This window comes from Acipenser ruthenus, chromosome 6 (assembly GCF_902713425.1).
Source record: "Acipenser ruthenus chromosome 6, fAciRut3.2 maternal haplotype, whole genome shotgun sequence".
NCBI lineage: Eukaryota > Metazoa > Chordata > Actinopteri > Acipenseriformes > Acipenseridae > Acipenser > Acipenser ruthenus.
The window spans coordinates 6,440,643-6,584,821 of NC_081194.1; the positions used below are offsets into that span (position 1 = coordinate 6,440,643).

Below are 144,179 nucleotides of genomic sequence, written 5' to 3' on the forward strand. Positions count from 1 at the left end.
TTTTTAAATAATAATAATTTTAAAAAAAAACAGTTAGTGGGAGCAGATGTACTTCACACTAGTAAAATAAATGTTGCAGTAGTTATCGTCGGTCAGTCACAGCAGATGTCTCTGACAGCTGCTCAGGATTTTAGTAAACTGGAATGCACCCAGCATTGCAGCAAACAAGACTCAATGGCACTCACCTGTGGCCCTCAGGGGTCAGTCCAGCCAAGGACCTGCCACCAGTTGCCTACACTTAACCGTGATATGTAAAGTTTATTGCTAATGGGAACCACAAGCCGACATCCAATGAAATTGCTACAAAGCTTGTTACTAATACTGTGAATGAACGTCATGGCAACATACTTTTTCACAGTTCTGGCACCTGATTGGATGAATCATAAATGTCTATACCTTGGGAAGCATTTTCCTATGATTTTTCAATGAAACTCTGTGTTCTATTTTATTCTTGGTTGAGGATACAGATGGTATGTTTCCATACCAGTACTGTACTTTGTCTATTTGGACAGACCAGGACATTGTTGCAACCATTTCCTTCATTATTTAATTAAAAACATTAAATTCAATAATTACGGTAAGAAAGGAATTGATTGGAACAAGGTCCTTTACTGGAATTCCACCTTGAGAGCCACAAGTGGCGTTACCATTGTTTAGTCTCAGAATATAGTGGTTCCAAGGGTAATCCATAATACAGTGTGTGTATATATATATATATATATATATATATATATATATATATATATATATATATATATATATATATATATAAGGCAGTTGCATAGGTATTGAAAAATGAATATACAGTAACTAGGTGTTATTTCAGCATGCAAGGTGATAAAGGTAACAATTGTAGTTTCTTGCCTGTCTGGAAAGAACACAAATGGATAGAAATCAACGTTTCCATATCTTTCTTGAAGGGTAGACCACAGTAGCAGTAGCAACAACATCAGCTATTTATGCTCAATGTAATTCCTAGACTGTACCTGAAGACTTCAGACATTCTTTTTAGATTTTTCTGCATGGGATAAGCTTAACCTCGTTCCTACTCTATATACAATATCTATCAGAACAAATGTCTATTTCCTCTTCAGGTACTGAGAGCCTACATTCTTTAGAACTATATTGAAATACAGAAAGTATCTGGCATTTCTTGACACTTAATGAGTAACGCTGAGTCACCTGCTGGTAAAGCCACATTTTTGTCCTGAGGGTGCAGATTTAAATAGAGACCTCTAAATAGCAAGTTGCTGTTTATACGCTGTTAGCAACTGTAATGTGCTACATTTGTCTTCCGTTGCTACTTGAGTAAATAGTACATCCTCAAAGTCGGTATGAATTGTGGTGGCTCATGTTTTGCATCTCTGTAGACATAACTCTGTCATCAGAGGCAGCAGCCTACAGTATTTATTCATTTGATGTTCAGCCAGATCTGGTTCAACATTATAACTCAGCACCCTAAGGATAAATCTTTTGACCCCAATCAATCCCAATGTTATTTGCTTTTTTCTTCTTTCTAACTGAATCCCCTCAGACTATTTTACAGTGTTTGTTTTATTATCGGCCCTGCATTTTCCATATTGATGAAATTTACTTTTTCAACAGCACAGAGTGAAAAAGGCCTGGTCCAGTGATATCGGACCCTAAAGTGATGGTACCTAAACCTGCCCAGTGTTTCAATCTTCGTTCTGTGTACGATTCTCACTGAGCCTGTGATACAAAAACACATTGCTGCTTTGAAGTAGAAATCTGTGCCTCTACAGGGAAATTATATTAGACAAGGGTGGATGTAGATACTGTAGTGCGAACTTACGTCTTTTCCTGTTTTGAGCCCTGCATGTTCAATCAGACCATCTTTGCATCCTCCGCTTGCAGAGCATTTGTTTGACAATTACAAAAACAGCATGTTCATCAACGATGATTTCCAGAACCGGATTGTGGAAAGTGGAAACGTAGCCCCAGTAATAAGAGTGTTGACGTCTGGTTAGGTAGCACTCTTGACTCAGGGTCAGCAGGTCCATGCTCACATTCTGTATGTGTTAAGGCAGGCTGTACTATATCTGTTATACCGTCAGGCCTTTTTGATAGTGCTGTTCAGATTGAGGGGAAACACTTCCAAGTACCAAGTAAAACCAAGGTGCTTTCTTCTTTGTGGACAAAGAGAATGCACAACTTTTAGTAGAGAGTATGTGGTAGGCCTCTAGATAAATTGTTCTGTGTTCTTGACCTGAGGTTATTACTAGTGCTGTTTTCATTTTTATTTATTATAATTTATTTTCCCTCAAACAAGTATTTCAAAGTGTTTACTGAAGTCTTTAATTAACATCTATTATATGTTTAGCAAAACTAACATGTGTTTGTTCTCCATTAATAAACCTGGCATACATTTTTGTGAATTGAATACTGTCTCAATAGATCACAGAAAGTGTTGAAATGGTATTTCTGTATTGATGCAATTTAGCTGAAAACATGTTTATCTTGCATCACAACTTCAAGAACACTTTGTTTTTGTGATATTTTAAGCTGTTGATAAGTCACAAGTTTTACTGCCTTCAGGAACTGCTTTAGCAAACAACAGATGTGTCAACTTCAGTTGCTATCCCTTAAGAAATCTCTTGTCTACCGCTTTACTATTTTTGAAACACAATTACGGATGTAGAGTGGCCAAAAAATAAATAAATAAATAATAGTAATAATAATTTGAAGACATCCTAATCAAATAATATAAACATTAGAAAATCAGCCAACAAGTATAGCTGTTCAAACACAGTGTGCGGAACAGTAGATGTACTAAGAGTGTATGTTCTGAAGGTCAGGTTTAACACAGGCTGTAGCAAATCAGAGTGCCCCTCAATTCACGTGCCTTGCATTCTCTTTCACTGTCTAAATTTAGTGGCAGCATGTGGCAGGTATATTTGTAGAGTGATAAAAAAAAAAGCTGCTATGCCACTTGAAATTTAACTGATGCCCTCTGACAAATGCTTAAGTGCTACTATTGAGGCAGGCAGACTAGTGGCCATACCATTCCATGTCTGATGTCTCCATGATCAGTAATTAAAAAGTGATGTACAGAACATTATGGACTGCTGAGTAGCTTTCAGCCAATTACAACTCTAGTTTTACAGACTAACCACATCAAGACATCAGTCATACAGCAGTTTCCTGCTTGACATTACCTGCTTGACTTGGTTCCAAAGCACCGCTTACACCTCAAAGTCAATGAAAAACCGAGATATCACTATTATAACACGAATGTTATGAGCACAAGCGATTACAATGTGATTTTGTACTTTGTATAGAAACAATAAAGCAGTAAATACTAGGCAATAAAGTGGTATATAATATAGTTATAAGATAGTGAATATCTGTGTATTTGTTGTATTGACATGTGTACCGCATAAAGCAATCTACACATATATTAGCCAACCAGTAACCCTGTAGTATACATTTGAGACATTTTGTACTGATTCCATTCCATGCAAATTGAACAGGCAAATTTACATTTAGCATTCCTTAACTTGTATTACTGTATACTTATTTTAATGTCCGTTCCGGTAGATGTCTTTTATTCAACATCCTTTAATTAAACTCTTATCAGATCTGTACATACTTGTTGTTACATCCATATTACAGTCAATCTAAACAAGCCGCTAAAAATGGTTTGACAGCTCTATATAGAGAGGAAATTATTGAATTAATCAAACCTGGGAAACTGCTTAGCTTTTACTGAAATGCATTTCAATGCCCCTGGTGTATGTTTTGTTAGCTTCTGTTTCTATAGAACATTAATAACAAGCAAAGGAAGGTATTACATGTGTGGCTTCAATTATGGTTCCAACTTTAAGCCTATGAATAATGGCATAAAAGAATAAATAAATAAAAGTCAGAGCAATCATGATCATTTCTGGTATTTTACATTTATTCACCCATATGCAGACCAAGGGCCCAATTAAATAAAATACCAAAAACCTGCTCAATATTTTAAATATTTTATTTTTTCATACCTACATGTGTAACAAAATTGCAGTGTCCTGCTATATTCCAGATGTGCAGCTTTGTTAAATGACTGAGGAGCAATAGGCTGTTTTGGAGGTTCTTTCCATGGGGAAAGGCCATGTAAGGCCTTTGTGCAAGCCTCAACTTGTCACCCAGCATAAAAGGAATGCTCATGTTTTTTAACAGAGATACGTATTTGGTAGACTTGGCTGCGCAGACAGTTCCGTACCGGGTCACCTCTGAAAGCAAGATGGTTCATCTCTGGAGGTCACTGGTTAAAGGCTTTTGAAAGTAAACATGTCTATATAAGGGCACTGCACTTTTTCACTTTCTCCATGTTTATTCTAAGAAGCCACTTTCAGGAAACCCTATGTGCTTATCCAAATAAGCAGCACACCCAATTCAAGTATGTGGAATACAGGCCTTTTGAATTACAGATTTTAACCCTTTGAGCACCACCACAGAGTAAAGCCTGTGTTGGTTGAGCCTGGAATGCATATATTTTGCTGTATTAAAGCTGCTATAAGTTTGTAATGGAAAGTCTTCAATATTCAGATGAGTTTATTACTATATATTAATTTCAAGACAAAATGCTACACATTTTTAAAGCAGCAACTTGTCAATAATCCCACAAAGTATTTTTTTTTAATTATTCTTCAGATTGAGTAATGTGACTGTTGGTAAAGTGCATTCCTTTCTTAAAAATCCAGGGATTTAGGTATGGTTCTAAAATAAAGACTCCTCATCTGATATGTATAAGCCTCCTTCAGGCACATTTTTGTAAAAAAAATTATATATTCATAAAGTTTCTGTTAAAAAGCATGATTCAGTTGGGATGAGGTACAATAGTACAGTGTGTCAAAGCTATGTGGCACCCTTGCCCACGATAAACCCTGTCATTGGAAATAATGATTCAGACTGCAGTGTGGCTTTTTCCTTACCTTTCCAGACAAGGGTTCATTGAATGGGCTGGTGTTTTTCGTAGTAGCTTTCCACAGTGAACTGCCAACAAGTTGTCTCAAAAACTCTTTTGTGAAACAGTTGGTTTAAAAGTCCTGTGTAAATAGATGAAAATTATACATAGTTGCGGGATTTTAAGGAGGCTGTCTGAGGTTTTGTCTGCAAGTCAAAGCCAGTGGTTTTCTTAGTCAGGGGATGGGTTAAACCTTTTTGTATAGACAAGTGTAACATGTCCATGAACTTGCAGTATGAAGGGACTAATACTGTAAGAGTGCTCAGCAACTGTATCCAACATTGCCTGTCTGGGCTCCTTTCATTCTGCCTAATGAAGGGAAGCAACACCCTGAAGCTGATCTGTAGGATGGAATTGTCAGTCCTATTACTAATGGTTTTCATGATCGAGTTAACCATGACGAGCAGGTTAATGATAACATGTTTCTTTCTTTTCCAGCCAGGTTGCCTCCTACTATTCATGAAGAAGCTTGATGGGATTGACTCCTTCGAAGATTACCTTCCCAAGGGGTAAATATTCTCAGCTGTGAACAACTACCACAGAGAGTGTTTTTGACTGGATGACAAAAGAGCTTAGTTAGAAATCAAAGGTTCCACATGTCAAGAATGTGAGGGCATTGACCACAAGGGCCTTCGTGTTATTTTCTCTTTTGCATACTTTCTCGAATTGGTCTGAAGGATGCCAGCTAAGACGCCTATCTATCTCAAGGCAACCAATAGCAAAAAGGGCAAGAAATGCAAACTGAGGGACATCTTGTCCCCCGATATGATTAGCCCACCGCTTGGGGACTTCCGCCACACCATTCACATCGGGAAGGGAGGCGAACAGGATGCGTTCGGAGATATGTCATTTCTGCAAGGGAAGTATGACCTTCTGCCTGGTCAGGAAGATATACGATATCTTCAGTTTATCGGACACAATGAGTTTTCAAGGGCGAACAGCACCTCAGATGCCACTTTTTCAGAGACTCCCTCACCAGTGCTTAAAAACGCTATTTCCCTTCCTACCATTGGAGGTTCACAAGCCCTTACTCTCCCCCTCCTTTCCACTGTCACTTTGACTCCAAACACTGAACCCCTTGTGCCTTTTAACCCTTCAGAGAAACCAAAGCAGAAGGAATTATCAGAGAAAACCAAGCCCATCTTTTCTTCTGTGATGTTCCCTCCCAAACCCGAATCCCAGGCATCTATAAAGCAATTCCCAGTCTCTTTAGACAAACAGCCTGAACTAACAGAGAAAAACAAGCCGGTTGAAAATGGTAAAATACACACCAGTGATAACGGATATAAATGGTCTGCTCCCTATTACTCCAACAGTAACGGTAAAGCGAATAATTCAACAGCTTTGCCAGGACATTACACCAACTGTTTGAAAGTCGAGGACAACCTGCTTAACAACTGTCAGTTTGAATTTACAAAAGGAAAAAGTGTCTCAGAGGAATCAATCTCAAATATTACAGGGTCCCTCCTGTCCCTGGAACTTGACCTGGGACCCTCCATTTTGGATGAGGTTCTTAACGTTATGGATCACAAGTAATGATTTCAGAATTGTATACGATGGAACAGAAAGGGAAACCTGTTAATGGTACAAGAATAAAAGCCAATGGTGTTGATCACACACTTTCTTTGTTTTGTGGTCTGGGAAAGCACTCCTTTCTAGTAAAACAAGGGGAATGACTTTACTTTCTTTATATGCAATTGGATTTTTGCTATTATTTTTATTGATCTAGCAGTGTTTTTTTTTTTCCTGTGCTTCAGTAGGGTATGCATTAAAAAGCAGTGTATTTCATTTTTTATTTATTTTTTACCATAAAAGCAAACATGGATTGTTTAAAAAGAAAACAGTATACTTTTTACAACATTTTAAGTGCCTTTTGTTTTATTTTTTTCCAAATTAAATTATATACTGTTTATTTTCATCATACTCATTGCCTTTGCCACTGTTAGATGTAGATCTAATACAGTATTATTGTAGGCCTACATGTGCACTGCATTTTTTTCATGCTATTTTTCAGAAAACCTATTTTTATTATTTTGTTTTCTTTTTTCAGCGTGTGTTGAAAGGAATTTATTTAAAAGGAAACTGTTTACTTTTTCTATCCCTTGGCACACAAGTTATAGTTAGGGCAAATAATAGTCAAAAAAATATAAACATGTCCTTTACGTTTAATGAAAATTTCCTACCAACATTTTTTACCTATAAAGACATAACCCTATAAAGGCCTCTTCCTAAACACTGATGCTATTGGAATCATTCAATACTTATATGTCTTGTTTGGGTAGACACAATACACTACATACAGTATGTTCACCATAGTCGGATGGGGGTGACCATGCAAGAACTACATCATAAACAAACTGTTGTCAGCTTTAATCACACATATGTTACAGTAAAAGTTTGAATATTGGGAAATCTTAAGATTTACAAGGTCGACATTTACAAAGCAAAACGGTAACGAATCTGCTTTATTTCTGACATGTACCATGTACCTGTAAATCTCAAGAATAACCAAGTGGCTTTGGCTTTGTATCGCATTGTAAGGCTTCAGGAGACCTGTGTAACTTCAAGTGTCTACCATGCTGCAATAAGTGAATATATCTATTCAGTACCTGTATTTGTCACGTTTTGTGTCCTAACCAAAGTGTGATTTTCATTGAACTACTACGTATTTGGAGTACAATATCCTTCAACACCATTGTGAATTGTTTTATACGCAAAGTTACCAGAATGTTGGTTGTTCTACATAAGTAGATTACAATAGTGTTCAGTACCATGTTGAATTGCTCAATTGTCCATTACTGTAAGCTCATTAATGATTATTTTGTTAATGGAAAATGTGTATGCAGAAATAAATATATTCTTCGGCTAATGATTATTTGTTTATTTTGTTAATTGACAATTTATATGCAGGAATAAATATTCGATGATAGACCTGCATTTAATAATACGCTCCGTTAAATCATAATATGAACTTGTAAATATCTGAAAAGTAATTTATTTCTTGATAATTTCTGACATTTACCAATAAACTTTGGTAAATCATAAGATTAACTGGTAAATGTCCAAAAAGCTATTTATTTCTTCATAATTTCTGACATTTACCACCTTATATGGAAAATGTTGACATTTACTGGTAAAACTTAAGATTGACCAGATTCTGACTTCTGCCGTAACACATACTGTATACTGTGCTGGTTGGTCGGTGGACTTTATTGCAGAAACACTTCAGTAGATGTATATTACATGATAAGGTGACTGAAGCAGTTAAATAACAATGGGATTTTAACTAGAAAAATATAAACCTTTTCTGTTTCATGCAATATGGCAGTTTTAATCACTATGACACAGTTGTCACTATTCACCAGTCCTTTATATTGTATGCAAAGCAATAAACAATTCAAAGATACCCGGATAGGCTTGTGTGTCTGTTATATAATTGCTTTTTATTCCTGTTTTGAGTTCTATTTTGTGTTTCATCAAGGTCGGAAGCTCCAACATTTCTTCAGGAATCCTGAGAAACGTTACATTAAAATTCCAGGGAATTCTGACCACAAACAAACCTAAAAAATAAAAGCTTTTAATTATTCCCTCTTATAAACATGGACACATATTGCCTTTTGTATTTTAATTCTGTATACTGCCGGTTCATGTGTAAGGGACAATAAAACAATACTATACAGAATACAAGGGCTAGCACATTGCTCTCAGACAGCATGTGATTTTGACCATACTGTATCTTTAGGTAGCTACTTTAGCAATGGTTGAGGCCAATCAAATTACAGTGGTTGGGGTTAAGTTAGGGGTTAAATTTCAGGCATTAAAAATGAATAGTCATGCTAATTAAAACTGGGTGTGAACTGGATCGAAATGATCATCCATTTTAACAGCTGTACAGATCTGGTAGATTAAGTTGTTTTACAACAACAGCATTGCAAACAGGATATATCTGCGGTAATATAGACTCTTCCAAGAAATGCTAATCCGATCTCGTGTAGGAACACATTCTGAGCAAGTGTATTAGGGCAGAGGTGGAAAGGTGAACTTATTCAGGGGATTGATCCGATTCCTAACCTCACTATGACTGACAGTCTTTCCTGCCTTACACATTCCTTGCATACCCATCTGCTGTAATCAACAACAAGGAATTTGGGATGGGGGAGGGGGGGGGGGGGTAAGCTGTTCTGTTTGTTTGTCGATGGACACCAGCTGGGCATGCACCATTGGAAAAGTGCTTACAATTCCCCACATGTAACACAAGTAAGCTGGTGTTCTCACAAATCAATTCAGTGATTGTGTCCTATTCAATAACCAAATGGGATATAATACTGTAACAATTAATAATAGCCACAGCTTTATATTTATAGTGAAATCAGTAGCCCATCTGTATAGAAGTCAACCTGTCTATAGTGACCACTCTAAAGGCCTTTTCACACTGGCATGCTCTGCCCGGGCCGGAACCTACCTGGATCAGGACCCGATATCATGTGGGTCTGGTATGCGATTTCACACTGCAAAAGCAGGGTTGACCTGGGTAACAGACGCAAGTACACAATGCGCGTATCAATGCCCCGGAAGCAGCTTGTTACAGACGCTTCCATCGAAGCTTCTCTGGATTGAACTGTTGGCTCAAATGTCGATTAGAGCAAATGTTTCTTCATCCCTGCTGCAATCTGGCTCATGGTGTGTCTCAAGCAACAAAAATATGGCTAAACAGAATAAACTGAAACAGAAACTTGCAAATGATCACACGTTGTGATAAAAATAATCCTAAATATAATTATGTTATACTATTTGCAGTGGAGGCTCCTATATAGCATTATAATATAATAATGTTCAATAAAACACAAATAAAAATATTAAAATGCAAGAATAAATGCCATTTTAACCAAATCACTAGATTCAACATTCCTATATTAACAGCCGTTCTGGCTCCTCGGAGGAGGCAAGTCTCCGTTATAAACTCCTATCTGCTATTAACCACAGGACTCTTAGGGCATGTTGTTTTATTCATCGCTGCAAAGAAACTGGTGAGGCGGAAGTACATGCACCGGTGACTGGAGTAAAACAACAGTTTGGTGACAGCAACATGGCGACTAGTAGTCGGAGAAAACTTTGCACTGTGGCAGCAGGCAAGGCTGTGACCGACTTGCTGTTGTCAGAAAGAAAGACATTTTTTAGAATGACAGGTGAAAGGTTTTGACGATCTGTTAGGACCATTGATTTAATGCAAAAATTCACATGTAATGCCAGTGGTACCTGCAGAAAGACTTGCAGTCACACAGCACACAGCAACTGCACACAGCAACTGGCAATTCCTAGCTATGTGTGGTCATAAGCTCCCGACTCCACTCTTTACTTCAGGGTTTTCTTGCACTTCACAAATCTATCATGCAGTTTTCTCCAACAGGCTTTACATCCTCTCCAGTTCATTTTGACTATTTTCTGAATAATACTTAATGACCCGTGTCCTCAGAGGAGAAAGCAGAAGACAGACGCGTTGCCAGGGTGCAATGAATAATCAACTTTATTGGTGAAATTAACACGGTCCCTGTTCGGGCCAATACCACGCCACAAAAATAATAAAACCCTAACTCCTTTCTTCACTCACTCTACCCCTCTCTCACTCTCTCCCAGGCCCCTTCCTCTTCTGGTATCCCACAGGCCCCGGGTCGCTACAATACACACCAACACTGTTTCTATTATTTGGACATCTCTATATTCTTTAACTAAGTGAGGGGTTAAAAGTGGACGTTTACAAACTTCTATTAAAAACTATTTAATCGTTTTTTGTGCAGATAGTAGCATGCTAAATTAAATTTAATAGTAAATTCATACAAACGTTTTGACATGTTTTTTAAATGTATTTCTTATTGTGCAAAGCAGTACTCTTTTTTATGACTTAATTCCTATGACATTAAACGCCAAGGTTAGATAAGAAAAACAGTCATCTTTACAAACTCCATCAACTTAAATTCAAATGTCTTTGCTTTTTGGGTTTCCCAGTGCCAACTGTGCTACATTTGTACAAATATCTAAAGCATCACACGGGAGAAGTCAGTAATAGGTTTTGTCCAATACACAGCAGCATATTTAAGTAATTTTGAAGTTATATAATCATCAACTTTTCTTAAAATTAACCCTTAATCAGAAATATGAATGTGACCGAGACTTTCTTTTAATGGACTATAGTGCTTCAAAGGTACAGTTCACCTTTCAGGTTTTATAATGAATGCTGACCGTTTTTATTACCAAACCACTTCTAAAAGCCTCTGTCAGACTGTGACTATTATGCTTAACTTGTTTCTTATTGCGAGAAGCAAGAAACCGTTCTGAAGCATGTCCAGTGTACTAAAATAAATAGTTTCTTACTTTAACAGCCAATGGCGTTATGAATATATTAGTTCTTCCACAACCAGTAAGAGCCACCCAAGAGAGAAATTCCTATTCCACTACATCAGAGGAAAAGTGCAGCCATTTGGAAAGCCAATTGTTGGTTGATTTCCTCTGCTCATATAAATAGGCTAAAATGACTGACAGCGTGAAATAGTTGTTATTAAGCATAATCAGCAACAATGCTTCTTTTAAGGTGTCAGTACTGGCAATTTCAATCTCACTACAGTACATGGTGTGGTCTAAAAGTGATTTCTAGTTGAAGCTACATACAGTAAAGATCCATTCTTATTACATTCAACATATTTAATATGAAATCCTAAATGAACTTCAACTCAGCATTAACTTGGAAATACTAAGAGATACTTCCTGTTTAGGGTTCACTATCAAGTCAAAACTCAATTGTTCGATAACAATCATACAAACATTGCATATGCAGATGACCTCAGCAGCCTATCCAGCATACCACTGAGCTCCAATCAGTGACGATCAGTGCAATCACATTGCGGGGTAAAAAGTACTAACAGTCTATGTCTGTGCATTAAAGTATCCAATACAAATGGGAGTATCCCGACACTGCAGTGGTTTAGGCTGAACGCAGCAGAACGCTTCTTATAGAAGCCAGCAAAGGAAAAAGAGTGAGAAGCCCAAATTCAGTAGAAACATCAGGATTCTGCTTATTTTGTTATGTAATGGTAATGGACTCATTTGGGTCTTACAAGAGTCTTCATTGAAACCTCTTCATCCAAGAGTAAAGCATGGAGGCTTTCAATTATGGCCTGTAGAACCATCAGGGGTCACTATAGTGCTACAGCACATGTAACTTCTAGTTAACCATAGAGCTTACTGTTTTCTGTGATTTACCATGCTCAGAGCTGCTTTATAATGCTTATACTTTTGCAGCGGTCACACATTGCAATTGAAGTTTTGAATTGGTTTGCTGCAGACACTGTAGAAATCACACACAAATCATTCCCGCTGTGACTAGCAGCAGGTGTTCCCACACACTTAGTGTTTGAAGACCACAGCTAGTCTTGAACTCTGTGAGAAGAGCATGTAATATTTGGCATGTCTCACTGCTAATGCAGTGTGAATGGGCAGCCAGTTGATCCGCTCTTCGCATATACTGGGTTTCATTAACATGGCACAGAGCAGTGTTGGAGATCACCTGTCATACATGCCGAGTGCCAGAGTGGCTTATGCTGGACTAATGTCATTAAACTATGATGTCATTGCAGCCGAGTGACCTCAACATCCTGTTAGCGTGTAAAGGAGCCTATCCAATAAGTAATCATTGACACAGGATCAATTACTTACTAGGTAAGAAGAGGTAACCGAAAAGTGTTTTGTTTAAAAATCAAATTCTTACATTATCAAGGTTGATTTATTCCTATTCCTTGTTAATGGTTAAACTCTTAGCCCTGCCTACATGCCCCCCAAATATTATACTACCCCCCCCCCCCCCCCCCCCCCAATATGTATTGTGATTTTTCGGGTTTTGCAATTGCTGAGCAGTAACTAAACTATAGTCGACTACACTGGATTTTTACTAGTGTAGAAAAACAGAATGTACAGTTATGACCAAATGTTTAGCAAAGTTTAGACCGTTTATTTAACATTATGTAATCATAGAAACCACAAAATGGTATCGCAAAAATCTAGGGGAAGCCATAATAGTAGTACAGTATTTCAATTTCGAAATGTCACATCTTTCTATTTTTGTCAGTTTTTCATTAAGTATGGAAAACAACAAAGCGGTGTGTAATTCAATATGTTAACGTAACATTATTCAGCAGGCTTCATTTGTACCACTGTTGACATTGGCAGAGTGAGGAGAATATATATTATAAGCTTCAAGTCTCTAGAGTGAATTTACTGTATCACAACATCTTTCTTTCACATTTCAGAAATCTATTTGTTACACATCACTAATAATTAACAGGATAATATGCCTAAAACTGCAACTATATGAATAGTGTTAGGCAAAAATGATCAGACATCATGATAGCGAATTAATCCCTAGTTTTGATATGAATGTTACTGTGCTGCTGTGGAATTTCACCAAGCGGACTGAAATGATATATTTTTTTAAAAATAACTCAATAACTGGAGCTTTCTGAACAGAACCCTTTACGTTATACATTTTGTCTTTAAAAATGGAAAAAGTAGGTTACCAAGGCTTTTTTTTCCTCAATTGCGTGAGCTTATCCAACAGTCAAAACAGACAGCCGAATATCAGCATATAAATACTTCACATACAAAACTTGGATTGCATAAAATGCTAGAACAGAACAGTTGAACACCTGCACTTTTTTTATTAGCAGACACTCTTATCCAGGACGACTTACAATTGTTACAAGATACCAGATTATTTTTACATACAATTACCCATTTATATAGTTGGGTTTTTACTGGAGCAATCTAGGTAAAGTACCGTGCTAAAGGGTACAGCAGCAGTGTCCCCCACCTGGGATTGAACCCACGACCTTCCGGTCAAGAGTCCAGAGTCCTAACCACTACTCCACACTGCTGCCCTATAGGAAGTTCAGCAGCTGACAAACAAACCCTCCCAGACCTATACTGTCGTCTGAAACTGCTCAAGACGACTAGATTTCCAGCTAGGTGGTCTGCAGTACAGACAATACGTCACAGTCCAAATCAGAATTTTTGAAGATGATTAAACTCAACTTCTATCTTTTTTTCTCACAGTTGATAGTGTACAAAAAAGAGTTGGTATATACATTGAAATGAACCAGTTTCAACAGGCTCCTATTTTATATTGTAGGCTGAAATAAGATCAACATATTTTGTGCAATTATTGCACAATTCAACATATAGTAGTGCTTTACATAAAACAAACATTGATGACACTGACATGTTGTTGTTTTTTTTTATTTGGAAGAAGAGAAGAACAAGAAGAAGTTCTGATTACTATCCCACCACTATATAAAGCCTGGAGTTTTCATTTGAAATATTAAAATGCAAACACCTTTGGCTCAGGCTGCTAAACTATCGTCATGGTCAGATATCTATCAGACAATGTTGGGTTACATAGCCTGTTGTAGATCTGAATGTCAATATGACTTTTTGAAGGAGACTGAACAAATATTGCTGAGAATCTTCTCCTGGCGCTCTGTGTTGTCCTTGTCTGCTATAGCAGCAGGTGCACAGGACCCTTGAAGTAACAGTACAGCTACTGTATTATTTCCGGTGACGCCAACACCGTTGCCACTCATGCTGCTTTTTTAAGGTACTGTATCAGAAAACTGATGTAGTAATAATAATAATAATAATAATAATAATAATAATAATAATAATAATAATAATAATACTAATAATAATAATAATAGGTTTACTATTCAGGTCTCTCTTTTTATGGATAACTTTTTTTTGGTTCATTAACAAGAATCTCACTTCAAAAGCAACAATAAAATTCCCAAAACTGATTAAGAATGATGATAATAATAATAATAATAATAATAATAATGATAATAATAATAATAATAATAATAATAATAATAATAATAAAAACATATTGTGGGAAATGAATGATCATCTCAGGGGGAAAAAAAAAAGAATTTGACAGTAAGATATTGTTCATGCTTTGGTAACAGTTATTATTTGTTCATTTAGCAGACGCCTTCATCCAAGACGACTTACAGAGACTAGGGTGTGTGAACTATGCATCAGCTGCAGAGTCACTTACAATTACGTCTCACCCGAAAGATGGAGCACAAGGACTTGCTCAGGGTCACACAATGAGTCAGTGGTGGAGGTGGGATTTGAACCGGGGACCACCTGGTTATAAGCTCTTTTCTTTAACCACTGGACCACACAGCCTCCTAGTTATAGTTCTCTGTATTGCACTGGTAATGTATTTATAAACTATTAAAAAAATTAAACAGTATACACAGCTAATGTGTATTAAAATGTGCGTTAAAAATACAATTTGATTAGATTAGACAGATTAATAGTAGAACTGCAGTATGTTACTGGCGTCAGAGCTATGCACCCAGTGTAGGAGCCCTGTCATTTTCCAGACTCCCACCCTAAATAGCTGCACATTAATTACAATAATTTTGACAGTTGGCAAAATAGAGACTGCACTAATGTTTAGTCTGCTGGTCATGAAATAGCTGAAATCTCATTGGATGGATATTTTCCATGTCCCTGATGCTCGAAGAGCCATAACGGCTGTTCTGCACTCAATTTCACTATTTAATTAACACGTTTTAATGAGCAGCACACCCTGGCCAACGGACACTTTATGCAAAGGTAGAATTGGTTGCAACTGTTTGGTAATGAAAAGTATTTTAAACATTTAACGCAGCATGGCAAATTGATCAATATTTCTGCACCGCCAACTCTTTCCCACTTATAAACAACTTCTGATAAATTAGTTGGGGTCCTACATGGTGGCTGAAGGATAGCAAAAGGCTGAATCACTATAGTGCCTTGTGCTGCTGACATGGCAACCCTTATGCTGGGACCTGATTCCGCAAGCAAATTAAGTTACAGACCCTTTCAAACGATTCGGTTGCACGGCGCATTCATGAAATGGATGCTGACGTTCGTGAACAGCTTTACGTGAGAGTGAAAAACAGTGACTTTTTTGCTCTCTAACTCGATGAATCAACTGATGTGTCAGGAGCTGCACAGCTCTTAGCTTTTGCAACAGATCTGTGCAGGAGGATGTGTTGTCCACTTTGAGGTTGAGCTACTGTGGAAAGCATTCATGACACTTTCTCTGAGGCAGTTAAAGATGCTGGGCTGGACTGGGAGTGGTGTATTGGGGTATGTACTGACGGTGACAAAGTTATGATGGGAAAGAAAGGTGGTCTGGTGACTCGAATTCAGCATGTTGCATGCAATGCTGCTTGGACTCATTGTTCAATACATCGTGAAGCTTTAGCTGCTAAGACTGTGCCGACTGATCATCACAAGGTGCTTGATGAGCTTGTAAAAGTGGTGAACTTCACCAAAGGTTGACCAACTAATGCACATTTGTTTTGCTTAAAGGACATCATCCTGTCACACATAGAGCCTTGTCTGAAAAGCAGGCTCACCCATCACACTGCAAAGGTAGGGTATATTGTGTTTTTGCATTTTAATGTTTTTTTTTTTTTTGAAGTTGAAAATGTGTAGATTACTGAATTTGTCTTTGACTGCCAATGCACCTTTAAAGTGTGTGATTTCAATGTTTTAAAATCATACATTTGTTTAAAATGTAAGTATACATTTTACTTACATGGAAATTGGGGGTCCTAGACTGAAAAAGTTTGAGAACCCCTGATCTAAGGCAAAGCACACCATGATCATTTATGGCAATAAGAAACCATTATAAAAGTTTACCATAGTAACAGCATATCAAAATACAATTAAGCATGGTAAAGCTTAGAAAAGCATTGTAAAGTCCAGAGAACTATGGTATTAAAATGTATATATATTAAAAACATCGCAAACTATGGTAGCCTATGGCAAACTTCCAGTAGCGAAGTGCAAAATTACTGTACTGTGGTAAACTTTAATACAGGATTAGCACGGGTACACCTTTAATTGCAGGACTGTGTTAATAAAACTTCCAGTTCTAAGTCTGGGGGGTGAGCGCACTCAGACGTTTGCGTGCTGTGCCACAGAGAGAGCCTAGCCACACACATACAAATGTGATATCTTTGTTTAGCCCTCCTGTCAGCTTTCACTACAAATGTAAACCCAGCAAACAGCCTTGTTTTTCATAACGTATCAGATTGTAATAAAAGCAGTGTTGTCTGTGATCTTTGTAACTTGTGCTTGTTAATAAAATATCAAAGATCCAAACAGCGACTGCAAGACAAACAATTATTTGGTTTCCAGGGATAATGTACACCTGGTAGATTTGTGATGAATAAGCACTGCCTCTGAGCACATGTGCCAAAGAAAGCAGAACTCAAACTATGGAATTTTTCCATCTCAGCCCAAGGAAAGTAAAGAATAATATGAACCCTGTTTTGTACTTAAGCTATGAAATACTAAATCCACAGTTAGTAGCTTGTTCAAGGTTATGTTGGAGCTGCAGTTGGAATATTTCAATAAGAAAAGTCCATGTACTGTCTGTGTGTTTCCTGCATTTAGACTGGGGTCCACACCAACATCTTGCGGACAGAGAATAAGGGCAGCTTGTGTAATACTCTCATGGTTGGCACTTATTCGTTGGTACAGCCTCAGCCACTCCATGGGCACTCATCTGCTTAGCTTTTGTATTTCAATCTAAATGTAATGAAGTTCTGTTGTGTATATAAAATGTAGATGCAACAGCTGAATTGCTTTTTAAATACAGAGGCTTTATTAGTGGAGATTTACAAAAGTAACACGTTTTGAAAATTCAAGCCAGTATAGTGATAGAGTACTTATCATATAATGGTTAACATATGTAGTTTGTGCTGTTTGTAATGCTTTTAATAAACCCCTTTAATTCCATTCCAATGACATTCAGAGACATCTCAACGACAAACTATTTTAAAGAACTTATGAATGACGATTTTCATAGTCAGTAAAGGATTTCTTTTTTTTTTTTTTGGCAAATTTACAAAAATATGGTTTATTTCTTCCTATATATTTTATTTTATGAAGTGTTTGTCTGCAGGCCTGTAACAGGCTGGAGACAGGAAAAAAAAAAAAAAAAAAACATTGTCTTTTTTTCATTTTTCACAAAAGGGTAAACTGGTAACAAACAGTGTTTAATTTAATCTTCTTTAAACAAATGTCACATACATGTATAACACTTTTTTCAAATGTTCACCATTATTATAAGAACATAAAACAACCTCTTTTAAATTAACAATACTGAAAACAGTGAGAGACAAAAAACAGAGCAACGGAATGGCCGGCCAGTGCACATACCTGCAAGAGATCACCGTGCTCTGTTGACTGTTTTGCCCTGTGTCGCTATGGAGACTGGAACTAGGAGCTGGAGCAAGTGATTATTGTAAATCTGGTTGTGGCTTACAGTCATCATGAGCTGTATCAAATTTCCAATGGGTTGGACAATACCATTACAATTGTATTCATTTTTTTCCCCTTAAAGCCAATTTACAAAACAAATAAAGCCTAACTCAAAAGTAAATTAGCATTTTTTTAACAATTATTTTTATTCATTTTCCAATTTTCTCCCAAAACAAGTGCAGTCAGCTGTCCTTTTTTTTCACTCTGCAAGCCCGCCATGCAGCCATATCCATAACTTACAGCGTTGGAGGACCAGGCAGTTCTGAACTGCACACGTGCCAGCCTGCAGGCACCAGCCAGCCACAGGGGTCACTGGTGTGCAGTGAGCCAAGGACTCCCCAGCCAACGTAACCCCTACCCTGCCCAGGCAGCTCAAGGCCAACTGTGTGCCTTCGCCTGGGAACTCCCATCCACGGTCTGCAGTGGCATAGCTTGGATTCAAACCGGCGATCTCCAAGCTATAGGGCACATCCTGCACCCCGGGAGGAGTGCCTTTACCGAATACGCCACTCGGGAGCCTGAAATTAAGTTAGTTTTTATATTGTTTAATTTTATAAATGTCATCATCACCAGCCAATTAGAGCTTGCATTTCTTAATGAGGTATTTACGTTGCAGGTGCCAGCTCACAACAATGTATCACACAGGGCTGTACAAATCTGTTTATTAAAATAATATACTGTATATGAGGACACTTGATTACATTTTTTTTGAGAATAAGATTGAATTACTTCTAATACTTTCCTAAAATTGTTATGGAGTTCTGCCAGCAGCTGAAGTGACAGAATATGTTGGGCAGTGTAAATGTTCAATAGTGTGACCTCACATTCTCATAAAATCACTTTGCTTCGGTTCCCTATGCCAATGAGTTTGGCACTTCAGTGATGGGAGTATAGGAGTCACAGAGGCTGACCTAAACCCATGATGCAACATTGCTGGCTTTGAGGTCTTCTATCTTAGTAATCAGAGGAAAAGAGTAAGAAAAGCATCACATGAGAAAGCCAAGCTGCCCAGTCATTGGCAGGCAGGGGCTGTGGGTGAACTACATGTGCTGGGGTTTAATCTCACAGACATGGATAGTGATTTTACACAGACAGCCAGAAAAGAAATGCATGTCAATGGGATATATAGAGCTTGCAATGGATTCACATTTGGATTTTAAAGGATTCAGTGTTCTGTTTAATAATATACAATGAAAAAAAAAAAAATCAATAGCACTGGAAATCTCAGCTGGGCATTTTAGAGTGTAAGTATCGCTGTCATGGCAACCAGTAGCTAAGCATTGACTAAATTCGTTTTTCACACTGTTTTAGCCCCCAAAAAAGCTGTTTACTGTGAGCTTGATGTAAAACTAACACGATGGAAGGAAAGGCCATTGGGTAAAACAAAGTTTACATCTCTAATTCTGGAACGATGACATAATGGCCTTGATGCTCCCACGCGGTCTAGCAAGGGGAACTGTAATGGTATACATCCTGCGGTTTAACAGCTAATTGTAACATACATTCCCCATTTTTTTAGCTTGAACAAGTTTCAATACTATATTGGTAATCACTTGAATATGGATTTGTTCACCTGGGAAAGATATACCGATTAAAAAGACCACCTGACAAGAAAATGACATTTGACTGCATTTCTTTCTTTCTTTCTTTCTTTCTTTCTTTCTTTCTTTCTTTCTTTCTTTCTTTCTTTCTTTTGATCAGCTAATGAATCTCAACAAAAGACTTGGAAACCAGTATGATGGTGTGGCGGGCTGCCCTGCCCCAGTGCGTATTTTGTGTTTTATGTTGTATGTGGGATGTTATATGTATGTATGTAGAGGTGCACAGAGTTGGGCTATGTAGCAACTGCATGAAAGAGTCAGTTTTCACGCACACAGGGTGTGCGATGAGAGTCAGGAGGTAAAGCAAAATTAAGCTTAGATAACAATTGTTACGTGAGCTAGTTTAGGCTAGCACGATACTTGTTGTGTTCCGTGTCTGTTTGTTAGTCTGTTTGTTTTGGCCATCGTGCCTTTTATTTTGTATAAGTGTTTTGTTACCAGTTTTGTTTAAGCATGTTATTTGTTAATAAAACGCGCAGCAGCGCTTACCTCGCAGTCCTCTGTGTCGATTCACTTCCAGGCCTGACGTCACCACCAGCCATCCTGTTCATAGATGATCTTGAGAAAATCAAAGACAAAAAAGTAGGCAGGTGATAATCCAAGGTGTTAATGCACGGCCCCTCACAAATTATCACTATCTGAACAACAACAGTCTCAAAGTTAGTTTCTATGGGCCATTCTGAAGATAGCAGAAATGTATCCCTCCAGAATGATTAAAACACTTTTTGGCCTTTCTGGATGAATCAGTGATATCCTGGCAGCCCAAGGATGCTCCACACAATACTGGCAGCGTTTTAGCAGGAGGAAATCAACATCCTCTAAGACTTAATTAAACTAGCACTTGAAGTTGGGATACACCAAGGAGATATTCCATGATTGGTTCGAACTGATACATTTTTTAAATATCTTTGAGGATTTTGCATAAATATTGAAATATTAAAAATTATTCATGATGACCCCATAATTTATTTGTGCATTTCATTTGGTGGTATACAATGGTTTCAGATTGTGCTGTTTTATACTCAGTTTAATGACATTAGATTAACTTTGCTGCTGTAGGTGGATACTAAATTAGTTGAATGCTGTAAAGACATAATGTATGGCAAAACAATCATAAAAAAATGTGGTTTGGCTCATTGCTTGATTTGATGGGGAATTGCCTTATAATTAAGAGAACCTTTTTGACTGAGTTTGGAAAAACAATATAAAAATTCTAGTAGCAGTTTTGAATATAACACTGAGACGGAAATATAATGAGTTCTGGTTGTAAATCTCCCTCGACCTGTGAGGTTTGGACAGGTTGTCCTGACAGTTCATTCCCTGGGTCAGGAAGTCAATCAGCCTGGAAAAAGACGAGACTCCAGTGCGAGAATGTATTGACCTGGAAGGTAAACGAGGTAGCAGCTGCAGGCAATAGAATCAGCTGCAATCGTTTACCAAGGGGTCATGCATAACCACATAAAAGGGGCCGGAGAATTGTAAATCTTTTCCTTTGCTTTTGGTTTCGAAATAGACCCGGAAGGACCCGTGCATTGTGTAGTAAGAGTATTGTGTGTGTTTGTTTGTTTGTCTTGTCTATAATTGTTACTTGTGTGTTTATAGATGGCTAACACGTTCCGGACTGTCGCTAAGAGACAGCACTGAACCCAGAACAGCACTGCACTATTTGTCACTCTTTAAACTGTATCACCCACCACGAGCACTTCTTTGGCTGCTCTTTTGGCTGGAAATGTAAAACATGTTTCATTGTCATCTACCTTGGCTTAATACCACCTTAAATGATTTTAGACAAATTATTTAGTCTTTTTTTCCTGAAAGTGAACTGTAAATCTTTTTTTTTTCTTTTAAAGTTGGCTGGCAATCCAACAGAATATATATTTTTCTCAATTATGGTAAAATTGACTGGATTCTGCCTTTTAAGGTATCCCCAACCCGCCCCCCCCCCCCCCCCCCCCCCCCCCCCCCCACACACACACTTTAAGAGTCTTCAACTTTCATAAACTGTTAACGTGTAGCACAATCACATCTTTAAAAACTTTTTAATTAATTACTCCAGACTGCTAACCAAATTATAGGACATAACAGCTGTTTGGCATTTGTTTCATGTTTTGTTTCATGTGTAATTTATGCTTTAGTAAATGTTAATGCAGATAACGCCAAACAAAACAGAGAAACATTCCATGATAGACCCACTTAAATGTGATTCGCATCTTTGGAGCACATGCCCAGAGTACTTACATAGGTATATACGTTATACAGAGTAAAAATAAAGCAATTACAGGTATGACATTCCTTGACATACTGGGAAATGCAACATTATTACCTTTGACTTAATTGGTAAATGATTTTTGCTTTCTCCTCAGAGAAGCTCTAAATTTCATTACACTGAGATGGCACAAGCTAAAACTTTGTCTTTTTGACTGGACTTTACTAGAGCATTTTGCAACGCCAAAAAAATCTGTCAGGTTTGCATCAACCATTAATTTCTAGGTGTAATCCCAGTGTTTCTAGGTGTAATCCCAGGGTTTCTAGGTGTAATCCCAGTGTTTCTAGGTGTAATCCCAGGGTTTCTAGGTGTAATCCCAGGGTTTCTAGGTGTAATCCCAGTGTTTCTAGGTGTAATCCCTGGTTTTCTAGGTGTAATCCCAGGGTTTTTAGGTGTAATCCCGGGGTTTCTAGGTGTAATCCCAGTGTTTCTAGGTGTAATCCCAGGGTTTTTAGGGGTAATCCCAGTGTTTCTAGGTGTAATCCCAGTGTTTCTAGGTGTAATCCCTGGGCACGGATAGGTGGTTGAGGTAATGCAAGGTAATTTCCCAGTGCTGCAGTGCTCTGAGATCCAGCTGTGGTTTATCCCTGTAGGTTATAGGTTGATCAACCCTACCACTTTTTTTGCGTTTTGAAGTTAAACACCATTATAGATGAATACCATTATGAAACTATCTGAAAATTTAGTAGAACTGAGCATGATAATGGTTTGATATGCTCTCAGATTGGGGCTGCACTTGATTCCCATCCTGCATTAGTTCATATCATTGATAGTATTCGTGTGAACCAAGATTGAAGATTATTTTCTTAGCGAATACGTTAAGTAATGGTCCAATACCTATCATCATCATATCTTCTATAGCAAGTGATTTGTTAATAAAATATAATGATTAATAATGATCGGCTACTGTTTTGAAATTTAAAGACACCCCTGCAAACAAGTGATGTTATATGACAGGTGTTGATCACAGAGGGAGCCCAGCAGAGGGTCAGGTTACATTCATACAGTATTCCCTTCTATGATGAGAACAAGATTGACTGGGTCAAGACTCTGCAATGCCATATCCTGCAGCCCTGGTGGAAGCAAACTAATGAAAACTGACCTTGAAACAGAAGACTGTAATCTATTAATATGATAAATTATAAAAGAAAAAATATGAAGACCATGTAACCAGCATATTTAAGTTCTCGATTCAACCATCTTAATGATACGGTAGTCATTCTTTTAGAATGTTTTCAGGCAACATAACTAACATTGGAAGATGCTGAATAAAACACAATGAGAATATACGTTGTGAGGATGATGATGATTATTTATTTAAATTAATTTTTTTTGACATTATTTTTATAGTAAGTTATGTTATCAAACACAGTAGCAAAAATAGCTTGCATTCAATTAAATTATATTCCATACTGCAGTTCATCTCAATATGCTTTCTTAAATATTTACTATTTATTATGTTTTCAATCTTCAACAAGGAGGAAGAACAGGAAAAAGAAGAACAAGAAGAAGATTTCCCCTCTAATCTACCAACAGATGGTGCAGTTTTTATATAGACGTTGTGCTAGACTTTCTGGGTCTGTACAGAAAACAGTAAAATGGTTTTAAAGCAATCAGATTGTTGTAGTGATACAGTGCGGTCCTGTACAGCGGTATGGTAGTTGCACCTAGCTTGGCAGTACTGTTGTAACCACTGTGACTCTCAATCAGTTCTGCTGATCGAATTGAAAGTGTTGCCTTTCACTGGTGGCACCGTGGTTGTGTAAATTGATAGAAATACCAACAGCGCTTCCGGGTTTAAACCCTTTAAAAGCAATGCATCTTCAGAAACTGGTAGCATTTCACAAGGGCGACTAAGTTATGGGTAAGCTCTACTTTTTAATCAGTGTTTCTCACCAACAGATTTAGGGAGGCGTGTGTAAAATGTGAAACAGATCTGAATGAAAACACCAGGCCTTGAATCAGATCACAGAGAGCTGTGAAACAAGAGACTTAACTGAATGTCCATGGTTATAAATCTTCAACTGTGTTCTGCTGCTACTGAGAACACTTCTGTCCTAAAAGGACCGTAAAATGCACGCCAATGTGCAAGACAGTGACCATCATATCCTGTATATTCCAGCTATGTGTATTATTGCAGTTATAATGAACAAAAGCAGCCAACAGCTGTGAAAATGCATGTGGATTAGCAAGATGTTTTCAAAAGCTTGGTTAGTTGACCTTGCCCTTTGAAGCTTGTGTACTAAACACAAAGAACAGATGCACGAGACACAAATGCAATTTGATTCTGAATCATCGGGGGAGGCCCGTCATGCAGCCAACCCAGAACAACAGCGTCGGAGGACAACGCAGCTCTGGGCAGCTTACAGGCAAGCCCGCAGGCACCCGGCCAGTCTACAGGTGTCGCTGAGGCGCGGTGAGCCGAGAACACCCTGGCCAACCTAAACCCTCCCCCGCCAGGCAGCGCTTGGCCAATTGTGCACCATACTCTGAGAACTCCCGTCCACGGTTGGCAGTGAAAAAGCCTGGACTCAAACCGGCGACTTCCAGGCTATAGAGCGCATCCTGCACTCCACGCGGAGCACCTTTACTGGATGCGCCACTCGGGAGCCCCCATACTATTTTCTTAATAGTGGAAAAATATGATAAATTACATTAACAACGACATAAAAGACTGGAAAATATTACATATTACATTTAAAAAGATGTAAAAGACTGAAAACAGCATAACGTACCAGATTTGAAATGCCGCTTCCCTGCGGAAGTTGTTCAGGCATTGTTTAGGCAAGCGAGAGCAAGCACAATGCACTGCGTACCACTTTTTAACATGTACCTGAAAATAACACTGCATCGGTAGATTTTTTCCTATTTGTGAGCACACTGTGGAATTCAAGCATGCCTGGCAGATATTCATGCATGTATCTTTTCTTTAAATAACTACAAATACCAGAATGCATTGTCACGTGACTTAAAATAAATAAATAAATAAATAAATAAATAAATAAATAAATAAATAAAACAAACTGACACCGTTATGACACTTTTAAAGTGGAAAAATGATTTTTTTTTAAAACACAGGAGCAAAGTGAACCTAACGTTTTATTCTCACCAATATCAGCTGCAAACATTTCAACATATACAAATCTATTTAATTAAAATAATGAATTTCAAATGAAAGTCTTTGAGAATACAGTACCACCATTCACTACCACCATTCTTCATTTTGTATGGATGTTCATTCATTGTTTAACACACTGTTATCGGCTTAACAGGTATGTGTAACATGACAAGTGCAAAATACAAAATACCAACTTGCCAACCTCAAACCCATACAACTGTCCGGTAGCAGTGTCAGAAACTGTATCAAGGGCGCCCTCTTCTGTTGAGCTCCTATATTGCCAATTGATTAAACAGAGCAGTTGCTCTGTGCCAGCAGTTCCCACTGAAACAATTACCTCAGTGCTAATTATCGTTATTACTTCTCAGGAGTACTTGTGCCAGATGTATCCTGAAAAAAAAAAAAAAAAAACAAGCAAGCATATTTTTTATGTAGTTAGCAGAACATTCATCATTTCGGGTCACAGAGGGCAAGTAATGAATTGTAGGTGTCGCTTGTGACCCATGGTGCCTCCACCTGCTCGCTTTTATTGCTCTGTGATAAATTGCTTTTCCACATCAGCAACCCCAGGTGACATCATATCCATTCTGCTGATATAGGGAAGGTAATCTACCCCCATGAGGGACCACTCTTCAATGAAAATGCCAGTAGAATGAATTTAGGTTGGATATGAACAGATATAATAAACTAGTTTTGTTTCATAAAGTCGAATGAAACCAGCTGAATAATGTTGTGTTAACATATTGAATTACATAGCGCTTCGTAGCTTTCCATATACTTAACAAAAAATTGACAAAAATTGAAAATTGTGACATTTCGAAATCTAACATGAAATACTGCACTATTATGATGGCTTCTGGTTGACATTTGCAATATCATTTTGCAGTTTCTTTGATTACATGATGTTAAAAAAAAGATCTAAATTATGTTCATATAGTTTTGTTTTTTTAAATTATGTTTCAATCCAAAAATTCTAGGTGATGCAAAACTTTTGGCCATAGCTGTCTATGTGACTTATATGTCTAAAGCAGTATATCATACAGTTATAGTAAAGTGAGTTATAGGATAAGTTATATCGACACATCTTGTAAACAGACCTCAGCTTTTAGCCTTGGTTGGTTCCCTTGTGCTGCAGATATTCCCTCATACACAGGTGTTTGCCATCCTATAATCTACTTCAATAAACACATAATAAGTCTTCTGCACTAAACTGTACATGACAACAGGAACTCAGTGTCAAGATCTCAGGTTGAGAACATAGTGTTTTTATTTTGTTTTAAAACAACACACAGCTGGACGTTGTCTTATTTCCACATGGTTGGACTGACAAAACAAAAACACTCAAGCATCTACCCTTGAGATAAACAGGGACAGCACAGTTCACTTCAGTAGTGGGCATTTACAATTCACTGAAATGTTACCAAGCCTGTTGTCCTCAAAAAAGCATATGTAAACCTCTAATCTTTGCTTTCTCAGACCCATGCATAGCCATTACAGTATTGGGTGATTGAAAATTAATATAATTGTGTGATGGGCTGGCTAATCTGAGAGGCGACTGCATATATTTGTATAACACTGTTATACAAAATCCCAACCCACCCAGTGCAGTAAGACCTTTATTGACAGTGTGTTTCCATACACTCTGTTAACAGCAGTGAAACAAACTGGTGTTTTTCTTCCTGTAATGTCAGTGATTGTATGAAAAAAAGTAGCTTGGTCATTGTGACTCGAATGATGCAGCTTAACAGCAATGCGAGATAATTACAAGGTAACCATCTGCAAACATGTGGGCCTTATTTCAGGGGCACTGAAAAATAGAGCAATAAGTCATGTCATCAAGGAGCAGAAAGTACTAGAAAGAAAGAAAGAAAGAAAGAAAGAAAGAAAGAAAGAAAGAAAGAAAGAATATTTCCTGTCAGTTCAGTCATGTTGACACATTTTATTACATCTACCAAAACTCTCTGCTGGATAATTTGAACAATTAAGAGCTTAAAATGAAAACAGTAGACAGACGAAGGACTAAACACGGAACGGAGCTCTCCAAGTGTTTTCAGCTGCCTTGCTATGTAAACCACTATAATCTTGATTTAAACCAGCTTGGTTTTACAAGTGAGCAAGGATCACGGGTGTGATTTAATAATGACGTCACTGTGGTGTCTGATTTCTTCACAAATACACATTATGGTAAAAATACAAAAAACAAAAAAAACAAGCAAAGAATTACCACATCAGAAAAAAAAAATCTAGATAAATTATCTTAAAACTATATTGGTTTGGATTTTGTTTTTAATTCAAGTGGTTAATAGTCTAATAGGTTAGAATTAAGGAATACTACAAAGATAATAACAAACACATGTGCGAACAGTGAGGGAGGTATATTATCAGCATCTTCCGAATGAAGGCATCAACATCTGTCTATTTATTTGTTATGTCTACTCTGTCAGCCGATTCCGTCTCCTGATTATCTTTCTAAAGCTTCTTTAAGGTCTTCAAAATGTGGACTGTAATGCACTGGTTATCTGTCTGTCACACTATACATGGTAAACATTATGACTGCCTTCAATCCAATGACTCTTGTCATACACTCCCAGACTCATATTATTATTCATTTCTTAGCAGACGTCCTTATCCAGGGCGACTTACAATTGTTACAAGATATCACATTATACATTATTTCACATTATACAGTTATCACATTATTTTTACATACAATTGCCCATTTATACAGTTGGGTTTTTACTGGAGCAATCTAGGTAAAGTACCTTGCTCAAGGATACAACAGCAGTGTCCCCCACTGGGGATTGAACCCACAACCCTCCGGTCAAGAGTCCAGTGCCCTAACCACTACTCCACACTGCTGCATATAAACCTATTATTATTATTATTATTATTATTATTATTATTATTATTATTATTATTATTATTATTATTATTATTATTATTATTATTATTATTATTAATTAGTCATCTAGCAGACACATTTATCCAAAGCGACTTACAAATACTAGGGGGTGAAGTATGCCTCACAACTGCTTCAGAGTCACTTACAATAGGACCTCAGTTTTACTTCTCATAGGATGGACTGCACTTGGGTTTTATACAGTACACATTACAGTATAATGAAGCCCTTACATATGTTTGCACTGCTTGTGGGAATGCAATAACTAAATGATTCAGTGGAATGTTACTTGCAGGCAGACAATTTGACTATCAGTTCTGGAAGTGATAGACCAGATGAGGGTCATACAACTGCAAATGATTATCAAAAAAGGGCGCCCCAGTAAATGTCATGCACAACGCATTACTGAGATCTGGGTAAGGATTATAATAATGCTGTGCAGATGGAACTGCTCCGTCAAACTCTCTAAGTGGGTGGGAGGCTCCCTGGGCAGTGTGGGGAAGAAGAAGAAGACTTCAAGTGGACCTAACCCAAAAATAACCAAAAAGACAACTTGTGAAGAGAAGTCAGTCATGAGCTCAGCCTGTCAAAGTGTAGTTATAGTTACATGTATAGCAGCCCAGATTATAACACGTCAAAAATCAAGATGAATGCAAACAGAGTATAGACAGGAAGCACTCACTAGGGCAGCCTTGCAAAGTACTCCTTAAATCACGGCTCTTTTACAGTAATGCCCAGTGCTGAGTCTACATGTGCATGAGCGTAGCTGACAAAGCACCTGATCCCTGAAGAGGTTTGACCCCTCCCATGATTGCTAACTACCATCAGTCAAAGCATCAAAACCTGCAGCATTAGGTCATCACTGTTAGTATGTATGACAAGCAAATGTACCTTTAGATTGGGAGGATGTGATCTCAATCATAAGAACATAAGAAAACTTACAAACGAGAGGAGGCCATTCAGCTCATCTTGCTCGTTTGGTTGTTAGTAGCTTATTGATCCCAGAATCTCATCAATCAGCTTCTTGAAGGATTCCAGGATGTCAGCTTCAACAACATTACTGGGGAGTTGGTTCCAGACTCCCACAATTCTGTGTAAAAAAGTGCCTCCCTTATCTAATCTCCATTTGTGACCCCTGGTCCTTGTTTCTTTTTTCAGGTCAAAAAAAGTCCCTTGGGTCGACATTGACAATACCTTTTAGAATTTTGAATGCTTGAGTCAGTGTAGTCTTCTTTGTTCAAGACTGAATAGATTAGATTTTTTAGCCTGTGTGCATATGACATGCCTTTTAAACCAGGAATAATTCTGGTCGCTCTTCTTTGCACTCTTTCTAGAGCAGCAATATCCTTTTTGTAGCGAGGTGACCAGAACTGAACACAATATTCTATATGAGGTCTTACTAATGCATTGTAATGTTTTAACTTGATTTGATTTAAATTCAACACTTTTCACTATATATTTGAGCATTTTGTTGGCCATTTTTATAGCTTGCCTATATTGTCTAGATGAAGACATTTTAGAGTCAACATAATCTCCTAGATCTTTTTCATAGGTACCTTCTTCAATTTCGGTATCTCCCATATGGTATTTATAATGGACATTTTTATTGCCTGCACGCCAATCAATTCCTGATGTTTGACTCAGCGACGCACTGTTGACTCAGCGACGCTCTGTTCCTGCCTGGAGACTATGTGGATATCTGTTGGTTTAAACAGGATGACATAGGAACCACAGTTAGTCAGTGTGATATACTGGTGGGTCATGTTCAGAAGACAGACAGCAGTGTTTCTAACAGACTAAGCTAATTAGCAAATCCTTTCAAACTTTTCCCAAATAGTTGATAAGATCTCAAATGTAATCTGAACTATCTTTAGTTATGATGTTTGGTTTGAAGCAATGGCCATACATTGCTAGTAAATGTCCAGAAGAAATCAAGTGTTAGGATGAAAATTAGCATTTGCACTGTTGATGTAAGGCCCTTCCACTTAGATGCTGATACTTGTAATAACTGCTAAAGAATGGCAGTTCTAATGTAATTACATTGATATATTCAGACAGATGGGTGAACAGACATACCAAGCAGTGGTCGGCAAATGGCGCCCCGTGGGCCAAATACGACCTGCGAACACGTGTCGTCTAGCCGGCGGATGCCTCCTGGCAGGGCTGTATCAAGGGCTGAGCGAGAGCGGAACTTCAGTTTAATATTACCGCAAGGGGGCTGTCATGGGGGATTCCCCGTATGACCTTCATTTATTTCTTGCGAGTAAGCAGAAAATTAAGTGTTTTGCAATATCGATTCCAAAGAACAGTACTTGCTGATTGTACTCTGAAGTACAGGATTAAATGCAGTAAAATAGGGGGCAGATATGAGCAAGTAAAGCGCATTTAAGGAAGGGTGATATGTGTCCCAGGGGAAAAACAGAGGAGTTCTACAGGTGCTTTCTGAAGAGGTGAGTCTTGAGGAGGCGCCGGAATGTGGTCAGGGACTGGGCAGTCCTACATCTGTAGGAAGGTCATTCCACCACTGCGGGACGAGGGTGGAGAAGGAGCGGGCTCTGGAGGCAGGGGAGTGTAGAGGAGGTAGAGCCAGTCTTCTAGTGCAGGCGGAGCGGAGAGGTTGAGTGGGGGTGTAGGGAGAGATGAGGGTCTGGAGGTAGCTGGGTGCAGTCTGGTCAAGGCACCTGTAGGCTAGTACAAGAGTCTTGAACTGGATGCAAGTGGTGATCGGGAGCCAGTGGAGTGAGCGGAGTAGTGGAGTTGCGTGGGTGAAGCGAGGCAGAGAGAACACCAGGTGAGCAGCGGAGTTCTGGATGAGCTGGAGTGGACGGGTGGAGGACGCAGGGAGGCCAGCCAGGAGGGAGTTGCAGTAGTCTAGGCGGGAGAGTACCAAGGCCTGGACCAGGAGCTGGGTGGCGTAGTTGGTGAGGAAGGGTCGGATTCTTCGGAAGTTGCTCAGGAAGAATCGGCAAGTGCGTGCCAGAGTGGAGACGTTCTGGGAATAAGAGAGGCAGGGGTCCAGGGTGACTCCGAGGTTCTTAGCGGAGGAAGAGGGAGAGAGTGTGGTAGATTCCAGAGGAACACAGATAGAGAGATCAGAGGAGGGGGAGGAGGAGGAGGGAAAAAAAGGAGGTCAGATTTAGAGAGGTTGAGTTTGAGGTGATGCGAGTGCATCCAGGAGGAAATAGCAGACAGACAGGTAGAGATACGGGAGGGGATGATGGAGTCAGAGGTGGGGAAGGAGAGGAAAATCTGAGCATCATCAGCATAGAAATGGTATGAGAAACCATAGGATGCGATGAGGGGGCCCAGGGAGCGGGTGTAGAGAGAGAACAGGAGAGGACCCAAGACTGACCCTTGGGGGACTCCTGTTGAGAGAGGGCGAAGTGTGGAGGTTGTTCCATGCCAGGTTACCTGGTAAGTGCGGTTGGAGAGGTAGGAGGAGAACCAGGCCAGAGCAGTGCCAGAGATTCCCAGGTCAGCAAGAGAGGATAGTAGAATAGAGTGATCAACAGTGTCAAAGGCAGCAGAGAGGTCGAGGAGAATTAGGACAGAGGAGAGAGAGGCAGCACGGGCAGAGTTTAGTGAGTTGGTGACAGACAGGAGGGCGGTTTCAGTGGAGTGAGCAGTGCGGAAGCCAGATTGGAGAGGGTCGAGCAGAGAGTGGTTGGACAGGAAAGCAGAGAGCTGGCGGTGTACAGTCCGCTCGAGGGTTTTGGAGAGGAAGGGTAGGAGGGAGACAGGACGATAGCTCTGGAGGGAGGTGGGGTCGAGGGTAGGTTTTTTGAGGCGGGGAGTGATAGAGGCTTTTTTGAAGGCAGAGGGAGAGACCAGAAAGGAGAGAGGTGTTGAGAAGGGAGGAGATGAAGGGAAGTAGAGCAGGAGCAGCAGCTTGAAAGAGGTGAGTGGGGAGGGGGTCCAGGGCACACGTGGTGGGTTTGTGACCCTGGAGCAAGGAGGAGAGGTCAGAGTCTGACAGGGGCGAGAAGGTGGAGAAGGAGGGTGAGTTAGTAGGGGATGCAGTGGGTGTAGGGGTTGGAGCAGGAGGGGGTGTGGGGGAGGGAGCGGTGTTAAAGAGTTTGCGGATATCTGAGATTTTAGAAAAGAAGAAGGAGGCAAAGTCATTGTTGTGTGCATATAGCGCTCAGAAATAAAACCCGAAAACCAGAAACCCTCAATATCCATTCTGATGTATTTAGAAGCATTTGACGTTTGCATTTTAAGTAAGTGGGATACTTCAAGGCTTATTACTTATTACGGTTTGCAAGGAGCCTCGCAGCTGGCCAATCACATTAATAGAAGTCAAATGCATATTCATGAGTATAAGTCAGAACACACCCAAACAGCCTATCAAATCGACTGGTCATCTGAAAAGCTTGAGCTGCAACCCTCATTGGTTATGATGTGCTTTCAACTCATGCAGCTAAACTCTCTCCGTCTTGTCAACCCGCTTAAGTTAATTGTATTGCTGAATGTGATTTTATAATTAATAGCACGCAAAACTTTATAAGCACTCTTGTCTTCTCGTTATTTGGATAATTAATGACATCACTGTTAAAATGATTTGTTTGATAGATTAGGGTTTAAAACTAAGTATAGTGTCTTCTACAAATATTCTGGCATTGCTAAATTTCTTATGTTCTTTTATATTGAATTTGAATGTTGCAAAGAAAAAGCTACTTATTTTCTCTATACAAAACCACACAGGTCCTTCCAATTTAGAACCTCAGGTACTCAATTCTATAATAGTATCTTATTCAGAAAAAAAAAAAAAATGTTAACTAAACTTTTGTAGTTAAATGTACTCATAGTGCCTTTTTCATTTTTCATGGCTGACTATGGTCCTGGTACTATAGGGGTTTTGTAAAATTCCACAACATTTATTTTGTAGAAATCTTGCCTAATTTAATTTTAAAAAAATAAATAAATAAATAAATAAATACATTCAGCAAAGTAGTAGTTTCCGCATTAATGTGGAAAAAAAGGTGAAAAAATGAGGTTGGAAAAAAAGTGAAATCTTGTGAATTTACACATTATACAGTATGTGGAACACCTATGTGTGAGTTTGAAGCACACAGGATGTGAATCCATTTAAAACACACTTTGAAAAATTACCTTCCCGCAAATTAATTTGGCTTGGCCCAGGCACTTTGCATGCAATACGGCTAATACACAGAGCTGGATAACGATCCCATAGTGTGCTAGCTAGGCATTAGAGGCCCATACTGTCGAAAGTGATCACAAAATATTTGTCACATGCCTAGGTTACCATGACTCAAGGCGATTGCCACCTCAGTGCATCATATGAGGCAGGTCAGACCCCTGCGCTAGCCAAGATCCCTGTGGAAGAATTTTAATTAGCAGTGAACAAATTTAAGCCTCTGAAAGTTAACAAGTGCTACTGTTTGGGATTACTAAAGTAAAGCCTTTTGCAGAAATCATGGGTTTAGCGTGTATAGGGATAGACATCTACAACTGTAACAGTCATTCTGCTGTGATCTGATTACAGAGATTTAAGAAAGTATTCAAACATATTTATGCCACTTGTGGGAAGTGGTCCAAAGAAAATTTAAAACAGGGAAAACAGCTTACTGGCACTGTAGAAGACAGATACTCAGAAACACAGTATTAACCACGATTCTGCTGAATCAGCTTCCGTAATAAACACATAACACGCATTGTTTTTAACTCATTCAGAATTCTTTTTTAATTTTATTTATTTCAAAGATTGAAAGAACAGGATAGCTGATTCCAGGCTATTAGGTACAGTATTGATCTAATAAGCGATGTCATAAAAATACCTGAATCATACCTAATACCCTGGAATCAGCATGAGTATTTAATGTAAATTCATTGAATTTGGTTTATTTTGTAGACAGCCATTATGATTAACTGTAAGCAACCGCCTTGGGATCTTGCTAAAACACCCCAAATCAAAGGTTACCTCCATGGCTAGATTTCCTTTTAGTGTAAACAGAAAATAAATAACTTTTAAAGGATAAAAAAAAAAAAAAACAGTTCTCATGGCGAGCTAGTCAGTGATTTATGATGTATTAATTACAGTTTCTAGCAAATGCGTTTTCAAGCAACACAAGTGGTGTAACTACTATTACACTTTTAATATAACCTAACTAAACAATAAAACTGATGTACAGCTCTGCGATTGTAACTGCTAAGCTGCCTAGTAATTTACAGTTGATTGACTAACACTATATGAGCACAAGGGTCTGTACCTCATCTGTGATTTGAAGATAATGAAAGCGATTGATAGACTCTACCCCTGGCCTCCTCCGGTCTGTGATAATGGAACACCACAGGGTTCTTTATTGCTTCTGTGACAGGGCAGGGGTTTGGTGCAAACCCGCGACCCTGCACCCCTCAAGCAAGCATCTTAACCACTATGCAAAAGAGAGGACAGAATCCGTACCGGCAGGGCATCACACAACACTGCCCACTACACTTACATAGATTGGATTGACTCATATTACCTGTAGATATTTAAAAAGTGTTTTTTTTTTTTTTTATCAATGCCTGTGACAGAAATACAATGAGTTTTGGTTGTAAATCTCCCACTCGACCTGTGAGGGCGCTAAGCAGCGAAAGTAGAGTTCTTTGGACGGGCTGGCCTGACAGTTCTTTCCCCGGGCCGGGAAGTCGGTCAGTCTGGAAGAAGGCAAGACTCTTTTGCAGGAACGTACTGACCCAGAAGGGAAACGACGTAGCAGCTGCAGATAGTAGAGACATCTGCACTCGTTTACCAAGGGGTCATGCGTGATAGCATAAAAGGGGACAGAGAATCGCAATCTACTTCTTCGCTTGGTTTGAGAGACAAGGAACTGACAAGACAAGGACCGGGAGAAACCCCTAAAAATAAGAAAAAGGATTTGTGAGTGTTTTGTTTGTTTTGTCGCTGTTAGTAATTGTCTTTTGTTTTTGTAAATTACTAGACGGCTAACACGTCTCCGGAACAACTAACCGGAACAACACTACACCACAGTCACTGTATAAATGTTATCACCCACCACGAGCACTACTGCATGCACCCGGACTTGTGACTGTGTATTGTATTATTGTGGGGCGGATAACGTGTGTTTATTATTTGGACTGCAATCCATTTATTATTGTCTCTTCTGTGCTTTACACATTGGTGTGTATTGATGGAGGTTTATTGTTCGATAGCCAGACCGGATTACAGTTTCCTTTGTGTGATTATTTCTGCACTGCATCACCTCTGTACCTGTTTCCAATCAGCAGTCACTTTCCCACAATGCCCTATTTAGTTTACTGTTAAAAGAAAAGCTTGCATTGTCTGATGCGGTAAAGTAAGTGATACAATACAACCAACTTATTTCTTGCATGCTAACTGATCCTTCTAAGCCTGGGTGATCCCTGTAATACTGCTTACCTAAAACCCATAAACCAGTTTAACGTACTGTCAAAGTAATCTCTTCTGGGTATGGTCCATTCTTAGATCTACCATATGAATTTTATTACAGAATAATTACTTAAATAAAAACAAACACTTGCATTGTTTTTTACATTTTACTGCTTATTATTTATTGGGATATAAAGGTCACTTATGTATTTGTCTTCCATAATGTTGTTCAAATTTTACAATGCACAAAACTTACTATGCGCTTTTAATGTAGCTAAATGTACATAATAAAAAGATGTGTGAAATCTGCAATTCTCAACTGTTTTCTCCTACAGTGAACAATTTCAAGGCTTCAAGCAGACAAGCGTTTCTGCTAGCTCCTTAATCAGTGCAATCAACTGCATCTTGAAAGAGTAAAAAATCCAAACCAGTCCTTACTTGTAGTTAATATGCTGTATAGCTAAGTTTATTGAGATACGTGTCATTAAAAATGTATATTGCATTTTATTATAACTGTCTTTGAGTATTTCAACCCAGTCTAAGCATTCACTTTCAAGCTAAACATTGCCTTTGAATTCATGGGGATGTGATCGCTCAGGTTCCCTTATATAACATGGAGAGGAATGGGCTGGAGAGAGCACTCTCTCTGCAGGAGCTCTCCACTGCCCTCAGTGGATTGAGCAACGGGAAAGCCCCTGGCATAGACGGCCTGCCCACAGAGTTCTATAAAACGTTCTGGAGTGAACTCGGGGAGGACCTCCTGGAGGTTTACAACGAAAGCCTGGCCAAAGGAGAGCTGCCACTTAGCTGCAGGAGGGCTGTGGTAACACTGCTGCCAAAAAAGGGGGACCTGTGTGAGATAAAGAACTGGAGACCTGTCTTGTGGACTACAAGTTGCTGTCGAAGACCCTGGCCAGTCGGCTGAGGGATGTCCTGGGCTCAGTGATACACTCAGACCAGACCTACTGTGTGCCCGGCAGGTCAATCTTTGACAACATATTTTTGATTCGGGACATTTTGGAAGTCTCCAAGATATTTGGCTTAAACACTGGTCTCATTTCACTAGATCAGGAAAAGGCTTTTGACCGGGTTGAGCACCAGTATTTGTGGAGGACCATGCAGGCCTTCGGGTTTGGCCCTGTCTTCATAGCCATGGCTCAGGTGCTCTATCGTGACATTCACAGTGTACTGAAGATAAACGGTGGGCTAAGTGCTCCTTTCAGAGTACAGAGAGGGGTTAGACAGGGCTGCGCACTGTCAGGCATGTTGTACTCCCTGGCCATCGAACCCCTGCTCCAAGAACTGCGTCGAGGGATCAGTGGACTGTCTATACCGCACTGCCCTGGCCCCCCTGTCACAGTGTCAGCGTACACCAATGAACTTGTGGCGATAGTCAAGGGGGAGCAGGACATCAAGACACTGCACAGCACCCTTGTAGACTTTGAGACATTGTCCTCAGCCAAGGTGAACTGGAATAAAAGCTGTGCATTGCTGCTGGGGCAGTGGGAGGACTGCGAACCCCCAGCGCTGCCAGGAGGGCTTCAATGGAGCAGGGGAGGATTCAAGTACTTGGGGGTGCTGGAGGGAGTGAAGGCGCGTCTGGGCAGGTGGCGCTGGCTGCTCCCGCAGCTCTCCTACAGAGGCAGACCTCTGATTATTAACAACCTGGTGGCATCCACACTGTGGCACCGGCTGATGTGTTTGGAACCACCGCAGGGGCTGCTGGAAAAGGTGCAGAAGGTGATGCTGGATTTCTTCTGGGACGGGTTGCACTGGCTAATGAAAGGGAGAAAGGAGGTCTGGGTGTGATGGATGTGAGCAGCCGGGTCTCGGCTTTCCGACTGCAGTCAGTCCAGCGGCTGCTATATGGACCTGACTCACTGTCCTGGAGACTGCTGGCCTGCGCCCTGCTGAGGAGAGCAGGAGCGCTACAGCTGGATAAGCACTTGTTCCTAGTGGATTCCAGCCAGGTGGACCTGTCATCGCTCCCCACTTTCTACAGGAGCATGTTGAGGGCCTGGCGCCTTTTGAGGGTTGAGAGAGGGGAGGAGGCCCTCACTTTGCACTGGCTTCTGGAAGAGCCAATTGTAAACAACCCGCTCCTTGCTCCTCCAAGCACCGACGCCCCTGCATTGAACCCCCAGCTAATCAGAGCTCGCCTCACGAAGCTGCGCCACCTGCTGGACCTGCGGCAGGGCTGCTGGCTGAGTGCGGAAAGGCTGAGTGCTGAGCTGGGAGTGCACTCAGTACGAAGAGTGGAGAGGTTTTTGAGCCAGCTCAGATCCGCTTTGTCCCCAGAGGGACGGCTGCTCCTGAAAGAGTTGTTCCAGGGACACCCTCTCCCTGATATCCCGCCCCCGTTCCCAGGCCTGCGAGTGTCTCCTGCTTTCAGGGAAGAAGCGGGGCCTCCAGGGCCACTACTGGAAGCAGAGGGTTTGAGTGGGAGGCTTGTATCAAGCATGGAGGGCAAAGCCCTGTACAGAGTTTGCGTGCTTGTTAAACATCAGACCCAGCTAACCACACTCCCTGACACACCCTGGAGAGCCAGGCTGGAAGAGGAGGAGAGTACAGTGCCAGCCTGGAGCAGCTTGTATAAACCCCCCCTCAATAAGAGAGCTGGGGATCTGCAGTGGAGGGTTTTACACATGATTGTTGCTGTCAATGCTTTTATCAGCATTATTAACCCCGGCGTGTCTGATTCCTGTCCGTTTTGTGCTCAGAGAGAGACCGTGTTTCATTGTTTTAGCGCATGCTCCCGATTAGCACCCATTTTTAGTCTTTTAGCTCAGTTTTTTACTGCCTTCAATTTAAATTTTAACATCACAGTTTTTAATTTTGGAAATGGGTATAGGAAGAAAACAAAAAGAATCGATCAACACCTTAATGTTGTGTCTAGTTGGCACAAATAAAACAAAAAGTAATACATAATAACAATACAGAATCTGACAGTTTGTCTTGAGTTCGTGGCAGTTATACTATAAATTGGCCTTTAAAAAAATAACTATACATACTAATTCTGTATAATTATCGAGAGCTGGCAAGACCTAATGGGCACATTCTCTTTTGGCACAGTCTTGGATACACAATTGCGAATGTCTAAGAGTTTTGTTAACAGTAAAACTTGGTAGGACTGAGCAACTGAAGTATGAAGCAGTCAGAACTGCAAGGTGAAACTTCGATGTCAAACACAAGGGGCAGCATAAGCCTTAGAGCACAGTACATTCATTGCAGTAGTTTATGATTGAAAGCAGTGAGGACGAGGAGATGATATAAACGCTTAATAAACAGCTTGGAAATGCCATGCATGCCAATTGATTGATTCCATAAAGTTAAACGAGTACAACCCACATGTCAGATTTTATTTTGTATCAGGCAAGATTATATCCTTAAATAAGAAGCCATACCATACTGATTTTTTTGATAGTCCAGTTGGTTTAGTCACACTTTTTTTTGACTGCAATTACTCTTAGTAATAGAGGTAACTCGGCTCTACAGTCACTTAACAAGTGGATCTAACAAGTTTCCTACAATATTGCAGAGGATCTCCCTTTTCGTAACATGGTCCATCAAAACCTTTAGTCAGAGTTTGAATTCTCATTCTGATGTTTTCAAAATTAGTATGCTGTGCTGCAGTGACACCTAGTGGCCACATTTTAATTAAAAACAAATACAAAGCGAGTCGGTAGCCAGTTACATAAAGGTTTATTTTTTTTAAATATGGACCATATAAATTATGAAATCTCGTCGTCTTCTGTCTCTATGGTTTTTAACCAGTTTTCCATTCAAACATTTTTTTAGATGAACACGTCCGATTTTGAAACATTTTGCTGCCCACATTATACCAAGTGATCTAAATCTTCACTTAACATAATAAAAACAGTAAAATACACAGAAAATACCTTTTTATATTTGACCGGTTCTGTAATTTATATATATATAGTACTCATTTAACTAAATGGGATTTGAATGACATCAGTCAATGGGGATACATGACATTTCCTATTAATTTATGTTTACTGTGTTTTTATTTTTTTTAACTGAAGCATTAGATCACTTGGTATAACATGGGCAGCAAAATTAGACATGTTTCAAAACTGTAAGTATGGACGGTATTACTGTACGTTAGGCTCACCCTTCCCACGATCAGAGCATGTGTGCAAAAATGAGGGGCTCATAATGCTGTCTTACAGATGAGTACCTAGAACAGTATTTTACCATGACAGTACAGTTCAAGGTGATAAAACAAAAGCTGTGCTACATAGCGTGCATTCTTGTTTTGTTTGCAGAGCTTTCCAAGCACGGCTGAGTGAAGCAAACCTGAAATGAATCAATGAACTTCAAAGAACAACGAGACGGGAATTGTGTGATCTTAATATACATGCCTGCACAGTTTATTTACAGTTTCCTTCTGGCTGGAAAAAGAGAAATGAATGACAGAACCTGCCGTATGCTTGCTGGTGTTGCCAACTTTTTCAGGAAACTACTAACAGAACCTGGAGCCTCTTGTAAAAGCAAATGGAGTTTAAAACTATTCCACCTTTGCACTCAAGACAAGCGTTTGATTCCTGTCCAAATGGATGAAAATGCATCTGGGCAAAGCTCAATAATGCCTGGATAACAAAAAGAGTAGATACTGTTTGGCACAGTACCCATGCTACAGTAGGCTTTGAACAGTCTCAGAGTAACCTTGCCATGAACTGTCTATAGGTTAAAGGTTAAAGTTTAATGCTGAGTGATGGGAGGGATTGTTCCATTTTATAAGTCAAAGCACACCGATCTCCAAAACAATCCCTTGTTTGATATACAGACAACATCATGGGACTTGTTCAAGAAAACATTTAGCAACACTTTGAGTTTTACAAGCTGAAGCCACTGGGAAGAATTGATTCATTTTGTAAATTGTGACTTAAATAGGTTTCTTCTGCCCCCTTGTGGTCACAACTATTGTTTTACAAATAAGCAAATGCAGTCTCAAAAACAGAAGTTCAACTGCAATACATTTTGTTTTATTTTTTATGTAAGTATTCTAAACTGTTCTAAACCAGCAAGACAGTTTATAGTAAAGAAATACATACAAGACGTACACATATCATCTGACTCAATATGAATGTACAACAGGTGTAAAAAACACATACAAAATTCTAATCAAATTATGTCTGATGTATGTATGTTTAATACAAGCACATTTATATATTTATCTAAAAGTGTTTTGCAAAAGGATAGACCCTTGAAAGATAGTATCTTATTTACCTTACATGGATCACTCCATCTCCATTTAAAATACACATTTTCATTTCTTAAAACAATACATACAAATATAAAACCATAAATTAACAATGCCATGCTGGATCCTATGGATATTTACATACAGTTGGTGGATTGTCTGCATATTTGGTATTATCATCTGCTGTTACTTGTTAGGCAGGCTTTTGAAGATCTAAATTAAAAACACATCCAACAAGTGTGCACTGTATCTTTTTACATAAATAGGGTTCACCAGCCATCTAAAAAAAAAATCTGTTTCTCCCCAATTCTGCCCCTCAAGATATTACATTTGTTTTATTTTCTGTATTAAAAAGAAAAATGATCATTTAACAACAATACAGAGAAATGGTTCTACAAATCACAACCATATCAGTTTACTCAGCAAAACCGTTTTGCTATCGCCACTTGCCTAACAAAGCACTCAGCATTGCTCAAATTGCAAGTTAATTTAAAAACAGAACGACATCCATTTCCCAAAGGCCCGGTTCAAAACAAGCTCTCAGGCCATTAGCAGCAGCACACCAGGTCCACTTCAGAAAAAAATGGTCTAAATCAGCAGTCAGGAACTGAGCTCACCTTCTTCATCTTCCTCATCCTCATTCATCTTTTCTGAGGTGACTCTCAGATTAAACTCCCGACCGTATTTGGTCTTCCCTTTATTGAGGATCATCAAGTCATTTTCATCCAGCTTCCACTGGAGCAGCCCAACCTCCTGTAGCGCGGAGAGATCAGAGACCAGTTTACCGAGATCTCTTATAAGATGCGGTTCAGGATCCAGTTCCTCTTTACTACTGAGATCCACAAACTCCAGTCTCCTCAGCATCTCCATTGCACCGAGGAATGAATGCCAGCCTTTACTGGAAACACAGTTGTCTGCCAGGTCCAGATGCTGAAGATCTTTAAAACCTCCCTTCTTTATTGAGGAAGCTTAGGAGAATAAAAGACAAATGGAAAATAAGAATTATAATAATTTGCGTTTTAGTAAAAAAAAAGAAAAATGAAATTCCAATATTTCTAACAGAACTTCATTAAATATTGTATTGTGCACAACCAAGCCGATGCCAATTTGACATTGATTTTCTGCAATGTGTTGTAAAAAAAAGCAGTATGGTAGGGGGTATGAGTAATAGGGCTCATTGAGGACAGTACAGCACTTCATGCAATATTCTGGTCCAGCTCATCAAAATAAGAGGCATACAAACATGAACACCTGAATTAATAAAATTGCAACATGGATAAATAAATGTGAATAAATAAAGTAAAAACTTCATACCAAATATTCTCTATGTTCATGTTATAATTTATACATTTAGAACTGCGATGATCAATAGCACTCAAACAAACGGCGAATCAGACACACACAGTGACAGACTTCAGGTATCTCAATTCTTCAAAAGGCACACTGTAGAAGGACATTCAGAAGTGTAGCACAGAAACAAAGACATGAGAAGGTTTTAGGAGTGCCGTTTACAATGAGGACTTAAGCTGTCTTTTCAATGAACAGAGAAAAACAACAGTTTTTATTGCAGGCTGATTTGAAGAACTGCATCAAACTCACTTCAGAGGTGACTGAAGACTGATTGCAACCAGACTCTCTCTGGGCCTTCAGTCATGGATCCTTTGTATAGGATAATCCAAGCTTGGCTGGGACCAGATATCTAAATCAGACTTTAAATGCAGCACAGGGCATAGCAGTGCTCCACAAGGTTTATTGTTTTGACCCACTCGAAATCCAAATGTTTTACTCCCCTAAAGATCCATTCTATCATAAAAAGGAGACACATTAGATAACTGCACTGCTTACTGTATATGGTTTAGTGAGTCATAAACAAATTATATTCATTAATATCATTAAATTATATTACATTGTTATAGGTTGAATTTAAAATGAAGCTCATTTGTATGCCTTGCCTATGTAAATCATGGTTGAAAGACTTACTTAAGAGCTCAATGTTTTCATCTGTGATACACCACTTTTGCAGTCCAAGTTTTCTTAGCCCTGGCAGCTGTTCCAGGAGCTTTATCAAACAGTCCTTCACATTCTTTCCCCATGGCAGCATCAGAGTGTGTAGGCTGTGCAGATTTCTTAATCCATCAACTAAAAATGCAAATCAGATCATGCATACTTTAGCTTGCTTTTCAGTATTCAAAATATTTTCTCAATGTAAAATATTACACTTATCTTACCTAGCCCTCCGACACAATCACTTGCATATTCCTCCAGGTGATTTTCAGATAAATCGAGCACTTGAAGCTTTTGAAGGTTTGTCAGATTTTGAACTGCACAAACAATTAGACACAGCATTTACTGAGAATTCTATTGATGACGGTATCAAAATTAAACAAGTGGCTTTTTGAAATGGTGTGCAGGATAAATAGTAATATTTGTAATAGTGACATCTTTAGCATTCTGTTGATCTAAAGATAAAAAAAAAAAAAAAAAAAAAAATGACGACTTGGTAAAATGATGCTCCATAAATGTAATTTTTTGTTACATTGAATACAGTATGAATAAGATGCAACTGTAAGTGACAGATTTATAACACAATATTGTCTTTATAGAAAAAGGTCCTGCAATAACAACAGCACAAACTAATATCACCAAGATCACAAGGCAGATACTTCCCTGTAGAACCTGATTCTCTACTTAAATACTGTAATAAAGAGGATTGTAATCTTCAGATTATATTTTTTAGAACCTGTGTGGCTCAGTTATGTATGTGACAAAGCGTATAGCTGTGGAAAACAAATTCGACTCCCAAAACGCATTGAGGAATACTAACCCAGAACTGTGACAGCCTCCTTAGTTAGGCAACAATCAACAAGTTCCAGCACTTCAAGTCTGCATCCAGCACTGGTTGCTGCTTCAATAACAGAAATAAGGCCGTTTCCAGTTCCTGTCAGCTGAGACAAGTGCAGCACAGTGAGCATTTTCAAATGCTTCATACCCTCAGCTGTTTAGAAAAGATAAATAGGTCAGTGATGGATTCACTTCATTCATGTTTTATACACTTCTTTCAAACTGTTGTGTCACTTTGATAACATGCGTACTGGCTTGTCTAAACCCCAGTGACAGAAAAGCAGTCTACAAAGATGACCACCCATAATGTTAAAAACCCAATCTTAATTTTGAGTGATACAGTCTACCAAGTCTCTGCCAATGCTGCAGTTATGCAATTATAAACACTTGTTTAAGAGGAAGTTTTTAGCGTGGCAACACCCTTAAGCAGGAAGGGTTATAAACTGTTCCACAATCAAAAGATGTCAACGCTTACGGTATCTATGTGTTATTTGCTGTTACTTCCTTGTACAAAATGTTTTATTATTGTAGTTTCATTTCACAATCCAACTCTGCATCATTTATTATGGAAATCTAAAGTGTGTAGCTCCTTTATCTAATTCATCCTGCGCTGTTATACTGCTGCTTCCCAACAAAATAGAGGACATTTACCCAGTTGTTTAACATCGGATTCAGCCATCTTTATGTTGTTTAAGGTCAGCTTCTTAATGTTTTGTAGGTTTTGTATACGGTCAATAAATCCACCTGTAATGTTTTAAATGCAGACAAATATGATAACAATGAAACGCAGTACATACACAAACAATTCAATACTGTTTAGTAGCATAGTAAAAAGCATCACGTTTTGTTCTCACAAAACAGCTTTATATTGTATGTAGCCTAATCGAAAGTGAAACTGGATCATGTAAATGTATGTAAACTTAAGCAACAAAACCCAAATTTCATAATCCACAACTGTGTGTTACAACACAGTACATACACTCAAATATGACTAAAAACTGAAAGTATGAACAAGGTTTAAACTACCCAGTTCTGTTTGCTGTATTTCATGAGTCATGACACCTGTGTTTTTATTTTAAACTTACTTCATTCTGGGAATACTATAATGACGATTGTGCTCTTTATTTGAAATAGACTTCATTCTGAGAATGCTATAATTAAACTGAACAGCATCCTTAGGCAAAGAAAAAAATATTTTCACTTCTAGCTTAACTTACTATTGTTACTGTCAAAGAGAAACCAACAATTCTGAATGCTGAGGCCAGCACACAAATGGAACAGATCTTAACAGGCATAATATTTTAACCAAATGACATGCTTTGAAAACCTATCCAAAAAATGAGCAATAAAGAATAATTTTAAAGTGGAGGATGTCTTAACTGGCTCTGAATACACATTGAGACCTGTGGCAATCAAATAATACAAAAAAAAAAAAAACTGTAGATAAATACCCTCTAATCTTTCAGTCTGCAAGTCGCTGATGTATAAAGTTTTCAAATGCTTCATCAAAACAACCTGCTGTTCATCTGCTAATGTTAGAGGTGTTGCTTCAATGACAAGCTCATGTATGTTCTGTTCACACCGTTTAAGAATGTCCTGCAGCTTCCCACTTATACCACTGCTTCTGGTAATGTGAAGCCTAAGGCTCAAGGCAGAGGAGCAGATTTTACCTAAAGAAATCCTATCTTTTCTAGGTAACATTTGGAAGTCCTTCAATGAGACTTGCATGGTGTTAATGCTGTGACTCCAGTCATAAAAAAGAGGCACTGCCTGCTCTGGAATGAAAGCCTTTTTTTTGTCAAGGGTCCCAATTTTGGGGCTTATATTTGTCCCAAACAACTCCAGTGTGATGAGACTCAATGCTTCTAAGCAGTTGGGCAGATATTTAAAGAAGTCAAACAGGTATGAAGGGATGCTCTGATTGCTGATGTGCAGCCTTTTGTTGCGAAAGAACACTTCAAAATCCTCACTCAATTCAGATTCTGAGTGGCTTTCAGAAAAGAAGTTCAGGGCACAGACCACAAAACGGTCCATGTTCATTTCCTGGAGCTTTTGAAGTTCTTCCAAGTTCTGAGGATCTATGGCCTCCTCATTGTCTGATGTCACACTCTGCATGTCACTGATCGGAGATATTCCCATAAGACTTCCATGGTTGTGAATGTTTGCCATGTGCAGGATCACAAGTTTAGCAGCCTTCTTGGAAGATCCACATGTGTACAGCAGTAGATTGTGGTACTTGTTATTAATATCTGAAATATTGTCAATCTGACACAAATATCTGAATCCTTTTTCTACCTCTACTTTTGTGGTGGACGTAAGTAATGCATGCAGTCTTCTGCCTGCTATGTACTCCTGGAATGATTTGTGAAAGAACCGGTACACTGGATTAAGCACATGGGAAGTGTATTTGTTAAGAAGGCCTGCTGCCAATAAGACCTTCTCGTGTTGTTCAGACAACAGATGGCCCAAGGAGAAACTGAACTGTTGCTCAAATATCCCGTTCAGAGCTAAATCCCCACAATTGTTAATGCTCTGGAGGACCAATGAAGCAGAAAGGCCCTGGGTCTTGTATCGGTTCTTCTCGACCATAAGATCATACAGCGTGCAGAAGAGAGCAGTCTGGGTTTTGGGAATGATGTTGGTCTCCCCCATTCGGATGGCACAGGAGATAACAACGAAGAGTGGCGTCTTCATCAGTTCCTGCATGGTGCTTGATTCTTTCAGCTGCAGCAACAGGTCAATGGCCAGCTCTGGCTTCAGGACATTTTCGATGAGGACCTTGGCACCCTCTTCGCTCAGGTCCCCGATTTCTGCAACCGTCTCAGCGATGTTCCTCACCATCTTAACAGTTTCTGTACGAGTAGTCACCACCACCATGTTCTTGAATTTACGCTTCTCCTTGATCAACGACTCCATCTCCGGGCAGTTTTCTGGTTTAAACTCATCATAACCATCCAATAGGAAGAGCACCTCCTCCTTCAGCTTCCACAAGGCTTTTTTAAAGGCTTCCTCCTCTATGTCATAGGGAACCCTCAGCAGCTGCTCGCAAACTGTTTCATATATCCCTCCTTTTGCTCCACTCAAGCTAATGAAAAAGACCAGCCTGAACTTTTTCAAAGCTGGACATTCCCCGGAGGCCCAGAGCGCAGCTACTCTCTTCAGCAGAGTTGTCTTGCCTTTGCCAGCTTCCCCTTCAATGACACTGGGGTTCTTGAACTCACCCAAAAGCTTTGTCAGAGTCACATGCCCCTTCCTGTTATTCATGGTATCCTTTTTCCAAAACACAGCATCTGTGAATGTTGTTTCTAAATCAAAAAGGATGTCTATGTCTTCTCCAAGAGGATGAAACTTTCGAAAACAGGCTGATGTATACAACTCCTTCAGATCCTCAGCTAGCAAGTCTAAGCTATGTTGAGTCGCCTCCTTGGCTGAACCTATTGTGGGAAGAAAACAAACAAAAAAAGTACTTGTGAGACCAACTAGCAAAAGAACATACTTAACATTGATGGCCAACATAGTGTAGAAATCAACTACTCTCTATAATGTACATTTTGAATATGGAACCTGTCCATCAGCCTGATTCTCATCTATAAAGTGTTTAAATAACAAGCATTATAATTAAATATTACAATCTCTATCATCACTTATACAGTATTCGGGTCCTGCAGCATTCACACTATTACTTTGAGTTTATGATTGCTACTGAGTGTAAAAAGTTGAGTAATCATGCCATCCAAATAACAAGTCTTGTTTACACTGGGTGTAAAGCTAGGTTTGTTTTTGTATGAGTTTGAGGCTTTCTGGAATAAAGTGACTGGGCAAAGTGGGCATGGATTTAAGGCAAAATGGGTGTGATGGCTGTGCACTACTTAGGGTAATTATAAACTCTGCTGCAGTTATGGAACTGCCAAAAAACAATAACCTAATCCTAAGTAGTGCACAATAACCTAAGTACATTAACCACTTACATCTCCCTTGCAAGTCCTCATAAAGGTAGTAGTCATGCTGCTTGAGAGATTCAACAAAGCTGCTGATGGCTGACGCTCCCTTTTTCTCAATGATAGTAATCAGTTGTCTGGCAGCCTCCTGTGCCACTTTCTCACAGTATAACAAGTCTCTCTCCTCTGGACCTAAAATGTTTTTGGAATAACAGTCATCCACAATCTGCATGCAGATTGTCTTCCCCATTCTTTGGATAAGATCCACATGTTTTGTCTTGATAAAATCCACTGGCAGAAAAAAAAAAAAAAAATTGAAATATACAATCAGTAAACACTTCAATAAGCTGTGAAAAATAGTATTATTAATATGATTATATTAATAATAATAATAATAATAATAATAATAATAATAATAATAATAATAATAATAATAATAATAATAATTTTGGTTTTGCAATTAACAGATTATGTCTAAATGAGTTCCTTGGTCTCTACCAAAGCACCATATGTGTGTCTATTGAATGTCTACTGAAGTTCTTGTTATTTTTTTCTTCCGATGGCCTCAGATGTTTCATTAATGTGAGACCTGCTTTTCCTAGGTTTTAAATTGATTAATGCTGTTCAGCCCCTTGTACATCAGAAGATATACGCTTCAAGATTGGTTTTAAATTCCTTCTTCAAATGCCTCTCACAGATATGAAAGCAGGCAGAGTTGGTAAGTCTTAAAAACAATGCAAGCAAAGACATCTTTAATGGGTACTTCTGTTATGTATGTGCTTTTAAGTGTTTCCTTTTCCTCCCACAATTATTTAAACTGTTATTATTATTATTATTATTTATTTCTTAGCAGACACCCTTATCCAGGGTGACTTACAATCGTAAGCAAATACATTTCAAGAATCACAGTACAAGTATTAATACAATTAAGAGCAAGATAAATACAATGACTTTGGTTCAAGCAAGTACAAGTGTGACAAAAAACTGTTCACCAAGCTGACCATTTAGTAGCACTGGGTTTTTAGCTTTTCAATACCAGTATATATTATATATATATATATATATATATATATATATATATATATATATATATATATATACACACACAGACGTGCTCAAATTTGTTGGTACCCCTCCACAAAAAACGAAGAATGCACAATTTTCTCTGAAATAACTTGAAACTGACAAAAGTAATTGGCAACCATCAGACTTTGCTTTTGATTTTTTATTCAACATAATATTGTAAATAATAAAACAAATGAAAATGGCATGGACAAAAATGATGGGACCGCTAACCTAATATTTTGTTGCACAACCTTTAGAGGCAATCACTGCAATCAAATGTTTTCTGTAGCTTTCAATGAGACTTCTGCACCCGTTAACAGGTAGTCTGGCCCACTCTTCCTAAGCAAACTGCTCCAGCTGTCTCAGGTTTGATGGGTGCCTTCTCCAGACTGCAAGTTTCAGCTCTTTCCATAGATGTTCACTAGGATTCAGATCAGGACTCATAGAAGGCCACTTCAGAATAGTCCAATGTTTTGTTCTTATCCATTCTTGGGTGCTTTTAGCTGTATGTTTTGGGTCATTATCCTGTTGGAGGACCCATGACCTGCGACTGAGACAGAGCTTTCTGACACTGGGCAGTACGTTTCGCTCCAGAATGCCTTGATAGTCTTGAGATTTCATTGTGCCCTGCACAGATTCAAGGCACCCTGTGCCAGGCGCAGCAAAGCAGCCCCAAAACATAACCGAGCCTCCTCCATGTTTCACTGTAGGTATGGTGTTCTTTTCTTTGAAAGCTTCATTTTTTCGTCTGTGAACATAGAGCTGATGTGACTTGCCAAAAAGCTCCAGTTTTGACTCATCTGTCCAAAGGACATTCTCCCAGAAGGATTGTGGCTTGTCAATATGCATTTTAGCAAATTCCAGTCTGGCTTTTTTATGTTTTTCTGTCAAAAGTGGAGTCCTCCTGGGTCTTCTTCTATGGAGCCCACTTTCGCTCAAAAAGCGACGGATGGTGCGATCAGAAACTGACGTACCTTCACCTTGTAGTTCAGCTTGTATCTCTTTGGGAGTTATCCTTGGTTCTTTTTCTACCATTCGCACTATCCTTCTGTTCAATCTGGGGTCGATTTTCCTCTTGCGGCCGCGCCCAGGGAGGTTGGCTACAGTTCCATGGACCTTAAACTTCTTAATAATATTTGCAACTGTTGTCACAGGAACATCAAGCTGCTTGGAGATGGTCTTGTAGCCTTTACCTTTACCATGCTTGTCTATTATTTTCTTTCTGATTTCCTCAGACAACTCTCTCCTTTGCTTTCTCTGGTCCATGTTCAGTGTGGTGCACACAATGATACCAAACAGCACAGTGACTACTTTTCTCCATTTAAATAGGCTGAATGACTGATTACAAGATTGGAGACATGTGTGATACTAATTAAAGAAACTAATTAGTTTGAAATATCACTATAATCCAATTATTTATTATCTTTTCTAAGGGGTACCAACAAATGTGTCCAGGCCATTTTAGAATATCTTTGTAGAATAAGCAATAATTAATCTCTTTTCACAGCTTCTTTGCTTTATTCTATGACATACCAAAGGCATGCAAGTATACATGATAAAATAGCTTTTAATTTCATCACTTTTCAGGAGGAATGAAGCATTATTTCAATGAACTGTAAGGGTACCAACAAATTTGAGCATGTCTGTATATATATATATATATATATATATATATATATATATATATATATATATATATACACTACCGGTCAAAAGTTTTAGAACACCTCAATTTTTCCAGTTTTTATTGAAATTTACGCATTTTAATGTCTCAATGAAATGAAAGCATAGAACAAATAAACAATTGGAGATAAAAAAGAAATCATGGAATCGTTTTGTTTAACAAAATTTAATCTAAATTTTTGACTCATCAAAGTAGCCACCTTTTGCAGGTATAACAGCCGAACACACTCGTGGCATTCTTTCTACAATGGAAATCAATATTGTTCGGAAAGTTCTTCCCAACACTGTTGCAGAAGTTCCCACAAATGTGTTGCACTTGTAGGTTGCTTTGCTTTCACCCTTCTGTCCAGTTCATCCCAAACCAGCTCGATGGGGTTTAAGTCTGGAGACTGTGCTGGCCATTCCATGATTTGAAGCCTACCGTCTTGTTCTTTTCTTCTAAGGTAGTTCTGACATAGCCTGGAGGTATGTTTTGGGTCATTATCTTGCTGTAGGATGAACCCCTGACCAACTAGGCGTATAACCAGAGGGTATTGCATGGCGCTGCAAAATGCTGTGGTAGCAGTTTTGGTTCAGGGTGCCACTCGCTCTGTGCAAGTCGCCGACTCTGGATCCAGCAAAAGAGCCCCAGACCATCACGCTTCCTCCTCCATGTTTGACAGTTGGTGTCACACACCGAGGAACCATCCTTTCGCCTACTCGATGGCGTACAAAAACCCTGCATGATGAACCGAAGATTCATCGGTCCATAAGACCTTCTTCCAGTCTTCAGTAGTCCACTGGCGGTGCTTCATGGCCCAGGCAAGCCTCTTTTTCTTATTTTGCCATCTTAGCAATGGCTTTCTTACTGCCACTCGACCTGTCAAACCTGCAGCTCGAAGTCTTCTCTTCACAGTTGAAACTGAGACTTGCTTACTTCGACCAGTGTTAAGCTGTGCTTGAAGCTGTTGTCCTGTGAGCCGCCTATCACGCAAGCTGTTGACTCTCAGAAACTTGTCTTCTGATTCTGTTGTGGCTTTGGGTCTGCCAGACCTCTTACTGTCAGAGTTTCCTCCAGTTTCCAAGTGCCTTTTGATGGTGTAGGAAACTGTACTCACTGAAACCTTGGCTTTCTTTGCAATTTCTCTAAAGGAAAGACCTACACTTTTAAGGGTTATAATGGTCTGTCTGTCTTCCTTTGTTAATTGCCTTTTTCTCACCATTATGAGACCAATATACTACTTCCTGCAGTACAATACTGTCCAAATAATGCTTAAGAGGGTGTAGTGAAACAGTCTGTTCCAACACTGCTTTTATACAGACAGAGGGTTTGTAAGTAATCAACAAAAGTTGGGACACCTGTAGGAATTGTTAGCATCAACTTTCAAGGCTTAATTTACTTCCATTGCTGCAGAACAGCTGTAAGTTGTTAACCCATTACTTGTTCCCTGAAAAAGGCCTTTTTGTATAACTCTGAAATGTACATTATTTTTCAGTTTTTGGTAACCTAAACTTTTTTTTTTAACCTCTGGCAGTTTACCGCTTACCTTTGTACCATTTCAGGTTATTCACTGGACTTGAACTGCTTAAATTTCAATAAAAACTGGAAAAATGGGGGTGTTCTAAAACTTTTGACCGGTAGTGTATATATAGATAGATAGATAGATAGATAGATAGATAGATAGATAGATAGATAGATAGATATACAACTCAGTAGTTGTTACTTACTTCTTTAAATCAGATGCATTTCACGAGTGGGTCCCTTTCAAATACAAAGCAAACAAAAACATATTTATCACTCCAAAATTCCACTCGCAACATATATAGAATACCATTGAACTGCAATAACTATGTCGTATATCATGTACTGAACTGGGAATGTTCTTATTTGTAATTGTTTATACTTGGCGATTTGCCTCTAACACATTATACGTTTTTATTATGTCTCAAGAGTTTGGCGACTACAGGACTTTGAACTCTGACCACATTTTTTTTTACTCGAGGTGTATTTGAAAAAACAAAAAAACAAAACCAAAAAAAAACTCGTATTTTGTTAATTTAGTATTACCAAAACTTTTTATTGTAATTAATTTATTTTTTTACATCGTTTGCTTTCTAATACACTTTTTCTGTAGGTCGTTTATAAACAGAACATACTACTTAAAGCGGAGGCAGTTAATAAAAATACAGAACAAATACATAATAATAATAATAATAATAATAATAATAATAATAATAATAATAATAATCACAAACACACCAGTAAATACCGGTACATCAATGTTTAAAATAAAAGTTAGAAAACTTACCAAATACGGAAGTAAGATAATCCACGAACCTGTTCAGAACTGGGGTAAAAGCAAGCTAGCCTGAGTACTGTTACTCCTGCCTTGGTTCCTGTATGTTGCAATTGTGCACGGAAACTTCGTTAACATCTGGACGGTGGAACTGCCGATCTTTAATCATTGTTGCCAAGTCTAACGAGAAAAAAAAAAAAAAAAAAAAAAGTTTTTCTCCGTTGAACTGGTGGGGATATGATGATTCTACAATTCTAATGACGTGGATATCCCTTGACACCAGTCAATCACACAACCCGCGACTCTCAAAAAATTAAAGCAGACGTGGAAACCGTGCCCTTCGGACTTAATGTTTCTCCTGGAAGACATCCAAGAGGAAATGCCTGTTGGACGGTCGAGGGAGGAGCCAGTATGTTTGTAAACAACAAAACCTTAAAAAGCATTTAGCTGGCTTGCAATACATTGCTGTGTATACTGTAGTGAATGCAATTGCAGTTCTATCTACTGTTAGGTTGTTGCGGTAGTATTTACTGTGTTTATGCTAATTGCAATGAAAACGCACTTTAATGCTTCTGTGTTTTCCCTTTCAAACAATAGCAGATACAATAGGATGTTTTTTTACTACAGTATAACACAGTTAACTGCTGTACATTTTGAAATACTGTACTGTTAAACTACAGTGACCACCATTGTAAATACTTCACAATACTAGTGTAACATACATCCTTAAAAATGTAGGATGGTAAATGCTGTAGAATACTATAAACACCTAGTAGTATGACCATCACAGATAGTAGGCGTAATAGTGCACCTTTAGAGCATTGTCTACAGTTTACAATACACTTTACTACTTTTTTATATATATAATATTGTTTAAAATAAAATGTTTATTCTACTAAATACAATTTACCAAAGTAAATACTGTGTCCACTATATATACTACAAGGAGCAATGGCTGTTTTTCTTCATTACTTCCTCTTACAGATTTCTTGATTTGACAGCTTCTTTTTACAGCAATTTCCAGCAACTCGACAACTTCCTCACGTAGTGCATGACCGAATAGATACAAGCATCAGCACCCTTATTACTTAATAGCCACTCTTGCTGACTCCAGCTTCTGCTTTATATTCTTAAAATCCTCAAGTCTTATTTGATTATTTGAGTGGCCCTTTTTAATAAATAAAAGGGTTGTTTTATATCAAACATAATATAAGCAACATAACAATAAATACAATTCAGTTGCAACATATATTTCCTCATATGTCATATTTCATAAATGTTCTTTCATTGTTCTTCAAAGAAGATGATGGTGGACAAGAGACATCAGTAATGTGTTAGCTGTGTGTAATGTGTGTCTTGGATACAGAAGCACCTGTCAAACAAGGGCTTACTATCAGCCCTCTACAAAGATCTTATGTCAAATGAAATAAATACCCACAAAGTCTTAAAATAATTGGTCTTTATTTAAAACGGTTACAAGTGTTTTCACATTGTGCCTTCAATGGTTTTCTTTCCCATTGTGACTGAAACTAACTTGTATATTTTTATGTACAGTATTAAAGAATGCATTCCCAGGATGCCATTTTCCCAAACAAATTGTTAGCTATCAGAGGGACAGCCCAAAAGTGTGTTCTACATACAGCAGGTGTGTCCAGTTTATGATCCAACTAGTGTATGCCTGTTCCGTAAGGCTGCAAGCTGGACTTTCAAACCTTTAATGGAATTCATGGTTAAGAAGGTCTTTAAGTTGCTAGGACTGTTGTGTCACAATTGGGAGCAGGAAATGTGTGAAGCTAAGTATCGTCATTTAGCAGAATCAATGTGTCATACCCTGCAATAAGGAAGATTTCAGCTCTGCAAACAGCCTCATGAACTGTCAACACAAAGGATTTTAACATCTGTGATAAACATACTGTGCATTAACCTTTGTTACACAGCAGTTACAGACACAGTAATGCTGTGGTCTGGCAAGGTGAATTATTTCATTTGTAATGTAAATGTTACAGTATTATTAGAAGTAGTAGTTGTAGTATTTATAGCTGTATATTCACTTTTTATATTTTTTTTTGTGCATTCATTTGGAGGTATTATAAAACAAATGCATATACTACACATATAATATTTTGTGTGACCACAAGTGGTAATCCGAACCACCCTGGATTTGCCACTGAGACACAGCTGTGGTGATTTTATCCCATTCATCTTGGAGAGCAGAATGTAATTTGGTCAGATTCAATGTAAGCAGATTTTGTTTTTTTATTTGTCGATCTAAGATGCCTCATAATTAAGTGGAGTACAGGAAGACAGGATAGAGGGAAGGAAACATTTCTTCACACAGAGAGTGGTGAGGGTATGGAATGGGATGCCTAGTCATGTTATTGAGGCAGAATCACTTGAATCCTTTAAGACCCAACTTGACAAGGTTCTGAGAACAATCAGCTACTCAGAACCGGGAACCTGTTCTTCTTATGTTATCTTTTGGGAATTTCATTAAAATGGATGACCTTCAGCACCCTAAGTACAATCTGGTGTTTTTGGGGGGAGGCCAGAGTATATACTTGCTGCTACTTCAATACAAGAACTGACTAGTTTCACCCATAATTGCAAATCCAAACCCTAAACCAATTAAACATGGAGGCATGCAGAGTGAAAGAATCCCAGTAGGATTCATTTATAGGAGTAACTGTGGTACCATAAAGAAGGTGGTCAGTTCATTCTTCAAAATGTTTACTAGACAATATTTACCTGCTGCTCAATGACTAAACTCCATATAAACTTTACAATTAAAAAACATACTTATCAACAAAGCTGCTGGCTAAATATTCATTCAGTCAATAGGCAATTGTAATGCAGTGCAGCACATGACAGAACAAAACCTCAGACATCCTCCACCATTTATCTGAGGAAGCATAGCAATCTTGAGTGACAGTGTCTGCAATTTAATTAAACTACTATGACAGCTCTTTTTATCAAACACGATTGAAAGCCAACAGTAACACATGATTAATAATTACATTTGTATCTCAAATCAGTAGTGTTTTCATATTTTTTAATTCTTGTCACATCACTTATTCATTAGCTACAGTATGTTTAGTTTATAAATACATTCCATACCCACAGACTTACTGAATTTAAAAGCACACAAGAGTCTGACAAAAGAGGGTGCTAGTGCAACCATCTACGATAGAAGAAGTTCCTATTCAATAGCTCACTGTGAATTTGTTTTGCACTACTTCTATATGGATTCAAGTCTAATAGTGACCTTTTTGAAGCAGAAATTAAATCCACTTCTGATGGTCTTGAAGAGTTTGGGCACCGCGGATGTTACTTTACCAGGTTTGAAGTTCAATCGTCTAACAAGGCCTCATGGCCTGTTAAAAAGCCAGAGTAGACTGATGAAAGCAACCCCCTGCAAGGTCCTAGGTGCCATTTATGAGTATGGCCTGAAAAGCAGGTAATTCAGTAGGTAATCATCGACAGCATGAGCAACCAAACTTTTACCATACTGTACAGCCTCCGACACTACTGTACTAGCCTCATACCAGAATTAGTATGTAGGAACAAGCACTTGGGTTCCTAAGAAATCTCACATTAACCCACAGACTTTGTCAGGTTTTATCAGAACATGCTACAGATGCTACTGTTATTATCCTTGGCATGCATTGTGCTGCGTGAATCAAAGATGAGTATCGGGGGCTCCTGGTTTTTCAGAAAGGCAGATCCTTAGTTTGTTGCCACTTCTTGCAGAATATTTTGTAGGGATGCAGACTGTGGCACGTCTCATTTCCTGCAAAATAGTTTTTCATTAAGTATATGGAAAACTACAAAGCGGTATGCAATTCAATATATTAAAGTAACATTATTCAGCAGCTTTCACTTGACTTTATGAAGTAAAGTTAGTTAATTCTATAGGGTAATGGAAAACTTTTGGCCTTTGCTGTAAGTTTTGTCATATCAAAACTGTTGTTTCTTTAAATGGAATATAAAGGCAAGATATGACTGGAAGGGGAATGCAAATACAAAGATCTGATCAATAACATAAGCGAGGAAGTTATGAAAATGAAAAGCCTACTTATTGGAGGAGTTCCAAAGAGTTTTAACACATTAACCACCTCCATTTAGTTTCAATGATAGTATTTGGATCTGTTTTTTTTTGCTTTTTTTATTTTTTATAAATGAGGCACATAAAGATCTTACAAGTTTTTAATTAAGTGGTTTAAACGCCATGCATGTATATTAGGACCTGAACCACTTAGATGTGTAATGCTATGCACATGAACTATATTCCAGCATATAAATACAATTAAGCATACAAAAGTGTGTGCAACATAATTCCAATGATTCTTTTTTGTACCTTAGGACATTTCGTTTTTCCAGTTGAAAGACTCTGCTTTGAATCTTGACTGCTTTCCACAAACAGGTATGGGATCGGTAATACTTGCGCAGGACTTCTTATCTGAAAAGGACAAAGACATATATCCACAGGATATCAAATATTCTGTACTAGCTGCAACACATATTAAAAACTTCTTACCCAAGCAGTTTTGAGGCGAAGTTTAAATGCAATACACCATTTCCAATTTCATTTATATATGGGGGCTCTCCTGAACTTGGTTCTTTATTGTTAGAATCAATATTTTAAAAAAATGACCTTTAACAAGTATTGTATTATTTTTGCTAAGAAAACCTCATAGACAATATCATAATTAGATAATTTTGTAAATTCAATATTTCCAAGTTTATTGAGCATAATCTTTTACGATTGGCAGCTTAGGTCATTGACTTGAACTGGTTTATTTATCATTCAGTACAGTACTAATTCTGTTTTCCACATGCTTTGAAATTGGCAACGTTTTTCCTACTATTATTCTGCATCTCACACACTTCTTAAGGAACGACATGTTGTTTATAACTCTCACTGCCACATGTAGGACAGCTTGTGGTATTATTTATTTACTTATTTTCCCCAGAATAGTAGCTCATTTGATCTCCATTGCTCTTATTTGATGCAACAGTTATTGTTTTATTCCAATAATTATGCTTTCAGGTCTCAACATGTGTAACGTGAGTAAAAACTAAACCAGGTTCTCTTTGGGCACAGAGCTGCTCTGGCTTAGAATGGCCACCCAATCGTATAAAAAAACCTGCCTACAGTCTTTATTTGTTTGATTATATGATCAAAACATAGTTAAAAGCCACATGTAATTGTTTCATTTAGTTCTTACTGTTTTCTACAACTAATATTGTTTTTTGAACGGTTAACGTATTGTTGGATATGTAACGCACCTGTAACTAGAAATTAAATGTTGAACTCTGATCCCTCTTGTGATCTCCCCTAGACACCGTTGTAAAAAGAGATTATTCATCTCATCTGTTTTTTTTTTTTTTTCCAGGTTAAATATTTTTAAATAAATATCCCCCTCACTTACCCTGTACACAGGAAGAGACTTGAAAATTCCCCCTGCCTCTCCATCCCCTGAAGTGTACATTTCCAAATTACTTTTCTTCAAAGAATGCAACTGCGTCATTTAAAAAAAAAAAAAAAAAAATCTATTTTCTCATGTTATTTTGTTCTACGCTAGATTAGTTTTACAAGAAATAATAAGACACCAGGAAGAAACAGTTTGGGTTGGTATGATCTATAGTTGCATACTATATCCCAGTATACTGTATAATCACATTATTAAAAAAAACATAAGCAAAGAACCTAAATATCTAACACATGCAAAGGGAGACAAGTGATTATGCTGCTAATGCTTGTAAGAGGTAAGAAAATAGTTAGAACTGCTTTAAATGAATGACACTCCAAAGTGCAGATACTGTACTATGAAGGCTTTTAACAATGTCAATGCAAATGAGATTTGGGTTTATCAGGTTAATATCCTTAAGGAATAGAAAGAAGACAAGCGCTGAATTGACAAAAGAACTGGCAGAAGGCACAGGTGTCGCTGTCCATCAAATTAACAGTACAAAGGTCACTCTTGAAATCAGGACTTAAAGGATGTGTTGCAGTAAGAATACCTCTATTAAGAAAGGGGAACAAGACTAAAAGACTAAAATATGCACAATAACACAGAAATTGGACGATGGAACAATGGTCAAAGGTGCTTTGGATGGATGCTCGTCTTCTTTCTATTCCTTAAGGATATTATCTTCAAGTATTGCTCATCCTTGTTTTTGGGTCTTCCAGTCCTGGGTTTGTCAATTACAGATTATGTTTCTCTGTACTTGTTGATTATGCTTTGGATACCACACCTTGAAAATCGAGTGATGAAAGCTATTTCACTCAATGTTTTTCCTTCTTTATGCAAGTCAAGGTTGTTATAATAATAGAAAACACTAGTGGAGGCTTTCAATAAATTGTCGATGCTCATAATGCATCAGAGTAGAAAAATGCAACATGTCTAAGACTTTTGCACAACAGTGTACATTTACAACATATTCAACTGATATTATGTATAGTTCTCTACTGGCAGCCCACAGCTTAGCTCTGAGCATTGTCTCTTCTTGACTGATAACTAAGATTGGCGCTATTATATTTGAAGCATAAAAAGTTATAATTTTTACCTTTGGTAAAGCCAGGTGTTTAAAGAATTTTACATCCTTGTCTGCAACTTGTGGCTTAGAAATCTGCTGCTTCTTTTTGTACACTGGCCTAGAGGCAACACAAAGAAATAACCCAACAAATAAATACACACATAAATAGAACAGAACAGATATTACACATCCACATTTCATAGCTATGAAACGTCCTTCTCTATTCATGAGAATAACAATGGAACCTGAACTGAAAAAAGGCAATAGCACTTTTCTCCCAGGTTCTTAGTCTTATAATGTATGCATTTTTCTAAAAATAATAAATTAAAAAAAGCTGTCATGGTCAACATTAATTGCCACCCTTGGCAGTCTCTCAGAGAGAGTTAGAGGATGAATATACACAGAGACTGAACTCTTTCCCAATCCGCAGAGGGTAGTGTCCACGGAGCAAAGAAATCGTCAATGCATTATGGGTAAGATGATCCTGTAGTTGACCTCACTTGCTCCGTGGAATTATAGTAGGTTTCATTTTCAGGGTTATCTAAACTAATGTACAATTCTTTCTACAATAATCATGGAGTTATATGTGAAAAAGCAACCAGCACACACTCATACTGTACATTCCCCACACTGGTCTATAGGTAAAAAATCTGTATAAAATCTTCTGTTTACAAGAACATGCCCAAATGCAATCTGAATGGTAGTCTATGATAAAGGCTTAGAGAAGATTTGTGAGAACACAAGACCGTTATTATAATGATAATAATAATACCAATTTGACCTACATCATAGTATATGAAATTTAACAGCACAACAGCATAACATAATTGAACCGGTACACTGCCTCAATAATGGCACTTAGCAGAACACTGAATTAATTCACAGGATGTGGATGACAAACACAATCCCACTGAGCAGACCAGCAGTTCACATGTCAGTGGTAAAAGTCTGTAGCATTACATTGCTTAATTGTGTGTATGTTAAAGTTGCATATTTGAAACAGTGTGAGGCTAAATTAAAATAATAATAATAAAAAAAATCTTACAAATCTTTTCAGTAGAAAATAATCTCTTCAGCACTTTTCCAAATTAAAATGAAACATCATTTGAATAGTTCTAAATTAAATACCATTTAAGTACTTAAGTTGCATTTTCTTTTGTATAAATAAAACCCAACAGCTGCCAGAAAATCTGCCAGACAGCTCATTTGTTGAGCCCAACCCCTGTATTTGGAATGAATTCTTTATCGATGCAGTTCTTTACCTTTCCCAGTTCAGAATCAGGGGGTAAACATACTCCTGCTGTTTCTTCTTAACCAGGGATTTCCCCCTGGTTTTGACTTCCAGTGGATGTTGACTGACATCACAAGGCAAAGTAAACTCAAGAGGCTTTCTTAACTGCCACACTCTATGCTGGCCAAAGTATCCAATATAATGACCTTTCGGAGCATACCAAACCCTGTAAAAAGATTAAATAAGAAGAACTGAAATTAACAGCTGGTGAAAAACATCACAAAAAATATATAAATAAATAAATACAATAAAAAGACCCTGAATCTGTATCCTGTAGTGGCACAAAACATACAAAAGTCACTTTGTGCCATGTGGGAGGGTGCAGGGTTTCACTGAACACACGGGAGACAGAAAGTTTCTTTGACTCTGAGACCACCTCACCGACGTCCAATTTTTATTTAATACACAAGGGGGCACCATTGTACCGTGGACAAACAATACCAACAATGGTAAGGTTTATTTCCACGGCAGCTTGCTGAAAAATACCAACAATGATACGTTTCTTGTGTCCGGCAGTTTATCGTGCACAAGCAGGTGCTGAAAAGAATATTCAAAACAGAAGGCAAAAGGAAAAAGGAAAATAAAACACAATAACAAAACTACAAACAAAAGGTGCTGCTTCTTGCAGCGTCCTGCAGCCTCTGTTATCCGGTGCGGCTCGGGTTTCAGTTATGCTTTGCTGTTTCCTCACTATCACTCAAGGGGTTGCCCAGACTTTCCCAACTAAACTGCCAACGTCCCACTGGGGTACGTAAATAATTATTTACGATGGCTGCCTTCCTCCACCGGGCATTCCTGTTCTGTTTAACCCAGCTCCCGCTGTCGTTTTTCCTACAAGAGCAAGTGAAGGAACAGCAAAGAACAACCCCCCCCCCCAGACCTGCCTCCCGACCACAAGAGAGGGAGACACGACACACCCTCACCCAACCTCTCTGTGTCATTGGCATGATTGACAGGCGGATCCCACTGGGCTCGCAACCACCCCCTGCAGGATCATGCATGCGCCTGATAGCCAGCACAGGTCTCCCCTATCACGTGCCAGTTCAGGAAACGTTCAGGGAAAAGAAAGTCTCCTCTCGTTATTCCTTCATCATCTGTTCTCTTTATCTGTGCCTATTCTTTAGGATGCTACTAAGTATTATGATAGGGTAATGATGTGTCATCGGTCCCCAAGCTCTTTATTCTAATTCTGATTCTAATTTAGGCATTACCACCAGTCCCTGACGTCCCACAAATAAACAGTTAAAAAAACCGAAAGGTTTCTTCCATATGTCTTTGAAATGCACATCTGTGATTGTTAAGATTTGCCTTTTGAAAAAGTAATATTAACATTAACATTACAATTCTTCCAGCGACCACTGAGAATAGTATTATTATTACTGATGTTTACACTGTATTTTCAAATTTAGGAATCAATTTTCCAGCGTTTCACAGGTTTTCTAGTTAATTCACAATATGTCATATCTGTGTTATGCAATCACTGCAATGGTGGTTACACAAAAATCTCTGTCTCTGGTGAGAGAGCTGAAAATTGTCGGTTTTCATTGTTGATATTGTTAAACGCTTACCATATAAAAAAAATATCACTTCCCTACTTTTGTGCTTCTATTACAGTACTTGCTGAACTATTATGTCCACTGCTACAATCCATCATTACAGCATATTGACTGATTGATTTATACAAATCCTATAGGTCTTTTACATTACCAGAGCCCAATGTTAATGCATAGGGCTGGAATTCACCCATGAAAAATTGTGATAAATATAGCGATAAGAAAAGAAAATAATAAAACTCGGTGACAAATGTTATGACTATTAAGTCTTTCATAGCATCTTAAAGCCACCACAATTTGCACAGGGCACCAGAAATAAGGCAGTGGTGCTGACTCGTGACTACATCTCCAGCTCTAACTCATGCCCTGCAGCATTGCTAAGACTTCCAAAGCAGGAGGGTCAGCCTGACAAATCTTTAGCTTCTTCCCAGGAGGCAGGCTGCTGCAGGACCCTTAGTCCATAAAACGATGGCACCGGACCCTCCAGAAACAGCTTGCCAACATGTTCAAGCTCCATCTCCATCTTGGAAGCATGTGAATAATTCAGCACCATGGACAGGCCAGAGTAGAACAGGCTCCTTCCAGCATGACCCCCCCCCCCCCCCCCCCCCCTCACAATGACTGCCTTCAGCAAACGGCATCATTTTAAAAGGAGGAACCCTTTCAGGTGGATGTAACAATTACCAAGCTCCAGTAAAGCCAAGAATAGGATGTGCATGGAGACTAAACTATTATTGAGCCCAATTATTGTATTAGTTGGTATGCAGTACTAATACAGCTATCAGCATGATGTCCTCTTGCACTGAAATGGTACAGATATAACACAACACTTCATAATAAAAGTAAGTTGGTCGGCAGTATTAATTCCCCAGACAAAGAAACCAGTGTCAATTGTTCGTTTCAGCTGCTTTGTATTCCATTTTATGAACCAGTAAAATGTCGGCACAAAAAAAAGTCTCTGGAACAGTAGAGACTGCAGCTATAGTACTAAATAAACACTGGCAGCGGTAAGTACACATTGAATTTACAGATATAGTATGTCCTTTTCCAGAAGAACACAGTTTTGTATCATTCAGAAAACAATCAGCTCAAGTAATATTGAGGGACTACCGTAGGAACGGTGAAGATCATTTTAGTTTCAACAAGTCCAAGATGTACTGGACTTTCTTCTACATTGATGGAATTCAATGAGCCCAAAAACAATTAAAAAATAAAATAAAAATAATAATTTTTTATATATATATATATATATATATAGACACACACACACACACACACTTTGGCTCACAGCACTAGGACGTCACATTTTGATTCTGTGTTTTCTGGAGGAGGATGACACAGGAGTGGCATTAACATCATCAGGTTCTATTTGAGATAACATGCTTTCACAAGATATAATGTACTTTGAAGTGCCTAATGGCATCATTCTACACAGATTTCTACTGCTGCTCCAAACTCACTTTTACGCTTGGTTATTTCTGAAGGAGGTGTGAATGGGGTTGGGTTGGAGCTATAACGAGTATGCCTATGGATTGCCAGGGTCAGTGAATATTCCAAACCTGTAATTCCCTCTGATGCTTTAGAAACCCATTCCTTATTGCAAGTTCTCTTATTTTTGTTACTGTAAACACTTTTTTCCCCAATCCAAGCAATGTAATATAGGACTACCTTACATCACCAACCTAGTACAAACATGAAAGTGAAAGGAAACCAGTTACCATGGCTTAAGGGTAGTAAATATGTTTTGGATGTAATACAGTACAAGTAGTGATAGCGAAGGTTTTTATATCATTCTCATTAGGGATAACAACATTATCAATGTCTTCCCTCCCAAATGCAAGACTATGGATTGTATAAAGAGCTGCTTCCTAGAACATAATCACTTCCTGGACGGTAGATACCAGGAAGCAACAGAGGGTATTGCTAGAGCTAATAATAGGTTAGAAAATGGATTTTACGAGAGGTTATCAAGTATAATAATTTAATAAGATAGATTCAAGTACAGTACTTGAACAATGCATAGCATCGTGTACCTGACAGATCCGTCTGTAGAGGCTGACAGGACCACAGATTGGCTGTCCACATAGAAAATGCTGGTAACTGGTGAAGAGTGGGCTCGCCAAGAGAGACGCTGTCTCACCACCTCCTAAAGAAAAGAAAAGAAATCCTACAAGGATTATGGGAAATTTTCAAACAATTTGGTATCAACCTACTTTCTGACATTTTGTAAAATCCCTTCATACACTCCGGTCCCAAAGGAGTGTAGCAAGCTTGTCTAGAAAATGCTTGCTTGGGAATACAAGTTCTAAAGATTGTCTTATATAATCAGGAATAAAGCAAAAAGCTTTAGATACAAAGCTTAGAATCTTGAAATACGTTTAAACATGACAGAATGTAAAATATTTGTTAAATATTACATTTCTCTCTACTACTACTGAATATCCCTATTGCAATGGAACAAAAACACACACACACACACGCACGCACGCACGCACACACACAATAGAAATATCCTCGTACACAAAGCCAAATATATTTTGTGCTGAATGTCTTTAAATAGACTGCATCCCATTCAGCTTGGAGTCACTGCTGTCATGGTCAATTATCTCATAAGTAATGCTGACCAATGCTCATGTTTTCAATAGGCCGTGCTACATGTGATTGGAAATGACAACAGCATAAGCCTATAGAGAGAAAAAAGTGGAAGCTAAAGAGAATCTATGTACAGGTGAAAGGAGATGGATAACAAAAGTTCTTAAACATACGACATATCAGTATTTTAAATTATTATTATAGTTTTTCCTGCCTGATTGTTACTAAAGTAAACAGATAGATATATACTGTAAATAGATCTTAATCAGCTTTTTCTGGGTTAATGGAAATAAATAAACAAATAAATAAATGAATGAATGAATGAATGAATGAATGAATGAATGAATGAATAATGGATACGATCAAATAACCGTCTATTAATCTTACAATTACATTTCCATGCCTTTCCATTTTCTTTTGTCTTTTCAATGGAGACAGTCTTATTTTTTTTTTTTTTTAAATATTGCCTCACACCATAGGGTATAATGACCCATTGAAAATAATTGTGTCCCAGAGAGTTACAGTGGAAACGCAGGTTTTACGAACCAAAGAAACACATGTCTTTGCTTTCCCATGCAGTCTTCCTGGATTTTACGCACTGCAACGTCACTTCAGTATGCATCTTTATAGCTCAAGGACTCAAGATACAGGTAGCGTCAGAGCATGTAAAGAGCTGTAACAAGCTCAGATTTTACATATTTTATTTGCAACTGAAACCAGATTTGTTGTGTATATCTACATGACCCCAGATTCCCGTACTCCCAATAACATATGGTAACAAATGTTATACATACTGTATCCCAGTGGGGGATAATAAAAATGGGCACATTAATATCTGTTACAACTACTACTACTACTCCTAATATTAATACTACTACTACTACGACTACTAATAGTAATAATAACAATAATAATGATAATAATAATAATAATAATACACCTTCTTTAAAACTCACCTGATTTCTCTTTGAAACTTCTATAATGTCCCACAGGATTATGTATCCCTCTACAATGAAAAATTCAGTATAAATGAAGTCAGTACAGAAGACAGTGCCATGATTCTAATAATAATTGTAACACAAAGAATGACTCACCTATTAAGCATTGCAAGTATAGCATTCTTTTTTTTTGTACTATACCTAAATACCTGATTAGTATTAATAAAAACCTAATTCTTAATGGTCTTGCCCATTGTCAGTGAGCCAAATGAGCCACACATGAAAGGGATTGTTTCCGATTATTTATTGTAGGTCTATGCTTTTAAGAAGTCATTCTCAAATAATCAATCAGCCCGTCTATCCATTAGCACTAGAAGTTGGTCTTTAACAATCCAGACAATAGCCTAATAAACAAAAGAAAAATGCTGTGCAGTATTCCTGGGACTGCCTGACCCTCTCTTTGCCAAAATGTTTGTAAATTTAGGCAAAAGAGGAGTATTCATTTTATCTATAAGTGATACTTGTCATAAAAACTCAAAAACACTTATCACATTTACTTGGCTTGTATTGTTTTCCAAAAAACCAGCCTCTCTCTGCCTTTCTATATTTCCTATTGCTAATTTCAGGAGTAATTAAGTTTCTACTTTGTGTTAAGAAAATAAAAAAGTCTGATTATTTAGCAATTAGTTAATTACAGAAAGCTGTTTCAAAGTCTCTGATGGGTTACATGTTATATGCAGTGTGTCAGGGTCCTATCTGAATTACCAGTACATTGTGCATGCTCATTATGTGAAAATGAATATGTATAGGAGGCTTAGCAGTAAATCTGGACCGTTCTCATTTTAATTTAAATAAACGTCTGGCGATAAAAATATGCTCACACTATTTTAACAGTACACATTTCCTAGTTTAGGATGATATACCGTACGACTGGTTTCAAAATCAGTGCTAACTGACATCTGTGAAACCAGCCAATATAAAACCAAAGCGCATGGATTATCTTTTTTTTTATGTAAAAACCATGCTATATGTGAACAATAATATGGTTTGTAATATTATTGCATGTGAGTTGTTTCATATCTCTCTCTCTCTATCAACCTGTTATGTGTAGTCAGATTGAACATTTCACAACAGAGTAGCAAGCAAGTCAGAAAGTTCTGAAAAACAGAATGTTTTCAGGTGAAATAACTTTTCTTTCATTAATCTTGGATTTTTGGTTATCATTTTGATAGCACAATGCTTTTTTGTGATGTTTTTTTTCTACAAAAACACACTGACATTTATCAAAGTATTTGGACAAATAGACAGTTATGCCAAACACTGTTTATTTTTAATTTTAAAATAATTTAATCGTGGCAAATGATTGATCCGAGAGCACGTGTGCCCTTCCCTTTTTATGTGATTATTATGAAATCACTCATATTGTTTCCAAGGCAGTTCCCTTTAACAATAAACAAGGCTATCAGAGAGGAGATCTTAATGTGCCTACTTTGATTGCTTGCCAGAAGTAAGTCGGCATCCAAATTGACACACATTGCAGTTAAGGGAACAATAGATCCTCTGGTGGCTGGCAGAACCTTCTTCATAAATTGTCCCTATAAAAAGAAAACAGGTAATATGGTTTTCAATACGAAACTTAAGGGGCCAGCAAAACAATTTGTCTTACCAGTAATTCTTATGTTGTTATCAGGATTCTAAGCCAAATAGCCAAGTACTGTACATTGATAACATATTGTACATTGATATTACTAAACATACAGCAGCAATAGAACTGATGCTTTTGTACAAAAAATACATTAAAAAAACTATCAGCGTATTAAATAACATGTGATTTATTGAAAAAAAATAAAAACAGCTACATTTTTAAATAGGATGCAAAAGGTCAAATACATGCCATTTAAAATAATTCATCAGATTCTTTTTGTAATTAAAAGGCCAGAGCACGCTTTTAAAAGCCAAGTATGTTTTTTTTTTTTCATTACGTTCAAAATCTTGTTACTGCAATGGCAACTAGTAAAACAAACTAGCAAGAATGTATTTATAGGACAAGCAACTTTCCACATATTTAAAAAAAAAGGTACTGTTTTGCATTGAATAGATGCTCCTGTGGGTGTTCAAGTTAGTAAACAAAGCCTTTCACAACTTGTCTACTACTCTGAATCCAGTCACTTGTCACATAAGAATTCATAAATTCTTACCTCTGTATTCCAGAAATAAATGTCGCAGTTTTGATGGGCCGAGACAAAAACACATGGCTTTTTGATGGAAGCAGAAGCACAGGTGTTGAATTCAGTGTCACCTACATCAATACCGTCAGGCTGCATTTCATCAGTTTGCTGTGCAGAGAGTGATCCTGTAAGCAAATTTAACAAGGGTGAACCACCTTCACCAAACTGTAATGACAGTATTTAAATAAAGTACTGATACAGTATTCATCAGATTGACTACTTGACCGTTGACCACTCAAGAACCGTTACTGGTATAGTAATGGCATAAGTGTGATACTCAATCTAGAATCACAGTTATTGTAGAAAACAATAAAATGACAAATAAAGCCACCCACCTGCATCATTTTGTTCAGGTGTGCAATTTACCTGTAAAAATATAATCATATTCCACCTATAAATATACAGTAAGCAGATAAAAATTTTAAAAAGTGAATTGAGCATACACACTACAAGTACTGCCATAGTATTGGCATTGGAGGATTATGTAAATACAATACAGTACAGATTTGTGTTTTTCATGGAAGCATAACTTAAGTGTGGAATGAATTATAGTCTAGATAAGACTCTTAAATTGTTTTTCTACATTATTGAAACAAAAACCCCATTGCAAATCTTCCACAGCAAAGCAGGGAGATAGAATTAATGGTGCACACCTCATAATATTATGCAATTATTGACAATGAGATTTAAAAAGAAAATAATAATACACCAAACAGCAACCACATGTTGTAAGCCAATAAAGAAAAAAAAGAAAAAAAGAGCATTCTTTCTCATGAAAGCAATGATTCACATATGTAATGGGCAGTGTTGTGTGACGCACTGCTACATTGGTTCCTTGCCTTGGATCGTGGCATCACAAGGTTAAAAGGGGGACGAGCGTAACGGGCAGTGTTGTGTGATGCCCTGCCGTTACGGATTCTGTCCTCTGTGGGTGAGATGAGATGAGGTTAAAAGCTCTAAAACCACGAAGGCAGACAAGCCCGGCTCCTTTGCATTGTGGTTTTGACGCTTGCCTGCGGTGTGTGGGGTCACCGGTTCACGCCCAGCTTCCACCCTGTTACACATATCACTGTCTTACACATTAGCCTCTAATGCCAAGACATTAGTTATACAGCACTCAATTGCAATCTTCTTTGACATTTCTCCGGGTTAATTGATGCTGAATGAAAATACATCAATAATTCAGAGATCAGTTTTGTGATTTAATGTGAATTTGAGCATTTGATTATGAGCCGAACTTGAGCTCTGATTGAGATGGATGTTTTCCTTCCTTATACAGAACTTTCTCATATTAACTGTGAAGACAAGAAAGCAAACAACTTGTTGTTTGTGGAATGTAATAAAAATGATGGTAGGATTACTCCTATTCATCGTAATATCTCCTAGTACGTAAATTGTCCAGTTTCAGCATAAAAATGTAAATTGTATAACAGATCAGAATCCATGAATCCCACATACTGAATATATACTGTATATATATATATATATATATATATATGAAGTAAATTCACATTTATTTCAAGAAAGGTAAATTGTCATTTTACTAATTCATGTTCTAATGTTTACACACACAGCTCAGCAATGTATTAGCCAGCAGTGCACGGTGGGAAAAATAAACTGCTAAAAACATCTGAGGTTGCTTTTAGCCGCAGGGCCGACTCATTGCTGACTGAGATCAGTGTTTACTAAGTTGCAGCTGTTTTATGTTTTGCGTTTTATGAATGATTATGTGTTTTGCTTTGTTTTTTACTCCTTATTGATTGTGTTTTGTGTTGTTTGCTGTGGTGGTGTGAGCCTCTTGTCAGGTCATCATTGGATTGATTCATCTGGATAAATAAAGGTGTTGATTGGTTGATTGATCCTGTAACTGCCTGCAATGTGGTTTTGGAAAATAAATGCACAAGGTTAAAATGAAGTGAAATCTAAAGAGGAAGAGAGAATTTTAATATATGAGTGGGGCTCCAGTAAGTATTTATGATGTAAATATGCATGTGTGAATGCTGCTCATGTACACTTTCTGTGCAATTGGAAACAATATAGAGCAGTTCACATTTACGGTTACAACTGAACTGAAATGTACTTTAACTTTAAAAAAAGAAAAGACCACCAATGTAGGTGTATAACAGAGAAAAGGTAACGAGACAAGCCTGTTGATTTTTGCTGGAAAGCAACTGTAATATTATTATGCCCTTTGAAAATGTAACGTGTTATATTACCTCGTTATTGACAAAATTAATATTATTACAGTAAAGTGTTACTATATAATGAGTTACCCCAACTGTGCTCACTGATATACATTTAAATAACTTGAGGGCACGTTTAAAAACAAAAAACAATGTCCTTGATAATTTATTACTGTAATAAATTGGTGGCTTGGCATAATTCTGGGAACGAGACTACAACCATCTTTGTTAAATCCAGGACTGACTCCATGTCAGGGAAGCAGAGTGAGGGTTTTCTCACAGCTGAACACCAGGTGTGGTTTGTTATAAAACACCAAGCGTAGTACAATGCTTCCCTGACATGGATTCGAGGGAGAGCACTGAATCATATTGGTTTAAAGCAAAAAATACAGGTCTCAAAAGGTTCTTAAGTGTTCTCTCTGCCACCTCCCTCTTCCCTCCTGACATAACTGCCAGCAATAGGAAGCAGCAACCAAAATGAGAGGGGAAAAGGGGTGTAACCAATAGCATCAGCAGTTTGCTATGAGATGGATAGACTCTAGAGATGTCAGTGTTGTGCAGTTATCACTGGTTATTCCTTCTTTGGGTAGTCTGTTTTTACCTCCAGCCCCAGAACCTGAATACTACAGAGCGTTTTTTGGTTTCTAACAGTGTGAGCATATCCACACTAAAAGGTCAGTTTAAAGAGTTTTGAACCAGCCAGGTCAACTCTACTGAGACTTCAGGGGGATTGCTATTTTCACAAGAACAGACAACCTTGATCTGTCTTGTTTTATTGGTGCCACATAACAGGAAACTGCCAAGCGATTACAATGTATGGGGTTTAGAAGAAAATGTATGCATCTGTACCTAATAAGACTTTTAGGTTGTTGTGCCTTTCTGTGTTCATTTCACATAGACTGAAATTGTAGTGGATAGGGCTCTGGACTCTTGACCGGAGGGTTGTGGGTTCAATCCCCAGTGGGGGACACTGCTGTTGTACCCTTGAGCAAGGTACTTTACCTAGATTGCTCCAGTAAAAAAAAAAACCAACTGTATAAATGGGTAATTGTATGTAAAAATAATGCGATATCTGTATAATGTGAAATAATGTATAATGTGATATCTTGTAACAATTGTAAGTCGCCCTGGATAAGGGCGTCTGCTAAGAAATAAATAATAATAATAAATAATAATAATATCCTGTCAAGAACCAATCAGCTGCTTCCCCTAGTGACTGACATGCTTTGCAATCAGTCAGTCACAACTGGTAATATTTGTGGAATTATTTCATTATTCAATAACTGCAACTAATTTAACAACAAGCTATAACAATACAGTCACAGAAGAACGTTATTTAAGCATTTATAAATTTTCAAACAGACTAAAACCATTTTTTCAACCCAAGCATCTGTGCACCCACTGCCCAGTTTAAAAAAGAAATGCTGCTGTAAGAATTAAGCATGTAGATTTACTGGTATCTGGATGAATCTCACTGACAGACCTGCTAAATTAGTTAACACAAACTGTTCTGAGCATTCTAACCTTTGTTTTTTCGTTGAGTGTTATATCACCATCTGCTACATCCTCTTGGACCACTCGGTAGCTTTCATTTCGTTTCCTGGGGGAATTCATTATCACATGAATACTGGACATTTTTCAAAATAAATATCATAACACATTATCTCTCCCTCTTTAGATTTCACTTTAAAGTTAGCTAAATGATTAATTGATTTGCAAATGACATGGAGATAAACATGCGCACCCTTGGACATGATTTTAGGTACTGTAGATTCAAAAGCAAATCAAATCAACTTGAGAAGACAACACCCACAGTCAGCCAAGTCATTTGTGATACAGATACGGTTCAGACAAACTCTCTAGCAGCAGCACACCTTACTCTCACCATTCCACTAGTCTCCCTTGTCTCGATGCCAAATACAGATTACCTCGCATCACCTGTTCCTGCAGCCAACTGCTTTGTGCAGCCTCTATTAATTCAATTGAAAAATTGATTAGCCAATTGGCCAACCAATCAGTTTCCATCATTTTGGCCGCATTCTCACATTGCTGGAATGGAAGGAACCAGGGAGTAAAATGTCCTTGCATATAGTGTTTTAACCTTATTGCTACAAAAACACCAGAAAACCTAAATATTTTAACATTAATGTTTTTTTTCTTCTAGAAAAAAAAAATGATGCTGATGACACTTTAGAATACATGGCATTGTGAAATTCCTTCTAAATGGAGGTTTACTGGTTCAACTGAACAATGAAGAACCTGGTTAGGAGAAAGACCTAGTCAGGAAGGGCTAGGGTTGCTCATCCCTGCTCTAGACAGTGTTCATTAAGCCTTAAAAGAAATATCAATTCAAATGTGTGACCTACTTACTGCATTTCAGAACTCAACTTTGTTCTTTTGCATACCAAGAACAGAACAGCATTTACCCTGTCAAAATTATAATGCCATGTTTGCTGATCGGCAGGATGAAGAATTTGGTCTTCTGTATACCTGAAAAAAAATAGAAATTTCTATATGTAGTATAGTGGTGGCCATATGGTTTCAGAAACACAATCAATCTTGACAATACACGTCTTAACATTAGTCCAAAATGAGTCTTGAATATAAGTACTGACCCCCATTCATGATCCATCACAGCTTCTGGACAACTTTTAATACTGGCATCAAACCTGGAATCTGGTCTACTGACATTACTAGCTCTGTAACATGACCATTTTAATTTTAAGTACAAGAAATATGCTGGGTTCCGAATCAGGCTCCATGTCTTTGGTGATAAATCCTAAAGGAGTAACTGAAGGACTAACGATTTGCTACAGGGTTTCAAATGTTTCCTGTCCCCACAACTCTCTGAATTTGAAATGGAGATGTATGAAACCGTGCATGTCTCTCTTTAGTGTGCAGTGCAGTGACTTACAGGTGTTTGACAGTGGCTGAATCATAGTCCCAGAGGACAATTGTTCCATTGGTGCTTCCAGTCACTACTAAGTGATTTCCATCTTGGTATAACACATCAAGACAGGTCAGTTCTCCTGCAGATAGAGGACTCTGAATAATAAAAAAAAGCTCAATGAGACTTATATCAAAGACAGGAGAGGAGGCCATTCGGCCCATCTATGCTCGTCCAGTTCCTAGGAACAGAGTGATCTAAAAACTTAAAAGATCCCAGTGATTCAGCATCAACAACATACCGTCACTGCTCTCCTTGTGAAGAGGCGTCTCCTACTCTCTGTCCTAAGTCTATTTCCACACCATTTCTAAACGTGTCCTCTAGTCCTGGTATCTATGTTCCCATTAAAGTATTGCTTCAGGTTTTAAAATTGTAAAGATTTCAATCAAGTTCCCCATAATTCTTCTTTGTTCTAGGCTAAATATTTTCATTTATTTCAGCCTATCTTCCTAGCTCACTGCTTTAAGCCCTGGGATTAGTCTGGCAGCTCTTTTTGGACTCACCAGTGCAGCCTCACCAGTGCATTATACAACCTCATCATAACCTAGGATTTGTACACTACACTTCTGGCTATTTACACTAGCATTCTGTTTGCATTTTTGAATTAAACTGATCTGCAGCAGCCCTGCCACACAATGTGCTGCACACTCAAAACTGTGTTTTAAGAAAGATTTTAAGCTTACCACTCTTGGGGAGCAGCCTATGTCAGGCAACGGCTGATTGAGTGGTTGAGTGCAGAGAGCACTGATCTTTGCAGGGCTTTGCAGCAGAGAATCAATCTGCAGACCACACTGCACTGTAGGAAACACCTGGACCAGTTTAAGGTCAGAAAACCTATCTGAATCCTTATATTTAAAAGCAAAAAAGTCAAAGCAAGCAACAGGAACAAATAAATATAAAAATACACCAGCACATACTGTATACATAACATTTGACATTTTTTTTTATTTTGTGATACAGTCCTTCAGTATTTTTAATAGTTATCAAGGGGTAAAATTATAACAAAGAATAACACCGTGTAACAATTTTTTTTTTTTTTTTTGGTTCCTGGGTAGTAAGTGTTATTTCCTAATTGCTTATGCCTCAAAAGTATAGAAAATGGCTATTATTCCCCACAAACTTTGCTTTTGTGACCAGGACAGTGATATTGTGAAATGTACCTATTTTCCAGAACATTCCAGATAGATTCAGTGCTGAGTAAACTTGGAGTAACTTCTAGAACTTTCTAGAACTTTCCAGTAATATAAATAGTAGTATAAATACAGGGGCCTTAAGCCCACCAGTTCAGTTTAGTTCCAGCTGCCTAAGTGGATACATATCTGCATTTTTCTGAGATGGCGAGGCTGCAAGCATCCGGCAGACGCATTTTGCTATGTCTGCGGCCAATTTATCAAGACAAGAACGAAAAAGTACTCCGTGGAAGCATCTGCTAAGATGTGTGAGGCCTACAAGGCATATTTCGGCATGCCTGTCGGGGATCATGACAAACCCTGGGCACCTCATTTCACCTGCGAGCACTGCAAAAAAAACTCTGGAAGGTAAGATGGACAATTGTTGCTCGGAATTTTATGTTATAAAATTTGTTAAAATTTTTAAAATTGTAAAAGTTTTTAATTTTAAAATGTTTTACAATTTTCAATGTTATTGAAAAAATATATCATATATGAAAAATGTTGCGAGAATCTCTTACACATTAGTCATGGGTGAAATAAATGTATTTTTGTAGGATGGTACAGAGGGGAAAAGAGAGCCATGAAGTTCGCTATCCCAAGAATTTGGCAGGAACCCACTGACCACTCAAGCAACTGCTACTTCTGCATGGTGGACCCTTCCAAGCGGACCGAGTTCTCTGTGGGGAGGAACAACGTCAAGTGGGAGCCACTGGTGGACCCCCGGAAGGTGCTGATGCCACCACTGCACATCAAATTGGGCCTTATGAAACAATTTGTCAGAGCTCTAGATAAGGAGTCGGCAGCCTTCAAGTACCTTCAAGACTTCTTCCCTAAGCTGTCTGAGGCAAAGGTGAAAGCCGGTGTCTTCGTCGGACCACAGATAAAGAAGATCCTGGAGTGCAATGAATTCCCCAAGAAGCTCACTAGTAAGGAGAAAGCGGCTTGGAACAGCTTTGTCGCAGTGGTTCGGGGCTTCCTGGGCAATCACAAGGCCGAAAACTATGTGGAGCTGGTTGAGACTCTGGTGAAGAACTACGGCACAATGGGCTGTAGGATGTCCCTCAAAGTCCATATCCTTGATGCTCATCTTGATAAATTCAAGGAGAACATGGGAGCGTACTCGGAGGAGCAAGGCGAGCGCTTCCACAAGGATATACTGGACTTTGAACGCCGCTACCAAGGACAGTATAACGAGAACATGATGGGAGACTACATTTGGGGGCTGATTCGTGAAAGTGATTTACAGTATAATCGTAAATCTCGAAAAACTACTCACTTCTAAATCTTTTGTAGTCATTTTTGTATTACTTTAGTATAAATACATGTTAATTTGGATTCATATGTTGTTTTTTCTGACTTTATGTGAACGAAAAGACACAAATTTGCCCGTTTTCTCATTGGAAATAGGTAAATTTCAAAATATCACTGTCCTGGTCACAAAAGCAAAGTTTGTGGGGAATAATAGCCATTTTCTATACTTTTGAGGCATAAGCAATTAGGAAATAACACTTACTACCCAGGAACAAAAATTGTGTTACATAGTGTAATCAGAACTTTTATTTTTCATTAAACCCTTATCTTGCGGGTGGGGGGCAGAAAATGGTGGTTTGTTGAGATAAACCCAATGAGTGTGATGCTGAATATTCTGCTCAAATCCCATCAGTGCTGACACCGGGATAGGATAACAGGATACACATTAACAAAGCATACTTTAGTAAAGCAAAGCGAATGCATAATAAATGCATAGTTAATCATAGTTGAATGAATGCATGGTAATTAAGTATGCTCTAGGCACTGCGGTTGGTGGTTTCGTTGCAGTTTTGGCAAAGGGCACAAAAAAAAACAACATTCAATTTTAAAATAAAACCTAACCCTTTATACTGTAATTATAATAACAATCCTGAAAGATTATTAATGATACAGATTTTCTGGGCCAGAAATAATATACCTGATATATATATATATATATATATATATATATATATATATATATATATATATATATATATATATATATATATATAATATATATATATAGACCTTGAATGGAAACCTAAATTACTAGATATAAAACATGGGCAGCTACAGGTATGAATAATCAGTGAAACTAATAGTTATGCTCGGATTCAGAGTCACACAGCTTGACAGCTGCATCAAGGTTGCCTATTGATCAATTTAAAGAAGCCTTTTTTTTCTTTTACTTTGACAGGTTTCCCAGCTGTGATGTAAAATATCATGCTACAAAACCTGAAGGATTTGGATTGCTCCGTTGCCATGCAGAGTGAGGATGGAGCGTTCATCTCCTGAACTAAGATAGACCAGCTTGACTAAGCTCTGATCCCCCTCCTTGTGCTCTGCCTCTGGAGCCTTCCACTTCAAGTCCTGCCCACTCTCAAAGTCCCAAACCTTTAGCGAACCTGAGCAAGAAATTAAAAAGAAACATGTGAGGACATTAGAGGCCAGCACACGACTGCATAAGCTACAGCAGAGTTATCATGGAACTAAATAAAGGTAGGCGACTTTGACACAGTTTGGGATCTAATTGCGATTTTATGCTTTAAGGTTTTTTTTTATTATTATTATTTTATTTGTATTTATTTAATCAGCAGCAGTGACCTAGAAAACTCTGAATGTATGATTTGTGTACTGTGATGTTGGTTGTACTAAATAAATGAGTCTCCAGTAAGCCTTTTATTATCTGCTATAAGATAGTTGTTAATTTAACAAGCTCTGGTGATGATGCATTTAGGTGTATTCTACATGTGTTTTTTCCAGTAATATATATATATATATATATATATTTTTTTTTTCCAGTAATATATATATATATATATATATATATATATATATATATATAGTTTTTTTTCTTAATTCTACAAAGCAAAACAAGTATGTCAGTAACATACTGTACACCTCCACCACCACCACAGCTGTAAACAGTATAAAGTATATCAACTCTATGTACAGAATAATATAGAACAGTATGTGGAATAACTTGTATGTGTGCCTCGTCCTCTGCCAGGAAGGTTCTCCGCGAGCCAGAGGGGGCCCACGGCAAATCTATCCTAACTCTTTCGTTTTCCCATTCTCTACACCTTAGGTGAAGAATCTGTTGCTTCCCAGCCTTGGAGACCTATTGGTTCGGTCTCACCTCCGCGAGGGCAGTTCTCCGCGAGCCAAGGAGAATCTCCTTACTCATCCCTGTCACAATAGCCCTTCTCTCCTATTCTCAATTCCCGAGGTTCTTCCTCCACGTAGCCCTTGCATCTGTCCAGTGAATTGAACAGCTTTGCAGAAAAATGACTTGAGAGATACACGCACTTGCAAATTACATTACTTTCCTCTGCACTAGCAGGCATGGTAAGCAGAAAGTCCATTCCATACAGAGCAGTGATTTTGTGAATGATTTACCACCAACCCCTCCCCATTCAGTGTATGGGACTGATAGAAAGACAGAGCAGTAGTTTGTGAATGGCTTACCATCAACCCCCCCTGTTACCAGATGAAACCCAGCCGAATCCACTGCAGCTGCTGTCAGCTCAACATGTGGCCCGTGGGCATTAGCAATCTGATAAACCTGATCTCCGGTTTCCAGTTCCCATACCTGTTGAATGCAAAAACACAATCTGTCAGTGATTCACAATTCATTAAGCGATTATATGCCACAACACTATTATTTCATTAGAAATTCAGTCTGGGTTTAACAAGGTCTGTAACCAGTCTGTTCCTCTTGGCCTCACACATTGCATTAAAATGCATTAGAATGTAAATTCCGAATACAGCAAATTGAAAAACGAAACTACAGATTATCTGTGGTAATAACAGCATATTTATGCTGTACTGGAGCACAGTTTTGATGGGACATTATTTTTTTTTTTTTAACTGACCTATTCATATAAAATAGCCATCACCATGAGAATAAAAAGCAATGAAAGTAATCAGAATGATACCTACAAAACAAAAAGCCTCAGATTTTACAGAAACATGATCAGAACAAAGCAGTCAACCCTTTCTAAGACACACACGCACCCCTATTGAATTCCTACAGTCTTGCGTGCAACAGACTGTATGTATATCTCTTTGAATATCATGCTCCACTATTCAGAGCCTACCAGGTCAGAGATAGCACATGAAATGAAGTGGATACAAAACTGATGTGACAAGTGTCACCACTGATGTGAACTGCTACCAAAAACACCAAGGTCATAATGCATTGAAGAAATAATGTGGTATCTTCAACGTATGCCATTTGCAGGGGGGTGTTGTGCATTCAAAAGGTTAAACTGTTACGATCGCTGCCCTTGCATTTTTTGAAGGCTCTTTGGACAGTTTGGATGTGTATGACTCCATTATTCAGCATCCATTTTCTATGGCATTTTCCATCCACCCACTCCCTGCTAAAACGACAATCACAGTCTATCAGTGGTACAAAACGCCATCATTCTATGGAGGTAGAAATATTTTAAAGAAAATTAACAACACGGATGTACAATAAAGGACCCCTATCAGAGCTCATCAAAGGTTCCTTTCAAAACTGTTCAAGTGTAATAAAGCATAGTGATAGCATAGTAGAAAAAACAATCAATGCAAATTCCAAATCACCTATATACTATGGGAAACCTCACCACATCACCTCAATAATACAAAGACCCAGTCAGGAAGGGCTAGTTTCCCTTCCCTGATACAGCTAGTGGGAATCGGGCTTTCTCTGACGCTGTGTAGCCTTCTGCATGTAAGTCTTACTTCTGCACCCCGGAAACACATCTTCTAAATACCTTGACAGATAAATCAATTAACACTACAGTATTCCTAAATGAATCACATATGTGCATTCCAAGCGTTCTTGAGATAATGAAACAATGTCTCGGGTTCCATCACATGAATCCTTGTTATCCTTCTGTAGGTGTACCGGCGGTAGTAGAGACAGCAGTAGCTCTTAGAACCAGATTCACGACTTAACAAAATCTCGGCTAAAATTGCAAGTGTGATTTTTTAGTATCAATGATTCAAATGTTGTCCGGGTGTTGTTTTATGAATTAAAGGTACCACTGAATTAACTGCGTGCTTTGTTTTTGATGGGTACTGTGTGGAGTGCCGGTCTACCTGTGGAGTGTGAGTGATATGCAACTACTGCTGGTCCTACAGTATCACCAAATTCTTATTTTCTGTACTTACTTTAACAAGCGACTTGGAACAGATAGTCAGGGCCTGTTTCAGAGCTGTGTTATACACCAGCACGTTGACAGCCATGTTGTGAGTGATAGGTAATTGCACGGTGTCCTGTACAGTGCGCTGGAGGGGCCAAACATCCAGCACACCTGAACCTCAGTTTTGCCAAGAAAAAAAGAAAGAGAAAAAAACATGTTATCTAACCTGAAATGGTACACACCCAAATAATTAAATAGATTCCGCGAGATTTGATTTAAAAAAAAAAAAAAAACACACAGAAAGAAAGTACTCCACATTGGGTGAAATCTTTGTGTCCCACCCCTTAAAAGTTTACCATGGTATTTTCTTCAGTTTTACCATGTTTTTACATGGTTATACTATACATTTACTATAGTTTATTATGGTTTGCCCTGTTTTTTAATATGCTTTACCATACCTTGTTATTCTTTACAATGCTTACTGCTTACTTATGTATACTTTACCATGCTAAATCCATACAGAAAATTCAGATTTGAGTTCTCCTTCCCTTTTATAAGATGTTATAAAAGCACCATTTCAATATTCATATTCCAGAGGTCATAATTCACTCATCTCAATGGAGTTTACAGATTCATTTAGCATTTACTCAAGTTCAAAGTTTGCACCAGTTCTTTGTAAAACGAAAAACAAACTAGTTGAATCACAGACTTACAAGAAACAACAAAACTATATTAAATGACTCTAAAATTAACATGCAGGGTTAGTAATTAAAAAATTGAGTCTTATTTGTTATAGAAAATATTTATTATAGTTTAAACAACTGTTAAGATTACAGCCTTACTCATAGTAACTTTATTTTATTTTTTTTCGTTTTAGAGCAAATGCTTATTGAATGTGGCCCAGTATCTGAATTTCTTCCTTTCTTTCTTTTTTATATATTCAGTTTAAAGAAATGATTCTTAACAGCTTTAAATACCAATTTTAATTAAAGCTATTTTTTTGTATTCCTTTATCTTAAAGCGACTTGCCTTACCAGTTATGAGTTGACCAAGATTGCCATCAAAGACCATGGCGTGTATGCGACTGTCTTTTTCTCCCTGTTGGTTATCTGTGAACACTTGCAGTGGGGTTAGTGTCTGTATATCCCACACCCTAAAAATCTAAACACAGATGCAAAAGTTAAGAATGGAAACACAAGCAATTACACATTTATGTAAAAGGATTGCATCAAATGTAAGTTTTTTTTTTTAAATATACAGACAAAAGCCACATTCACACTGGCACTCCTACCCGTGTCCGGACCCAAGTTCTGGCTACCTGGGTCACAATCCTGCGTAGTGTGAAACCACGTACCTGGGTCATACCCGGGTTAACCCGGGTCAAAGTGTGTTGACCCACATCCTGAGGTAGGTCGCTGGGACCCAGGTTGCATGAAGGCGGACGAAATAACAAACAGCCATGCCTGTATGAAGGTTTTACTTCCGCAAGGAACGTTTTTGTTTATTCTGTTTAGCCACATTTTTGTTGCTTGAAACACACAATGAGCCAGATTGCAGCAGGGATGAAGAAACGTTTGCTCTAATCGACATTTGGGCCGAGAAGCTTGAATGGAAGCGTCTGTAACAAGCTGCTTCCGGGTGATACACGCGTTATTTACTTTTATTATTATTATTATTATTATTATTATTATTATTATTATTATTATTATTATTATTATTATTATTATTTATTTCTTAGCAGACGCCCTTATCCAGGGCGATTTACAATCGTAAGCAAATACATTTCAAGTGTTACAATACAAGTAATACAATAAGAGCAAGAAATACAATAACTTTTGTTCAAGTGTGACAAACCACAATTCAATAATACAGCAGATAATAGTGATAGTTACATCAGGATATGATTAAATAGTGATAGTTACATCAGGATATGATTAAATACAAAATACTACAGGTTAAACACTTGGCAGATTACAGTATTCTGAAGTACAGGATTAAATGCAGTAAAATAGTGGGGAGATAAGAGCAAAATAAAGCACATTTACATGAAGGGTGATAGTGTCCCAGGATACAAACAGAGGAGTTCTACAGGTGCTGTTTGAAGAGGTGAGTCTTAAGGAGGCGCCGGAATGTGGTCAGGGACTGGGCAGTCCTGACATCTGTAGGAAGGTCATTCCACCACTGCGGAGCAAGGGTGGAGAAGGAGCGGGCTCTGGAGGCAGGGGAGCGTAGCGGTGGTAGAGCCAGTCTTCTAGTGGAGGCGGAGCGGAGAGGTCGAGTGGGGGTGTAGGGAGAGATGAGGGTCTGGAGGTAGCTGGGTGCAGTCTGGTCAAGGCATCTGTAGGCTAGTACAAGAGTCTTGAACTGGATGCGAGCGGTGATCGGGAGCCAGTGGAGCGAGCGGAGTAGTGGAGTAGTTGCGTCTGTCACCCAGGTCAACCCTGCTTTATCAAAAGTAGTGTGAAATCGCGTAGCCGACCCGTATGACACCGCTTTATACTGTAACTTCAGCACAGGTAAACACAAGGAGGATCATACCATTAGTAAAAACCAGCAAGCTTTAATTTGAATCCAGTTCGAAAGCATAATTGTTAAGAGAATAAGACGTTGGAAATGCTTCATTTTATTGCCTGAATACCATGGTCCTATTAGGCACCTACAAGTCCCCTGTGCAAATAAGGTACTAGGAATAAATGTAATGGATAGTCAGAAAATCAAATGCATAATGTTTGTTACTGATTAGAAATTAAAATGAAGAGAGGCTTTCTCACCCTGCAGAAGATAATATTGTACAATTCTATAAAATAATAATCAGTTTGTTCTTACCAAGACTCTGTGGCTTGGTGACCCACTATACCGCAGCTTGTAAACAAGAACAACAAATGGAAAGAAAGAAATGTGTAACTAGAAACACGCTTGTATTAATTAGTACAAGATTTATTTACCAGAGGCTATGTCAAGTCACAACATTGTTCAGATCCATCACAAAAGTGATACAACACAAAACACCAGTCTGTCACTTTCAGCTCAAAATCAATAAAAGACGGATCAAATTGAACCATTTTGAAACAGCAGCTGAGATTGTATAAATAATATTTCAGATATGACTCACATTAAGTGACAAGGCACACAGTCAGAGCTAGATAAAAATCATAGACAGACTGAAAACAGAACGCGTTATACAGATACTCTGATTTATTTAATTGATTTATTCAACTGATCTAAACAGAAGCAGATCAAAATCCCCCCAAACACTTAGATCATTAAAACAGTAACCTTCCGTTTTTTTCTTTTTTTCACATTTTTACAGCCAGATATAAACTACAGATACTAACATGCACATTTAAAGATTAGATTTCTTTGTTTTAATACTTTGGAACCTTTATTAATAAGTTAACCAGTGGTGGGAATAAGATACTGTACTGTTTAGATACATTGAATACGATATGCTTATGTACTGTATACAGCTATGGGCAAACATTTGCATTGCATCATCATTTTTTTTATATTACACTACATTACTGGTTCAAGTTACAGTAAGATTATCACACAATGTATACTATTTGGGTATCTTTTTGAATATGGTGACTATGGAAGTGTTAATTAATTCTATAACATACAAGCATTCTTTTTTTTACCAGTTTTGAAAGACTTACTTAGAGCAGAATGTATGTAATTAGGACTGCAATTGCACCAAACTATAAAAGCACCCAGGTCCACATAGTCCCACTCAACAAAACAACACTAAATCATTGTATGTGAATAGTGAGGACAAAAAATTATGTATAGTTTTGAATACCTTTCTTTTACAGTTTCCACTTTTATTTGGATTCCACCCCCCACCCCCCCCCCCCTTTGGATGTCATGATATTTAATCTGTATGGATGAATGGATATTACAGCAGTAGAACAGCCCCCAAAATAAAACCATTTAATGATCTAAACTGTGGCAGACCTTTAAACCCCTGTCCCTATGAACACATCTCTGCATCTGTCAAAAACTGTTAAAAAGCTCTGCAAAACACTGCAACCCCACCCCCCATGCCTCTCATTACTGTTTGAAGTTTGAAGACTTTTAGTTGTTTGGTGTATATGGACATGATTTTTTCTGTGTGGTTTTTTTTTTTTTTTTTACAAACTTTAGTGGTCCTAAGGCTTAGGGGAATTGAGTGGGATGATGGTTACTATAGCAACAGGGCTGCAGCTTGGATTTGAATTAGAAGAGACACCTATCCTCAGCCTTTGTTTCTGATAAAATATTCATGAAATCTACCACTTCAAAGGTTTTAATGAATCAAGTGATGTTGGTGATTTTACTGCAGATTTACAGTGGCAAACTTTTGAAAAAGAGCCAGCATATCATTCACAGCTGGCTTGCCCCTGGAACCAATTAAACTGTATTAAAAAATACATACATTTATCTAAAAATAAAGACAAGCATCATGTTGCCAAGGGTACAACTGAGTGTGAATAAACCCTCATTCCAACCCATATAGATTGGACCTGCCAATGTTGTTGCAGATTCTCTGAATGTATTAGCATCATTTTTGCTGGGAGAACGACCACTTTCCACTCTATATAGCGTGCTTTTGTTTGCTAAATGAATAAACAAAAACATGTAATTTTGATAACTTTAGAAAACCATGTCATCAGCTCTACAACTGTGTAATTCTGTTCCCAAGGACATTCGTGACCTCATGTTTTCCTTTAACTAAGGCTTAGCATTGATGTGAAAAGCATGTATAGCACCTTGAGAAGCTTCTTGTAAAGCGCATTAAACAATTGTACGGAATTGCATTATATATTAGAGAATTACTTTGCTACCGTCCTTTGTCACAGTGTCAGAAGCATAAGAACCTTTACGTAAACGTTCCCTATGTTAAAGGTGCGCTATTTAAAGGCTTTACAATCCATTTTTTCACCTATACGCACAGGCAATATTAACAACTAAAAAAGCCCTTGTCTGCTAAATTACTAAAGAAAAAGAAGAAGAAGAAGAAGAAGAAGACGACGACTAATAAGAATAACGTTTTAATGTCGTACGGTATTAATTAAATGGAATAAAACTTGTTAAATAAAAACCTGTTGTGATCAAACTAAAACGTTATCATAACCCTGGTTCCCTGAAATAGAAATGTAACCATTACCGCATGGGTATTTACCTCCTTGAGATTCGAAATCAGTATAAGACGTATCAAAGTTGCTCGACCAAACATGTAACGCAGTCATGGCCCGCCCCCAAGGAAATAAAAACACAGGGTCATAGACCTCAGCGTCATTTTTTTTTCAAGCCTGCTTCAATCATGGATGCAGCAACCTTAAAGGTTACTGGTTACATTTCTATTTCAGGGAACCAGAGTTATGATAATAACCAAACGTTCCCTTACAAGTACAAAATGTCCGAGTCAATTTTGACATAGCAAGCCAAAATGGCTGCAAGACAGACCTTTGATGTGGAGGACCTTTGATGTCCCTTGTCAAAAAGGTCCTGCAAAAATTGGGTTGCATCAGGGTCTTTTGGGCCAATAAGGGGCTACTAGGAGCAGCCCATTTTTGTAGCAGAGCTGTAACCTCCTGAGACAATTCTGCAGGATCTCGCAGGTCCGTGACTAATGTTGTAGTCACGCCCTGAAAGTGAGGGGGACCGTACCTGAATTGCAGAGAATAGCAGGTCTGAACAATAATAACCACCCAGATGTCCGTGGTGCACTGACGCCAACACTCCAAGTGGCTCCCTGAAAATGGGGCCTTGGGCTTGTGTCAGGAAGCTCCTAGGGCTGCTGCTGGGCTTGTGACTTGGCCTGAGGTCTTTGCCTCTGTTAAAGCCACAGTCAGTACGAATACGAGACTGAGGGATGTCTGCTTGTTAGAGCCCTGTGGTCGAGCAGCTGTTGAGTGGCGTGTGTATGGTGAGGTCACGGACCAGGAAGTACCAGAAACAAAACAATGGATGGGCGGGTGAAGTTGAACGCAACGGCGCTCAGCGTTTTATTAACTAAACAAACCAAAAGATTTAAACAGAACAAAACACAAAACAAAAAGGCGCGTTGGCCAAACATATAGAAACAAATAAGCGTGCTGGTTTTAGCACCAGCACGATACTTAGCAGTTGATTTTTTAAATGTAGTTTCTCTCTCCTCGCTCTCTCCGCTCCCCGTACTCTCCTCTGTACACTCAACCCGCAGCACGGACAGCTGCAGGTTCTTATACTCTGGCTGAGGGGTTAACTAGCTGTTAATTATCTTATTACCCCTCGGCCACAGTCTGCACGAGTTTAGTAAGGATGCGTGACTGTCAGCTAATTAAATAAATCAGTAGCTGATCAGCCATGCATCCTCACGAGATTTTTAAAATATAAAAACAATAACAAATACGCGGCGCAAACAATAATACAAATAATAATAAACAGTGCACATATAAATATAGGGGCGAGACACTAACAGCGTTCGTAATGGTGCAGTGACCAAGATGGCAACAAGATACTGTGGGAGAGACTGCGAGCAATCTCATCCAAAGCGCATATCTCGGTTAATGCAGAGCTGCTGAGCCCAGCAGTTGTGCTTGTGTCTCTGTAAAAAAAGACAGAAAAACACACAAGAGAAAGACATTTTCTCGCAGAAAACAGAAATAAAACAATTACAGTTCAGAAAATAATATTGTTTACAAAAACGAAACTTTAATTTTAACTCCAGCAGGAGCTAAGCAACCTGTGAGGAGAGCACAAGTCAGCCAACTCAAGTTGCTTGGTCCCTGCAGGGGCTTCACGCAGGGCCACTGTGGGACGTAACAAACAACAGACTGGGTGCAAAAAATTAAGTGTAATTAGTATATTAGCTATTGAATTGCATCTGAACACACACACACTTTGCTCAGTGCTGTCTACTGAGGAATGACCATCGTTGCATCAAAAGTGTCACCTTTTCTTACTGCTACCAAGTCTAGTTAGGAGGTAGTGCCACTTATTACAAAAGCAGTGGACACTTAAAATAGAAATGTTGCCTCCTTGTTTTCCTGTTTACATAATACACATATCCCCACAACAGTAATTATAATACATGTATTGTAGTGTGGCTGGTACAATAATACATTCAATCAAGGTTGATTTTCAGTGACATGAAGTGAGTTATTATCTTGTGTGCTTATAGAAATAAAACATGATATGTACGGTGCAGTAAGTCTTTGGGAAAAAATACTTGTTTCTCTTTATACTGTTGCAACTCTTAGTGTAAAAATGGACAGCGGTCGTACCCTGGCACTGCAAAGGCTAATGATGTGCTGGTCCTTTTCATTTGCAGCAATGTGGGTGATCGTGAACAAGTGGCCAAAAAGCTTTCCCATCGGCTTACTGAACATGGTTGGGTGCCAAACCCGGATAATTTTATCAGACCCTGCAAGACAGATTATTATTATTATTATTATTATTAGTAGTAGTAGTAGTAGTAGTAGTAGTAGTAGTAGTAGTAGTAGTTAGGGCTCTGGACTCTTGACCGGAGGGTCGTGGGTTCAATCCCAGGTGGGGGACACTGCTGCTGTACCCTTGAGCAAGGTACTTTACCTAGATTGCTCCAGTAAAAACCCAACTGTATAAATGGGTAATTGTATGTAAAAATAATGTGTAAAAATAATGTGATATCTTGTAACAATTGTAAGTCGCCCTGGGTAAGGACGTCTGCTAATAAATAAATAATAATAATAATGATAAATCTAGTCATTAACATGATTTTATATAGCTGAGAGGAAGAAAAGTATCAGTCTGCAGATACAGTAAGTATAAAATTAGTGCAGCCGAATACAAACAGAGGTTTTGTACAATGTATTAATATCACTAGGGCAGACTATAGGCCTGACAATGAGGGTTTTAGTAGGGTGATATGGTGATGACCAAGTGGAAGAGCAGAGGCAACAGGAGGAAGAGCAGTCTGCTCAGTTATTATTATTATTATTATTATTATTTATTTCTTAGCAGACGCCCTTATCCAGTGCGACTTACAATCGTAAGCAAATACATTTCAAGTGTTACAATACAAGTAATACAATAAGATCAAGTTAAAGAACCAGGTCTCCCAGCTCACCTCGTCCCCAGTGTGTCTGCTGCTGTCATGAGCCTGAAGTTTACGTCAACATATCTACAGCTATGGCCAAAAGATTTGCATCACCATATAGAATTAACAACTTGAATAATGATACGTTAACATGTTAACTTACATACTGCTTTGTAGTTTTCCATATTCTTAACGACAAACTGCCAAAAATTGAAAAATGCAACATTTCAAAATCTAAAATGAAATACTTGTACTACTATTATAGTTTCTGGTATAATAGTAGTACAAGTATGATATTTTGCAATATCATTTTGTAGTTTCTTTGATAACATGAGGTTAAATAAAATATCTAAATAATGTTCATGTAGTTATGTTTCAATCCTAAAATTCTAGGCAATGCAGAATGTTTAGCCATAGCTGTACATATACACATATACGTGATTGAATAAATATTACAGCAGCAAGATGACATGCACATGTACGTTCAGATGAAAGAGGAAGCTGTAAGGGTTGCAAAGCAATAGAGCATGTCACTTTGCATAGAACCAACCGGACATGGCTTAGAGAGGAAGCAAAGCAGTCTCTCAGGAGGCAATACAGAATTTCAAAAGGATGATCGCAAATAAAGTGGACTGCAGTTGATCTATGAGAATATCTCTGCTGTTGGTCCTTTTGCCAGAACTTGAGGCTTCCATCTCAATGTTCATGGTTAAATGACCATATAAATGGAATGGTTTTACCTAAAGTAACATTGGAAAGTCCAACATTAGTGCTAATAGGAGTCTGGGATGCCTCATCCCCACATGTTTTAGACACAATCTCTTCCCTGGCTGGTGATGTTTCCAGGAGCACTGAAACAGCCTGGAAACTGCAAACTTGATAATACCGGACCAATGCCCAAGAACTCCAGGCAAACTGAATGATTAACTCACCCCCTGTAGCAATGAGATTAGCTTTGACACAGTAGGCAAAAGTATTCACTCCTCTTGGGACTGAGATCTCCCTCACTTCTCTACAATGAATGAAAAACACAACATTCTTTTTTTATATATAATTTTCTTATTCTATTTATGGTTGATCTGAAATACAGAGGTCTCAATATTACAGCTCCTCCAGTTTAAGGCATTTGTTTTCTAAATACCTTATTTCTCTTTGCCTGAAATGGAAAGTTACAACACAACATTAGAATACATCAAGAAATACAAGAGTAAAGCTTCTGTGTTTTCATTTTCATACTTACTTTACATTATAGCACTTACTTAATAGTCATCTGTTTAGCACATGTTTATAAATTACAGTAGTCTCCACGTATAGGAACACCTCCTAAGAGAACACTTCGCCTAAGGGAACACCTTTGTGGTGAAACTGATTTTTCCCATTGTAAATGCTCCAGCTAAAGGAACAGGAACTTCACTTAAAACACACCTTCTTGGCACCGATAGCAAAAATAAAAAAAAAGCAACTTGTCATCGCGAGAGTGTCTTGAGGGTCACTGATTGGTTTATTAAATCTTTCCAGAATCAACGTCATAGCCTTGAATTGTTTTGTATTCTGATTTCCACGAGTTCACCTCATCGCTACAAAATGGCATGTAAACAAACGGCAAAATGTGCTGCGGTTTCTCTTGCTACACATAGTATTGTTTTGCTTTTACTTATTCAGTTCATTTCATATGTTGATGCACGTCACGTGTCATGATAAGTAATACATACGTATTTATTTATTTATCAATTCATATTGTGTCTGTAGGTGAAATGAGTGCATACAAATTACTCGGCAGCAGCCTGAACCTGAGGGCGGTTGTGTGTGTGTGTGTGTGTGTGTGTGTGTGTGTGTGTGTGACATCATAAACAATCAGCTAGAACTGATTTAAAAATATATTAGCTATGATTTAAGTTGCTCAAAACTAGAATCAGTTAGAACTGGTTTAAAAGGCTAGTATAGGGTAATAAAAATAGTTTAGAATAATACAAATTAGTTAGCTGTTATTGGGTAAGTCTGGGATGTTGGTGGCTGTATGTTAATGAATGCTTGTTTTGCTGCTTGTATAAGTAAGAACTGTAATGCAGAAATCCTTTGTGATCTTCAGCGCTGTTGAGGGTCACCCAGTGCTTTGTGTTCACTGTACTGTGATGCTGTTAGACTCCTGCTTTCTGTGTAATAAACTACTTTTGGTGATCTTGTTGACTTAATTGATCATGGTAACATCACCTAGTGTCTGGTGGCTAACTCCGTCAGAGAACACTTCAGCTGTAAGAACACTTTGCTTGCTTCCCGAAGGGTGTTCTCTTAGCCGGAGACTACTGTACTAACAAAATACATAAGTACAAACAAACAAACAGCCATCATAACTTAGCTTTAGGGGCTGTCCAAAATTATTATCATTTTTTACAAAGCTAAATAACCAAGTAAAAATATTGTGCTTTGCTTTTTTAAAGGTACAGCCTCCAGAGATGTCACTTTTGTCAGTTGTTAGTACAAGTTTCCTTCACTCAGCACACTGGAGAGTACAGAAAGAAGAGCTCTAGTTATTTTTCTCAGTGTAGGTCTATCTGTAATACTTTCCTATGAAATGTGTTTATAAATGCAAATATGTGCACAACTCATTCATCTCTTAAAAAATCTGAGATACTGTACAAAAGCAACTTCTCCAAAAAGCCAACAATACAACTGAGTTTCATTTATACAGAACTACTGTGTCATTTATTTGAAGTTGTACTACAAAGGCCTCATTGTCGTGTACTGTGGCAATTTTAGTTTAACAGCTTCCTCAGCTTTGTTGTCACCAAATCATCCCAGCAACTGGGTACAGCCCATTGACTCCACAGGACCCTTCTGTTTACATATTGTATGCTTCTAGGGAACAATCTGCAAAGGGAAGTATGATCCAAACGCGGCAACATTTTATTTTTTTGTTCAAAGTATTGTAACGACAAGCTTCCTGGTGCCACAAAGCCCAAACTGAATTCACAAGTCACCTCTGGAAGAACAAAAAAATAATAATACAAACCCCTGTATATCCAGAATACACCAACATACACACATATTTAGGCTATGTGTCATTCTAAACTGTTTACAGTTATTCTTAATGGTAGTGTGACAGAGCATGGGCTCTGCACATGGGGGTGCACAGAGTGTGTGTGTCTGTGAGACAGAGTTTGGTGGATGGTGGCCATCTTGGTGAAGGGACAGCCTGTAACCAAGATGGCCATCATTTGCACCGCCACATGGTTTGACTGTTAGATTGAATGATTCATTATTTGATTGAGAGTGAATGGAAAAGTGTGCAGTGTGGCCAGGTGGTGATTGGCTGATTGATTGAATCAATCAAGCCCCTGGCCACATGGTATAAAAGGAAACACAAGAGGTTTGTTTATGGAGAGAAGCAGAGGAGAGGAGGAGAGGAGGAGGAGGAGGAGGAGTAGGAGGAGGAGGAGGAGGAGGAGGAGGAGAGGAGGAGAGGAGAGGAGAGGAGGAGAGGAGGAGGAGAGGAGGGGAGGAGAGGAGGGGAGAGGAGGAGAGGAGGGGAGAGGAGAGGAGGAGAGGAGGAGAAGAGGAGAAGAGGGTGTTAGGAGAGAGATAGAAAGCCATAGCTTGGGTGTGGTATTTTATTTGTAGAATTTTGTTCAAACATTTGTTTTGTTTGTTTTGTTATTTGTGATTTATTAAAAGTGTGCAAAAAGCATTTAAACTGCAATTCTGTGTCTGGGTCTTATATTTCAAAAAGGTGCAGATCTGCCTTGCCAGGAACTGCAGGTGAAGAAAAAAAAAAAGAAAATGGAGCAACTGCTACAGAGGTTGCTGAGCGTCTTGCAGAAAGGGAAGAGCGGGTGTCACTGCCCCTTTTATAGTCTGCTCCCCCAGAAACAAACCAGGATTAGGCAATAGCGCTTTTGTGCCTTGATGACAACTTTGGAGGGCTGGGAGGTCTGTATCTCCCATCACCCAGAGTTGAAGGCCACCGCCGGAGCCAGAGCTGCCAGCGCCGGAACGGGAGCTGCCAGTGCCGGAACGGGAGCTGCCAGCACCAGAACCAGAGCTGTTTGCGCCGAAACTGGAGTTGCCGCTTCCATCTCCACAGTCAGAGGGGAAAGAGTTGCTGCTCCCTCATACGGAAATGAAAGAGGAGGAGGAGTTGAGACCACCTCCACCACAGCCCACGACCACCACCCTTGTGCCACAGTCCAGCGCCTGGGAGTTGGATCCCTCAACCTGGAACCAGGATTTGACAACAGAGTGGAGAGAAAAAGTGAAGCAGAAAGCCATAGCTTTCAAACCTTTGTTTTGTTCCTGTGTTTTGTTTGTTTTGTTATTTGTGATTTATTAAAAGCACTAAGCCTGCAGTTCTGTGTCTGGGTCTCTGTGATAGTGAGGGCTGCAATGATGATGTCAGACCAGGAAATGAAAACCAAAAACACAGGATGTAACGGGTGAAACTGAAACGCTATGGCAAAAATAAACAAACAGTTTATACAAAACACAAAATAAAGGGCACACTGGCCAAAGTAAAAATAAACACTAACAAATAATTCTTACTATAAAAACAAGCACCTTGTTCAATGGCTGGTAGCATTCACTCTTACTTCCTTAACTCTCTCTAATACTCTCCTCCACTCTGAGCCCAGAGTGGGTCTTTTATACTGTGGCTGGAGCCTTAATTACCCATTAAATAATTACCTTATTAAGGCTCCAGCCACATTCTCACGAGCTACTTAGGATGGGGGATTCAACCCCATCCATGCCAACCACATTGTTTTGCCGGTCTCAAATAATAAATAATAATATCAGACGGCTTTCGTCTGTCCACACACAGATACCATTTATAATAATAATAATAATAATAATAATTAATAATAATAATAATAATAATAATAATAATAATAATAAAAGGGCGGGCACCTTGCCACAGTCTCATATTTCAAAGGGCACAGACTTGCCTTGCCCGGGACGCTATGCTGCAGGTATTTAAAATAAAATTGGCTGTACTAGTAAAATTATAAATTCCTTAACCTTGGTAATATGAAAGTAAATTTAAAAGATGAGACAGAGGCTAGGATGAAAATTGTAATTATGGTGCATAGTGTGCACCTTTAAATAAGTACAGACTGACACACAGAGACTGACAGACAGGCAGATTGATAGATACAGTAGCACAATTAAGGTCTACTTTAAAAGGTGTCCATTATTTAAAGCATACAGCTGATTAACTATTAATTAATAATCAGTCAATAATCAACCACTTCACTGTGGTGCATATTCCCTGAAACGCGATATAAATACCTGGAAGTGTATTAGACTAACTGGACTAAGTAATGAAATCTCTGTGTCTTGAAAAAAAGGTCCCCTTTCCCAGCAGACATACTAAACTGTATGACCAATGAACTACGGGACCAGGGTTAGGTGGCATTTGGACTGGATTAGGCTGAAAGGACAGTTGACATGTGCAGATAATTCACAACTGCAACAACAAGCGGGTTGACGCATGGAAGACTCTATGCCCAGAGCGGAAAAGGACATTAAACACCAGAGGACTGTGAGTTTTAAGAAGCAAGATACAGAAATGACCTCATGCAGAGAGCTACTTAAACATTCAAGCAAAACTAAATATTTTGTGCTCCGCATCGATTGCTAAACAAGGTGCTGTCACTCTGCTAAGCAAAGCCACAACTCCAGGACTCTGACTGAGAACAGGACCCAGAAAGAGAAGGCAAGCTGCATTCGAGTAAACGACCAAAGGCAAAGAGACTGAGTCCCCGCGGGAGGACGTCCGTTAAACTTACAAAGACTTTTATCAGACAAACTGAGTCTGCTGTACCTAAGCCACAGTATCCAAAAGAGACTGTGTCCAGCTACCTGCGTAGCTAAAGATTCAGCGAAGACGACAGAGCATACGAGCACTGTTTGTTGATCCTATCTGGGATTGAAGACTTTGTGGCAACTGTTTCTTGATCCTATTGGGGAATTGAAGACTTTGTTGCTGAGTTTGTTGATTTTATCGGGGGCTGAAGGCTTCATTGCTGAGAGGAGAGCCTTTACTGGACACTTCAACAGACTGAGTTCCAAACCAGCCGACCAAGAGCCTAAGCTTCAAGGAACCGTTGAGCATAATTCCAGTTGCATTTTCCTCTCATGGAACTAAATTAACTAACTGTAACACATTCACATAGAATTGAACTATTACTTGTTTAGTTTGCACACCTTGCGTGTGAAATAACTTTTTTGTGAAACTTGATGAAGTTAACTATAAGTATTCTAACTCATATTGTTGTATGAATAATTTAGTTTAAAGTAAACTTGCTAAATTGTTAAAACAATATATTATTAGTAAGCTTAGTGTGATTTATTCTTAAATTGTCTGCACCATTTCAGTTTAGGTTGTGTGTGTGTGTGTGCGTGCGTGCGTGCGTGTGTGCGTGCGTGTGCTTGTGTGTGTGCGTGTGCGTGTGTATTAGCAAACTACTAGCTACGTCACAGCCTGCTGCTGTGTGTGTGTGTGAGTATAAACAGTGTCATAATTCACTGGTCCTACTAGCTGCTTTAATGCAAGGTGAGAGCTTTGACTTGTTTTATGCTTAGAAAACTAAGAGACTGACTTTCTGACTTTTGTGATTTCTGTTTAATATCTGTGCACTTAATAAAATACTACTATTGATTAAACATTCCTTGTGTCTAGAATGTGTGTTTATTGTAAATCCTCAATCTTGTAACACGTCAATTACATATTTTTATAAGAGAACTAATCTACCTAGATAAACTCTAAACTATCAATTATAGAATTGTTCTTACATAACAGAGCGCATGGGCAGCTCCAACCCCAGTTCAACATCTAAATGTCAGCGGGTTACAAACTTAATTTCATTATAGCTGTTACAGCCCACAGGGTAGACTGCTGGCGGATGGACTGGTTGGAATTGAATGTTCCTAGGCAGGTAAGCCTGACATTTGCAATCCTAGCCATTAAAATAATGAACACATTACAGAGAGACATGGGCTGTAATGACAAATCAGCAGGGAACAGCAGCAGAACTCGCAAGCATTTATAAAACCTGCACGATTTCTTTTCTCCAATGTTTAGGAGGTTGGAGACATCTTGCTTCTTAAGACGAAAGCCTCTGAATAATTTATGATACTCCTGACAACGTTTCCCAGATAACTTCAACAAATCTTTAAGAAATCTTTCTTAACCATGTCAGCACTAATGTAATGCAACTGGCATAATCCATTGGTATGCTCAGTACCTAACTATAGATATCTGAATGTCTGAGGTGTCAGTTTTAGAGGCTCCAGTCTACATTAGGTAAATTGCATTCAATTAAGAGAGCAACAGTGTTGCTTGCATTTTTAGATTGCATGTACAGTAAACACACCCTGTACCAAAGTCAGAAGCAGAATACTTTTTTTTTTGTTTTTTTTAAAGGCAATTGGCTGCTGCCTTTAATTTAGTTAGAATATGATTATTGTAATGTATTGTACTGGAACTGGAACAGTAGAAAACTTACCATTTTAATTAACTCATATTTAGTTTTTACCACCTCTTTATACACACAAAAAAACCAAAAACAACAAACAAATCAGGAGAGATGTGAAACAGAGATTCACTAAAATACCTCTATTGATAACACACAATTCTAAATCTCCCATAGCTTAGAACTGCCTAAAGATGTTCTATTGTATTCACATACCTATTCATATGGTAACTGCTATAGATATGCACATTTCAAACGAATGACAATGTAGAATCTTCAGTTTGTTTTACTTTTCAGATTAGAAAACATTTAATTTGCATACATTTGAAATACAGCAGCACCCACAAACCGTCAAGACGTATTTGGCATGTAGGCACAAAATATGCATTGTTCTGCAATGGATAGATAACACTTTCTCCTCTTAAACATATCTCCGCAGCACAATAAAACCTGGTATATTGGTTGTATATACCAATGGAGTTAATCAATAAACATCACATACATATTGTTTATAAACATACTGTACCAAGTACAGTGTCCTGTTCTTTTTTTAAACTGATGAATAAACAGTTATGTAAATATAAGCACTCCACAGGAAACAAAGTACAGCTGCATAATTCCAGGAAGAAAGGTTTTACAGTCCCATTTTACACTGAATATGAGGGTGCCAGTATCCTTGTCATGAAGAGGATGCCAAACATATAAACCAGCATGTCGATGGCACTCAGCTCGTCAGGAATTTGATGGACAAACAGACATGGCACCACCATATACCTCCACATACTCGTAAAAAGTTGATAATCTTAAGAGGTTTTGCTAAAGAATCCCCTTTTCAATAGTCATCATAACTGGATGAGCAGTTATCTAAAACTGACTGTATGCAAAGCTCTACATTATGAAAGTATGATTCACATAAATGTGCCTAACCTCACCTCCACTCTATCTACGTAACAGGATAATGGCCTCTTAAGTGAACCTTATTTATGAGGTATACAGTAATTGTATGCTAGATATTGTACTTAAAACATACCAGTGAAAAAATACCAGTGCATTGTAAAAAGCACAACAGTGGATTGCTGGCATTTGGCCCTATAGTAACATCACGTTCCACATCAGCAATATTAAGTGGTAAAAGGTTAAAGCAACAATTCCTGTTTTATCAGCTAAACAGACACTGGTTCACTCTTAGAAACTTACTGATTGTCTTCCAGTCGTTGCAGTTCTTCCAGGACGAATGAATGATCACTGTCAAGAGAACAGGACCCAAAGGCATTGAGCTCAGGGAAAAAAGCTACTTTAAGTACCCAGTCATTATGCAGCTTTCTTCTTACAACAGGGCTGTGGGGAATACAGAGAAACATGCTGAAATTAATCTTTGTAATTTTTTTTAAGACAAACTTCCAGAACACAGGGATTAATTATGAGATACGGCCTCCCATTTACTGATAATTACAGCGAGAGTAAAAAAAATACAGAAATGTCCCTACTTACTGTCTCAGTCCTATGTGGTTCAGCGTCTGTGCTTGGCCTTTCTCTTCGGATTTTTTGGAGCTTAAATCACTGTTTGATATAGTGACCAGGTTTACGAACCCGGCGTTGTCACCGATAAGAATGGAATCTGAAAGAAGATGCTCGGAGGGAGTCACGGTGCAAACACAAAGAAGGGGGTTGTCCAGTGGTTTTATGGTAAAAAGGTTTGCCTACAAAAGAAAGGGAAAAAAATAAATTCATAACAATAAAACAACCGAATCTGATGAGGTTAGACAAACAATAAGAAACATATGCTATAACATTGTCAATAGGGTGTTTGGACACCATTGACAGACAGGACAGCACATAATTACTATTCCTTCAGGATGATGGAGATTGTATTATGCAGCAAATTCTGTTCTCTGAAAGTGTATGGCAGGGACATGCAACCCGTGGCCCGTGGGCCGCATGCGGCCCGTTTTTAGTCTGACTGCGGCCCAGTATATTAATTCCATTTCACTTCTGAATATATAAGGATTTTTTTTAACTTTGTTGACTTGCTTTTTCTAATTTTTTCCCTTAAAAAGCAGCACACCATTTTATTTTGGACTGCAGAGGGTAACTGTTTCTCATCAGCTTGTCTCCAACTAATTTTATGAGTCTTTCTCTCCTTTCTCAAATGCACAAACCCGCTGCATTGAAAGAACCCATTCCCAACATAGGAGGCTTGTTGCTAGGGAAGTGACGTCACTGCCCTGTGACTTTTGCTACATTGCTGCCTGCTACAACTGAACAACTCATCTGCTAAAATAAAAACCGCTTCAGCAAGTAGATATTTAATTTGCTTTGTATTATTGTGCAATACGTGTGTATATGGTATAACAGTACAATATTAATGCTTTGTGTTTAATTGTTTTGTATATTTTTATTTGTGATGTTGTGACAGAGAGCGAATTAATCCAAATCACCAATCTCCCTCTCGACCTGTGAGGGCACTGTACAACAGGAACTGTGTGCCTCGTACTGAATGGTTGGGCAGTTCATTCCAGGGGCAGTTGGAAGCCGGCCATTCAGGAAGGGGACGGCGTTACGGTACCAGGAGTCCTCACCCTAGTATGGTGAGTGAAGTTTCAGTCATGAATTGGAGGAGCCGTGATTGAACTAGCTATCGGAGGGGGCGGGGCTGAGGGTACTTTAGGGGGACGTGATGCCGTAATCGGTTCCTTTGTTGCGGTTAATGGGAGGAAACGAGGACTGTGAAATCGCGAGTGAAGTGTTTTGTTTGTTTTTCATAACTGTGTACGTTTGTCTTTGACAGACGGCTAATACAAATCTGGGAGCTGCCGCTTCAAGCCAGTAATAAACCTGGACTTCACTGCACCTGTACACAAGCAAGCACCACTGTTTCAAGCACTGCACCTGCAACCAGAGCATGCACTGTCCGGAGACATGTCTGTATATGTGCTGTGTGGGTAGAGCCAGCATTATTATTTAAACGGTCAAGGAGACCACAAAAGAAAAATAAAAAGAACTTGAACCATGAATTTTGTGTTTGTCGTTGTCTGGAGCACCTGCATCACCCCTACACCTACACACTGCAACCCACACGTTCACAGATGTGTACTGTGCAGTACATATGTATGTGTGTTATATATATATATATATATATATATATATATATATATATATATATATATATATATACAGTACTGTGCAAAAGTTTTAGGCAGGTGTGAAAAAATGCTGCAAAGTAAGAATGCTTTCAAAAATAGACATGTTAATAGTTTATATTTATCAATTAACAAAATGCAAAGTGAGTGAACAGATGAAAAATCTACATCAAATCAATATTTGGTGTGACCACCCTTTGCCTTCAAAACAGCATCAATTCTTCTAGGTACACTTGCACACAGTTTTTGAAGGAACTCGGCAGGTAGGTTGGCCCAAACATCTTGGAGAACTAACCACAGATCTTCTGTGGATTTAGGCAGCCTCAGTTGCTTCTCTCTCTTCATGTAATCCATGACAGACTCGATGATGTTGAGATCAGGGCTCTGTGGGGGCCATACCATCACTTCCAGGACTCCTTGTTCTTCTTTACGCTGAAGATAGTTCTTAATGACTTTCGCTGTATGTTTGGGGTCGTTGTCATGCTGCAAAATAAATTTGGGGCCAATCAGATGCCTCCCTGATGGTATTGCATGATGGATAAGTATCTGCCTGTACTTCTCAGCATTGAGGAGACCATTAATTCTGACCAAATCCCCAACTCCATTTGCAGAAATGCAGCCCCAAACTTGCAAGGAACCTCCACCATGCTTCACTGTTGCCTGCAGACACTCATTCGTGTACCACTCTCCAGCCCTTCGGCGAACAAACTGCCTTCTGCAACAGCCAAATATTTCAAATTTTGACTCATCAGTCCAGAGCACCTGCTGCCATTTTTCTGCACCCCTGTTCCTGTGTTTTCATGCATAGTTGAGTCGCTTGGCCTTGTTTCCATGTCGGAGGTATGGCTTTTTGGCCGCAAGTCTTCCATGAAGGCCACTTCTGACCAGACTTCTCCGGACAGTAGATGGGTGTACCAGGGTCCCACTGTTTTCTGCCAATTCTGAGCTGATGGCACTGCTGGACATCTTCCGATTGCGAAGGGAAGAAAGCAAGATGTGTCTTTCATCTGCTGCAGTGAGTTTCCTTGGCCGACCACTGCGTCTACAGTCCTCAACGTTGCCCGTTTCTTTGTGCTTCTTCAAAAGAGCTTGGACAGCACATCTGGAAACCCCTGTCTGCCTTGAAATGTCTGCCTGGGAGAGACCTTGCTGATGCAGTATAACTACCTTGTGTCTTGTTGCTGTGCTCAGTCTTGCCATGGTGTATGACTTTTGACAGTAAACTGTCTTCAGCAACCTCACCTTGTTAGCTGAGTTTGGCTGTTCCTCACCCAGTTTTATTCCTCCTACACAGCTGTTTCTGTTTCAGTTAATGATTGTGTTTCAACCTACATATTGAATTGATGATCATTAGCACCTGTTTGGTATAATTGTTTAATCATACACCTGACTATATGCCTACAAAATCCCTGACTTTGTGCAAGTGTACCTAGAAGAATTGATGCTGTTTTGAAGGCAAAGGGTGGTCACATCAAATATAGATTTGATTTAGATTTTTCTTCCGTTCACTCACTTTGCATTTAGTTAATTGATAAATATAATCTATTAACATGTCTATTTTTGAAAGCATTCTTACTTTACAGCATTTTTTCACACCTGCCTAAAACTTTTGCACAGTACTGTATATATATATATATATATATATATATATATATATATATATATATATATATATATATATACATGCCTATGTATATTGCAGCAAAGGGTTAATCTCAGATTATTCTTTAGTAATGTGCGGCCCGCTATACACATTAGGTTAAACTAGTTTTTGGGATATGCGGCCTGTGATAAAAGTTTGTTTGAGCACCTTTGGTGTATGGCATAGTGTGCCTCTGAGCTGAGATTTTTTAATTGAATTAAAAAGTATGGTAAAGCATACACAAGCATTGTAAAGAATAGAGAAGTATTGCAGTTAATGGTTAAATCAACAATAAACTATGGTAAAAGCATACTGTGCTAATGGTAAACTTTGATACGATATTTAAACATGTAATACAATCAAGAATGCTGAGTAAAATAACTATCTCACCTGGCACTGTTTTTGTTGTCTATAATCCCAAATGCCAATGCTTCTATCCATCACAATAACAACACGCTTCAAATTCGCAAGATAGTCGCATCCAGTAACCCACAGAGCTTCCTAAAATACATGCAGAATTGTCTAATTAGTGCAAGATCTAAAGCTAGGCCTGCAGTGTTTATACAGAATGTATAAAATACTTTTGTTAGACTATTATAGTCACTATTCCCGAAACCTTTTAAGATGAACTGAACTGAACTATAAATATCAGATAAGTATGGTAAATCATTTTCCAGAAGTCAACTTAAAGGGTACATAAGGACCTTTTTATTTTATTGTGTTACATGTTCCCACAGGAGGATGATGGGAAATGTTGCTCTGAGAGGTCCATGCAGGTACATGGGAAGCCATCTTGAGGCAGGGAATGCAATTTAAAAGTTTAAAAAAGTGGTCAAAATGTAAAAAAAAAAAAAAAGAAAAATTAAAAAACACACCTTACATAAACAGTTGTAGTAACACATGGGAACATGTAACATAAAAAGGTCCTTATGTACCCTTTAACAATGTCTCTCAAAGTAGTTAGAATTGTGGGCTCAATTCTGAAATGTGGAGGACAGAAAAAGCAATGCATGAATATATAATAACCATTATTGTTACTGTATACATTATATAATGGGCCCATTTGTTTGATGGAATCAGTTACACTGGAACATTTATTCCCCCCACTTGAGCAACTACAGTAGATATCTCCAATAAGATAAAAAAAATTGTATGCAGGAATCCAGCCTACATTTATTAAAGAACTGAAGTTCTCTCTAGGAGGTCAAAATAGTGATTATTCTTACAAATGAAGCATGCAGCAGTAATTTCCAGCCCCAATACACAATCTCCAGTACATTGGGTCTCACACGTGCATACTGCCAGGGGTTTACGGTATTTTAAAGTTGTGGGTAGACCCCTCCTGCTCTTCTCTGAGAGAGTACCATTGAATATTTAATGTAGGCAGGACCTTGGTTTATCACCTCATCCATAAGGAAGCACCTTAAACAGTGCAATACCTTCCAACACCATATAGGGGCATTGCTGGGGTTCACGCCCACAATTAAGAATGAGCCGTCAACACCATTTGCTTCAACACAAGGTGTTGCTTTCAGGTCACGTTTAAACACCCTTGCTTCTATGTGACTTTCCTTTAATGACCATGTGGTTTATGTTTTCCTTTCTATATATTTATATGTTACACAAATTACTGAACAGCGGACTTTTTATGTTTGATTACAAAAGATTAAAAGAATGGGACAGGTTTTGACGGATACTCCCTGATGCTTCTGCTAAGCTCTCTGCTTTATTGATCAGGCTCAGATTGGATGATAATTAATGTTTCAAAATACTTTTGCATGAAACAAACATGAATCTATTGGACTTCATGTGGGGAGGAATCAAATTCAGGTAATAATGTCTTAATTACTTTTACTAGGATTAAATATAAACTACATACATTTTTTTTCCATGAAACATGGTCACTCTGGTATATCAAAACAAGTCAAACCAAACTTTATTAATCAGCTCCACTGGTGGTCTGTTCTTCTTGACAAAGTGTTTAAATGATTCAGTCATTATGACCTTGCTCGATATCAGGATTTGCCTCCAAATAAATGTATGGCTCCCAATGGGCTCTGCAAGGCCCTGGAAATGGTCAATAAATAGCATTCTTGTATCAGTTCTAAAATTAGCCTTCCATTAAAAGTAAGGCTGAACATCGGTTTAAAACATTCCAAAGTTAAGAATACCAGAAATGGATTTATCAACTTTATAAGCACATGTTGTGGAATATTGTACATTACAAACAAATCTCCTGTAAATAGTTCAAGAATAACTAGGAGAATGACTTACAGGAATATTGGTACGTGTGTGCAGCAGCATCTGTATAAAAAAAAGAAGGAATGAATAAATGCAGCAGCAGTAAATACATTTTGTCCTCAGATAATCTGATTAAAAATACTAAAAAATGATATAAGGTGTGTTTTGTTATTATTATTATTATTATTATTATTATTATTATTATTATTATTATTATTATTAGTAGTAGTAGTAGTAATAGTAGTAGTAGTAGTCATCAGGGCCGCAGCCAGGAATTATAGGGCCCCGCTCAAAATTCAGCTAGTGCACCGTGCGCGCATGGACATAATTTAATTTAATTTAATTTAATTTAATTTAATTTAATTTAATTTAATTTAATTTAATTTAATTGTAATTTAACTTCTGAAGCATTTAATTTATAACCTATGTTGCAATACCACAAAAAGTAATAGTCTCATGCATGAATAATAATAATGAACTATTCCTACCTGTATATTTGTCCTGTCTCCTGCCTTGTCAATTACAGAACACACCGCCGTGCCTTCTTATTCGCAAAGTCCTGAATGATGTCTTTGAAGTCAATTTTGCCAGCAAGTTCGCATTTGATTGACAGAATGGCCAAGTTGTTTAATCGGTCCTGACACATAGGTGATCGGAGATAATTTTTGATAATTTTGAGTTTGCTGAATGCTCTTTCTCCCTCAGCAACCGTCACGGGTAGTGTGCAGAAAATCCTTATGGCGATGCAAATTTCCCCAAAAATACTCTGTAGTTTCATTTGGTATATTGCATTCAGAAGGTCCAAAGGCCTAAAAAATTGTTTTCAAATGTGGCGCAACAGATTTTATTCAGATGGTGAACTTCACTAACCAAACCGTTTGTCAGATCCTGTGAATACTTACTGACTAGCTTTGCACATGACTTACTGATGTCTTCAGCACTCATGCTCCTAAACTTCAGAATTGCTGCAAAGTCGTCACAGATAGCCCTAACGCACTGAAATCGACTGCTTAACTGACTGACGATGTTGTCCATTGCCACATAATACACTGTATTGCGAAACGTAGTCTCTGCACTTTCACTTGTAACATCGTTTGCAGTTTCGTCGTGAAATCACTTGCGCTTTCTTTGCCGGTTCAATTCATAATTAAATACAGGGGTTATGTCCATTTGACTTGCAACTATTTTAGCCTCAGAAAGAATGGTATTCCACTTGTTTCTCAAAAACATCATCTCCTTTTGTAGATCGTTTATGTTGGCTGCTTCTGTGTCTAACGAAATCCCAGCAGATTGATGAAGCAAGTTTCTCTCTTCAAAACTCTGTAGAACTTTAACCCAGAACATGGCAAGCACAATTGCAGTGAAAGACTTGAAGTAGCTTTTCAGACCTTTTGCTTCGGACAAAGCTTCATTAGACAGTTTGCTAGATTCAATTATGCTATCTAGACTTGCAATAATGCTGGGAAGGTGTTTTGCAACAGGGCGAATTGCTTCTATTCGAGCACTCCACCTGGTTTCGCTCAAACGATGTAGAGAACAACTTGTTTTTTTTTAAAACAGCCCATCTTTCTGTACTGCCACTGAAAAGAATGTATAGACGATTTATACAGCCAAAAAAAGTAGCTGTTTCGGGGCACATTTCAACAGCATGCACTCCAGCCAGATTCAGTGAATGAGAAGCACAAGGATAGTATGTAGCAAGTGGGTTTTTTTCACTGATACAAGCTTGTACACCCCTTACTTTTCCGGACATATTGGCTCCGATATCTAGGTTATATATATTGTAACAAATAACAATTGACCTCTGAAATACTACATTTATAGAGCAATACCAGCTGCATTTCTTATCCAATCAGCTGTAATGACTATCCCCAATCCAGAGGTAAACGACAGAGGCAGACAAATAAAGGAAATAGAGCAGAATTACCTTGTTGTTGTAGATTGAAATTTGTCCCTTCTGAGACGCTGTTACCACCAAATCTAGGTCTGACACCTTCACAACAGAATGAATTTGATCTCGCCTCTTTTTGTCACCTGTAAATGTTCCAACACTATCAAGCCCACCACCTTCAAAACAACTTACAATTTATACTAAAAAAGAAGAAATTTCAAACAAATTATCACCTACTACTGTGTTACAATTAGAGCCATCCAAAAAAACTCCACATTGTATGCTAATATTGTATAAACTATTATGTTGCATTGTATTTTCATGCAGTGCATAAGACTTTGAGGGTTATAATATACAGTTCAACAAGATAACGTATTATTTTCTTATAGAACAACATGAAGATATCAATTTTCTTTAAGTGACTTTTGTTCACAGAATGAAATTCAGTTATTGCCCAGAGGATAAAAACAGAAGAACATGAGCCATTCAGAAACTCAGAAATGAGATTTCCTGAACATAAAGATTAACAGATCAGTCAACAGTCAATAAGGAAAAGAGTTAAAAAAAAAAAAAGAATACCAAAAAAACCTGGAGCCAGAATGAACAAAGTGTACAATGTACAATGACCACCATTAGTAGTGGTAAGTGTAAGTTGGGTACCTAACTAATATACAAATACCAGAGTTCCCCTGGTTTCCCACCAGGAATCTGACATTATACTGCTTAATAGCCAATTGTGCCAACATTGCCATCTTTTGACCAGCCAGCAGCGCTGATTAAATGTAGTTTAAAATTACCCTTAAGGGTACTCATGTATTGGTTGAGATGGTTTTAATTATTTTATAATTGCTTTACTAATGATGGCTTCACCATTTGACCCCTTCTTTAGACAAGGAGTCATGCTATTGATTTTTTTTATTATTGTTTTTATTTATTTATTTATATTTATATTATTTATTTATTTATACTCTAAAACTTGGTTTAATTTGCCCATGCAAATCCAATAACAGTTTCACATTTCATAGCTACAGTGAACAGGATTCTCTGTTTACCGGTTGCTCTTGCAATAATTTTCCTTTTTGAGATGAGGAAAACAGTATTTTCTTCATCCGGCTCAGAACTGGCATTCTCATCTGATATCTCATAGTGTCCAAACAACTGAAAAAATAATAATAATAATAATAATAATAATAATAATAATAATAATAATAATAATAATAATAATAATAATAATAATAATACAAGTATTTTATTACAGTTATGTTACTATGACAGTTGTACTACGTTTTACTGCAAGCTCTTACTTAGAAGACAAATGTTTCAAAGTTAACAACAGGTAAAATGTATTTTTCATCAGCTGACCCAGTGAAATAGAGCATTGGTTAAAAGAAATGTTATTGTAAAATTACAATTAAACAGACATAATGAAGGAACAGTAATTTGAACACAGATATATAAAAATGTAGGTGGTTATGTTTTTATGTCTGAGTTCATGTAATTTTATATTGCTAACAAAATCATGAACATCGGCTCAGTACTGGCCCTTGAAAAGTGGGTTTGATTAAGTACCATGGAGACCAGCATAAAAGGTACTGCTATTATCTGATAGCACAACGAAGATAGGGTCGCATTCACAAATACTTAACTTCATCAGTAATTTAAAGACTGTCTCTGTTGATAAAAACGTACTTGACGATGGTATTTTTGCACTGAAACAAACGTGTACGTATCTAATTTGCACATTTAGATTTGAATGCAGGCTGGTTAACTTGAGTTTGCTCTTAAAGTTCACAGGGCCTGTGCAACCAAACAGTATTGGACTCGGATATCGAATACATTATGGGTGGACAAGTAAACACACTTGTATCCCTTTAAATTTTGTAATGCTTAAATGGGTTAGATTGCTATAACTTAATCATTTTCAATACCTATACGAACCAATTCCAACAACGCTGTAAGAAAAATGAATGCGCAGTATTATTACAACACTACACGGGTCTCATCCCAGCAGCAGCAAGCGTGTCTGTCTTTTATTCTATATCGATATACCAGAAAGTATTACAAATGATATTTTAAAAGGCACCGGCCGACGTGTTTACCCTGTAGTTATTTTTGTTTAATGTCATTAGGAATCAATAATGGATTACCTTTGATCTTTCACGCTTTAAAGAACATACACTTACTTCACTCCAGTCTAGCGGTGCCTCTGGGTTTGAGTTGAACTTCTTAAATACAGATTTGAGATCCTGACTTCTGACTTCATACCCAAAAAGGACACGGACTGACTTGCAAAACTCGTCATAGTATGTGTTCCCTGGCGTGAAAATGAAACAATAAAAACAAAAAAGAGGGAGAGAATTGTATAAAATAGATTAATTGTAGAGGTCGGCTTGAAAAACAAAAATACAAAGTGCTGGTGTTTAAATAATGTAAGCTCATTATTTGCTGATATTAAAAGGGTTAAAGTGATGCATGTTCTTTACAATCAAAGTTAAATACAACACCAGCTCCAAACAAACCGATTCATAAAGCAGTCTGTGGTTGCCACATTTTTGTTGTATTTTATTTTTCATTATTATTATTATTGAGCTTCTTATATGCACAGCAACCAAAAAGTATATTGAGTGTGAAGTTCATAACACAAATGCTAGTGTACATTTGCTGTGGAACCGAAGCAATACTGCATTTGTACTGTAGCGTCAATGATAAACGCACGAGCCGACACACGCCACAATGGTAACCAGTGGCAACATATTTTGGCACATGTGATCATGTTTTTATCACATAAAACATATCATCTGAAATGCCGTCTATATTAGGTACAGTGCATATTTAAAATTGTGATAAACAAGTTCAGGTATTTTTGCTTGTTTCTTGTTATTTTTAAAACGCCAAAAATGGTTTGTTTCCTTGGTTGGGGAGGGGTTACTGTACAAGCTATACACGGTCGAGTATAAATGTCACTACTCACCAGCCACGGAATTTTTTTTCTTTTCAATTTGGTCTTTGCTTTTTCTTCTGGCTATGTCTGTAAGCAAAAGTTGGAACTGCTCCAAACACAACTCGAAAGTTCTGCTCGAGAAAGGTCTACCCAACTTGCTACAAACTGTGCGCTCCTCTCGAGTCACATTCGACATTTCAATTTGATTTTAACCATTGGGTGGAAAGCAAGCGTTCATAAAGAGTCCTTGTTTAATTCATGGTCTGATCAATATCTGCATCACCCAGACGCAACAAACGTTTCAATGAGGTGTATAACTGTTGTTAACGTCTTAGCTGGGAATATCGGAGGAAGCGTGCCCCTGTTGCTCATGCGTAGTGAGGTAAAACCGGCAGGGACTTTCCCCACATCACGGTACAGGGTCCTACCGGCCAGGCGCCAAATGAGCGCAGTGCGACCTGCAGGGCTGCCCTTGGTCCTCAAGAGGCCGCCCGTTTGCTGTCTGAAATCCGCTCTCGAGTGCCAGGGATCGGGGAGCTCGGCATCAGTTCTCCTGAGTTGTGTTGGGAATTGCTGCGGTGAGGGGAAAAATTATTGGATACTTCATTTTTAGGAAAATAAATAGTATTTTCTATTTTTATTTTAAATACAAATTTCAGAGACTATTTCTATTTCAAATATATTTCAATATGGATGTAGAGCCCATAAATAATGTACTAAGAGGATTACAATTTATCCGTGTATTATAACGTAACAATAAAAAGTTTTTAAAAAAATCCTGTAGATTGTGAAAATTATTTGGAAAGAGGTTAAAAAACAAAAAATAAAATGTTAAACAGTAAGTAAACCTTAATGAAAACTAATTATTCACTAGTTTACACACGAAACACATCCTAATGTAAAACTTGAAGGTAACTATCGTTCATTTTTCAATTATCTACACATTTTCTTTAATCTTTTTAATCGTTTCACAGGTCATGTATTATATCATGTTATATACATGTATCTTATTTTATCCGTTTGTTTTCCCTTTTGAACAGCTTTATTCTACAGCAGGTCGAGTGTTTTCTGGTAAAATATTCCATTAAGGAAGGTTGCTGAGGTCGCCTCCTTTAATAATGATATACGTTGCTTGGAGGTATTATTGTTCTGCAAATAAAATAAACAATTTTTAAGCGCAATGATTGTTATTTAAGTTTTGGAGGTATGACACAGGCCCGGTTTTTGGGATGGAACCGCATAACAGTCTCGCGTTTTGATTGGTCCATGTCTGTCACATGAATACGTCGTCACACGAGTGGAAAAGCTTGCAGGCATTTTTAACATTGTGATCAGAGAGAGAGAGTAATCTGCTTTCCACAACCTTACCATTAAAATATAATGTGGTATTACGCTGTACTGATATAACAAACTATGAGGAATTACTTTATATAAATTATCATGTTATGCACGAATGTAAGAATTGGCTTTCTGTGGTGGTGTACTTTTTTCTTTCAAGTAGCATATATCTATAATCGTTTTTGCGATATATTTTAATATAAAACATATACGCTATTGCAGTTTTGTTACAGGATACATTAGTTTATCTCTAATGTAATCACAGTTTTACATATAGACTGCCCCTGTTTTCATTTACATCGCAAATTCTGGGCCGCTTTACTTTTCAGATAATGTCCCAAATTCTGGGCCGATTTGGTTTGCAGATAACATCCCAAATTCTGGGCCGCTTTGGTTTTCAGATAATGTCCCAAATTCTGGGCCGCTTTGGTTTTTAGATAACGTCCCAAATTCTGGGCCGCTTTGGTTTTTAGATAACGTCCCAAATTCTGGGCAGCCTTGGTTTTTAGATAACATCCCAAATTATGGGCCGCTTTGCATTTCCGAATTCAGCCCAGTTTTGGGGAATCAGCTGACAGCCGAGTTTCTAAGTCATGCATGCACAGTTTACCATAAACTGGATCGTGAATTCATTTGAGAGTAACCCTTAGTACATTAATCAAAGTTCATGTATTTTTTACTCTCCCCATAAATCTTTTTTTTTTTTAATGAAAAAAACAAAAATGTAAATGTTAAAAAACGTATTTCTTATTACATGAAGAAACTACATTGCACTGAAATAGATACATGAAAATTAATTTAAGCAGTCGTTTTCCTTTATTAAAGGCTAATATTAAAACACATTTTTGGGAATGAACATGGTATTTCGAAAAAAGGACATCTCGTTTTCTTATGTAACGTCCATCAATATATTGTAGTGTTTCAGGTTCTTTTTGGACAGAAATGAGACTGCAACTGTGAGTAGATGAAGGCCGTTTATTTTGACAATAATTAAATAATCACAAAATAAAATCATAAAGTGAGGGAAAGGAGACTGGGAGTCAAAAGTGAAAATAAATGATTGTAGTAATTTTTCTTTTACCCTACCCTTCCCAGTCTTTTACCCGCCCCTCTTGTGCGCAAAACCTGAACTCCAATTCCCCTCCACACACGTGTACCACCATGCAACCCTGGCACGCACACACCACCATGCAACCCCTGCACGCATACACCCACCATGCAACCCCTGCACGCATACACCCACCATGCAACCCCTGCACGCACACACCCACCGTAGCAATTCTTTGCAAAATATATTTTCGGGTATTCAGCCTCATTCATGTCTATGGCAGTGTTATAAAACACATTTTCAGGCATATCTCTCGAACCCGAGCACGCAGAACCACCATTCAAAGTGATATAGACTCAGGGGAGCACCCCAAACCACCCCCTAAAAAGGTGTGGTGGTTCACCCAAAAACTCATGTCATGACGAAAAAATTCACTTTGCCAAGCCGTCCTGGCATTTGAACCATGAAAATGGTGACTCCTTGTGCGGGGCCCCATGGGGCCCCACCGCAAAAAAAAAAATCAAGTTCCTAACCCCCACAGAACCCGAGATACGCCCTGTCAAAAATGTCCAAAAACTACCCTTTTCGGGGTCATATCTCCATGACCCCGGGGCCTAGAAACCGGGTTGAACTTCCTATGGTCATGTCTGGGGGCCCTCTTTCACAGGGAGCCACCCGTTTTCAAATGCTACATTTTCAACAAATTTACACATTTTCAGCATGATGGCATGTCAAGGTTGCATTTCCAATAGCTTTTGAGCTCCAGGTTGGCAAAAAAAGTCTAAACTGGTGTCCTTTCTAGCTGGGGACACGTCGCTTGGAGGGATCGACAGGGGCCCCGAGGTGGACCTCCATACCGATTTTCAAGTCTTGGGGACTCCCAGAACCCGAGATACAGCACCCTGAAAAATGTCTATGGGAAATCCCATTATAAAACCCCTTTGGGGCAACGCCCACCATCTGGCGGTGGGGTGGCGTTTGAACCCGTGGCTGATGTCTTGCTATAGCTAAGACTCTTGTGCACGCAAAGAATGTCCTGAGTTTGTTGGCCCAGGGGTCGTGGAGATACGGGTACGATAAGGGACCACCCCCTTCCCTATGGCAAATCCCATTATAAAAACACCATCGGGGTAAGGCTCGGCCAATGGTGGTCGTGGGTCGTACGAACTCGAAGGAGCCCATTTTCTTTAGCTAAGATTGTTGTGCATCTAAAAAGAGTACAGAAGCACCAATTTAAGTCCATTCCAAGTGTTTTGTGATCACAGTATCAGCCTGAGTGTATCGGAGCACAGTTTTGCACCAAAAGCGAGGGGAGGCGAAAAAAAGCACTATATACCCTATTCTTTAAGATATCACTTTGCAGTGCAAATTTGAGGAACGCAACCACTTAGCAACTTGCAAATTGGTACTGCAATTTAAAGGCCTGTAGTGTCAGACTGGTAGTGCCTAACTGATTAAAGAATTAAGCTTACTGTTTGTTGTTCTGTCCTAAACCAGCAGTTTGTCACCCAGATTTATTAATTAAACGAGGGGGTGGTCATCAGATTATTCTCCATTTTATTGTAACTGAGGTACCGTTCAGTTGAGCGAAAATTGTAAAGGGGTACTCGAGCTGAAACCTCCAGATAGAAGGGGTACAGTTTCAAAAAAAGGTTGAAAACCCCTGACCTACAGTATAAATGATCAGGAATAGATAAGGGAAATGCTGACTAATACAATACAATAGGATTTATTTGAAGTTGTTGAAGGGCACTGGTCTCTTAAACCCAGAAGTTCTGATAAACCCCTATGCCTCACTATATATTGATGGACATTACATAAGCAAATTAGATGACCTTTTTTTTTTTTGATATACCATGTTCCTAAATGTTTTCTGAGGAGAGTAAAAAATACATTAACTTTGATTCATGTACTCTTAAATGAATTAACGGTCCAGTTTATGGTAAACTGTGCATGCATGACTTAGAAACTCGGCTGTCAGCTAAGCAGAATATCTAAAAAACTGGCCTGAATTAGAAAATGCAGAATTCGGAACGTTATCTGAAAACCAGAGCAGCCCAGAAATTGGGATGTTATCAAAGCGGCCCAGAATTTGGGACGTTACCAAAGCGGCCCAGAATTTGGGATGTTATCTGCAAACCAAATCGGCCCAGAATTTGGGACATTATCTGAAAAGTAAAGCGGCCCAGAATTTGCGATGTAAATGAAAACAGGGGCAGTCTATATGTAAAACTGTGATTACATTAGAGGTAAACTAATGTATCCTGTAACAAAACTGCAATAGCGTATATGTTTTATATTAAAATATATCGCAAAAACGATTATAGATATATGCTACTTGAAAGAAAAAAGTACACCACCACAGAAAGCCAATTCTTACATTCGTGCATAACATGATAATTTATATAAATAATTCCTCATAGTTTGTAATATCAGTACAGTGTAATACCACATTATATTTTAATGGTAAGGTTGTGGAAAGCAGATCACCCTCTCTATCTGATCACAATGTTAAAAATGCCTGCACGCTTTTCCACTCGTGTGACGACGTATTCATGTGACAGACATGGACCAATCAAAACGCGAGACTGTTATGCGGTTCCATCCCAAAAACCGGGCCTGTGTCATACCTCAAGTTTTGGTTAGGGGGCCGGTATAGAGTTTTGGTCAGGAGGCCGGTGTAGAGTGTTTTTTGTATAGGGCAGTGGGCTAACGAATGTGGGTTTGTATCTTTCATGTTTTTCCAAAAGCAGATACAGGTATTTTAATTCGTTTTTTGTATGTGACAAAATCAAGCAGTTTCATTTAAGCGTAGTATATTGTGATATGATTTGCTTTATATTAATGTAGCAGGTAAACGTTCTACGGGCCTAGTCATGCACATCACTGCTGTTTTAATGGGGGGAGGGTCCAGTGTTCTTTGGGCCCCAGGGCCTCAAGAAGTCTTAATACGCCTCTGGTGTAATAAATACACGTTGGTTAATAATTTCTGCTAATAATTCCTGAAATTGTCTTCTTTCAGCTCTTAAATTAATCCTGCAACACAAATCCTGAGCAAAACCAATTTCCTCACAGTTTCCAATTCTAAAGTGGGTGTTACAAGAGGAAAACTGATTACAAGGTGAATAGTATTTTTCAGAATGGGTACCTGTTTACAGATTTTAATTATAATTATAGGCTGCTGAGGAGAGAGCTTTCAGCCAATCAGAGAGCTGCTTTCCTCTGCTATGTGTCACCACACCTCACAAAGAAAGAGTTTATATATATATATATATATATATATATCAGCATGGCTGACATCACACCCTATATGAGCTCTTGCTCCCTTTTCTTTTATATGTGCTAATATTTCCTGCCACACAAGCACTCACTATCCTGAAAGCCTATTAAAAAAAGACATGACGTTTATTGATTAAATATAATAGTTGCATTTCTGATTTTCTAATGTATTGTGACCCTGCTTTACCAGCTTTTCGTCTGGCCAAGGTGCAATTGTGGACTTCCATGCCAAAGAATGCTTGTAGTTCTGACTCCTTTTGTAACTTTGAATATGAAATATTTGAGTGGTTGTTTGTTTTCCAGGACTTGTTAGTGACTGTGGGCTATTCCTGTATTAATGTATGGGTTGGCCAAGATAACTGATAACTGGAAATGTTATTAACACTCAACCCTACCTTGAAATATACAGTACATTACAAGATTACTGTATTTTGTAATGTGGCCACCGATATCAGTATGATACAGCTGTCAGCCAATTCATGGGACACCACAGATTTAGGTCAAGCAGCAGGTTGTTACAAAGGTGCATGAACTGAATGTAATTACTAAAGGCAAAGCAACACAAGTAGCAGCTTTTAGAAACTCTTACACCTACCCACCAAACGACCAGGCTCGACTTAAACTTGTTTACTGATGCACTCCTGAACAAAACAAGCACATTGACTGCCTCCTGTTTTTTGTGTTTTTATGTATTTGTTTTGTTGACAGAAATTATGACTGGCATGAGGTTTTCTGTATCCTGCTTACTACATTTTGAATTTGGATTTAGGGATGAGATCAAACTTACTGTAATATTCAAAATGTATTCCTCAGATGCAACAAAACCCTCCCCACTCACCTTTTCCAGGCTGCAGCCCCTGCTCTACTCCCTTTCATTTTCTCTCTTCTCAACACCTCTCTACTCTCTGGCTCCTTTCCCTCTGCTTTCAAAAAGGCCTGCATCACCCCCATCTTAAAAAAACCCTCCCTTGATTCCTCATCTCTCCAGAACTACCATTCTGTCTCCCTTCTCTGTTTCCTCTATAAAACCTTCGAGCGAGCGGTACATCGCCAGCTCTCTGCTTTGCTGTCAAAACATTCTCTGCATGACCCCCTCCAATCTGGTTTTCGCCCGGCACACTCCACTGAAACTGCTCTTCTCTCCATCACAAACTCTGTACTCTCTCCTTGCGCCAACTCCCTCTCCTGTCCTAATTCTCATCGACCTCTCTGCTGCCTTTGACACAGTCAACCACTCTAGTCTCCTGTCCTCCCTCGCTGACCTGGGACTCTTCGGCACTGCCCTTGCCTGGTTCTCGTCCTACCTCTCCGATCGCACATACCAGGTGTCCTGGCGTGGCTCACCCTCTGCCTCTTGCGCTCTTTCTACAGGCATCCACCAAGGCTCAGTCCTGGGACCCCTCCCCCAGATCATCACTGATCCTCCACCACATTTCACAGTGCGAGACACTGTGGCTTGTAGGCCTCTCCAGGTCTCCGTCTAACCATTAGATGACCAGGTGTTGGGCAAAGCTGAAAATTGGACTCATCTGGGGGTGCTTCAGCAAGGCTGGAATCGGGCAGATTTGTCTTTGTGAAGGACGCATGAATCAAGCCAAGTACAAGGTTGTCCTGGAAGAAAACTTGCTTCCTTCTGCTCTGACAATGTTCCCCAACTCTGAGGATTGGTTTTTCCAGCAGGACAATGCTCCATGCCACACAGCCAGGTCAATCAAGGTGTGGAGTTAGGACCACCAGATCAAGACCCTGTCATGGCCAGCCCAATCTCCAGACCTGAACCCCATTGAAAACCTCTGGAATGTGATCAAGAGGAAGATGGATGGTCACAAGCCATCAAACAAAGCCAAGCTGCTTGAATTTTTGCGCCAGGAGTGGCATAAAGTCACCCAACATCAATGTGAAAGACTGGTGGAGAGCGTGCCAAGACGCATGAAAGCTGTGCTTGAAAATCAGGGTTATTCCACCAAATATTGATTTCTGAACTCTTCCTAAGTTAAAACATTAGTATTGTGTTGTTTAAAGATGAATATGAACTTATTTTCTTTGCATTATTCGAGGTCTGACAACACTGCATCTTTTTTGTTATTTTGACCAGTTGTCATTTTCTGCAAATAAATGCTCTAAATGACAATATTTTTATTTGGAATTTGGGAGAAATGTTGTCAGTAGTTTATAGAATAAAACAAAAATGTTCATTTTACCCAAACACATACCTATAAATAGTAAAACCAGAGAAACTGATAATTTTGCAGTGGTCTCTTAATTTTTTCCAGAGCTGTATATATATATATATATATATATATATATATATATATATATATATATATATATATATATATATATAATTTCTTAAGTATTAGATTTTCTAGTTTGGGTAGCCCTGGTAAGTGTGAATTATTGCAGAATCTTCAAAAAATCAGATCGATTGGATACATTTAGGTGCGATTGTGTGTCTGAGTGCAGTAAGATATGCATCTTTCCATTATCATGGTGAATTTGTCTTAGGTGAATTACTCTCTGGGATCCATATAGTCAATTTTGAGCTGCAATCCCTGCTGATATTCCCTGGGAATGGTCACCAGCTAAGAGTTGGGAACTGGGATAAAAATGTACTGGCCTCTTTCAGGGCACCCAGCATGTATATGCAATCCTAGACAAGATTTACAACAGATACAGTCAATGATCATGTGTGTCCCCATCTAAATACGTAATGCATATCAAAAGTGACACGTGAAGTAAAGATAACACGACAAGCCCTTTCTCATCCAAATTTCACCCAACAGCAGGTGTTAGTAGACCACAGTAGTTTCAATCAGATACAAAGAGCAGCTTCTCTCACGGGAGAGAGAGAGATATGTTACATATGTTTTAAATATGTTAATTGTAAAGATGGAATTTACCCATCATTGCTTTGGCAATACTTGTAATAATCAGTCATGCCAATAAAGCACTTGAAATTGAAACTGAAAATTGAGAGGGGAGAGGAGAGAGGCGAGAGAGAGAGAGAGAGAGAGAGAGAGAGAGAGAGAGAGAGAACTCCAGTTGATGAAACAACTCACATGCTATACCGTGAGTTAATCCAGCAATGAATTTGAGAAATGCCACTGAGACCGACACAGAGTACTTATTCAGCACTGGTACATATACACTTCTCGCCTGTACCATTAGGGCTATAGGCATCCTCAGCTTTTGCAACAATGTGCTTATATTAGTGCTGTACTATAAGTTTAAGAGGCTATGAACACCAACAAATCTGTTTTTGTTGAATATAAGCGTCAGTGACCTGCTAGTTTCTGTGTTTGGAGTAAGTTTTACCTTTGTGTCCTGCATGAAGGGAAGATGGGTTTGGGACTTGGCAACATGTGCTTGGGATGGGTTCAGCAACAGCTTAATTGGTAAGCAAAATGTTTTAATTGTATGCAAAAGATGTCATTTACACTAGAATTTGTATTATATTTTAATAATTTAGCAGAGCATAACATTACACATTGATAATTAACTTCAAAAGACATTTTGTAAAGTCTTTGCTAATGTTGTGGTCCATGTACAGCACTGCAGGTAACTGCATGCATTTTAAAATACAGAATGCAAATTGCAGTTCTTTAAATGATCATAGTATACAATGTTCTAATGATAGTAACCGTCCATTCCATTATTTAACAAAGTAAAACATCAAACATCTGGTACATTACTTTTTATTTTACAGCAAAATACATTCTACATGAACCATTCCCTAGATATTGTAATGAATTATACCTGTATTTTGGATTGATGCAATACTATACTGTACTTTAAGGGAAAATACCTAGTATTATTTTTTAAACAATTTTGTTCCACAAAGTAATATTGTTTTTAATTAAAAGATGATTTCAAGTTTAAATCATATTTTCAATTAAAACTAAGTGTTTAATTATGGGATCACAATTATTTGGTGATGGTTGATAAGTAAGTGAAATAGCTGAAGCAGTTCCATTCAGAAACCTTTACCATACTCCTTACTAGCAATAACTTCAGTTTAAATTAATTACTTTTAATCAAGTCACACCAGAAAAAAGTAAACTGACAGACAGACACACAAGCAGACAAGCATATGGCAAATGGACAGTTTTGCCTGGACCCATTTTACACAAGCTTCTGAAGATGTGTGTGGTGGCTTGTCCAATTCTGCATGACCACTAAAACCGAAGAAATAACCATCATGTGTGCCGGTTTCAAATGTTTACATTTTCTGGTCTACTGTTTCTTACTTGTTAGTAAACTAAATGTGTTAGAAACTTACAGTTCATGCCAAATGATCGATATGTGGGACTGCAGTGGCACTGAAGCCAGTGCTTCTGTACCAAGGGGCAAGAGTAGCACAACCCTTATAAAAGTTTGCCACTATATTATTATCCAGGGCAACTTACAATTGTTACAAGATTTCACATTATTTTTACATACAATTACCCATTTATACAGTCGGGTTTTTACTGGAGCAGGTACTGTGTGTTTGCAAACATTTACTGCAAAATAAAACCAACCTAAAGTGGTCAGTCCTAAGGTAATTTATCACCAATATAATAAACATTATATGAATATTTAACTAGTACCAAAGGAGTTAACACACATTGTGAGAATAGGCAGCAACAGTATATATTTACTGTAAAATAAAAATAGACAGGCACTCTTTCTCTCTGAAATTGCCCTCCATGTTTCTAATTCTTTGAACATGCTGTTTCTTTTAGTATTGCCCCAGGACTTTCATCACCAGACAAGAAAGGAACAATAAGCCATTTAATTGTCCATTAACTACTGTCTGAAAAAACTGTAACAGAAGAATGCAGTGCAACATTGTATTTTGCATTATTATTCTGGTCTACGCAATGCTGTCAGTTTAAGTTTATAGTTTTATAGTAGACATAGCTCTACAGTTCTGTGCCTCCATAGCAACAGCCTGAAAAGATGTTGATTCCACTGAGGCTTTCTGGTGGCTGCCAGACATAATGTTTTCTAGATGACAGCATGTTTACTTTTCAGTCATGCATGAAGGTACACAGATCAAGATGGTTTTTTCCTGGATTTCTGTATTGTGGATTGCTGTATCTTTACCAGTGTGTGTTGCCATTTTAAGTTTATACATCTACAGCCATGCCAAAAGTTTTGCATCGCCTTATAGAATTAACTAATTTTGCTTCATAGTCAAGTGAAACCTGCTGAATAATATTATGTTAACTTCAGTAGTTCGGGACAAACACCAATCACAAAATGTTTTAGTACAAATATTTATTGTAGAGAGTATGTGATTTTACAGAAAAGTATGCTGTATATACACATTCATTTGGCATCAAACCTAACTTGATTTGAGGGTTCGCTGCCTGGCAGACTGGACGAGGCTGAGACCCCCATTGATAAAACATAAAAATTGTTATTAAGAAAGGTGGAGATGGGGAGGTGGTGGGTTACGATGAAATCAAAACGCAACTGAGAGATAAGTGAAGAGGGTATTTATAGTGCTAACAATTTAATTAGCTAAATGTGTAAATTGAATGATTCAACTTGGTGACGCGGAGATTGGTGTCTGACCCTCCTCCCGAACTTTAATTATAAATTTCATATATTGACTTACATACCGCTTTGTAGTTTTCCATATGCTTAATGACAAACTGACAAAAATTGAAAAATGTGGCATTTCGAAATCTAACATCAAATACTGTACTACTATTATGGCTTCCGGTAGACTTTTGCAATATCATTTTGTAGTTTCTTTGATTACATGATGTTAAATAAAATATCTAAATTATGTTCATATAGTTTTTATTTTTGTTTTAATTATGTCTCAGACTGAAAATTCTAGGTGATGCAAAACATTTCACCATAGCTGTACAATGGGAAGGTAAAATTTCCTTTGGCTCCCTGTCCATTTAACTGTTGAAACTGGCCCCTGAGCAATATGCACCCAGTACCTGCTAGTTGCTGATTACTGTCAAAGGCTCTATTCACAAAGCTTAACCCAGGAGTTAAAAACTGTGTATATAGAAGCCAGCTGCTTTTAGACCATATAGATCAATTGAATCAACCCTATATATTTTTTATTATACATGGCCTTAAGTATGTGCATAGCAAAATAAAAAGATGTACAGTACAGTGGACTGGAAAAAAAGAGTACATCTGCTCAGAAAGGCCAGATTTTCTGCTACCGACCTTTTGGTTACATTTTAATCAGACGAAGCACACACATTTCAAGATGGGTCTGGTACAGATTGTGACTACACAGCACATGCGTATTCTCTGCCATGTGCCACTTAATTAACAACCAATCAGATGGAAGCTTTCAGGGATTTCAGGCATTTCAACTGCATTGGCTTCCTGCTCTGGTCGTGTGATCAGTTGCTCTCATTTACTCGTTATTTTATTAATGAGTGAATCTTGATCATCCTGCTTGGGCTTGGTTATTGACAGTGTCATAAAGGAGTAAAATGAGACACAACAGCACCTTGACCATCAGCAAAGGGACGGTCAGTTGGTCTTAATAGAGAGCTGGGGATAGGAGAGAGCTTTTAATGATTGATGATATTGATCAGGCTGCAATGAAGGAGTTTACTGTATTATAAGTTATTATTTTTACACCAATAATTACCCCCTATACCATATTTTTACCTGTGTTAGGGACCCAGCCACGACCAACAAACCTCTTCAGTACCTGGTTGTTAATTGCAATAGAATCAAACCCAGTAGGACACACACTACTGTATATTTTATAAGGGACAAGTATTTTGCATTGATTTGTATTTTCCTTCATATGAATTTAGAATTACATTTGACTTGTTCCCAGTTCTGTAGTTATCTATGCATTTATGCAATACAACTTAAAATGAACCAAATGAATAGTGTATGGTGCAGCATTTTTCAATGAATTCCATTAACTCAGCCTGTGCTTATCTGATCAACTACCATTTGTATTCATTGGGAATCTGGCACAGTCACGTAATCAGAACAAGGAACCAGAAGCCTCTAACTCTAGCTCTTTATTTTATTATTAAAAACACCTTCTCAGAATAGGACAAAAAAATCTAATTGCCTAATATATTCTACTCACATTGAAACACCTCATATCACATTTTCAGACAGAATTAAACATATATAAAAGTAGCTAGCTAACTTACATACCAATGCATGTTTTAATAGTATTTATTAAGAAAAAAAAAACAAAACATATGTAACATATAATTATTTCATTAGCAAATGATTCATACATGTATTAATGTTGTTAACAAGTAGCCATGTCGGGGTAATGTTAAGTAAACACATTTTAAGCCAATGTACAGGTGATGTTATTCTGATTTTGTTGTGCAAAATTGATTGTTGTGCCATGTAACTCCAGTGCAAAATCATGAATGAAAAAAAAAACAGGTGCCATTGCAGCCATGTGGATTTAACACTGCAGCACCAGCTTGTGTTCCAACCAGTACACCTCAGATTATTTTCTAATTCTGAAAACTGGTTGCTGCTTAAATTAAGGACCAGAATTTTATGTTGCATATTAGATTCAAGTGAATTTATTTTAGTTAATTAATTATTAAATTAATGATATTTAAAGCCTTTTTATGAATATGTGCATAATCCTGGTTTAACTCGTTTTGTTTAACAAAAAACAAAATATGTACCTGCAATGGATGTATCCTGTTCTTTTTTTTTTTTAGCACTTACACTGCTAGAGAAATGCAACTTTAAAATAATTTCTTACACCTACACTTTTGTATTGTAATTGCCTTTGCCCCATTGTCAAGCATACTCTGTTTGAGTGTTTCTTTTTGAATGCATAGAAAACTGGAAAAAAATTGACAGATGTTCTATGCTGTTGATAGCACTTGTAAGTGGCAGTGAGTCAGCTTCAGTGCTTGCTTTAAAAGCACATAATTGCAGTCATAATATGGTGACCTATTGGTTGGTCTCTAAACAAATTATGATGGTGTTTATGATGACAAAAAAAGTCAAGATATAACCATGTGCGACACAGTTGCCCCCCGTCCCCCGTTTCAAGATTGCATAATCCCTTTGCCATAGGATCTTTAATGCCAATGCAGTAACACTTCAATTAGCATTGCAGTGCCATTTTATTTTACTAATGGTGTCCCAACAGGATGAACCAATGTACATTGTGTTTTTATTGCAAGGAGTGTTGTGATCTGCTGCTGGTCCCTATACGGTTGCTTATGGTCCATGCAGTGGTTCATAATGGTGACCCAATGGTACTTTTAAGATCATGTTATTTTGGGATGAACAGAAATTCAGAGCATTTATCAAATTGACATGTCCACCGAGTCAGATTTATAATGTCAAATCAGAAAAGACTTGTTATTGTATTGGCTCATTGGCTGGAACAGATACACGCTGGAGAAACACCAGCTGGGCTGCTCTGTGGACTGGGCGTCCAAGGACCCCAACGATGCTTCTTTTATACTCTTCTTCTTTCTGGGCTGTCTCTTCGTGCTTGTTGGCATGATGGCTTACTGCTATGGACATATTTGGTACACTATCCGGATGGTAAGCAAAGATATTGCATTTTGTATAGAAACACTACAATACATAATCTATAATTATAAAATGTTATTAGCGTTATATTAGTTTAAGGTCAATTTACTATTTCTCTTTGATTCTTATGTGGCCTTTAGCAAGTACAGGAACCAGGAATTTCAAAAGCATCTGGGTCTGTCACTCTTGCAAGAAGTAGGTTTAAGCAAAATAGCTCTTGCACATAATCTGATTGGAAAGTCATCAACAAAAAAAAAAGATTTATAAAAAGATACTCATTGCTCGGTTGTGTAACTGACATAATTATTAGTAAAATGCTCATTGTAGGAAGTATAAAATATGAAGTTCTATTAGCTATCTATACTCGAGTCATAGGTACTATGGTGTTTCTCTGGGCAGACAGCTGGCGTTGTGTTAAATGGTCCGTTAAGTAATCCTATTTAACGGTCAGACTGTTATGAAGAGCTGAACCAGTTACAAGCCCTGCTTCATGCTATCTGCCTTTAATCTGACCCTAATCCTGCTTTATCTGCCACTGTGAATGAAGCTGGGGGCCTGTGCCAGGATCAGAACCTCACAGAAAAACACTGTGCTTCACATCCTTTCTACTGCACAGTTTGAGGCACGTTAAGGTGTGAGTCATTACCTACTGTAGATCACAATCCGACTCAATTTAGAGTGAGGATGAATGCACCCTCAAGGCTTTTAAGAACATAAGAAAGTTTACAAACGAGAGGAGGCCATTCAGCCCATCTTGCTTGTTTGGTTGTTAGTAGCTTATTGATCCCAGAATCTCATCAAGCAGCTTCTTGAAGGATCGCAGGGTGTCAGTTTCAACAACAGTAAATTGACCAAATGCACGAGGAGTAGAACGTGATTTTCAGGGATCACTGATTACTGACTAAAACCTGTCTATTTGTACTTCTGCAATATCAAACTAATAAACCTATAGTACAGTGCATTGTATGCCTAATGTGAATCCTTTATGTAAGCATTGTATTTTTTTAAAGAGTTCAACAGTTTTCCAGGTCATACTCAGGACTGATGCTGAGACCTTCGGCACTGTGAGTGAGCATGTGTATCTCTTACACATTAAAATCCAGAAATCCAGTGAATTAGTGAAGGGTGCTTTGACAGTAATTAACTTTCAACATTATCAAACCGTGAAATAACAGAAGCACTGTACTTTTTCTAATTGATGAAATAATACATTAAATGAAAAACAGTGTAGTATGCAATCGTGTAGGGTTATGGAAAAACAAACAATAGGAACAGTTTTCAAAATGCAAAATACTGTTTTCCAAATGATAAAAAATAACATGCTTTTAAGTTACGAAATAAAAATAAAAAACTACCTAACTGTATTAAAATAAAAACAGACTGATTAAATACCCAATGTGTTTATTTGTAGTTTTGTAACAGAGTGAAATGCTTTGAAAACTCACTCCAACGTTAAGAAACAAGTTAAAGAATAACATAGTTTTACTTACTAAAACAAATATGGCAATACTGTATCTCAATTTTGAATAAAACAAACAAAAATGGGGGGGTCGGGGCATGTCTCCCGAGTGGCGCATCGAGTAAAAGCACTCGCTTAGTGCCTTTACCCCTATAGCCTGGAGGTCACCGGTTCGAGTCCAGGCCATTCCCATGCCGACCGAGGACAGGAGCTCCCAGGGTGCAGCGCACAATTGGCCGTGCGTCGCCCGGGGGGAGGGAGGAAGGGCTAGGTCGGCCACGGTGTCCTTGGCTCACCACGCACCAGCGACCCCTGTGGTCTGGCTGGGTCCCTGCGGGCTTGCCTGTAAACTGCCCAGAGCTGCGTTGTCCTCCGACGCTGTCGCTCTCGGTGGCTGCATGGTGAGTCCGCAGTGTGTAAAAAAGCGGTCAGCTGACGGCACACGCTTCGGAGGACAGCCTGTGCTCGTCTTCGCCGCTCCCGAGTCAGCACAGGGGTGGTAGCGGTGAGCTGAGCTAAACAAAATAATTGTACATTACTAAATTGGGGAGAAAACAAACAAAAAAAATTGGTAACTACTAAATTTATAAAAATAAATTAAAAAAACAAGTACTGCTTAATGGAAGTAATTTTAACTTTGACCTTCTAGGCCCTTGGGCAAAAACCCTGTGGCTACAACATGATAGAAAAATAGGAAATTGATCAAGTAGCAGTGGAGATGGATGTGTATCACCTATGGCCAAAAGTTCTGCATCACCTAGAATTTTAGGATTGAGATATAATTCTCATATATACAGTATATGAACATAATTTGGCATCATGTAATCAAAGAAACTGCAAAATTATATTACTAAGTCTACCTGAAGCCATAATAGTAGTAGAGTATTTCATGTTAGATTTCTAAATGTCACATTTTGTCAGTTTTTCTTTAAGTATATGGAAAACTACAAAGTGATATGTAATTCAGTATGTTAACATAACATTAATCAGCAGGTTTCATTCGACTTTATGAAGCAAAACTGGTTCATTCTATAAGGTGCTGCAAAACTTTTAGCCATATCTGTACATGGTGTTAAAATGTTGCTTTTCCCTTATCCTCACAGCTTCGATGTATCCAAGGCCTCCAAACTGTTCAAATCATCAAAATCCTCCAGTATGAGAAGTGGCGAAGATGTTTTTTCTGATGATCTCCGCCTTCCTCATTTGCTGGACACCTTACTCAGTGGTGTCTCAATTAGTAACCTATGGTTACAAGGACATTGTCACATCCACTGTTGCTGTCATCCCTTCATTTTTTGCCAAGTCGAGCATAGCTTACAACCCAGTAATCTATTTCTTCATGAGTACAAAAGTGAGTTTCTTTTGGGTTTCTGCTAAGGCTAAATCAAATGTCTTGAGCGGAACAGTGAAATACATTGAAAGGACTGTTTTGGAAAACAACAACAAAAGTTTACTTGTTGTGGTAATTTAAATTAGTACACCCACATTAGCTTGAGGATTTGAAGGAAATCAGGTTTAAATATACACAGATAATTTAAAAAATGAAGCTTGGAATTTATAAAATGATCATAGAAAATGACCCAATATTTTTAGCAGGACTTTCCCTTCATACAGCAATACTGCATCTACATAATGTTTTACTGATACCGTGTCGTCCCTAACCAGGAACAATCATTAAATGGTACAGGAATTTGTTTTGGACATGGTTTCCCTGTATTCAAACTATTTTTGGTTGTTGTTTTTTTGTCTTTATCTCTGAGGCCACAGACCAAAAATGTATGTTAGACGTCTCTTTGAAAAATGTTCTACTCAAATTAGATTCTTAATTGTTTTAAACTATACCTTTGTATTGTTTTGTATTTTCTGAACCCCGCCCCCCCCCCCCCCCCCCCCCCAAAAAAAACAGTATTGAAACTTTTTCTCTTTTTTCAGTTTCGACGGTGCCTTTTGCAACTTTTGTGTGCTCGTTTGGTGAGATTTCAGAGGTCAATTGAGAACACACCGCTAGCCAATACAGAGAGGCCAATCTGACCTATTGTCATGTCCCAAAAAGATAGGAACAGGCCAAAGAAGAAAGTGACTTTCAATTCCTCCTCCATAGTGTTTATTATCACAAGTGATGACAACGAGCAGCTTGATGTGTCCTCCAGAAGCAGCACAGCCATGGTCAATGTGATCCCAGTCCGGCCTTTATAATGCATTGCTTTAATCTGTTGACAGCTATGACAGTTTGTAATCAGTCTCAACCATGTTCTTTGGAAAACTGGTATCAATTGGGAAAAGAGATTTGGGGATTGTGTCCAGCAGAATCGAAATTGCTTTGACGGAGGAAGACTGACATGCAATGGATGCTGTAGCTTGTATCAAACTTCAGGTGACCTGTTATAAAGTACCTACTTCAAGGCCACTGTGGACTCCTTGGTTTTTTTGTGACTGCATATTGTGATCTTGCTATTGGATTTGGTGGCAGTACCGTTTCTTATCTTGATCTCATGGACTGAGCAGCCTTATGGAGAAATGCTTTGCTCTGTTCCATTATACCAATGACTTGATAAAGAACCCAAGCATTCTGGCAACCTACAAATCTGTTTGCAGCTCTGAGGTCTCAAGGAAATGCTTTTCAGACTGCCTTTCATTGCAGTTTGCTTTTGTCTATAGTATGACTCTACACTGTACTGTAGACAAGACAATCACTTGTCTTCTATTATGGAAGACTATTTTTTTAAAATGAAAACTGAAGACATTTGTTACGCATTACACTAACATTACAGTATATTATAATTTTATGTAAATATCTATGTTGACAGTAGAGAAGTCAAGAGAAAATATAGATTGAAATGAAACAAAAAAAACTGACTCTTACAAAGAGTTTTCATCGAATTTAAACATATCTGGAAATAAAACTTCTATATCTAAAAATCTATATTTTCTCTTGACTTCCCTACTATAAATGATCAGAAGTAAACAAGGCTCAGACTTTAAGAAGTGTGTTTGAAAACAGTTGACAACTCTGCAGCCTGAAATGGAGAATCCAAAAGCTGCAGGACCAGTTTTTCATAGGAGGAGGCTGTGTGGTCCAGTGGTTAAAGAAAAGGGCTTGTAACCAGAAGGTCCCCGGTTTAAATCCCAGCTCAGCCACTGACTCATTGTGTGACCCTGAGCAAGTCACTTAACCTCCTTGTGCTCCATCTTTCGGGTGAGACGTAATTGTAAGTGACTCTGCAGCTGATGCACAGTTCACACACCGAGTCTCTGTAAGTCGCCTTGGATAAAGGCGTCTGCTAAATAAACAAATAATCATAATAATAGTAATTCATCTAGCCAAGTCATCATACAGCTCAGGTTACACCATTCTTGTGTCCCCAGAAAACAAGACTTAAAACTTACATTTTGCATTGTAATGTAATTTATATATATATGCAAAAGTATTCAGAACCCTGACCAATTCTCTCATATTACTGAATTACAAATGGTACATTGAAATTTCGTTCTGTTTGATATTTTATTTTAAAACACTGAAACTCAAAATCAATTATTGGAAGGTGACATTGGTTTTATGTTGGGAAATATTTTTAAGAAAAATAAAAAACTGAAATATCTTGCTTGCATAAGTATTCAACCCCTACACATTAATATTTGGTAGAGCCACCTTTGGCTGCAATAACAGCTTTAAGTCTTTTGGGGTAAGTATGTACCAGCTTTGCACAGTGTTGGAGTGATTTTGGCCCATTCTTCTTGGCAGATTTGCTCCAGGTTGTTCAGGTTGGTTGGACGACGCTTGTGGACCGCAATTTTCAAATAGTGCCACAGATTCTCAATGGGATTGAGATCAGGACTTTGACTGGGCCACTGTAGGACATTCACCTTTTTGTTCTTGAGCCACTCCAATGTTACTTTGGCCTTGTGCTTGGCCTGAGTATTGCCTGAGTTGAAATGGTGTACCCAATGCTGCAGATTGTACCACTGTCCATTTTGCCAGCCAAGCAAATATAAACCCAATAAATGCCACCATTTAAAACAGCACTTGGATGTCCATCTAAAGGGTGCAGTGCAGTGTGATGGTTTGTTATTTAATGGTTTTTGCATGTAACATTGTTGAAGGTTGTTTAATATATTTAGTGAACAATATGCATTTCAAGTGAAAATATTGTGCATAAAGTCTTATTGTTTACATGTTTATTTAAATGTTTATAGAGAATGCTCAGGAATACTCACTTGCAAATACAGTAGGCTCCATAATTATTCATACCCTTTATTCAGTGTAAATGAAATGGGGGAATTAAATTAAAAGTCAGAATTTAATGGTGGTTGTATTTATTAGTAGAAGAAAGTGCCCACTTATGATAAATCAAACTGCTATTAAGTACATATTTCTAATTTGGTTTTAGTGGATGGGTCTAAATGTTGATTTAATCCCCCCAAAGTTGGTTTTAAAATATCAACAAAACACAAGTTGGTTGCAGAGTGGTTACAGAACTCCTTATTATTATTTCTTATATTATTATTTATTTCTTAGCAGACGCCCTTAGCCAGAGTGACTCACATTGTTACAAGATATCACATTATTTTTTACATACAATTAACCATTTATACAGTTGGGGTTTTACTGGAGCAATCTAGGTAAAGTACCTTGCTCAAGGGTACAGCAGCAGTGTCCCCCCACCTGGGATTGAACTCGACCCTCCGGTCAGGAGTCCAGAGCCCTAACCACTACTCTACACTGCTACCCTATGTGTATGTTGTGTATGTAATCAAAAAAATCTTCCAATTTTAATAGGAACAGACAAAATCCACTCCCTTTCTACTAATTCATTTCTATACCAACAAACATCACAGATGTGTTCAATGATTATAATCTTTAATACGAGGCTGTAGTTGGATTTTTATTTGCATCACAGCTTGTTATTTAGGGTTTGGGGTTAGGGTTGGTTTGTCTTCAATTCCACTTTTAGCCACCAACTGTACCTATAGGCAACCACTTTCACTTCAATACAACTGCACCTTGCTAGGAGAGACCCCTTTAATCACCACCTCTATGTGACTACATAAATTGCTGTATTTTGTGTGTGTGTGTTTCACATATGGACATAAAATTGCTATAGATAATTTTTTAGCTGATGCTTTTATTCAAAGTGACTTGCATGTGTGCCCGTTTATAGAGCTGGGTATTTTACTGGTGCAATCTGTGAAGTACCCGCTTGCTCAAGGGTACAGCAGCAGTGCCCCACCTGGGTTTGAACCCTCAACCCTCCGGTAAAGAGTCCAGAGCCCTAAACACGAATCCACATGCTGGTATATCTATGTGAACATGTCCAGGGGTGAATATACCCTGTTTCTAATTCACTTTGTGCATGCTGCAAATTAACATCCATCCATCCATCCATTGGCATTAACCGCTTACTCCTTTACAGGGTCGCGGTGAGCCGGAGCCTAACCCGGCATACACAGGGCGCAAGGCGAGACTACACCCTGGACGGGATGCCAGTCCATAGCAGGGCACCACACACACACTCACAGAGGGCAATTTAGAGTGATCAATCAACGTGGACAGCATGTCTTTGGACTGTGGGAGGAAACCGGAGTACCCGGAGAAAACCCACGCGAACACGGGGAGAACATGCAAACTCCACACAGACTGCAAATTAACAGTTATAGAATATATATATATATATATATATATATATATATATATATATATATATATATATATATATATATATATATATTAAAAACTGATTGCACAATGGTTTATGCAGGCCTGTATTTTTATTTTACATCTACATTGAAATTCTAATTTCAGTTTGTATTTCATTTAGAATATGCAAATACATGGCACAGGGATATTTAGCTATGGCATACAAACTCCATTGGCATATGTGCCACACAAATCCATGTTGGGCCAGGTCACATGCACTTGTAGAAGGGATGATCCTTGTGGGATACACAGACAAAAAGCAGGTCAACATGATATGACCAAAGGAACTTAAACAAAGGGATAATCATTCAACTTTGATAAATTGCATATGAGCTTAATGGACAGAACAAAAACTGGGATGCAAATAATATGAGTGACTACCTGAACTTCAGCTTCCTATATTTTATTGCGTTTACCTAGGCTAACCTATACAGACATGTAAGCATGTCAATTTTACATTGTAAATAAGATGAGAATGGAACACATAATTCTTACTTCAATACGATTAAGTAAATGTAGATTGTGTGACGCTATAGCCCTATAAAAATGTACCACGGTTCTATAGTGTAGCTATACTATTATTATGTTTGTACTGCATTATTGTAACACAGGGAATTGTATATTGATGGTGTAGGATACATTACAATTGTACTTTCACAGATACCTTTGTACCTTGTTCCAAAATCCAGTGGTACATTTTTATAGGGTTCCGTTCTAACAGTAGTACATTAATCAGAGAGTATCAAGCAATTAATTAATACTGCCTTTATAAATGTAATGATGATTAAATGGTTTATTTAGAACGCAATGTCGATGTATTAATTATTTGAAAAACATAAATAAAATGGGCATATTACATGTTACGACATTAACAATACAGAGAAAAGTAGATTCTGTAAACAAAAAAAAAAAATGACTTCACATGGGTGGGATCAGTGCATCATTATTATTATTATTATTTATTTCTTAGCAGACGTTTCTTGAGGACTTGGAAACTGCGTCACTGTAGAGGCGGAGTTATAAGGGTACCAGGCTTGGGGTGTCAGGCTTGGGGCGTGAGGCGTGTGTCGTTCGTCTTGCAAGTATACACTGTTGTAACAAGGAGCAGATCTTTGACTATCCCATTGGTTAAACCTACTCAAGCCCTTCAACTGTTTTTTTTTTAGTCACATATCACAAAATTATTGCCCCTGAGGGAGGACAATACTAGCTTACAGAGATTATGTTATTATATTGCTCAAAGCCAAAGGCTGAGGGCAATATTGCCCTTTGTGTGTGTGTGTGTATATATATATATATATATATATATATATATATATATATATATACACACACACGTACACGTGCAAAAACATCAAAAAAGGCCCGGTTTGAAAATATTTAGAGGCCTCGATATAGTGGTGATCCGCGAAACACAGAAATACACCCTGTCACCCAGGCCTGTCTGTTTGTAAATCTGTTACTTCAGACTCTAGGCCCAGTTCCACAGTTGGTCCAGCTTAATGCTTGGTGTACAAGGGGGGTGTTTAATGAGCAGGTACGTGCCACCTAAAACCGAAGACACCCCACAAAGAAAAAGTCCTCGGTTAATGACCTGGGGGAATAATAAAAAAAAAAAATTAAATACTCATTGACTTTTGCAAAAAATATAGAAAGATGAATAAATGCAGAATGACTGAGGCTGAGTATTTGCTTTCTGTTTTACCACAGTCAGATCCCCTTCTTGACATAAAACTTGGTATATTTGATTAGATAATTGTCTCCTCTTTGAATATCACAGTTTTTCGAAAAATGCAGAATGGCTTGTGGTGAGACATTTATTGTCAGTCCCATAGTGATCTAGTCAGAGCCTTTGCCAAGTAGCATTCCAAAAGGAGCATGTTTGACATCTTACAACTCTTTATTATGACTGCTGACAGATTATAAAGCAGAACATATAAACACAATAGCAATGTGCTGGTCTAGCATGGCAATATTGCAAAGCGCTCTCTATTTGGTAGCACGCTTATATGCTACCATGTGGTACTGCAATGAACTACCAGTGTGTATTGATTGTCCATATCATTCTGATGGCATTACCATGTCAAAATCTGACAATGGTATCTTCAAAATCTGACTGTTATCATTCTACCAATGGCTGGTACCATTGTAGCTGCCCTTAGTCTAGAAATTGTTCTTTTTAAGCGCATGGTGTAATGTGAAAAAATACTGGACATCAGGGGCGCCAAACATCATTGGCTTTTCCTTACTGCAAACAGCGGAGGCCAAGGAAACGATTTCCTACCTTGTTCTGCCATTGCCATCTCTTTACTATCTCGTGGTACCGGGTTCTTGTAAATGTAACCTGTAACAACAAGGGAAATGAACGAATCCATCTTAATAAGGGAAAGCAGAAAGCCCAGGCCAGTGTCATACAAAGAAGCTGTACTGATTCACATGTCACTGTAATGACTGTGCATTAAGGAATCACTTCAGAATATAATTCACAACTTTGTACGAATATTAGCAACCCCATCCCAGATCTGGTACCTTGTTGTCTGACAGGTGAGAATTATACAGTTTGCAAATGATGAACTGTAAGAAAACTGCGTTCTTAACAATAGTGTCGTAGCTCCTGTTCTGTACATTAGTCGACCCCCACTAATATTGTTCAGACATGAAGATCACGTTACAACACGGCTAGGCAAAGGCGGGCATGCAGCTACCGACACCAACAATAAGACACGAAACCCCAATCCACAAGTAGATGAGAAACTGAAGCATATACGGGAGGTATTGTAAATCAAGGTCAGTATATTAGGTCTCGAAACAATTGCTATCCGTCTTCCTTAATTATAAGATCCGGTACTTTTTTGTAAATGACCCCTTTTAGGAAAAGTTATGTGTGTAAAATAAGGGTCGCACGTTGTAACAAGGTGCGCAGTATACTAGGTTAATATACAGTACAAGCAGTATAATGTGCAGATTTTGATAAATTAATATATAGAGAGGTGAGTGTCATACAAGAGTACATATTACGCATAATACATAAGACAGCTAAGCTAACCAAAGGCTGAGTTATACACAAATTGCTTCTGATACACAGGGCGCTTGTTATAGAATGACTACATTTTATTTATTTATGTAAATGTAAAGATGAATTCAGGTTGAGACCATTGTGTATAAAGGGATAATCGTGTTCTTGAGACTTACCATGGTGTATAAAGGGATAATCGTGTTCTTGAGACTTACCATGGTGTATAAAGGGATAATTGTGTTCTTGAGACTTACCATGGTGTATAAAGGGATAATCGTGTTCGGCATCATGTAGTGAAGAATCATATCAAGATGCTTCCGGAACAGGAACCATTTGGAGTTGACGTGTGCACGCATCTAAAACAAATTATTCTTCAAAACTATACATCAAATAACCAGAAAGAAAAAACACTCCACTACGCATTAGTCTGGTTTAAGCACTACACAATTCATGCCATTCAGAGCAGAGATTAAACTATGTAAAGTAGACATGCATTTCAGCTGATGCTGATAACACTGATGAAGGCATTAGCTTGACTGTGTTTCACGAGGGTCTCTTACCTCAATATAGTTGTACATGGCCAAGTCAGCTATAGCATGGTCATCCGGGACCCTCAGTCTTGTAAACTCAGGAAGGCAGATACCTTCATGAAAGAAACACAGAAAGATGACTCTTCTCATAATGCATGAGCTTTGAGTGGTTTTTTAATTATTAGGGTCAAGCCATGTGTAATACTGTAGTGGCTCCCAGCGATAATATGCAAAATGAACGTCCCAGTTAACAGTTAGATTTTTTTAAATTCTCTTCTACTTGGGTTTATTGGATTTACAGAAGAGATGACTATGGCAACCCCAGATAGAATCTATATTTCTTGATAAAAAGTAAAATCTTCAATATATCTGTCACATGTGCTATGCACAAGATAAGATGTACTGGAATTATGACAGATCTTTTGGTTGATTTCTTATACATGAATTATAATATACTCACTAAAGTCACAGTTATACTGGTCCAACAATTCGTCAAAAACAATACAATCTTCAAAGCCCTTAAAAAAAATGTATATGAAAAAACGGTTAAAAGTAAAAAGAAAGTAAATGTCCTACTAAGGCTGTTGCTGAAAAATAATATACCATCAACAGTCCTCACCTTGTTCTGTTCAGTTCTGACCGCTCTGTTCACTGACCATTAAAATGTGTCTCTCTGTGTTTAGATTAAACTGTGATTCTAAGAGACAAGTCACCATTTAATCTTCATTTTATTCTCCCGCACATCTCTGCCCTAATTCACCTGATCTAATCACATCTCAGATTAATCAAGCAATCTATGAATTTATGGCATCCACCCTGGGTTTGGAGTCCTCATGGTTGGGTAAGATATCCCACTCCAGGACTGCCATTGGTTAACTCAAAATTTAACTTACCGCGTTCATTCCTTGTCCATAAAAGGGAACAACAGCATGAGCTGCATCTCCCATTAGCACACATGCGGTTCCAATATGGTATGGGGAACACTTTACTGACACCATAGCTTGGGCTGGCAAGCGGAAATAATCCTGCTTCAATGCCTCTCTGTATGAAACACAAGAAATCGAATGCAATAAAATAATTTTAAAAAAAAACATAAATATAGGTAGCTAAGTATTAAGCCTGATACATTCAGTGCTCGAGTCCTGGCGGAATGCACCGGAACGGCATTCCTGCAATTTTTTTGGTAGCCGGAGCGGAGTTCGCCACTTTTTGGAACCTTTTGAAAATAAATAGATATATTTTCCAGCAAACTATGTTTGAATTTGACAACTCACATGTGAAAATGTATCAAAAAATATCGCCGTCGCCTAGTTCTGGACATTGCGACAGCAAACTCAGGCTGTCTGAGTGCGGTCACAGACTCACGTCAACCTTTGTGCGTGAAAAGACAATAACTGTGCTGACTGTACAATATGTGCATGTTTGTTATATAAATTCATGAAGACCTTTTATTTTTAGTTTATATGTTTGAAACACTAGTCTTACCATATATTAAAGTTAAGAAAAGTAACATTTATTCTGGGTTTGTGACCACTGATTTATATACACAACATTTAGAAATTATAGCAAATGTAAAAAAACACCTGTACAATATTATTTAGCTTTAACTCATTATATATACTGTGGGAAGTGGGATATCATTTTTATTTCTATGCTAGTATGTGCTGACCGTGATTTGCAGTCACTTCTACATATGCTTCAAGTTCAAGTTCTTATCTGTTTGTGGGTACGGGGTTTCGTGCCTAGTAATTGTTGCTAGCTGTGTGCAGATCTTTGCCTACCCATGTTATATAATCTTTAGTTTTGAACAATACCAGTTTTTTTTTTTAATTCAGTAAAAACGTTTTATGTTGTATGAAAAGATAAGACAGTTAAAACAGTAAATGTGAATTTATTGATAAGAAACGTAAGTTACAAATTCCAGGTGGAACCCTAGTTAATTTCATTTGGAATTTAAACCTATACAGACAAGCTGTTCAGAAAGACGTGATACTGTATTATCGTTGATTTCATTTCAAACGTCATATAAACTCTGTTCGCTGTTGTTTTGGGGGAAATATCCACACAAATGTAAGTGTAAAACTGTAGGACCAACAGCACTCTGGAATACAGCCTGCTGTTTTGAGAGTAGTGTTGTTTTCAGTACTGTATTCAGTTTATAGTGTTTCCTTTTTTTAACGTTTTAAAAAATTGTGAAACCAATGAACTGATATGTATGTGCATACAAATAAAAAAAAAACAGTGCTTCGCTTATTTGAATCAGTTTTACTTTAAATGTACTTGTATATAATGCTTCAGTACCACTGTCAGATGTGCTTTGCAGAGTGACGTTATATACAGTGTAAAAATCAGGTTTGGGGCAATCAGAAAAACACTAAATTTTAAATACACCTTTAGAGTGCAATATATGTACGTGTATTGCTGTTTTTGTAAACACCTGAACGCTCATTAATACAAACCATTGCTATGTTCCCCAGCTGTTCAGATGAACAGGCTTCTACTGTATGTTATTTTAACTGTTGTTGAAATGATATAGTGCATTCCGGCAGTTTTTTGGGGGGGGCTCGAGCAATGGATACATTGATCTAGATTCTTATCCAAGACGCTCTGAATTTGTATGATATCTGTTTATTATCTGATGATGTGTTCTTAATCACATTGTATTTCTGTTTCTGCAATCATGAATATATGGCATGTTTAATAAAGTCACCTGTAATTTTTTTACTTTTAGGACAGCCCCTGAGCAAGCTTGAGGTGGAATGTCTGTAATAAGACCATTATAAAAATCACCACCAGTGTGCAATTAGGGTGTGCACTGGTAATTTCTTCCCCCCTTGCAACAGTGAGTTTGTCAGAGATATTTCATTGCAAATCTTTAACAAACTCAATGTGTCAGAGCGGAAGGAATTACTGGTGCACACTACAAAAATGTCATCTTGCTCATGCTTGCCAAAAGAGCCTAGTGTTAGTTTGGGCGGTGGGACAAAAAATTGACCACTAAAACATCCAATCACCATCCAATGGGAATTATCTCCAGCCACAACCTACTTAGGTAGGAATCAAAGTAACAGCTAGCAATAAAGGCTCCTAAACATGCAGTATCATGCATTCAACATGAGGCTGGAACGCTTACTCTCCAAAGAGGGGAATGGAATCAGGAAAGTATCTCTGGAAGAATTCCAGCACTTCATCCCCAGTGGTAATCTTCTCAAAGTCCTCAAACGGCATGAAAAGGGTGCAGGTAAAGGTCATGTCCTTGAAAAGAGAAGGTTAAATGATGTTGAGAAACAAGCAGCACACAAAACGACATGTCCTTACTGGTGTAAAAATATCAAGGGAAGTGTAATTCATTTAATCTGTTGCTTAATACATTTTCTTATCGCAACATTGATCATATTTGTGTGTGTGTGTGTGTGTGTGTGTATTGGAAATGAGATTGTAAAATGTAAAGATAACACTTACTAAGTTGGGCAGAGCAATCATCATGAAAGTGTTTCTTGGCCAAATGTGGAGAAAATTCGGTTCCATGGCAAACTGGAAAAAAAAAAGATGAATACTGTATATGTATCTTTGATATGGAAACCCCAAGCAAACATGCACGAAAACCCAGGGATGTAATTATTTACAATGCTTTGCTTATAATACACTGTACATGCATCATATGAGCAAATACTGAACACCACAATATAACATAACATAGCCCTCAACATTAAACATGTGAATGAACGGTCTTTTAAACACGTAATAATCTGCTTGAACTATCTAAAAGTTTATTTATTTAATTCTTTCATAATTCCAGTATATGGGTCAAAACCTTCACTGAAGCCAAAAAAAGGGTGACTCCAGTTCAAGTGCACCAACTCAACCTCTTACACCAGTGAGCTGTAATTAATCGATAATGTTATTCTCTAGGTCCAAAAATTGAACAAATTGGTAAAAGTCATCCAAATTGCCATGGGTTACACAGCTCTTCTATTGCCTGCACCCGTTTTTTAAATCACATGATATTTATGTACAGCATCATCAACCACAAATGGAGTAACCTCCACGCCAGAACTTGGTTCACTTAAACTGGAATGACCCAAAATAATGTTGCCACCACTATGATATACTTACATCCCCATGTTTTGGAGGTATAGTAAGTTCCATATACCCATGTGGAATGTATGTCTGACTGTAGTTGAAACGGCTTTGTCGCATGAAGCGCTTTCTAACAGCAGAGAAGGCCCCATCACACCCAACTGTGAGATCACATGTAGTCACTTTGGTTGACCCATCATTCCTGCAAATATGAAAACAAACAAGGTTATGATATAAGGTCAGTGAATAGCCTGGGGTGATGACTGACTTTACAATTCAACTAAATAGGATACACTGTTGATTAACTTAATGAACATTTCGTTTCCATGAACAATATCAACATTTTGTTACCATGAACAATATCAAAACAAATGACCAAACCAATGAAGACTGTCGGTTACACTCAGATAAGAAAGGCATGGACTCAAGTTGGAGTCACTCTTTTTTTGTTTGGCTAAAGCAAACCCCATCAGAGAACATTTGGACTAGTGGGAATGGTTTCTGTTTCTGTCCAAAGAGTAAAATGGAGATATCTGACATGTCATGAAGGACAAGGCCTGAGTTTGTTTACAATTGAATTACAAACCAAATGAACCAATTTCAGGAAGTGAAACTGACATATGTAAAACAAATTAAATTGTAACAGGTGAGGCTTTCTGACTTGATGTCCAGCTGCTTAAAACACCTTTGTCAGGTTTCATAGACCCTGGTTAGGGTTAGGCAGTCCCAGATTAGCGAGAAATCAGCCTCTGGAGTATACGTTTAAGTATAAGAATTGAAGACATATTTTCCCTTGCCTAAAGTATTAAATTAGGTCATTAAGTAGTTTTCTGTAACACCCTTTTAGCACTGAGTAACTTTACAGAAAGACTGTCCAAGTATAACTAATTCAACTGATAAATAAATGGGCATAGTTCTACATATTAGTGTGTTAGATTAGATAACTGGTCTGATGGTTTGATATGAGTTTTCCTTTACCACTTTGGGAATTAAAGGATACTACTCAACTCAGGTCAACTATCACAAAAACATAATTAACTTCAGAAAAATCATGCCTTTATCCACGGCTTTCTTGGCAACCAAGTGGATACATGTTACACAGTGCCGAAGAATACTGTATTCTGTCTCAATCTGCAACAATTCTGAAATGTAATTACAACTGAGGACCAGCACCCACTGAAAAAAGTAATTTGATTGAAAAAAAAACAACATTTTATTCACATTTTTAACATATGTATTGATATGTTATTTTCCATTATTTCACGTATGTAATTATTATTATTATTATTATTATTTATTTCTTAGCAGACGCCCTTATCCAGGGTGACTTACAATCGTAAGCAAAAACATTTCAAGCGTTACAATACAAGTAACACAAGTAATACAATAAGAGCAAGGTAATTCTTCAGTGTTTCATCATTGCTGTTCATTGATCTTTAACTGTTTACCTGAGGAATGTCATTGAACCGGATTCCAAATTCCAATCCACCAGTTTGTGTTCAAAGTTCATCTTGGCACTGGGGTATGTTTCAGCAGCTAAAGCAAACAAAGATCAAAGGTCAAGAAAACTCTAACTGCTGGATTTAGTAAGTATTACCATGGGCTGTGGTAACACAGTTTTCATTGGAAAAACAAGGGAGTCCAACAATTACATGGCTCCTGACAAGAGACACAGCGATGGGAAGAGAGCCATTTACAACTCATAACTTTAATAGGCTCTTATCAGTAAATAATAGTCCCGTTAATGATGTTAGATGTTAATGCTATGAAATTTGTAAGAAAAATCGAAGTCGAACAAATATCTTGATGTTGCAAAACACTAAAATTGTTTTACTTTTGTTTTGTTGTTTGAAATGAAAAAAAATAATGATAAATACAGACAAAAACGTTGTTATAATGAGTTTTTCCTTACCAGATAAAAGCTCTTTGTTAAGGTTGGCTCTATCAACAGACAGGATATACTGAAACATAAGTAACAATATATATGAATGGGCAATATTCTTTGGAATTGGTGGAGGTAAATGTGGAATAAAACTGAAAACTCACTATTTTAATACTTAGCTACAATGTTTTAGCTTCCACCTTCTTCAGATAGCATGGTAGATATACAGCAGCTAGGTAGACCAATGTTTTTTATATATATATATATATATATATATATATATATATATATATATATATATATATATATATATTTAATTCTCAATAAGACAAACTCAGAATAAACACATTTCCTGATACTATGAATTATCTACATGGTCCTGGAGAAATTGAACAGTTGCTTACTGTAAATTACTTCTTATAATACAAATTCACTTAACACAATTTTCCTGTTTGTGTGTATTATTTTGGAGCCCCTTAGGGAAGAAAAAAATGAATTAAACAAATGTCCCTAGTTCGAACAGCTGAGTCTAAGGGATATTAGAAAATGTATTAACTTTCACCCAGGCTAGCACCTCTGTACTGTATTTTAGTGCTGTTTTGGGATCCATTTTGAGTTGCCACAGTGCTCATGCATCAATGCCATTTCCATGAAGCATTGAAATGAGTGACCAGTGCAAAAAACATGCGTTATCCGTGCAGAGAAAAGTGGAGGTACTGAAAGTGGAGGGTAATGCAAGAAAAAGCAAGATATTGCTGCAGATTTCAACATACCCACAAACACTTTCTCAACCATTCTGAAAAACTGGGATACAGTCATCCAGGCCTATGAACAGCAAACTGTGAACTAGATTCCAGTTACAAATGCTGCAAAATATTACAAAAGTAGTCCGTCTTCAAACAAAGACAATGGCACTTAATGGGTTAAAATGGTTCTACGATCATAGCACTGTGGAATTTCTATACTATTTCAATACCAACCTGTTTTATCTATTCTTTTTTTCTCTCAGGACTGAAAAACCTTGCGAAAGTTATTCTGACTCATTTGCCAGTGTTGTTGTGACTGCAAGGTGTTTTTATCATTTACATACTGTAGCTGTTTTTAAAATGTTTCCCCTTATCGTTATATACATGTCGGAAATATTCTCTCTAAAAACCTCCCTTTTCATTTTTTCTTTAAATATGTCTAGAATTTAGTTTCAACAAACTCGTGGAGTAGAATTTCTATTCAGTTTGACTGTTACTACAGTTTAAACAGAAGTAGCATCTGGCGGGACTTAAGTAGGTAACCAATTACATATAAAAACATAGCAAAGACAGCATGGTAAAGCAGAACCCAAAAGTAAACACAGCTAATACATATAGCATGTTAAACTGCAGAATGGCAGGTTTGAATCCTGACAAGAAACCAAAACCAAAAACAGGCTGCTGTATCTTAAATCAAGACTCATTTGAGCCTAAACTGGTTTTTACTTCCTGTGACGGAAATATAATGAGTTCTGGTCGTAAATCTCCCTCTCGACCTGTGAGGATACAAAGTAGCGAAAGGGAAAGGCTTTGGACAGGTTGTCCTGACAGTTCATTCCCTGGGTCGGGAAGTCAATCAGCCTGGAAGAAGACGAGACTCCAGTGCGAGAATGTATTGACCTGGAAGGTAAACGAGGTAGCAGCTGCAGGCAATAGAGTCAGCTGTAATCGTTTACCAAGGGGTCATGCATAATCGCATAAAAGGGGCTGGAGAATTGTAAATCTTTTCCTTCACTTGGGTTTTGACGTGGAAACTGGAAGGACCGGGAGATTGCCCAAAATAATTAAAAGAAAATCATTTGTGACTGTTTTGTTTGTTTGTCTGTTTAGTAATTGTCTGTGTTTGTTATCACCAGACGGCTAAACACAAATCCGGAGCTGTCACCAAGGGCCACCACGAAACCGGATCACCACTGCACTACCGTCACGAATAAACATTGTTATCAGCACCTGTTTCACTAATAGCACGTATTATATTGTACTTCACCACAAGCACTGAGAGCACTCACTTTGGAACAGTGATCGTGTGTGTCTAATTGTGTGTGTTTTGTACCATGTTTTTCATTTGCGGGACTGCAACCCTTTGTTTCATCACTGCGCAATACACATTGTTGTGTATTGCCAGCTCTTTATTATTTACTGGCAGGTCATCAGACCATTGGATTATAAACCATTAAAACATCTTCACCCATACTTTGTTGTCTGTGTGATTCTTGGAATTACGGTATCTGCACTGCATCTGCTATACACCTGCTACCACTTACCACTTTGCCACACTTCCTTACCACAATCAAGTGAGAATGATCTGAAACTAAGAATAAAAAACATTGAAAAATAATGGTTACCTGTCCTTTTTTGCCATAGGGGATTGGAGACCTTTTCCCTGAAGGAGAATGGATCATCCTAGCATGCATGGGGATGCCTTTAGAGACAATCTGGAATAAGATATAAGAGTGAAAACAGTTAAAGCACGAGTCCATGTGCTCCTTGTAAAATATCCATACAGAACAAAGCCAAGGGACCAATTCAATTCACTTTTAGCAGGATTTTATTTTTATTTTTTATAAATCATGCATGATTTTTTTTTATGATGATATCTTTATAGAATCAAAATTAAACATATCCACATTCTCTCTGTTTAATGCATTACTTTATATTTTTCAAAGCCATTGGTGCTGTGAACCAATAAAAAGTTGCATAAATTAAAGGATTCCATAATACCGTACCTTATCTTCCATCCCAACAGCTTTCAGGGCTTCACGGCCTCTGTGTGAAAGGGCCAGGTTTATACTCCTCCCTTTCACGACTGTAGCCCTTCGTATATCTACAACAAAAGGAAGATTGGAAAATAAACAGTTTGGGATCACTATAAAAACAGAACGCTACAAAACATATTCCTGTTGTGTAAAATGTTTTCATTACCTAGAGACAATATAATTATCCAGTCATTGCTCCACAACTCTCATGACATGATCTTCATTGGCAACGAGCCAACAAGGTACCACAATGTTGGCATTTCCACATTCTTGCAGAGCAACAGGATCAGTTAATCCAGTACAGCACCATAATACAAGTGTGCTAGTGTTAAAGGACTGTATTGTCACAGGTTTTGTCATGGTTTACATTAGATAAATGGTATATTCTTACACCAAATGATTGTTGATTTGTTTTACTATGAGTCAAGATATCTGGAGTAGTGGTTAGGGCTCTGGACTCTTGACCAAAGGGTTGTGGGTTCAATCCCCAGTGGGGGACACTGCTGTTGTACCCTTGAGCAAGGTACTTTACCTAGATTGCTCCAGTAAAAACCCAACTGTATAAATGGGTAATTGTATGTGAAATAATATGATATCTGTATAATGTGAAATAATGTATAATGTGATATCTTGTAACAATTGTAAGTCGCCCTGGATAAGGGCGTCTGCTAAGAAATAAATAATAATAATAATAACAACGGGCTCAGGCGGAACCATGTGTCTGTGGCCGGTTGTTGTTCAGGGCTGTTTAAGCGTGCCGGACCATGCTCTGCAAGCCTGAGCTCAGAGCATGCAACCTGCAGAGACCGCTACACGTGAGGGCAATGCACTGGACTTTGCAAAAGAGCTCACCCTACCTAAACTAATGGATGCAACCTTGCACCAGCAGTGACCTCTCGCCAGCAAAGGGAAAATTGGACAAGGAACTGAGGGGTGCACATGTCAGAGACAGGGGGAGGTAACCGGGCTGGGCTTCAGATTGGCTACAGCATTTCAACTGTGTATGTCTGTGGAGCTACTTAAGGAGTGCCTGCGAGCTGCTTGGTGATGTAAGGAGTGTTGCTGAGTGCCGTGGTGACAATCGTCTGAACCTGTTTGCTCTGCCCTGCAATTAAAGACCCTGCTGTTTTGCAGCATACCTCTGTCCTGATTCGCTTCCCACCTCCACGTCACAATATAGTCCATTTACACTGTACATTCTTGTATAGCAGACACCTCCAACCAATAACACATTTAATTTCTCACCCTCTCTTGATTCATACAGCTCCACTTGGAAACCTCTCTTTGCAAAGAAGCAGGCATTTAATGCACCAACCTAGAGAAACATATTAGTCCATTAGAAAAAGGGTAATTGTACTTCAAATGATCTGAAGATACCACGTAGCAATTCACAATACCTACCTACTGGCCTGAAACCATACTGTGGGCTCCAGTCACAAAACTGTAAAGACTACTATGTTAAGCACTGTTTTTTTGACAGTGTTCCTAAACATTCTTAGAATAATCAGTGCTTTGACCTGTGAATAACCTTCTAACCTTATTTAAAACAGTTGAAAATGGATTTGAACAAAACACTCCTTAACTAAACACACTACACAGCCAGTCCCAAAACACTAGTAAAGCTCAGGAGAAATCCAACAGCACAATCCTATTACAGGTGTATAAGTGCTCAAGATGGCACACAGAGGCTACGGACGTCTCCTGTAAAATGTTTAACAAAACACCATGAAAGAAAATAGATCCTCTTTTTTATAAGTTATAATTTTTCTTTTAACTCGTTCTCCTATTCCTACTGTGCCCTATTCTAACGTGCAGCAGCTAACTAAACAACGTACATTTTCTGATTTAGATTAAACAAAGGCATGGCTATGTAATAATGTCATGGTCAGTGACTGTGACTCAGTAAGTTTATTTGAATATACAATGTAACAAGATTTGGGCTCGATATAGCATGTCATGAATCGATGCAAGTTTGCAAAGTCACAATTGCGAGAGACATCAGACATCTTACAGTAAAACAAACACAAAAAAACACCTGTTTACATTAATTAACTTTTTATATGGACACATTTGCACACTGTTCGGTTTTCAAAGTTAATGCAATCCGAATGATGTAATAATGGAATTGCCTAGTATGAATTCTAGTTGTGAGTTTATATAACAGTTCAGAAAATACCATATGTCTCATTTGATAGCTCATTTTATGTCATATATTTTATACATGTTTTAGCTCGTATTTGTATTTTTTAGCTGAACTGTTTTGGTAAGATTGAGAATACAGTACCTATTTAGCTGTGCATCGAAACAATAACGTGACTGGCATGTACAGTTTAATTCAACACTTTTTACAAGAATAACATAACAGCAAAGATCAAAAAAAAAAAAAAACAGTTTAATTGCTCACCAAGCCTCCTCCGACTACGGCAATTTTAACATTATTCACGCCGACTTTGCGCTCCATAGCTGAGTGTCTGGAACTCGTGTTCTATCTGGTAGTACTGCGGTCCTCGTAACTCCAATTCTTGCACTCGCCGCAGACAATTTATCGGCGCATAACATACCTCTAGTTACCTTGCCTGTGGGGTTTTTGTGGGGGTTTTTTTGTGTTTGTTTTTTGTCAAAGAGTAACTTCCCCAGTTTGAAACCCCGAGGGAGGAGCTTTACAGTCTACTTGCAATGGTCTGCAACTTTTTCAGTTCTGCATTCCAAAGAACCATGGTAACTCGAAAAGAGATATGAGGCACACTCGCCTTGCTTTGTAGTCTGCAGCCTTTCTTGATTAATAACATCTATTTAACGATGTAGCTTTAACGCAAAAAGTGCTTGACCGCGATTGAAATGATATTTTATAACCACAAAAAAGTGCACAGCACTAAACAAATGCAGTACGGGAGATGTACAACATATACATATTACAGAACGCGGCTGTCCCAATTAAACGAGAGGCATTTGAGTGGACTAGTGACACTCAGTTATATTAATAATTAACGAAAGAGAGGATCAGTCTTTTTATTATTAATTTCTTAGCAGACGCCCTTATCCAAGGGGGGCTTACAATTGTTACAAGATATCACATTATTTTTATATACAATTACCCATTTATACAGTTGGATTTTTACTGGTGCAATCTGCTCAAGGGGACAGCAGCAGTGTCCCCACCGGGGATTGAACCCACAACCCTCCGGGCAAGAGTCCAGAGCCCTAACCACTGCTCCACACTGCTGTACAATTGTTTTATGTATTGCTAAATGAAAGAAAAAAATTAATAAATTACATCACATCAATAAATGTCAAATGCATAATTTGAAATATGAGTCAATTGTTTGTTTTTTCATTCCTAAACAAAATTAAATCGACTCGTTTTCGCTTCTCAGCCACGATGACAACTAACAAAGGTAAGACAAAAAAAAAAATTAGCAAGTCACAGCGCAATCACTTAATCGCATCCTCCTTGTTTAAAAATACTGTATCCCATTTAAATGAAGTGACGTCCCAATAAACCGACATAAATAGCATCGGGAAGAACCGTCTCCCACACTTCTAAGTGTGCCCGACTAAGTGGCGCAGACTACACTGTGTGATTCATAACTTCTTTTTTTTACAGAAAAAAAACAAAACAAAAAAAAACATGTTATGGTATAAAATAATTTGACAGCCAACTACACTATTACATGAATGTATCGTTTAACACAGCTTGGAATTTCATATACTTTTGGTAGACATGGTTGCAAGCATGTGTCTGGTTGTAGGTACAGATGCTGAGCCTGTGCCCATGTCTCTACAGAAATCTTTAGGGACTCAGAGTATTTAAAAAAACAAAACAAAAAAAGGGAGAGGGATTAAGGGGATATAAATGTGGACACAAAGGCAATCTTTCCACCAGAGCATCCAGACACCTGGTAATTCTGTCCAGGTTACTAATTACAGCTGTCATGTCCACGTCTTGCCTTTCTAGGTGGGACAGCAGCTGCTGATTGGACTCCTGC

The 144,179-nt window shown here is 38.1% G+C and overlaps 4 protein-coding genes and 1 pseudogene across 7 annotated transcripts in view; 2 read left to right on the forward strand and 3 right to left on the reverse strand.

The window, feature by feature from the left end:
* The window catches only part of LOC117410821 (cdc42 effector protein 3-like), a 9,187-nt gene extending 1,349 nt beyond the window's left edge, over positions 1-7,838 (forward strand). For 2 of the 3 annotated variants that reach the window (XM_034017665.3, XM_034017666.3), the window contains one exon: positions 5,408-7,838. In XM_034017665.3, the coding sequence (XP_033873556.1) occupies positions 5,648-6,505 (858 nt within the window). In that variant the 5' untranslated portion in view covers positions 5,408-5,647 and the 3' untranslated portion in view covers positions 6,506-7,838. The remainder of the gene's footprint in view (positions 1-5,407) is intronic. The other variant, XM_034017667.3, reaches the window with a different exon arrangement.
* A 33,058-nt stretch (positions 7,839-40,896) lies between these two features.
* Positions 40,897-52,963, reverse strand: LOC117410620 (NLR family CARD domain-containing protein 4-like). Of its 2 annotated transcripts, XM_034017297.3 has the most exons (9): positions 52,636-52,963; positions 52,055-52,088; positions 47,630-47,890; positions 45,113-47,095; positions 44,313-44,405; positions 43,645-43,815; positions 43,049-43,141; positions 42,801-42,959; positions 40,897-41,788 (listed from the first exon to the last, which is right to left on the reverse strand). In XM_034017297.3, coding segments are annotated over exons 2-9 (3,129 nt in total). In that variant the 5' UTR covers positions 52,056-52,088; positions 52,636-52,963; the 3' UTR covers positions 40,897-41,420. The 2 variants fall into 2 exon arrangements, with proteins under 2 accessions (XP_033873188.3, XP_058880840.1); XM_059024857.1 differs by lacking the exons at positions 40,897-41,788; positions 42,801-42,959; positions 43,049-43,141 and adding an exon at positions 43,148-43,279.
* A 1,102-nt stretch (positions 52,964-54,065) lies between these two features.
* LOC117411280 (WD repeat-containing protein 64-like) lies at positions 54,066-113,286 on the reverse strand. Its single transcript, XM_059025928.1, has 31 exons — positions 113,233-113,286; positions 107,002-107,146; positions 105,816-105,946; positions 104,685-104,790; positions 103,669-103,775; positions 101,775-101,804; positions 99,891-100,001; positions 96,210-96,418; positions 95,916-96,056; positions 88,185-88,264; positions 86,459-86,598; positions 80,246-80,372; positions 79,240-79,388; positions 77,545-77,668; positions 76,304-76,481; positions 73,576-73,774; positions 72,860-72,990; positions 72,316-72,435; positions 72,047-72,053; positions 71,831-71,994; positions 71,470-71,545; positions 68,098-68,128; positions 67,733-67,887; positions 67,024-67,129; positions 65,553-65,602; positions 64,038-64,150; positions 60,423-60,617; positions 59,191-59,278; positions 58,053-58,142; positions 56,978-57,079; positions 54,066-56,410 (listed from the first exon to the last, which is right to left on the reverse strand). Exons 1-31 carry the CDS (start codon positions 113,284-113,286, stop codon positions 56,300-56,302), a joined length of 3,570 nt encoding a protein of 1,189 aa, XP_058881911.1. The 3' UTR covers positions 54,066-56,299.
* Positions 113,287-119,497: 6,211 nt separating this feature from the next.
* On the forward strand, positions 119,498-125,889 carry LOC117411279 (opsin-3-like; annotated as a pseudogene).
* A 2,066-nt stretch (positions 125,890-127,955) lies between these two features.
* On the reverse strand, positions 127,956-142,886 carry LOC117410517 (kynurenine 3-monooxygenase-like). Its single transcript, XM_059024858.1, has 15 exons — positions 142,598-142,886; positions 141,439-141,508; positions 140,164-140,261; positions 139,783-139,872; positions 137,442-137,490; positions 136,978-137,065; positions 135,566-135,731; positions 134,912-134,983; positions 134,583-134,704; positions 132,343-132,490; positions 131,910-131,967; positions 131,480-131,562; positions 131,174-131,275; positions 130,188-130,247; positions 127,956-129,497 (listed from the first exon to the last, which is right to left on the reverse strand). The coding sequence occupies exons 1-15, from the start codon at positions 142,652-142,654 to the stop codon at positions 129,375-129,377; spliced, it is 1,386 nt and encodes a 461-aa protein (XP_058880841.1). The 5' UTR covers positions 142,655-142,886; the 3' UTR covers positions 127,956-129,374.
* Between the last annotated feature and the right edge of the window lie 1,293 nt (positions 142,887-144,179).

Excerpts from the sequence above, each read along its gene's own strand:
- LOC117411280 (XM_059025928.1), bottom strand. The coding sequence starts at position 113,286 with ATGTACCGCTCGCTCGAAGGTTTTATAGAGGAAACAGAGAAGGGAGAC. Across the intron at positions 73,775-76,303 it reads CAAATCCTTCAGGTTTTGTA|TGTTGCTTGCTTTGACTTTT; the intron begins GCATGATATTTT and ends TTTATTTGTTCC. Across the intron at positions 68,129-71,469 it reads CACTCAACGAAAAAACAAAG|GTAAATTGCACACCTGAACA; the intron begins GTTAGAATGCTC and ends ATATTTTTACAG.
- LOC117410517 (XM_059024858.1), bottom strand. The coding sequence starts at position 142,654 with ATGGAGCGCAAAGTCGGCGTGAATAATGTTAAAATTGCCGTAGTCGGA. Across the intron at positions 137,066-137,441 it reads TAACAAAGAGCTTTTATCTG|CTGCTGAAACATACCCCAGT; the intron begins GTAAGGAAAAAC and ends TGTTTGCTTTAG. Across the intron at positions 131,276-131,479 it reads CCATGTACAACTATATTGAG|ATGCGTGCACACGTCAACTC; the intron begins GTAAGAGACCCT and ends AATTTGTTTTAG.
- LOC117410620 (XM_034017297.3), bottom strand. Across the intron at positions 47,096-47,629 it reads TGAGGACTTGCAAGGGAGAT|GTTCAGCCAAGGAGGCGACT; the intron begins GTAAGTGGTTAA and ends TTCCCACAATAG. Across the intron at positions 44,406-45,112 it reads GCAGACTGAAAGATTAGAGG|GTGGATTTATTGACCGTATA; the intron begins GTATTTATCTAC and ends AAAACATTACAG.